This window comes from Hippoglossus hippoglossus, chromosome 1, assembly GCF_009819705.1.
Source record: "Hippoglossus hippoglossus isolate fHipHip1 chromosome 1, fHipHip1.pri, whole genome shotgun sequence".
NCBI classification, from domain to species: Eukaryota; Metazoa; Chordata; class Actinopteri; order Pleuronectiformes; family Pleuronectidae; genus Hippoglossus; species Hippoglossus hippoglossus.
Window position 1 is genome coordinate 10,352,916 of NC_047151.1, and position 143,862 is coordinate 10,496,777.

Genomic DNA, 143,862 nt, shown 5'->3' on the forward strand with positions numbered 1-143,862 from the left:
TTACAATCGGCTGGTGATGGAATGTCTGCAACTATAATAATAATAATGATTTGTAAAGCTCTTTTCTTGATAGTTACAAAGAGCTTGACAAAGTTTAGTCTGATCAGCAACCAGAGGAAAATGATTATTCAATAATGATATAAAATATAAAACAAAGAACCACAAACTATTTGTCTTTAAAAATTGACTAAAAGATTTTTTTTTAGCATAATTATAATCTTTATTGTGTGGTACACTGATTTATTGTATCAGCAGATGTAACAGGCAGCAATCCTCACATGAGAGGATTTGTTGCACAGCGAATGTTTTGCATAAACAAATCGTTCCTGGCAGGTTTGCATTCTCAGTGCAATGATTTGATTTCTGTGAATGACAACAGATGCTGGAGTTGGTGGAACTGCTCCTGTGACACTGGTGCCTCTTTTCTGTGTCACCTTCAAGTCGAACCAAGAAAATAATGAAAGTTGTGATTATGAAATTCTAACCTGAATGGGTTTTCTGTTTTTCAGGGCTGCAGACCTACCTGATCTCAGGGAGGAAGTTGGAGCTCGATGTGCAGTGTGGCTGTTCTCAGGTGGGACTGCCTGGTGGGGATTTTGCCGCGGTCGGCCTGTCCTCCTGTCCTCAGCCCCACACACCAGACCTCATCCCTGGGGGAGCGCAGGCTGCAGAGCTCCTGCTGCCCCACCAGCCACCAGACAGGATCGGGGTAAGTCAGGTTAAGAAGAAAAAAGAAGAAAACTGCTGATGATCGTTGCACCAGTTTCTTTACTCAACTAACCTTCACTTTGTTTGCACTTCTCATGATAGCTGTGCTTTTGAAAACATACTACTTCTTGGAGGAAACTTTTACTCTCCAACATGAAGACAGTCCTTTTTCCAGTACTTCCAAATGTGGCTGATGCACCCAGATATTTTGCTCATATTCATTTCAGATTAATTTAATCTAATGGTAATGATGTCAGAGACGATGCCCTTTGACTGAGACTGACTTAACTGTCAGTCAGTCACATAAGCTGCTTTCAGACATGCACTGAACTCTGGAGAACCTCCGGACGTGTTCCGGCCTTATATGAGAACCTAAATATCCGAATGAGAGGCTCTGGACTTTCTGCAAAGTTTCTCTGGCCAGTCCCCTAATGAAAACTCTGCAGGATGTCCGAAGGAGCCGATGTGAGAACACAGCAAAAAAGAAAAAGAAAACAAATATCTCAGAGTGAAAAGTGGTTCCATACAAATAGAAGACGCAGATGAAAATGCCAAGAGAGCTGGTGATAAGGGCAGACGCTGGTGTTGATGTGCTGTAAAACAAAAACATGTGATCTACGCAACGGAATTAATACGTTACGTCCTCCCTCTGTCTGCGGCACCGCCCCTCACCTGAACACTACAGCGATTTCTGTGTTTTTGCAAACTCTGGAGAAAGTCCGGACCCAATTCTGCGCCCATCAAAACAGCGATACAGTGACTTGTTTTTATTATTCAACCTCTCCCTCCGTTGTCCTTTTCTCTCTCCAGCCTCCCTGTGTGTCCCGTAGCGTGGCCTTGTCTGCGGGAACAGAGCAGGGCGATGATGTGGCTGTGTTGAATGGCTGCCAGGAAGAGCACAAGACAAGTAGTGCCAAGGTATAACATGTATGCTTGAACAGTAACCGCACAAGTGCACCTGTAAAATACTGCTTAAAGTCTTTGTCACTACTCAACAATCACTCCTGCTGCCACCTCCTTGTTGTGTCCTTCGTCTCCATCTCCTCCTCCGTCTTCTGAATCCTGTCTCTCTCTTCCTCTTTTCTTTCTTCACCTCCTCCAGTTCATCCCAGGTCGCACCCCCCGGGCGGCCAACGGCCTCCTGAGTCCCCCACTGGAAGACCCAGTGCGGGCCAGCCAGAGCTCCTTGTGTGACATGCTTCAGGAGAAAGAGAAGAAGACCAGCACCAGCACGGGGACTGGCACCAGTCTAGGCATGGCTGGAGGCGCGGGGGCAGCGGGTCCAGGTATGGACCACTCCGCTCTGATTCAGCTGCGTGCCAAGAGCTTCAGAGAGAAGAGCGACGCCCACTTTGTGGACGTTATCAGGGAGGACAGGTGAGCACAGAGGCTAAAGGTTGAATTTATGACAGATAAGGTCCCTCAAGGGTGATGGATGTTATGTGATGAGGGTGAGGTTGTCAATTATATGAATAATACAGTGGAAACTCTTGTAGTGATCATGGTTGTTCTGGAACCATATTGATCACTATGAGCGGTTGATTACCGTGACCGAATTGCGTAGCTTCTGTATGATCATCTTAGAAGCATCCTACTTGATGACATAACAGAAATATTTAAACATCATTTGTAAAGGAACGATTCTGTCCCAAGCTTTTTGATCCACACAAACGGTTGATCACTATAAATAGTTCCACTGTATTAGAATGTTACTCCGTAGAGAACATACCTCTGCCAAGGCCAAACAGTCCCCTTACATTTTCACACACTCACGTTCACAACAAAAGTTAATGCGTTCCTCCCTGACCCATACCACATCTTTCCATCTGTTTGGGGTTTTTTGCGCCCGTAATCTTGTTTACAAACAAACAAACTCACAAAAAGAGAAAGGGGTGAAAACATAACCTCCTTCCATTTTTCTAAACCACCCATCATATTCAGGATTGTGGGGATGGAGCTTATGCCAGCATGCAACGGCTGATGGTTTGCAAAGTCTCTGACAGGAATAACACACATCATTAAACTGTTACATTCACTCCTGCATCACGTGTTGGGAGTTTGACAGAAAACATTGAAACTCATGATGCTCTTAAAAACAGAATCGAGTTGGATGCAGTCCACTCAATCTTACCATACACTCAAATACTTCTTGTAATCTGACATTCATTACTAAGTCAATACACTGAAAAGTGATTTGTAATTTTTGTTTGATATTGTTTCAGTACAATTTGATTTCCAAAGTAAACTCATATGACGTCTCTGGTTCACAGTCTGATGAAAGATTACTTTTTCAAGCCACCAATCAACAAGATCAGCCTCAATTTCCTAGAAAGAACTCTGGAAAAGGCCTATCGCAGCAGCTACAAGGAAGAGGTATATACACACACACACATACACACACACACACACACACACCACTGCTATGTTAGTGCACCTATAAGTTTGCTTTATACTTTGTTTGTTTTCATCACACTGAAGCTGCTTTCAGACATGCACTGAAATCTGGACATTGTGTGTTCCGGAGGGCCTGTATGTGGGAACATAAATGTCAGAGTCAGTTGTTACGGACATTTTCCAAATTTTCCCAGATATTTGTTAAGTCCATGTGTTGGGGGGGGAAAAAGCAACAATCCACAGACAGACATGGAGCTCAGACAAATCCTAGTTTCTAAACACATCTAGGAGTCTTCGCCAGTATTTTTTGTCCGTGTCTGTCTGCAAATTCGTGAGTGAATGGGTGATTGTTGTAACTTCTTCCTTGTATCCCACCCTGTTTCCCAAATTTTCTGCCACATTAGTGCCACTCACACACCCGGGACCAGTTCCAGTTGCCCTGCTTTGACCTCACAGCCTTGCAGCCCTCTGCTGTTACACAAGTATTACTGCAGGACCCCCCCCACCTCCAAAAAAAAAATTAAACATGAACCAAGAAGTTTGTTGTTCAGTTTGTTATAACAACTATAATTTAAAGTTTATTTGTATAGCAGCTTTCAACAACAATTCAATTCAATGACATAGCATACAAAATAAAAAGGCATTAGGAAAATACATAAATTAAGTACAGCGATAAAAAAATTGAAAGGATAATTTTAAATAGATATAAATAAGATAAATTGGAATAATTAAAATGAAGTCTTGATTTAAATTTAAAAAAAAGAAAAAAAAACATTTGGATCATCCAAGAAAATATACTTTTTTATCTTTGAATGGAACTTGTTGGTAAACCATCGTTAATATTATGGGCATATAAAAATTAGGAAAATAAGGAAGCAACATAATCTAATATTGCATCATCAGAGGCAGGTACATGTGGAATTTGGATGATACAAAACAATGATGTTTGACTTTTTGGTGAGAATTCCTTCATGCTTATAAATCAAACAGTTCATTGTGTCTCTCTGAGCACAACAATCATCTCTAGATGTTAATATTGGTAAAATAAGATTTCTGGGAAATTTGAGCCTCTGTGTGTCGTTTAGTTTCTCACTCCTCCTCCCCTCCAGGTGAAAAACCAGGCTCAGGTGCAGACGTTTGCCAGCTCCACCTTCAGCTCCTTCCTGGACGTTCTCCTCAGCTGTTTTGTCTTCCTGGCCCTGACCCTGGCCTGCTTCCTGCCACCTCTCGTGAGCCCAGTCAGTGTGGGCCCTCCAGCCCGCGCAGCCCTGGCCCTGGCTCCCCTGGCCGGTCTGCTGGAGCTGGCCTCTCTGGTGCTGTCCATACGGTGAGGAGGCCGCGGGCAGATGGACGTTGTGTTTGTTGGTTTGCTTGTATCTGTGTGTGGGAGTCGCATCCTCTGTGTCAGAATCAGACAGACACGTTCGCATAGCGTCTCAAACTTGAAACAAAAAGGCTGGACTCAGTGTTTTCCACAGATTGATTTTTTCCCCAGCAGAATAGAAAAGCCTCTGTCATTTAGGCTGCTGCTGTCAGTGCTGTGCCATCGGGCTCGAAGAATACAAGTGTTTGTTTCATATCGGCTGCTGCAGTGATTGGTTGGAATAAAAGCCTGTATCTCCAAGGCCTCAGTGGTGCAGTGTGTGAAACCACTGATAGACCATCATGCAGCTCTGTGACTCACCACTGAAACCAAAACAAATTATTCTATGTGTTGTTTGGCTGCCACACCACAGTGGCTTAACTTCCCTGTTCAGAAGGGACTGGCTCAAGCCCATGGCTTTTGTGAAAGACCACTATTGGCTCCGACATTGGTATTATGTCATACAGGTACCAGGTATAAGATTTTCCAGTATTCAAGTGCAATAGATGTGCTTTATTTATTTTGTGGTGTGTTTTCATAGCTGTGTATGTGCCTCAGTGGAGAGTATTTAAAAATGAATTAATTTTAATTTATTGCCATGCCTAAATGGGCAATAAATCTTCATCTTCTAGCTGGGAATTGGGCAGCATAGTTGTGTTTAATAATGTGTCTTGATTAAGGACTGATGAGAATCTGCTGCAGTCTTTCCATTATTGAATAGAATAGGACTGGGAGGGGGTGAATGTTTCAGGGGAAAGAGAAAATATGTTTTTCTTTCCTCTGTTTTCTGTACAGTTATTGCACAAGTTTTGTGGATTAAACTTTTCCTCTCCTCTCTCACGCAGTATGGCCTTTTATCTGGAGGAGGTGATGAACTGTACCCGCTCCCTGCTCCTGGTGGTCTCTGGATGGATTCCCCATCATGTGATTGGGGCCGTGTTAGTGTCCCTCCCTGCCATCTCCGTCTTATCCCACCTCACGTCCAGCGTCCACCTGCCCCTCCAGGTAAATGTGCATCAGGTGGTGGCATAAAAACCAGTAAAACACTCTGAGGATGAATCAATAAAATAAAAGTCTGCACTGTAACTGGGCACTCTTACAGGATTTCCATCACCGTTTGAAGGGCCTCATATCACACTGTTTCCAGCTTGGCTGAGCTCAGAGTGAGTCAGGCAAACTGCTTCTAAAAGCTGCTGGACCAGTGATGTCCTCTAAGTCTAAACAGACCGAGACATTTTTGGTATCTAAAACTAAGAGGAACTACTCTTATTTTATAGAGGGGTTCATCCTGTTCATGCTGTCTTTATCCTACAGTGCAGCGTCCTGCTGCATAAGCCGGTGAAAATGTACATGTGGAAGTGTAGAGAACATTCAGCTGCAGCTTCTCATTTTGATTTGCTTCTAAGTAAAATAAATAATTTAGCTGGTGATTTATCATGTCAGCGGACACTTATCAAACTTACTTTGAGTTTGTGTGTCAACCCCATGCTACTGTCAGAGCTTGTCAATGATTGTTTTTGAGAGGATAATTCATCTGTAACAACACTGTACCACCACAAGAGACCAAGGAAGAGCTTCTTCAAAAACCAAAATGTGAGATGTGAGACATCGTCTTTCAAGTGGATCACTGTGAAGGGGGGTATTGTCCCAGCTAAAATTAAATTTATGTCATATCAGTCCTTTATAAACTGACACCCAGTATTTGGATCAAAAAGCTCATAAGAAACAAGCTGTGTGTGATAAACTAGACTACAGCTACAGTCTATAGTGTTATCTCTGTATTTCAGATACACAGAGCATCAGATACGACTCAGTATAAGCAGATACCCAATATACAAAAACAATGATGATTGGTCATCAGTATAGTTTAATTTAGCAGAAATTATCAAAACCTAGTTTACTTTTTCAAGTAAAATAATAATTAAACACATTGATAAATTGTGATTGTGAGACAAAGTAAGTGTCACCCGTGAAAATAAAATTCAAATGTGTCCAAAAAAAGAAACGTAAAAGAAGTGGAGAATAATTTTACAGTATTAAAGTTTATTTTTATAGACATCTATATGAAAACCAGTAATAAACTTAACCTCAACAATTGAACAAAAATGTTTCTCCTGTAAATAGCAGCCTGGTTCTTTCAATCACTTATAAGGAAATAATGGACCTGTAAAATAAAGCATTACCTGAGATTCTTTCTTATTTAAAGATATTTTGGGGCCTTTATTGACAGGAGAGTACAAGTGTGAAATGTGGACAGAGAATGGGGAAGACATGCAGCACAGGGCCGGGTTGGAACTGAACCACTGCAGCTTTCACATGCTGAGTTTCTGCAGCTCAATAAGAATCTTAGGTAACGGGGTGCCCACTCTACAGGGTGAGATAGTTGGATCTCCATTACCTGAATATCTGCATACTGTAAATGAGCTGCACAAACAAACTTCAGCAGAGTAAAACTCCAGATCCTGAAAATATCAAACATTTCCTTGCAGATCCAGTATTTGCCAGCCTTTTATATTTAAACAAAATATTGAATCGTTTGGGGATTTTGCCCAAAAATATCTTTAGACACTGCTCTCTCCTGCTCTGTTCTCGCATGGGCTCCTCCTGACTTTCTGCAGGCTTTACACTAGGGAGCCAGACGGAGAAAGTCTGCAGGATCTCCGGCGTTCAGTGAATGTAGCTTGTATCATTGCTTCCTACTGCTGCTCAACAACCCTGCTGCTCCCAGCACTACAAAGACCATCACCATTAGCACTGCTAGTGATCTAACCACTGCTCCCACTCTCCGTACCACTGTGCTATGCTGTTACTGCTAATCATGTTTGTGGTAATACTTGTGATTTCCAAGCTATAATAGATTGTCTTCAGTGATATCCCTAAGCTAAAGTAAGCAGAGAGGGGTCTGGCATTTTGAAAGCTTGCCGGCAGTGGTCTGAAGCCAGAGATCGTCAGAGACCAGCCGAACCACTAGCTGGCATTAGCACTGATAGGGACTGTCGAAGGAAAACAGCTCGGAGGCTTCAGGAGGCTTCGGCTGTGGACTTTGGCATCAGAGATGTTGACATTTCTTCTTCTCCGAGTCCTGCGTTTGAGCAGATTGAGAGCAGCCATTCTATGCAGCGTTTTTGTTCTGTTTTGAGTCAAGGCCATAACTCTGTGCGAGTCTGACTCTGGCCTTCCAGCTTCTGAGCCAACGGCTGCTCGCAATATGTGTGGTGTTTTGATATCTGGTTTTTCAAGGATTTGTTTATCACCCCATTTCTCTGTCAGGTGACTGTCCCACCCTGCTCTGTCTCAATCTTCCTGTGTCTCAGTCTCTCCGGGGCTCACAGATCAAAGCTTTACTCTCAGGGAGAGTTGTTAATTAGATCTATCGCTTTTCTGGACGTAAATTCGTTGGAAGATGTGGAGACCTGATAACGGTGCTTGAGGGAGAGAGAGAGGTGTGACGGGGAGAGATTCAGTACATGAGTAGGATGAGAGGGAGAAAAATAAACTTCCGCTCGGTTTCCTTCAACAACCTGTGAAGTTACTGCTGCTGTCTCCATGTGTTTTTGCGTGATCATCAGCATGTTTCTCATCAAATCCTCTTCATTGATGTTGAAGGATCTTTTCCCTGCAGTTGATTAATGAAGAGTATTTTTTTGCAATGCAATAAGCTCAGGATTTCACAGTTGGTTTATATTGAACATTATATTTAGATTTTTTATCCCTATTGAAAAGTAGTCTTATTCTGAACTAACCAGTTTTCTATGTTTCTTTTTAAGCCATGATCGGCGTGACCCTCTATTGTTAAAATGTCTCCGGAGATACTTCTGATTGACTGTTGCATTTTGAATCTAAATACTTTATACATTCACAAACAGTAAGGCAACTTTGCATGTTTAGTATTTTTTATATACTATTATGATCAGTGCACAAATAAAATATACAGTCCTCATAAGTAAACTCACCTTTTCGCAAATCTGTAATTCTAATAAAAATACTCGCCAATAAAAAACACAAAACTTGAACTCTATCTGAATAGACAGAAATAAGTTAAATTGCCTGTAAGCTTTTCCAATAAATGTTATTTAGTGACAAAAGGTATTTTACAAATACAATTGTTATGAGCTGAAAAGTATCTAGAAGTCATAGTTTGCACTGGCATGAAAGAAGTTTCATGTACTTGAGGCTGCATGGTAATATAAGCTGTTTTAACTTTGTACCAACATTAGTATAAAACCATATTACTTGTTAATTATTAAGTGCTTTTTACAGCAGATACCACAGTCTGAAACGTAAAGACATTTTTCCATATATTTTTTAAATTAATATAGTCATATTTTGGTAAGTAAACAGTGGTAATCCACACTGAATCAAGCTGTGGGGAACCCTGTTTATTGTCTCCTTTGTTTCTTTCTTAAGCTACTTTAACAGCTAGGTGTGTTTTTCCTCAGGTGACCATGTTCCTGTGCTGTGCCACCATCCTGGCCATCATCCAGTACTGCAACTTCTGTCAGCTCAGTTTCTGGATGCGCTCGGTCCTGGCCACTGCCACGGGGGTCGCTCTACTGCTGCTGCTGTACAGCCCCATACACAGGTACAGGGGAGCAACCACCACTTATTTACACATACACAAAAACAGACTGTATATAAAGATGATGACATGACAGTGCCCCAAAAGTGAAGCCAAAACCTCTCAATCGCCACCTGGTGTCTGACTGCAGTATAGGTCCGAGGTCATCCTGCCTCCTCCATGTTAGTGGATGGGAAATGGATCAAACTAAAAAGTATTGAGTGCATATTAATATCATGTGATTTGCTGTAGTTCTTATCACACTGATGTAGTGTTGACAGCTGAGACTCATGATGGGTTGAGTGCATGTATCACGGGACCTTAATACCCCGGCTCCATCCCCCGATCACTACTGTGCAGTCTCTGGCTCCAAATGCACAAGATGGCAGCGTTGGCAAATGGGATTTTTGGCTTCATTTCTGGATACTGGAAGGAGGTGATCCACACAAATACCAAATGCAAATATGAATTACACACACACAGAGATACGCATCCAGGAGCTCACCAACTTTTGTGTGTGTGTGTGTGTGTGTGTGTGTGGGTGTGTTGTTGCATGCATCTGTATACATCCACACTTGGTATACTATCCACAGTATGTACAGTTTAAATATTTATTTTATTAAAATACTATGAAATGTGTGTGTGAGTGTGAGTGTGATCATCATGCAGTTCTATAAAAGTCCCTTTTTTCTAATGATTAAAAAGTAGTTAAGTTTACTTAACGTGAAAACACAAATTTGCAGCTTTGGGTTTAAAATTTTTTTTTCTATATATTTATAAACCTCTCTCATGAATACGAGTATATTTCAATGGATTGATCTCTAACACTGTAGTTAACTCAGCCAGTAAAGAGGATTTCATTTGAATTAAATTCAGGATCTGTATTATACGTGTGTGTTATTTTTGTGTTTGTGTGTTTATGAGACCAATGCTCTCTCCCTCTCTCTCCCGACACCGCTCTTGTCTTTTTCAGGTCCGGTAATAACAGCTTGCCAGTTCATGGGTGAGTGTCTCCGTGGAAACAGAGAGATTTGATGGATGAGTGACATTTGAGGGGTCAACATGAGCCACGTCTCTTTTATATTTTTCATAACTACTGCTCTCTTTGGCCTTTACTCATTCTCCTGCTTCCCCTCTCTGTATTCCCTCTCCTCTGCTCTCTCCCGTCCTCCGTCTCTCTGTGTGGGCACCAGCAGTAATGGCTGCTAAATGTCAATAGTGGTGAAAACGCCTCACAGCCTGAAATTTGTATTAGAACCACAAGTTTATCTAATTTGTTTTATTGATTGAGCCCAAGGCTTTAATGCCCAGAGTTTATAATGCAGTGAGCAAAGTTTGAGTCAAAACGTTTGTACTGTCCATCCGTCCAGCCCGTCTGTCAGTCTGTCTATGAATATAATCATTTTAGCCCTCATCAACTTCCACTTGCCTTAATTCACTCAGAGGTGGACATGTACTGAGGCTTGAGTCCTCTGCAGTGGCCCTTTGCTGCTTGTCGTCCCCCGTCTCTATCTCCCTTTCACGCTTAGAATCTCTCCTTACATTAAATATCTTTTAAATTACGAAAGAAAGATTTAAAAAACAGTGGCTATACAGACGTACAAATGTCAACCAGTTTTGAGCACTGAGTGTGATTTATTGAGGTGAGTGGAGAAACTTGTATCTCTCCCTGCTCCACCATGAGTTTGAACATTGGTCTAGAAACATGAGGGACTGACTCCAACAATCTGTTCACATTCATTTTGGCTGGACCACAAATTGTCCATCATGATCAGATTTAGCACACATCATCGCACAATAAACTCTGCTATGGAAATATCTGTATCTCCTTTGCTTCCTTCTGCTGTCACCTCCTAGTAACGTTCATCATCATGCTTTATTCCCACATTTCTCTGATCACTTCCCTCCTGGTTTCCTCTCTCAGACTGAACGTCTCCACATCGAGTGATGGTGGCTCAGAATCAGGCCCTGACCCTCCCCCACGACCTCTCGACCTTTTGGTCCCTGAGGCCGTCCTGGCTTTCTTCCTGCTTCTTCTACTGGTCTGGTTCCTCAACCGGGAGTTTGAGGTCAGCTACCGTCTCCATTACCATGGCAACGTCGAGGCTGACAAACATCGCTCCAAGATCCAGATGATGCGAGACCAGGCCGAGTGGCTACTGGGCAACATCATCCCCATCCATGTCGCTGACCAGCTCAAGGTTTTAATAGTTGTTTGACAGACTTTCCTCTTGTTTTATAATCCCGAACCATTTTTGAGACAAAAGTATTGTCTTCTTAGTATTTATTTTCTGGAATGAAGGAGAAAATAGATGAAATCTTAACAACAGAAAACAAAACGATCATTGTTAATACTGGAAATGTAGCCTTTATTTTCTCTCCTAATAATGTTCTTGTCTCTGTTTCCTCAGGTGACCCAGAGCTACTCCAAGAACCACAACAGTGTTGGCGTGATCTTCGCCAGTATTGTGAATTTCAGCGAGTTCTATGAGGAGAGCTACGAGGGTGGGAAAGAGTGCTATCGTGTCCTCAACGAGCTCATTGGAGACTTTGACGAGCTCCTTCGCAAACCTGAATTCAAAAGCGTGGAAAAAATCAAAACAATCGGCGCCACCTACATGGCGGCGTCGGGACTGAACGTCCAGCAGCTGGCTGAGAACGAGGATGACTCTCCGCACGCACACCTGAGGGCCCTCTTCGACTTCGCCCTGGAGATGATGGGCGTCCTGGACGACTTCAACAAGAACATGCTCGGTTTCGGCTTCAAGCTCCGTATTGGATTTAATCACGGGCCACTGACAGCCGGGGTGATAGGCACCACTAAGCTGCTCTATGACATCTGGGGAGACACGGTCAACATTGCCAGCCGCATGGACTCCACGGGTGTCGAGTGTCGGGTGCAGGTGAGCGAGGAGAGCCACGCTATGCTTAGTGCCATGGGGTTAGAGTTTGACTATCGAGGTACTGTGAATGTTAAGGGCAAAGGTCAAATGAGGACCTTTCTATACCCCAAAAGTGGGGAAAGTATATGTCAAGATTGCATGGAGCAGGCCATCGGGGAAGGACCCTCGTCCGTGGCATTACCGGCCAATAAGACTTCAGGATCTGTTCCCCAGGCAGCAGGTTCTCCTCCCTCTTCTCCCTCTTCTTCTCCTCCTCAGCCCCAAAGCGCTGTAAGGCCTTCAGGAGCAGGGCCTGAGCCTGTCCCAGCTCGGTCTGCAGAGATGAGGGAGGAAGGATATACGGACGCTCCACACCTCCACGGGCAGCCCACTGCCACAGACATTCACCCCCCTCCTCGCTCTGAACTAGGCCCAGAACCTAGTGCTGCACAAATGCCCTCCCAGGTGCAGCCTGCTCCTCTCGCACTTCAAGAGGAGGAGGACGAAGAGGAGGAAGCCACTGAGCTGTCAAAACTCAACGAGGAGTTTTATGCTCGTCTCTGATCCCTTCCTCTCCCCTCCCCCCTGTCTCCTGTCCCTGATCTGCATCCCCAGGACTGATTGCAGGTGCGGGGCAGGATGTCCCTCCCATTAGACAAGTGTCTTTAGCATGGTTGAAGAAGAGGGAGTTAATCACGCCAACACCAACAGTGGCCACAGTGGTGATTAACGTGGCCAATAACATCTTTTACAGGAATGTTGCCTGAGTGCTGGGGTGGGTTAGACCTGTGTTGAGCACAGCAGTTTATTATGGAGAAAAGGTTGAAAGGGATTAAGAGGGAAAAGAAGATTTTTTGGAGATGTTGTTGATGTTTTTTCTTTTTTTTGTTATCAAGTGCCTTCAGGACTAGAAAAGTGAACAAACAAATATGAATGCTGAACAAAGTTTTAACAATCTTAGACTACGGAAGATGCTGTGGTTTCTTACTCCATGCTCTTATTTTCAATGCAAGTATTTCTTAATAGAATCATTATTGTCATGGCATATCAAACTTGATCAAAGCCTTGACCTTATACTTAAGGGAAAAAAAGAGATTCTTTATAAGTGCCAGTGCAGCGTGATGGGCTGAGCAGGAAAACTAAGGGAAGAATGAGGGACTCACATGAAGCAGTGTTAATTTATGTGTTGTGCTTTGACATGAGGGCTTAATACATTATTAATTTGTCCTAGACTCAAATGCTACAAAGCAAGCTGCATAGATTTTAGTTTGTGTAGCAGCTAAATGCACATTTTAAGCACAGGTCTTGCACAGTTTTTTCTCTACCACTTGTATTTGGTAGTTATTACCGGGAGAAGACTTTTACGATTTTTTAACAAGAGTTCTTGTCTTTCACAACAAGTACAATCAAAAGCACAAAATCAGAATCAGATAAGGGAATACAGTTTTGGAAGAAAATGTGATTTTTAAAAAGTGAGATCGTAAGAAAAGTAGAAAGGCACTTTAAATATGCTTTAGGGGTTATTCCACATTTGAGTAACAGACTCTCACCCCACGTAGAACAAAGAGGTGGCTGTAAAAATGTATGTTAGTCTAAAAAAGAAAAAACAGATGGCAATTGTGATCAACTTCAGTTGATGCTGGTTAAATTGGATTTTGCAGAAACTTATCAAACCAATCCTGCACTATAATCTATGATGGAGTATCACGTTCATATTGATGAAAAACTAAATAAATGTCAGATTTCGAGAATTTTGTAATATTATAAGAACAAAGTCATAAAATAATGAAAACAAAGTCGTAATATTATATGAGTACAGTTGTAATTCAATGACAAATGAGTCGTAATAGTAGGAGAATAAGGAAACAAAAATTTAGCAGCAAGGAGAACCTGTGCTCGCTGGAGTTTCACTCCTTCAGGATCCACATCTCGATCACTTATCTCACAGTTTCTAGAGAAACTACAAAACTCACGCAGATGTAACCAACGGTATCAAACATTTTCTCCTCCACAAAAGAAGCAACGTCCCCCAAGTCTGAGTGAATCTTTCTTTGGAATAATCTTTATTGGAGCCGAGCCTCACAGGCTAGATTGTACACTACTGTGCTGTATAAAAAAATACTAACTAAAACCTTTTTAAACACTGAAATTCTATATTTTTGTTGTTGCTAAAAAAAATCCAATGAAAAGACCAAAACCAACAAAGTGTAAATGCATCTCTCAACACTTCCTGACTTTTCCATCCTCAGCCCAAATTTCTAGTATTTTTGGGGCGTGATGACAGGAACGACATGCAACAGAGGTGCCTGGACATACATGAACTGGGGGATGCTCTGGTTTATGGTCAGCAGCACCTTAACTCATAGACCACCAGGGCAGTACATTTTGTATTTGTTGGGGGACTATTTTCAGTGGTGGATTTGCTGTGGTAGTTTGTATTTATGGCAGCAGGACAGTGCATGTGGGATTAACTTAAAATAAACAACTGACCCCTTATTTATTCAAGAAGGGAGCATGTCTCCCATCACTAACAATGCACTTCAGAGAAACTAGATGTATCAGCTTTGGATACATTCATTAGATTAGATTTCTTTTCAAGGGATAAAAAGAGAGAATGTGACCAGACTTAAACTTTAAAACCCACAGTGGGGTGAGAGTTTGATACCCAGAGTATGTTGAGGGTGGAGTAGGCACTGGAAGTGAAACTGTGAGGGACAATCACTGGGTAGTTCTCGATAAATGATTGGGTGGTCCACGTTGCTCTTGGTTGCAGTATCAAAGCACAGATCAGCTACGGTCTCGGTCTCTTCTGTAGAACCTCAGACTCAAATTTAGGGATGATCCATTCTTTGCCTTCATTGCTGAATAAAAGACATCAACATCGGTCTGTCCAGTACTTTAGATTTACTCAGTAGCTCAGTATTGTCTGCCTTTGGCTGTGGGATTTGTCGTTGAAGGGGTGGGACGTTTCACTTTGACCCTGTTATGGGCCCCTTCATTGAGGGGAGCCTCTACTGTAACAATATACTTAAATTTTGCCACTTTAATTGAGTGATCTATAGGTGCAGTGCAACCTAAAGTAGCTGATTGTTTTGTGGTGCCTAAAACTATGACTGTATTTTTTGAGTACTTTGGTTTTCATAAAGTTTTTTTTTTATCATGCTGTTGTCATAATGAGAGTAGATTATGATTGTATGTTTGATGAAATTATGCTTGTTGTGCAGGTTTTTCTGCATTTGATTGGACAAATTCCATCTTTTTTTTCTTTTTGCTCTTTTCCAGTTCCTTCATTGTCATTAACTGGCTGCCTGGAATAATATGGTGGTGTTCGAATACCTGGCACGTCTGAAGCTCTCTTTGCTCTTCTACTCACTTCATGCTTTGTCTTTACTCCTGAAAACACTTGTTTCCCCTTGATGTGTGTGTGTGTGTGTGTGTGTGTGTGTGTGTGTGTGTGTGTGTGTGTGTGTGTGTGAGTGTGAGTGTGAGTGAGAGAGAGAGAGAGAGAGAGAGAGAAAGATATTTAAGTTTACTCCAATTCAAAGTCAATCACCAATGAGAGATTACTGTTAAGTGATGCAAAAGGGAAATAATCAATATCATCAGTATGGCCTCTGTTTAATTGGGATTTTGCTGACGCTGCCTTATCCGTAGAGGATGCACAAAGTTGCATTCTTTGAAAGGGAGAAGAGACAAATCCTGAAGTTTGAAATTTGCATAATGATCCTGCAAACACAGACCACCACCATCGATTAGTGACAGGTCAACATTTAGGCTTTTAATAATCTTCCTTTTGAAGCAATGACCACACGCATAGATACAAGGATGGAATTAAAACATTCAAATAACTCTATTTATGTAGCTACCTAAATCTGTAGCATAAAGAGCATCCTTGTTTTCCTCTGCCTCTGTGCACTACAAACATACACAACCAGTGCCTTTTGAATTATGGATATGTCAGCTCTGATTATCTGTATCAAATAATCATGATAACCCCAGTAGCACAAAAATCCAAAGACGTATCTCTATTGGAGCTGTCCCCAGAATAACACAAAAATAGCTTCATCAGATTTGCTCTGCAAAATCTTTTTCATTGCTTTTAGTAGCGTTCCAAAGCACATCTCTCGCTCCGCTATTATAATGCATATTGTCACCATGCTCATGCCTAATTAATCACAACACACATGGTAATGGAAACAAATGAGAATCCCAAGTATTAATTGTGAAGGAAGGTTTCTTACCCCCCCCCCGAACACACACACATACACACGCGCACGTTTTACAGATTACCCTTCTGCCTTAATGTCATGAGATAATCCTCTGGGATTTTCAGGCCACTGCACTGTAGCTGTCCATATATCAGATACAATCCATAGTAGATTTGAGGTGTGGGACTCCACAGGTTGATGGGCACACCACCTCTCCAATACAGCGCACATCTGTACACACGTATGAATAAAATATTACAGCGAACACTGCTGGCTCTGTGATCTGTGGAGGAGGAGAATGTGTTCTTGTTCCCATGGGAATGAATGGACAATTTTCTTGTTTGCTCGACACACTACATTTTAGCTTGATTCTGTACCATACTCATAAACTTTCATTTAATTTCCGTGTCATTTTGCCCTCACTTATATTGAACATTACACGCGGGATTCCTCAAATCACTCATTTTGGGTTGTTTGGACGTTGTCCCTCTCTGACAGTGTGTGTGTGTGTGTGTGTTACCAGGTTTATTTTAGAGGGAAAGAAGTGGACCCAGAAGTCCAGTGCTATGTTTGGGGAAAGAAATGCAATCAATTTAACAGCTGAGTGCGTTGAGGAGAAGTTAATTCATCCTGTATTGTTGAAGAAGTGCGATTCTGCTCTGTGACAGAAATACAAGAGAGAAGCATAATTGAAAATAGTGTTTAATCAGCACTAAAGGCATCACAGCAAAAAATAGCGTCGCTCTTCACTAAAAATACTGTATGTGTTTTTAATTAAACTGGGACAAAATTTAGATGAGTTATTTGATTTTAAGTCTTTGTATTTGCTTTATGTTTCTGAATGATATGTATTATGTATGTTTTGTGCACATTACCCATGTATCATTTATCAACACATGATCGTAATCTGTACACATTTGCACAAAGCACTGTGTTTGTACATATGCAGTTATTTTATGTCACATATGATTTTTTTTATACATGTGTCCGATTTTGCCAGAAAACAATGAAAAGAGACACATATTATCAAACTGATCCAATGTGTCTTATTGAGTAAGTGTGAGTGTAATTATTTTATTAGTCCTTTTTTCCAGTAGGAGGGAAACAAATCTCAAAGCAGAAGGGCTTTGAGTGGATTGTGAAGTATAAAGTGAGGATGGGTTTATGTCAAAGCCCGATAATCGGACTGAATTTCCAGGAAATGTCAGGAGGGGTGGATCGTTTTTTTGACCAGCGAATGACGAAAAATATGGCCTAGATAGTGTGTAGATAGTAGAAGAGTAAAAGAAATCTGAGCATAGACACTTAAAAATAACAGATCAGTAAAATGTGATAAGAAAATATGGAAACCTGACTTTTGTGTATCTTGTTGTAGCTGTACACATCTGCAGGGAGTAGTGACAGCCTAATATACTACTGCATCTGCAGTAGTAATTATCATTACAGTAAATAATACTAATCTCACTACCATTACTACTAATAATACACTTATCATTTTAGGTAGGTTAACTTTTATAATTTTTCTAATTAAAAACAAGCCTCTACTACCATCATTCACTTGCCACAACTGTATTGAATTTAATATAATTTAATGTTATAACTAATTTTTCTATTTACAACATATAGTCCAGTGCAAAATTAATCCACAATTTACATGCATTTGTATGTATTTAAAACTTAGTATTTCATTTGTAATATTTATTTTTGGAATGTGTTATTTATGTATTTTAACTGTAAAGTAATAATTAATTTGTGGAAACGTATCAGGTCAGATCTGCTGCGGTGCTGTAGTGCCCCCAGCGGCTGGCCGCAGCGGTGTTCTCACGTAGGGCGTGATTGCGCGGCCCCTCCCCCTCCACCGTTGATCTGGAAAAGAAAAAAAACTTTTTTGTATCGAAGGAATCAACAGCCGCCATCTTGTCGTGGCTCGGAATTAGGATTTCTGTCCAACACTGGTTTTTACCTAGAAACCGAGCGTCCTGTCTGCGCTATGAGAGCGTCCTTCACCGGAAAACGGAATCTTAACGTCGCCTCGGAGACATTTTGAGAGAAAAAACGGGAACTGGATCGGTGGTCGTCGGGCAGAAAAGCTCCGTATATGTGATTTCCCCGTCAGAGTGCGGCGATTCAGCCCCTGTCGCCGTCCGGGAGCAGCATTGTTTACCAGGACAAGCGGAGACCGGGTCGTGGCTTTCGAGGGGATTTGCAAGAAGACGACATTTTTATGCAGTCGTGCATTTTTGCGGAGCTTCGCGCGATTTTTGCACGAAGAAATTTGACGTCACGCAAAATGGGCACTTTGAACCTCTAGAAATTGCGACTTTCCCCCCGGAGTGCTGAAATCCACCAGATGTTATCGCATCGTCACTGTGAAGTCGGCTCTTTACATGGGGGATATTTTATTCTGCGGTATATAACGATGATAATGTGGGTGTTGGGTGTTGGATTATCATGGGGTGAATGGCGTTGGCGAAGCGGGGCGCTATTGCATCTCTTTTGAAAGGCACTGACTCTCGCGGCGAGGAGTAGCTAACGCTAACAGTTAACTTAGCTGGTAGCGGGCAGTTAGCAAGCTACTTGCCAGTTAGTTAACGTTAGCAGGCTGCCAGCTTGCTAATGTGCTAACTGGGGAGGTTCGTGTCGATAGAACAACTTCCCTGTCACAAGGACAACACAACTATATCAGCTTTGAACCTGCGGCCGGACAAGAGAGCGACTATGGCTGAAAACCTGCTGGACGTCGGACCTCCCAACTCCAAGCGGCCGAAGCTGAATTCACCTGCCCTGTCAGCGTCTGATGGACAAGGTAAAGGCCTCGACACCGTCTGCTCGTGCAAACACACGTTCACATTCACACGCACACGCCACTCCCGGTTGATCTGTACTTCATGAATTCACAGGCCAGCCTCGCCGCACACTGTAAAGTTAGCAGGGCAGCTAAGTGTGCTGAGCTGTAGTAGTTACTGTCGTTTCACTGCGTTTGCTGCAGTGTTGTGGTTTGCTTCTGTGGAGCGTGCGATGGCCAGGACCTACCCTGTGCGTGCCAGTTGATTGAGTTAATTTCCCTCGCTGTAATGCGGGTTTAATAACAGTTATTATATTATTATACTTCCATTAACTAACACGCAATTCAGTTTAACAAAACCAACCAAACGACAGTAGTATAAAACACCACCTCTGAAAAGTTGGATTTCTTGCTCCACACTGCCGTATATTTATTTATTTTAAGGTGTATCTCACCGACAAATGAGAATACGTATGTATTAGCTAGCAGCATAGTACATTTTGCCAACACTGAGTGGGAAGTTGGTGTGTGCGAGACAATCGTCCGGCTCAGATGGAGCTGCATAGCAACACCGTGGCGTGCTTCATGCATAACTGCAGGTAACGACGACACGATGGAGACACGGTGATGTCCTGGACTCTGATCGTCTCCCATTCCCAAACAATGCACAGTTGGGCTTAAACATCACACCACTTCTAAAACCAAATGCCACTGCAGTTCATTGCATACTGTGCATCTGACAACTGCATCTAATATAGATAATCATAGTTCCAGGCTGCCCCTGTTTAAGTGGATTCATTAATTAGACAAGGGGTTACATTTTATTTATGCGTTCAGTGCTTAGGTCTGTCTAGTTTGTTGATCTCACCTTAGTTGCCTGCAAGAGGGGGGCTGGTTGCTAACAGTGTTTGATACTGGTGCTAAGTACCAAGTGTATAAACATTTATTAACTCAAACTCAGGCATTTCCATGGCCCCAGCAGCCCTAGGATATGAAGCCACACACCCAAGTGGATGTCACTCTGCTGCTTTTGATTGTACAGTAAATATTTCAGTGGCTGAAGGTTCTTAAGAGACGTGTGTATTTCTAGAACACATGCATTTCTGATGTTAAGACAAACCCTGTCTTATTTAGTACTGTTGTTGAATATTAACATCTTGAAGTATATGAAGAGTATAACCCCGTATGCAGTCATACTTTATCAAAGGTTCCTGCCTCTCCTGATGTGGTTGGTTTTGGGGAAAAATATGTACTCTAACTTTTTTTTTTAAACTTATCTTCAGACATTTCTTTTTCTGATATGATGATATGTTATTCTGTGACATGTATTTCTTGGCTGCCTTACAGATGATTCTCTGATTTATTTCTGAGTTAAAGAAGTTGTTAGGAATTTATTTTCTCTGCGGCAGCAAAATCTTTATCAGCAGCCAACTCCTGTATGCTAGACTGTGTACTAGACTCTGTTGGGACTCATTTAGCAGACATACTTTAGACAGATGGGTGGGATCTTTTGCTTATTAAATTAAGACATAAGAATCTCGTCATACAACACTGTTACCTCTGCACCAGTTGATGTTTTTGATATTAGAATGAACTTAAGGCAACTTTAACCAATTCATGCTTCTGTGTCGAAGCTACGCCGTAGCCTATGTGGAAGATACTCAACACCAGCATAGAAACCGTACTGCCAAAAGCATTTCGGCGGTGTAATTGCAGCATGACTCACACACACTTATGCAAAACTATGAATGCTCGGCCCCGTGCAGAGGCTACATGCGTACTTACGGTGTAGCTTCGACGCAGAAGCATGAATTTGGCTTTAGTCTCCAGTCCTTGAGTGAGTCCAACTGGAGTCCCCATTACCTTAATCAGAGTCTTGAGCTATCAAGTCTGAATGTGAATTAAGATCAGCAAAGGTTTGGCGTTTCTTTAGGTATTTTAGCTCTAAAAAGTCAGAATCCTTGTGTCAAACGCCCGAGTCTGAATGCAGTCAGTGCTTGAGTTTTGAATCCAAGTCCTAGTCATCAATGCTAAAACACTGATTAAAGCTCAACACTGCAAAAAAAATAGGGCCATCATTATTCATTCACTATTAAGTATGTTTTAGAATCATCAGCTGCTTTCAGACATGCACTGGACAGGGCCTACGTATTTCTCCGGAGGAGGTGTATGTGTGAACGCAAATGTCTGAGTGAGACAGTCCAGAGTTTCTGCAGACTTAAATCCACCTGACCTCCTGGTATAAAGTCCGTAGAAATCCAGGAGAGGTCCATGAGCGAGCAGTGGATTTCCCGCTGGATTCACCGCGGGTTGATGACGCTTAACACGCGACAGACACAAAAAGAAAACAAATATCTCCCGGTGAAATAGTGGTGACACACGTGTAGAAGACACTGATGAAGATGTCAAGAAGGTTTGTGTTGATAATAGCTGACGTCCGGGTGCTGTAAACAAAATCACGTGATCCCCACAGCGGAGGTAATATGTGACTTCCTCTCTCTGTCTCCTGCACTGGCTGCTCCACCTCAAGCCTGAATAATACAGAGGATTTGTTGCTGTTGTGAACGCGTCTGTACAGAAAACCTTCCACTGTGTTGTGCATATGTGAAAAGCAGACTCTGGGTAAACTTAGTAGCCAATTCTCCAGATTTTAACCCACGGCTATATACTATTTTATGTATATGAGTAGATTAAGTAATATATTTGTAGTTAATGGTTTTATTCAGTATCATATATTTCAAATGGCATGCGTTGTTTTTTGAATTAATTTCTGTCTAGTTTGGAAGAAAAATAATTCACTGGACAGCCTTTCAACAACAAGTCACATCAACAATGAATTACAACGCCCGTCACACATTGCAAAGGCACCACATGTCTGCAGTAATCAATCATTAAACTTGCCCCGCCTCATCTATAGCTTTTGCCAGAAGCTGTTGGGACTTAACAGACCCCATGGGACAGCACTGGGCAACACCACCATCAGCCATAAATTACGGCAGATAAAGAGTTGGCATTCACTCTGATGACTGTCATGCCTGGAGCTTTGTGCGCAGCACCCCTTGGCCCTGACCTTTGGCCGTTGCCTTTTGCCGTAGAGCCTGGTTTGAGTTGTGTGTCCCATTTTGGAGTGTAATATAGCACATTGTAGAGTGTTTTGTGGATGGTGTACTTATGTGAGAGTGGTAGAGATACCGTCTGCCTTTAGGGCCTGTTATGTTTTTATGTATTCAGGGTTTGTGTTTTGGGGAGGTTCCTATTAATTGTTGTGGCAGAGGGTAAACACGTGCCATCTGTCACCCCTCAGGGTCCCTCAACTCCCTCTTGCTTCCCCCTGTTCATACGTAGCGCAACTCATTGGAACTTGGGGCAATGTCTGTTGTTAAAATTAATTAATAGTCTGTAAATGGCTGATTGTCTTTAGCCAGTAGAGCTTTCTTTCTCTGGTTAAATCAGGGGTTATGTGGGTAGGATGAGTTTCAGGGTTCTTTATGTTGATCAGGGTTCTTTATGTAGATCAAAACTGCAAGTGTAACAAATCATATCTTCAATTGAATATTTAATGTATGACTTTTAGATCTCAATTCAACTCCATGTGCCATTCAGGGCCATGTCAGTAACACCGTACTTCCACCGCCAACACCCGAATGTTAAATTTCCACTGCGTAAATGGCACTTTTAATGCCTAGCAGGCAGACAGTGAGCTCATGACGCAGCCGCTAATGGAGCCATTTATGCTACGGCATGTGAGCAATCAGAAAAATCAAGAGGGCGCAGACGAGAGGAGATGGTGGGCAGTGTGTCACCATCCACAAACCCTTTCTATGCAAGTTGTTCATCACAGCGTCTCATCTTTTTTTAACTAGTTTAGTTTGTTGCATGGGGTATTTGGTAATTTAAGGTCATCTCTTTCAGTGCCACTTTTGTCTGAGTGTGTGTTTAAGCTTATTTTCTATGAGTTTGTTCTGTCTGTTTCCATTAGCCATCTTTGCTACTAGGGCTGGGGCGACGCGTCCATGTAATCGACGTCATCAATTATGTAAATGCATTGTCTCGCAGAATGTGCGTCGATGTGTCGTATGGAAGGTAGGTGAGCACAGTCAAAGCATGGATTCACCTGAAGAGCAACCTGAAGATCATCTAGCATAGGTCCCCAATAGTCGGACCGCGGTCTGGACTGGACCCAGAAGCCGCTCTACACGGACCATGACGCTGTTATTAGATTGTGATGGAGCGTTTCTATTTTAACCTGGCACTTTTTCTCGCACTTACGGTAGACTTATTTTAACCTGCGCAGCTTTTTCCGTCTTTACGGTAGTAAATCCTGGCAGCGCAGGTAGCGTTCACTTCTCTCACTGAACAAGAAACAAAGAGAAAAGGCGTTAAAGCTGTTTAGATGTATGTTTGTTGAGATTGTTTATATGTGAAATGTAGTTATATATTAAGAAGAAAAGGGGAAACTCGCATGTCAATATGTGTACTACTAATTGGTGATTACTGAGGCATATAGCCTGGTGAGAATGGGTATCATGAAATAAATTCGGTTTTCAAGAAGTTCATATGGATATACAATATTCTCTCTCTGCACCTTGCGCTGACTGGCAGACGCACACAGAGACACCAAATACACAGAGAGATACACACAGACTCAGCTGGCCTGTCTGACCCGCTACAGTTAAAATGTAGATTTGTTTGAAATGACCGCCACACAATCTCCGACTGGGTAAAAACTTTATTTGTAAATGTATGCAATCTATGGAGAACTGGAGAAGATGGAGGGGCGCACTTGGCCTGGTTGGCTGTGCGCAGCATGAATGACAGAGAGGAGCCGTAAATTACTGTTTTATGATCAAAACATGGATAAGACCCTAAATGAATCACTACAACCACATTATTAAAACAGCATTTGTATAGAAATGATTATGTCCCAAGCTTTTTGATCCATATAATTGGATGACTACTATATTCGGTTTCCAAGTACAGGAAATGTGTCGTGAGGCGAATGCGGCACGGAATTTGACAGACGCCGCCGCCTCCCAATTCTCTATGCAGGAAAAACCATGTAAAAAGGTGATGTATCAATGTTGTGTTCACAACTTGTTGCATCTGAGCCCTGAGTGGAAATAACCACTATATATTACAGGTTTAAATCTGAGTTAGTTAGAAAAGTAAGAGGCAACTGTTCCACCAAAGAGAGTTTGCATGGGGGGGTGTCTGTTGAGGTGGGCGTGGCAGCACATACGGTTTGTGGTCATAAATCACACTCAGAATGTGAGGGAACTTGTATCGCCTGCACATATTTTAACAATCCGAAAGTTCAGGATTAATAAATTCAGAGACATCTGTGATATCCCCAATCTATAAAAGTTAGAATAATTATATATTTAAAATTATTAAAAGAGGCTCTCTGTTGAAAGGTAAATATTATACAGTGTTAATCATATCTAGGGTTGCAAAATTCCGGGAATATTCAAAGTTGGAAACTTTCCATGGGAATTAACGGGAATAAACGGGAATTAACGGGAATAAACTGGAAATTGTGTGGGTAATTTATACTAACTGTATTTACCTTGTCATATACAGACATAAATATAAACATTTTGTTTTGTCATAAGCTGATTTGAGCCCTGAGGAAACTTTGGGCACTTGACTATATGCTTCTGCATCTTTGTGGCATTCTTAACATAGGTCTTTGCACAGTATTTGCAAATGTACACAGCCTTTCCTTCTACATTGGCTGGGGTGAAATGTCTCCACACATGAGATAGTGCACGTAGCATTGTTCTGTAGAATAAGATGAGAAAAAAACTTGTAAAAAACACTAATGCAGTAGTTAGCTAAACAATTGGAATCGTCTTTAAAAATATTTTACAATTGATGGATAAATGAATAGAAATAGGCTAGATGAACAGATGAACAATCCTCAATCAGCATGCTAATATATTTTCCCCAGTAATATCATCAAAACTTCCCTGACTAGTCCTTCGGCTAATGCAGTAGTGTGGCCTCAATAGCCCTGCTGTAGTGTGCAGGATACTGGGAATTATCTGTGCATGTGATGGAAGAATGCACAGTGCAGGGTTGAAATTCAACGTGCAGCGTGTGCTGCATTCCATACATCTTTAAAATAGAGTTTTGAATGACGTTTTTATTGCTCAGCGTTTAATTTGCGGTAATTTTTTTTTTTCAAAATTCCCAAAATTCCCGAGCTTAACTTCCCATGGAAAGTTTCCGGAAAGTTTCCGGAAATTTACCGGAAATTTTCCGCCCCTTTGCAACCCTAATCATATCACACGCATATGTGTAATAAACCAGAGTGGTGAGACTTGTGTTTGTATTAGGATGGATCCGTCATGTGTATAATGCTGGAATCAGTTCAGCACAAAGATCCATGATCACACCTCTATAGAATCTATATCAGTTTGTGAGTCAGTCATCATTATGGGACAGGGAATCTTTGTAATCTCTAAACACTTGTTTCCTCCAAATCCTTCCATTCGCGCACTCCTCTAGTGCCAGTGCATCCATCACGCAGCATTACGCACGAGTGTCACCGCAGTATTTATATATTTAGAGCAATCGGACCGATTACTTCACACATCAGTGGATCCTAACCTCCACTCTGGGATATTATTTGGAAAGTGAATAGTTTTTCTTTATTTTCTGTAAGGGATCTCCAGTGCGCTCTGTGCGCCTGATGGCACAGTCACGTTCACTGCAGAGATTTAACACACACTTGTACTTGATGATACATGCACATTGTTATGAACTATTAAAAACTAAATGACTCTGCTCTGCAACTCCGCTGTTAAATGGTATCTGAACGTAATTTACGGTAAGTTGTTTATATATTTTTTAATTGAAGGTTCTTATGGAACTGTTTTGTCGCGTGAGCACAAAACGCTGTTGGTTTTAATGTTAATGATGAAGTGGATCAATAATCTGCTTCAGTTCACCACCTCACATCTGCATTGTCATTTTTCCGTCTCACGTGCACGGGTCACAGTTAGCGTCCAAGTGCGCACATTCTCTTGTCAAGTTTGTTTGTATAAATTCCAAGGTTTGCGTGGGAAGTGGCATACGTATCTTTCAGGCCCTGTTTTGTGTGTACGCAACGGTTATAAATGAGGCCCCTGGTGTTTAGTTTAGTACATAATACGACTTGTATTGAAGGAAACACAGTAGATCTACCAGCAGCTCCGCCACCAGTAGCCGACATGCGGTCAGTGCGAACAACAGACAACCAACACAGCTGGTCTGTGGCGCAAACCGCAGCTAGTCATTCCAGAGTGGGGATCGACAATGAAGACTGTCGCGATTAACCAGTCGATCGCGATCGTAGGGTTGGCGACCACTGCTTTACGCTGTCTTTAGTTCGTTTTTTCTCAGCACTTAATAAAACAGCACATTTCTATATTTTGTAAAGTTTGTATTTAAAAAGCATAAAACCAAAGCATTTATCAGTAAGTGGTGAGTAGATAATGAGTGAATTTTCATTTCTGGGTGAACTATCCCTTCAAATTATACATGCATATGCTGCATCCGGTTTTATTGGGTTAAATGGGCATACCCACTCAATGTGTCCAATCCATGGAGCCTCATAGTATTGTTATAAATGCAAAGAACAGATTACCTAACCCACATTATATTGCTTTCTGTCTTGTCCTACTGTAAGTGAAAGGTTGCCAGCAGCCATGCTGCACCTGTCCCTTCAGGCAGGGAGCTAAGACCAGAGGCAAAATGACAGACAGCCCCAGTCTGGACCTCTGCTGGGTATTTATAACCACTAACTCTCAGGCAGGACCTACAGGGGATATGGCAGTAAGAGATCATGGCAATCAGTCAGTTAAGAAAGGGGGATAATTAAGTAAAAGATCGTCAGAAGGAAGGAATAATCGTAAGCAAATGTAAACAGCACATTTCTATATTTTGTAAAGTTTGTATTTAAAAAGCATAAAACCAAAGCATTTATCAGTAAGTGGTGCGCCTACATTTTGTGCTGGTGTTCCTGAAACCAGTGCTTCTAGTAGTGTTGTACAAATTCAAATACTTTTACTTACTTTTTTGTAGTCAAATAATTCTCAGAAAACAATATTAGTTATGAAAATAATATTTCTATTTTTCTATCTTCTGTGCTGCTACAGTGTAGAAGGAGCAGCACAGTTTCTAATGTTTGGGCTCCTGCATAGAGGTGGACGACTCTGCATCAATACAGTGACAGAATATAATCATGTTTTCTGCTAGCTTCATTGTTTTAGTGGTTTTCCACAGCTGAATAATTATAACCAGCACGGCTCCAGGATCAGGACAGTCGCTCATTAAAGGTCCGGTTGTCCTGTGTCAGAGTCTCTGTCTGAGTCTGCTTCCTCCTCATTCCCCCGCTGACCTGCGCTCACTTTACACTTTAACAATAAACACCATTCCTGATCACAGGTTATTAGATGGACAGTAATGATGTTAACTTTGTTTGTTTGATTCGCTCCAGAGTTTGAGAGACATGTTTAAAATTCTACACAACACGAGACGTAACGTGACTCGCACAGTCAGGACATCAGGGTTAAAGCGACCGGAATGATCTGGAGTCATGATCCGACATCATCGATTAATAACTGTTTTAGAATATAGGACTAGATGGTGAATATCCCATGTGAATATCAGCTCGTGTGTGTGAGGAGGGACAGAGGTGAGCAGACACAGACTCACGCACACAGGCACACACACACTCCTGCAGACAGAAGTTCCTCCGGCAGATTATGACGCAGCACAGTGTTTTAACTTCTTTGTTGCAGAAGAAGCCACGCCCCGTTTATCCATGAACATAAATATGAATTCAGTAGGTTTTTCTAAAGATTAGTTCTAAATGTGATGATTAGAAAACAGCGGAGCAATGTGCCTCAGTGCAGTGGTGCTGATTTAAGATAAGATAAAACTTTATTGATCCACACACAGGGGAAATTCAGTTGTTCCTGCAGCACGCAGGTCAGAATGATGTAGACAAGAGAATAAAAAAATATAAAAAGGCAAGAGAATAAAAAATGTAATACAAAAAATGCTGAGTATGTACATTATAAACACCTTTTCACTTTAGTAGCATAAGCAAAAACATTTGTTCATGAGAAGAACATTGTACATAAACACAAATGTGCAACAAATTTAGTTGCTGGTTATTTCATTTACACACGATATATATCGCTATCGACTGATATGGGTAAAGATATTGTGATATGATTTTTTCCCATTACCCCAGCCCTACCTCTACCTTTATCAAGTAGTCATAATCTTTCTTTCTGTAGTTGGTAGATCATCAACAGTCAAAGTCTAGCTTCGCTTGAAGTCAGAAGGTTCGGGTAAAGTAGCAACTTCAGGCCTAAAAGCAGTAGTTGGGATGTTTTGTTATGTAAATCCTTTATTAGGGCCCGAGCACCTCCGGTGGAAGGCCCTATTGTATTTCGAAGGATTTGTATTTCCCTTTTGGGGCTTTTTCAGGGCCTAGACATGCTCAAATTGTTACCAAAGTTTGCAGAGAATTCAAAACCCCAAAAAGTAATTGTATTCTGGAGTAATTTGAAATGGGCGTGGAAAAATGGCTCAACAGCGCCATCTAAGGAAAAGCCCCTCAGTTAGCTTTCACTGATCTTCACAAAAATCGTAGCCCAGGTGTATCATGACCAGACAAACAAAAAAGGTCCGAGGTGCAATTGGGAAAAAAGCAACAGGAAGCCCGCCATTTTGACTTTAGTGGCCATATTGGCCATTTTCCACATTTTTACTTTGATGTACTTGTCCCAGGGCTTTCATCAGATAAACTTCATATGGAGACGCGTGTCATCACAACAAGATGGAGATGAAAACTACCTCAAAGATCGATTTTTCGTCACACGGTGTGACCGTGGCGTGGCGTCAAAGTTTGATTCTGTATCTCAGACATATTTCGTCCAATCGAGTCCAAACTACACATGTAAGACAAGATTCCCGGCCTGATGAAATCTACACAGAAATTATGAATTGAAATCACAGCGCTCCCTGGTGGCAACAGGAAATGTCTTGTTTTTGGAATGTCTTACACTTGGAAGTATTCCTCCTCATCCACTGACCACAACCATGTCAAACTGTGTCAAATGGGTCTCAAGACATTGATAATGAAGGCATAAGATTACTGTGACTTTTCGTCAAACGCTATAATAGTGGCGTGGCGTCAAAGTTCATCAACTCGCCGTGACACACGAAATTGCTGTAACTTCGGTGTTCGAGGTTCAACCTCCCTCAAACTACATTTGTGTAACAACAGCCCCCCCCTGCAGACATTCAGCTGGTTTTAAGGAATGGGCTTGGCAAAATAACTGACTAGCGCCCCCTAAAGGGCAGCCCCGGCACTACGATTTGCCGACATCTACAAAAATCGATAGGGACATGTCTTTTCATAACAAACAAATAAGTCTCTTGGATAGATATGCTAGACCAAACAAGAAGCCCGCTATTTTGACTTTATTGGCCATTTTCCACATTTTTACTTTGACGAACTTGTCCCAGGGCTTTCATCAGATCAACTTCAACTTCTGGGAATGTCATCTCAACAAGATGGAGATATAAACTACCTTGGTTTATTTGATTTCATCACACGGTGTGACCGTGGCGTGGCATTAAAGTTTGATTACACGCCATCAAAACATGAGGTTCTGTATCTCAGACAGATTTGGTCCAATCGAGTCCAAACTAGACATGTAAGACAATAGTCCCGGCCTGATGACATCTACACAGAAATCATGACTTAAAATCACAGCGCCACCTGCTGGCTACAGGAAGTGACATGTTTTATACTTTGATGAACTGCTCCTGGCTGCTTTACAATATACAGCTCAAATGAGCTGAGACAAGTCATAGGATCACGGTCAGAATTGTGACATTGCCTCAAACCGTGTAAACATTGAGGTGCGGCGAAGGTTCATCCTTCGCCAAAGGAGACGATGTTGTCATAACTCCACTGTGCATTGTCCTATCACCGCCAAACTTCTGTCAAATGATCAGAGTCCAAGCCTGAACAGCTCTATGTGTCAATAATTCCTCAGTGTCATAGCGCCACCTACTGATTAGCCATGAAACAGGAAGTACTTTGTAAATCCACTCTGCATTATCCAACCGGCCCCAAACTACTGACCTATGATCACAATCCTGACCTGACCAGCTCCATATATTAGTGTAGGGTCATAGCGCCACCTACTGATCAGTGTGAAAATGAAGTTGTTGAAACATTGTCCAATTGACACAAAATTGCTCACGCTACAACAGAGCCCCTACTTGAACAGATCTATTAGTCTGCATGTAATAATACTGATGGCGCCCCCTACTGGCAACAGGAAATAAGCTTTGTTTTACCAACTATCATTAAATTTACATAAAATGTTCACAGTGTAATGTGCAATTGATAGCGTGGACCGTAATGAGCAATTAGCAGGCAAGGATCGACATCGCGTGACGGACGCAGGAAGTGAAGCGTTACTCCTTGCCGCAGTGCGCAAAACGCATGCAACGCAGAGACGTGCGCTTGGTCATTGATCGCTCTCTCCACTAACTGCAACAGGCTTCAAAATGCCTGTGCTCGGGCCCGTTAGTGCTACAACGTAGCCCTAGTTTTCATTTGTGATCCTTTGTTTGTTTACTCTCCATACGTTAGATGTCAAAAGTTGTTGATTTCAATTAAACAGTGGAAAGTCTCCTAACACACAGCATCCTGCTGTTTCATTTAATGATCATGTCAGTGTATGTCATTAATGTTAAATGTCCCCCAATATCTTCTGACAAGGTGCGTTCAGGGACTGTCAGAAATGCTAACATCTGCTAGCTTAGCCACTTGGTGGACTTTTAGGCTTGGTGAATTTAAAACGCGGTGTAAATGAGCTTGTTTCGAGTCAAATATGAATGCCTGAGCTTGTGGACACTTGGATGACACCACACGAGAAGTATGGAGGCATGTTATGGTTTTTCTGTTTTATTACGTCTGAAGCTTTGGTCACTAGTTACTTCAATTGCAATGGATTTTGCTGCAACACTGTTTACCCCTGAGACTCCAGAATTGTTTTGTGGGCTCAAACACTTCACCCACCCCTCCATCAGCATAGTGGTGAGTAGATGAGTGAATTTTCATTTCTGGGTGAACTATCCCTTCAAATTATACATGCATATGCTGCATCCGGTTTTATTGGGTTAAATGGGCATACCCACTCAATGTGTCCAATCCATGGAGCCTCATAGTATTGTTATAAATGCAAAGAACAGATTACCTAACCCACATTATATTGCTTTCTGTCTTGTCCTACTGTAAGTGAAAGGCTGCCAGCAGCCATGCTGCACCTGTCCCTTCAGGCAGGGAGCTAAGACCAGAGGCAAAATGACAGACAGCCCCAGTCTGGACCTCTGCTGGGTATTTATAACCACTAACTCTCAGGCAGGACCTACAGGGGATATGGCAGTAAAAAGTAGAGATCATGGCAATCAGTCAGTTAAGAAAGGGGGATAATTAAGTAAAAGATCGTCAGAAGGAAGGAATAATCGGAAGCAAATGTAACCAGTGAAATAGGGGTAAAAGAGCACTGAAAAAAAGAGTAGAGCTGTGCTCTAGCTGTGTCTCCCCTCCCCCTCTTCATGGTTGGGGCTCCCTTGACAGCATGTGGTGCTACCTAACCAAAACATTGCTTTGCATCATTTGTCTCCAGCCAAGAAGCCTGGGGGCAAGGTCCCACAGAGTGTGTATGTGTGTGCGTCCATTCAGAAATGAATGCAGGGCCAGACCACAGCACATGTGGTTGAACTGAATGCTGAGAGCATCCATGTGGCTGCTGACTAGTGAGGAGAGGCTGAGAGGCGTGAGAGAGGGAGATGACGGATGGTTCCTTCAGCCTTAAACAAGCATCTACAACATGGAGCACCTGCTTGCTGGATACCAGGGACAGACAGCGGGTAGCGTGGCAGATCTGGAAGGCTGTGTTTACTCAGGAAAGGCCCAGTGCCCTCATTAAAGACAGGATCCAGACTGAATCTCAATGAAGACATCCAGCAGCAGCAGATGGGACAGTGACTGCCTCCTTCCGTCTGCTCTGTACTACCTTCTACCATCCTATAGTATCAAGACCCATTTTATCATATGTTGATAAGTGAAAGGCTTGATTTGATTTAAAGATGTCTTAGATAAGTCACATTCCTCAGCTCTCACTACCTCCAGCTGTGCAGCTGCAGTGAATTGTTGCCTCTTTGAACCATGTTACTGCCAGCCACTACCATGCATGCTGATCATGGCCTCTGTTCTTTTTCTCGTGTTTTGTTTATTTCAAGGTAAGAATATGTTGTTTGTACAAGATAGCTTTGTCCAAGATTAATAAATTACTTCACTATAGGCTACAAGTTGGTTGGATGACAAGACAATTGTTTTAGCCTACCTAAGTCTTGGGAGGCAACCTAATGAAACATTTTGCGGGGGCAGACTGAAAGCAGCCGTACATTAAAGCAGCGCAAAGCATTGCGTTGTTGGGAGCATGTTTCTTTAGGTGTTGTTTAACACAGTTCACAGTAAGCCCAGTTTAAGTAACTGGTACATACGTTTTTTTTAAGGTATACTACATTCCATGTCACAATAGTTTTATTTTGCTTCAGAACAGCTGTGGGCCTCACAGTAGAATTATTGGCCACTAACAGATCTCGTTAGTTGATATCACCTTGTTTTCAGGCAAAATGTTATGCAGGTTTAACGTTTTTTACTGGATGATCTTGCTAATTTATGTGTTGGTTCTGAAACTGCTTGGCACCACCACTCAAATCAACATGGTTTACATGTGACCCACTAATTCTGGGGGCAAATGTTAATTCATGTCAATGAATGAGGATTAAAAAGTTACCTACACAGCAAACTCCCATTCTAATAGTTATAGTGTTGTCAATCTCTGAGTTCATGAGCTATGGCCTGACAACTAATTAGCCTCTGGAAGCAAAGACCAATGTTTCGTGGCTACCAGTGTTGATCCGGGCCAAGACTTTGTCTTCCGTTCAGCGTAAACTGTTTACAGTCACTAGTTTATTTTATTATACGAGCCGAACGTTTATCCATCCAAAAAACATTTGGGGCTAATCTTCATTATTAGCTATCTTCATATGAATGCAGATTAATTAATAAACCAGTAACTGATTGGTCAATGTATTCTGCCTCTTTTGCTCTCCACATAAACTGCTTACCTGCGGGCAACCAAAGCCTGCTCCAACGAGAAAACGAAAACCAGAAGGCTTCTGGCCCAAAAATCTTGTCCCTCCCCTACAGGTTCTGCATATTCCCTTGTAGAATCTGTTTATAGATTTTATGTTGTTAATCACTTCAATGCATAATAATCCAAAGTAAAGTACTTTACTAATTGAGAGGATTTGCAGTTTGTTTACTATGTCTCACTGTTGATGTTCATGAACTTTGATCATTGTCGGTTATTTTAGTAATCGAGTATTCTAACGATTAATCGAATAACTGGATAAGAAATTCTTTTGCGTTTGTGTGAGCTCAACAAAGATTTGATGATTTTTACTCGATAAATTACTCAAGGAATCGTTTCAGCCCTAATTGCAAGATGGTTAGGGCTGTAACGATACTCCAAATCCACGGTTTTTGGAACATTTGGAACAGTAAATAGAAGAACATGTTGGACTTGACTTCACATTAAACTACGTGAACAAAAAGTACCAAAGAATAGGAATTAGGATGTGTGTGTGCCTGTATGTCTCCCACAGTCTAATTTCCTTCTGACTCTTTAGAGACCAGGCGTCTGCTCCCAAGCGGCGACAACACGCAGACTTTACACCTCACTTTTGTAGCGGTAAAACAGACGATCCTCTCCGACCTCCACAGTCATTGCTCTGAAGCTATTAGTCACTTTTGTGTATTGGTTCAGAATATGCAGGGTTGCAGTCCCAGGGTTGTGATTGGATTGGAGTGTGATTGGACACACATGCACACGCGACACACGCACACATGCGACAGGCTGCACCTGCTGTGGCAGCATGTGGGGTCGGGCAGTGAGAGTCGTGGTTCCGTCTCCACGTGCCGAAACCGTGGGCGTCTGGAACACAGTTTTGGTTCGAGATTCGATACAGCCCTAGTAATGGTAATACAGGAAATACTAGTAGTCTGGTTAGATTAAAAGCTGAATGTGAAATGCATTTCATATAGCGAGAATGTCCACACACCTCTGACATGTTATGAATATAATCAATGATGACGGCCATCACTGTGATTTATGTCATATTGCTTTAATTCACAGTGTGGGGTAATATTACACACAGTCCAGATCAGCTCCGAAAGTAACACTAAAGATCTAGAAAGTTCTTACGTTGTACCATGCTTCTGACACAGAATGCAACACTCAAATTGTCAAACCAAAATAATGTTAAAGGTAAAGAATCCTGGATATTATCACACATCGAATGCAAACGGTGACACTCACCCAACTCATCAGACTTTCTTTTTAAGTGCCACTAATTGATTGTTCAAACAGGTGTTTTTTTTTCTTATCGAGGACAGCCCTAATGAACACACACCTCCCCCCCTTTTCGCTGTCTTAATCACTTCATCTCAAATCATGGCTCCCGAGGCAATCAACATCTTGCTCACACTTCTGGATGGCGTTATACAAATATTCCTCTACCGCCCAGCAGGAACCCTGAGTGCTGCTTGATTCTCTCTGTTGTCACATTGTGTTTGTCAGCCAGTAGCAATTCTTTTATTATCATGTTACGTCTCGTTACTGACTTGTGCTGCAGGGACAAGGCCCCAATGCAACACCAGATAGCGTGTCTGCACGCTAATATTCCATAATTGGGAGTGTTAATGAACAAGTTGCTTGAGAGAGGGCGTCAACTGAGGAATAAGAAAATATTATTTTCTATTTTTGACGAATGTTTTGTTTGTGAATTGTAGGCTAAGTTTCCAGTTGCATTATGGGGAAGATATAAATACTTGGCAGTAAATGCTTTTTTACAGGCTTATTTGATAGACCACAAAGCCAGTGGAGATAAGCAAACCAAATCTTCGTTACTGACTGCGTATGGGCAACATTTTCAATACGATACCTTTTGAAACCACCAACAAACTTCCCTGAAATCAAGTTTCAGTTTCTTATTTTTTCATCTCTTCCTTCTCTCTTAGATCTGGGATCACTATCCTGGGATGATTTGGAGAATGACCTACCAGATGAATTGATCCCTAATGGTGGAGATCTAAACCTGATGGGTGGGATGCCTTCAAATGGTGGAGCAGCACCTGGAGCTGGGCCAGGTGGCACCCCTGCAGGCCTTGGTGGCGGCCCTGTAGTCCCAGATGCAGCTGCCAAGCACAAGCAGCTCTCAGAGCTCCTTCGAGCGGGTAGCACCTCCAGTATCACTGCTGCAGGGCTGAACTCGGCTAGCCCTCAGCCAGGCGGAATGGGGCCTCAGCTGGGTAAACCGCTGGGTAAGAGCCCCCTCGGCCAAGGCTCCCCCAACAACCACCCGTCCCCACAGGCCCAAAAAGCGGGAACACCAACTGGAATAGCAGGACAGAACAACAACAATACTACTGCAACAATGGGCTTCAACCAGGCAATGATCAACAATAGCCAGGGACATGCCGGGCTGCTGTCCCAGGGAGGGCAGCCCCAACCTGGGCAGGTTATGAACGGTAGTCTCGGACCTGGAGCTGGGAGAGGACGGGGAGCAGGAATAGCAGGCCTGCAGTACCAGGGACAGACGATGCAGGGAGCCTCGGCAGGAGCCGGAGGAGCAGCTAGTGCTTTGGCAGAGACACTCAGCCAGGGAGGGCAGCAGATGGGAGCTCATGCCACCCTTAATGCAGCCCAACAAGCAGGCAACATGAACAAGGTGAGTCACAGCTCCATTTCCATCACAGTTCCCGTCAGTATAGTGTTTGTGCATGCACATGTTGGGGCTCAAATGTGTATGAAATATATCTCCTGTGTTTATACATCCATGTCAGGTTGTCCAGCAAAAATGGACCCTGTACGCTTCATTGTTACATTGTCTTAGTGCTTTACAGATATTAAGCTCGGACAGGATTTTCTTGTAAAATGTGTAATGTAATTGGTAACTTAACTGTTGTCATGAATTTATTAAGATGGTAGCCACGCATGAAGCTACGTGGCGCTGCTTTTCGATTACTATCATCTTCACTCTGTCCATGAGTGTGTTTAATAACTTCCATAGTTGAGTCTTGAGAAGAGGACTACGGTTCTTCCCTGATCGATAATGCCTCCCAAGTTTTGTGATCCAGTATTTTTTGTGTAATCTTGTTTACTAACAAACAAACTAATTGACAGGGGTGAAAACATAACCCTGAGGGAGGTATTAATGGCAAATCTGGATGAAATATCAACAATGAATCGATTGACATCGGTTAACGTCATATTAAGACTCGGTCTTTCATTGTTTAAAAGTAACTTATTTCAAAATCTATTTGTCGTTGTGAGATAACTACTTGTGCTGTACATCCTAATTGGCTAATTATTGAGAGAGGATTTTGATTATGACTGATCATTACAGCACTCATCCTTTGTCCCATAACGCGGTACGTTCACTACATCAACAAACCTTTGAGATCATTAACAAGGAACTAGAATGAATCCTTCATCTGCACAGTGTTGTCTCCCTCACTGCTCATTTTCCAAACTCTGATTGGTTGGAAATTAGATGTACACTCCACATTTGGCAGTTCAATCATCACCTTTGGCAAGGAGCTGATATTAACTTGGCTGTCAGCTGCTCAGTCATTGTTAAGATTGGTCTTGAGACCTTATTAGTTTTGACTGTCTATGTGTAACAGACAGAGCACATAGGGTCGCTTTGCTACTCAGACTTTAGCTTGCCACAAATGTGGTTTCACAGGAAATCAGTAGAAAGCCATATTTTACTCGCTATGTGTAAGAGCCAAGATATTAAAGCGGTATCTAACCACAGCACACACAGATGCTTTGGGCTGCTGAGAAGAGACATTTAGTGAGAGTCAATGTGTGTGTTGAGATTCATTCTTAAATAGAGTACACCTGCATTAACCACAAGAAAGATTAGAAGCTCACGTAGAAGTATCTTTGAAGGGACTCTCAGCGTTTTGACGGAAGAGGCCTCAGCTGGTCTGCTGTGATTATCATGTCACCAACAGCTCCAGAGCAGAAAACCACAAGATCCAGTCTTTGTGTGTTGCTTCCGCTATTGTGGTTTAATTGCAGGTTGTAAATCTCTTTTTGGGCATTTGTGTTGGTCAGAGGCTTTTGTCACTCTTTCCTGCCTCATGCTCCTTTGTTATTGTGTATGTGTGAACACTCCCCTTGCTTTCTCTGGCTTATTGGATGGCTGCTTGCCCTGTCAGTCATGCAGAGGAGGACAGGTATTGTAAACCACTTAATCAGTTAGAATGACAGAGGGCGATTGCAGGGAGGAAGGAGGAGGGGAGGAAGCTCAGCTGTGTAGTCAGGCAGGGCAGTAGACCGGTGAGATGATAGGTGGCAACTGTCCTGCCTGCTGATGTGTGGAGTGTGTCAGAGAGTGAGGGGGGGCGGGCTGAAAGGAGAAAGCAAAGCAAAGGGGGCGTGCATTTGTGTGTTCATGTCTGCCTGCTCAGCTGTGTTGAAAGGCTGCCAGTGTCTGGTCGTCTCAGCTGGCTCTTTTTTTTATCTGGTCTGTTGGAGCGGTGTCAACAGCCGCAGGGGATACAGCCGGGCCTGGCATGTCGGGAGTCGGGTCTGGTCTCCCAGCAGCTCTGTGGATGAGAGAGTAGCAAGTTGATCAGTGTGTAAAGTCTGGAAGTAACAGGGCTTTTAATTCCTGGGCACGTCACATGTTGATGTATGCAGTCCTGATCCTAACTTGATGACATTGTTGGAATTAAGAAATATTATAGCTGGGTATCGTTTTTTGATGTATGCCAACGACGCACACCTGAGTCAAAGATCTCTTATCGATTAATCTAACGATTATCTTTTATAACTCGATTAATATAATAATGAATTCATCAAAAATAAAATTTCCTTAAGCAAAGGTCCGAAAAATCATGTCTAACATGCGTTATGGTTCATTTTGAAATAGCCTGGTAGTTGCATCAATGTCTGTACGAAGTCAAAAAAGACTGTCAAATAAAATAAAGAAAGTACAATTCAATAGTATTTCAACAATGCTTATTATTAATTTTCACACTGAACTGGAGGGTACTCTAATAATAAAATAAAGGTACCTTTCTCGTTTCAAGTAAAATAAGGTTTGCATTTAAAAACAAAATGAAGAGCTTTTGAAAAAGGCATCTTAAAATAAAGTGCATAATTTTAGAAAAAGAAAAGATATCGTTTGAGTTTCCGCTTTTCTTCTTTTTTCCTAACTACATTTCACATGAACCATCTCTACAAATATTAAAGGGGACATAGCATGCAAATTCCACTTTGTTAGTGCTTCTACATGTTAATGTGGGTATCTGGCATGTCTACCAACCCAAAAACTCTGGGGGAAAAACACTCACGCGTTTTGTTATGGTTCCTCTAAGTCAGAAACGTCATGCTTGAGTGACTCGATTGAGCTTCCTGGGTTTTGTGTCGTAACAAGGTACTGGAAGTCTCCCTACATGGCCTTGGCCCACCCCCCACCTCATCCCCCCCCCCCCCCCCCCCCACTCGTTACGCCGGGTTTACACCGGAGGCTGCGAGGCAGCGCAGCGCCGTTCCCAAGCACGCAGCCGCCTGGCTGTTCACACGGGACGAGCATTTCTCCGCGCTGGTCAGCCCGCGATTCACTCACATGTGGCATTTGTCTGGATCGTTGGGACTGGGAGGCTGCAGCAGTTGCTCGGGAGCGACCGCTCGCTCTCCCATGCGTGAGCTGGAATTTGTGTCAACGCCACAGAGCCAGCAGTGTGGAAGACTTCCGCAGTGTTCAGCACTACTGTAACACTGTCACAAACACACAGAGCCCCCCCACTCGTTACGCCGGGTTTACACCGGACGCGGAAGCGCCGCTGCGAGGCAGCGCAGCGCCGTTCTCAAGCGCGCAGCCGCCTGGATGTTCACACAGGACGTGCATTTCTCCGCGCTGGTCAGCCCCATAGACTGTATATATAAGGTCAGCCCGCGATTCTGCTTTCTCCGCTTGTTGTTGTACCCGTTGAATGTCGGGGTTCGGGGGTAAATGATGGTCTTCATAGCCCCCCCCACCCCTCTCTTTCTCTCTCTGTCTGTCTGCTTGTGTGCTTGTAGTGGATGGGCAGAGGGGGACATTTAATTATGTGATTGGGAAAATTAAAACTCCAGGACAACAGAAGGGGAATACAAAGTATGGGATGCATATTTGATAATTTATATCATAAAATATGTAATTTATATTGTTTAAAATCATGGGGGGGGGGGGGGAGCTGGCTCATTAGCATTTAAAGGAACAGGCACTCAAAACAGGTCACTCTGTGGAGGGCTGTTTTATACAGGGTAAAAAGGGTGCTGTTTTAAATGATCCTTGTGGTATTTTGACCAAATTATGTTACAGACATTTCATTAAGACCCCAAGGAACCATATCAACTTGTGGTAAAATGGGCATGCTATGTCCCCTTTAACAACTAAACAGCTTTAACACTCCTTTTCTCTTTGTTCCCCACTTTCTCTTGTTTCTCCATCGTAAATGCGAGAAAAGTTGCGCAGGTTAGAATAGAAATGCTCCGTCAACATCTAATAATACGTTTGGGTCAGTATAGAATAGCGTCTGGGTCCGGTCCGCCTATTGGTGACTTATGCTTTAGATCAGGGGTATTCAACTAAAATTTAAAGAGGTCCAGTTAGGGAAAATTTCTTGAAGCCAAGGTCCGGAAGATCACAATGTCTAACTATTTAGTGTGATATATATTTAAGTAGCCTAGTAGTTGTATCAACATCTGCATGTACTAAATACCTGACTGTCAAATCAAATGAATTCAGTACGATTCAAAAACTTTTTGACAATATTTATTGCCACGTAACATAGAACTGAACATGTATGTATGATTGCAGATATGTATAATGTTCTCTCATTAACTAAATAAAAGTAGGGCTGCATTTCAAAATAAGAGAAAAATAAATAAAATGTGAAAATTGTGCATGTTCAAATAAAGGGCTTAACTTAAAATAAAGGGAGCAAAAGTTTGAATTTCCCTTTTTCTGTTTCACATCTTGACTCAAAAGTCTCAACCAATTTTACAGATAATAAATCTCAACACATCTTAACAATTGAACAGTTTTAGAATCACTTTCTTCCCCTCTTATATCCCACTTTTTTCGTCTGTTTCTCTCCCTTTCTCCGTCTCACTCCTGTTTCTCTCTCGTTCTCCGTCTCACTCCTGTTTCTCAACTTTCTCCGGCACAGTCGTCTGTTTCTCTCCCTTTCTCCGTCTCACTCCTGTTTCTCAACTTTCTCCGGCACAGTCGTCTGTTTCTCTCCCTTTCTCCGTCTCACTCCTCTGTTTCTCTCCCTTTCTCCGTCTCAATCCTCTGTTTCTCATCCGCGTTTCCTCATCCGCTAAACCACTACCGTAAAGACTACAAAAGCTGCGCCGGTTACAAATAGAAGCGCCCCGTCAGGTTTTAAATCATAACCTTCTGTTTTGGCTGTAGGTCCGGGTCCGTACGGGACGGCTTCTGGGTCCGGACTCGGACCGCGGTCCACCTGTTAGTGACCTCTGGTTTAGATCAGTGGTTCTCAAATGGGGGTACGTGAAGGCACTCCAAGGGGTACGTGAGATTAAAAAATATATATATTTAAAATTAACATCCATTCAAAAATCCTTTAAAAATTGTTATTTAATAAATATTCAATAAAATATAAGTGTAAGTTCATGAACTGAATTTTATATTCAGTAGGCTATTCAATTTCATTATCCTAAAAACCCAGAGTCTCCCCCATACCAGGATGGTTTGACCCAACCTGGCACACGCCACCTGTCATCACCTGTCATCACTGCCGCCTTGAAAACTCAAACAATGGAGTCGTGGTTGAAGCGTTGCAGCAATGCCGCTGAAAACACGGAGGGACAAGTGCCAAAGAAGGCGAAAACCAGAGCCGGCAAAATTCCGTCAGTATTCAGAAGAATATGTTTTAATGGGATTTACGTCCACGAGTTGCCACCCACCCAAGGCTTTGTGTTTTTTCTGTGGGGAGAGATTAGCCAACAGTAGCATGAAGCCAGCACATCTTCAGCGGCATCTCCAGACAAAACATGAAAGTCATGTTGGTAAGCCACCTGAGTTTTTTAAGAGGAAACTTTCTGAATTCAGGTCATCTCAAGACACGATGCGGAAAGCCTCCACGACATCAGCGAAAGCCCTGGAGGCCTCTTATGCGGTGTCTTTGCTCATAGCTAAAGCCAAGAAACCATTCACTATAGCCGAAGACCTGCTCCTTCCAGCCGCTGTTGTGCTGGCTGAGACCATGCTGGACACAAATGCAGCGGAGAAATTAAAGACTGTGCCTTTGTCAAATGACTCTGTGTGCTGCAGAGTAGATAAAATGGGAACAGACATTGTCGAGCAAGTTGTGGGAAAACTTAGCGACCCTTTTTCACTCCAGCTGGATGAATCCACAGATGTCAGTGGAAATGCACAACTTGTTGCTTTTGTGAGATACATCGATACTGACGACATTTATGAGCACATATTATTCTGCAAAACTTTGGAGGGGAAAACAGGAGAGGACATTTTTTATGTTGTCAGCACCTTCTTCTGTGAAAACGGCATGAGCTGGAAATCCTGCAGCAGCATCTGCACGGACGCAGCAGCATCAATGACGGGCTGCGCGAGAGGACTCATAACGTGCATTAAAAAGAAAACCCCGACGTGAAGTGGACTCACTGTGTCATACACAGGGAAGCATTGGCGTCCAAGAAAATGAGCCCTGTGTTACATGACGTTTTGAACGACCGCATCAAAGTGATCAACTTCATAAAGTCAAGGCCACGTAATGCGTGCCTGTTTCGTGGGACATGGAACATGGGAGCTGAACACACACAACTGCTGCTGCACACAGAAGTGCGCTGGCTCTCTCTCTCGAGGGAGAATACTCAACCGGCTGTTGGAATTACTACCTGAAGTACACACCTTTCTGATTGAGCACAGATCTCCCCATGCCACCTTGTTCCAGGACGCAGACTGGCTTGCAAAGCTGTGCTATCTGGCAGATATATTCAGCAAACTGAACGAACTGAATACGTCTCTGCAGGGCAAGGACACCAGCATTTTAAACCTGTATGACAAGGTGGGTGGCTTCCTGAAGAAAGCAGAGCTGTGGAGAAGGGCCTCTGCACAGGGGGATTTCACCTGGTTTCCTCAGGTGGATGATTTGCTCTCTAGTGAGGATGTGGACAGAGCTCCAGTCAAGTCGGTCATAGTGGGACATTTGACCAACTTGATTCAAGATTTTCATTCCTACTTTCCTGACATGGAGGAGAAATCTGCACAGCTGGATTGGGTGAGAAACCCATTTCTCTTGTCCGAAGCAAACGCAAGCAAGCTACCTGTCAATTATCAGGAAAAACTCCTGGAAGTGTCATCTGACCGTGGCCTCCAGATGAAGTTTGCCACATCCACACTCACACAGTTTTGGGCAGAAAGCTTTGGAGCAGCTACTACCCTTTGCCTCCACATATTTATGTGAGGCCTCCTTCTCTGCAATGACTGTGATCAAAACAAAGCAAAGAAACAGACTGTGCCTGGAGAAGAGCTTGATCACAGCAGTTGCCTCCCTGCCACCAAGATTGACAACGATTCTCAGTGAAGCACAAGCACAAGTTTCTCACTAAAATGTAAATGCAAAAGCACTCACTCAGTTCAATGCAACAATGCAATCTTCAGTGTTGACAATTGTAAATTTAAGATCAGTATTCTTTTCGATCCTTAAAGAAGATATTTTAAGATGATAAATATTTTTATTTTTTATTTTGAGCTAATCTTTTATTTAAAATTAAGTTAATGATTTTTTTTTTTTTGTGAAGAAGTGTTTATCTATAATTAAGTTCATGAATTCAGGTTGAGAACATATCTTTATTATCATCCCAAAAGAGGGCACTTTAAGTTGATAAATATTTTTATGTGCACAAATCTTTATTTATAATTGAGATAATTATTTCTTTTTTAATAAGTCTTTAGTTATTTTTATATCTTTTTATTTCCAAATAGTTCAAGAGAGACCACTACAAATGAGCAATGTTATGCACATTGATGGAGTTTTAAATTTGAAAGTGTCTAGTTACAAAGTTGAATAAATCAGACACTAATGGCACAGCACTGTGTATTACATCTTTTTTTCAACCAAAAATGCTTTGCGCTGGTTAGGGGGTACTCGGCTGAAAAAATATTTCAAAGGGGGTACATCACTGAAAAAAGGTTTTTTTTTCCCCGCTTCAGCTTGCTCTTTGGGTGAATCCATGCTTTAAATGTGCCTTCCTTTGACACATTTGCGCGATTGAGGACGTCGACGCGTAGCCCCAGCCCTATGCAACAACACACAAGCCCCATCTCTTAGCATGGCATCACTGGACTAATTGGCATTGCCTATGTCCCTAGAAACCTTCAGTTCATTTTTGATTGCCAATGCATGTATAATATAGCAGACTAAAATGCCAGTAGACGCAAGCCAACAACCATTCAGCAACTAATTATGAGACGCAGTGTAGCAACAAACACGGTAAATGCAGAAATCTTCCGATACCAGTTTCCCCTACATGCATTTAGCAGCGGCTTTGCGCTGCTGCTGAATAATAACTGCTGCTGCTGAGCTGACTTTTTTTTCTTTCTTTTTTTTTCATAACAACGATCATAGCACCGAGTAGGCCTGTCATGCTAATTACTGTATCGACTAATCATACAATATATAAATATGAACTCGATAATTTAGCTGACCTGGATAAATTGCGCATTGTGTTTACATGCATGTTTATTTACATAACAATTTCACGGACATTTAGCGAGTTGTGCCGCTTCTCTGTGTCTGAGAGCGAGGCAAAGTTCACACACACAGCGGGATGGCCCCGCCCACACTCACTCATACAGAGCGAAACACACAGTGAAGCAGCTGGAGGTGAAGTGAAAACATTTTGGGTTTAAGCTGGATGAGAGCGGAGAGCCTGTTAACGAGGATCTAGGTTTGGGCGACAGCTTTCCCAAGGTGGCATCATGCCGGGGGCATAGGACACTCACAAAGAAAACAAAGGAACATTAACATTTGACAACGCGCACTTTACCGCCGCTGCTACAACTTCATCGTAGGGGAAACACTGGATACTCAATTGTATCTAAGCAGTCCGTTCTGTTTCATAAAACTAAAAGATTCAAAGTTCAGTACCCAACCCAAAATAATATTAACAATAATAATTTTACAATATTGATATTTGCCAGGAGTAACAATAAACTGTGTTAAAACTCTGCCATTTGCTTCTAAAAATCAATTGTTCCAAAAAACCTTAATATAATACAATATAAGAATCATATAGAATCAATTTTTTTCTAGGAAGAGGCTCTTAAGTAGGGAAAGTTCTCAGGGGTCTTGCTGAAGAATTAATTTGGACTACAACCCAACAGGATCTTGAGAATATGACTGCCAAGTTGTGCCTAATTACCCGTCAGTGGCTGACAGCTAATTAAGAAACACTATTTCAAAAATCCGAGTAGGTAATCCCTTACCTACTTACTCCAATGCCAGAGTTCTCTCTTGTGGATCGACTTTAAAACCTTTGCTGCTATCTAGTTGTAGAAGAGAGCCCCTCCCCTCTCTTTGAGAGAGGGGGGAGAAGTTGAAAATGTGTCTGTAGTCGAGTGATGGGGAAGTCCATCCTGCCAATAGCTGGTGTCATGCTGTGCTGTGATGGTGCCAGAGCATCAGTGTGCTGGTTTAGGCCAAAACAGCACAGTCAGCCTGGCTATGTTGGTGCCTGTGCTGGCAGTGGGGGGCTTGTAATGACAAATTGGCTTTGAATTTGAAGCGGAACCTTTATTGGCACATTGGTGCTGCTTTGACAGATGTAGCAGATCAAGAACACACAAGAAAATCATCATCCATTGTAACATCTGGACTTCTCAGAGTTCAGATAGAGTCACAGGTCTTTGTTTATGGAAACAGTTTCATGATAACATCACATCATTTTCACATAAATGTTAACCTCTGGCTAGGTTGAAGTAGCGTGTAAATGACTGGTGGAGAGACTGTGAGTTATAATCGGTTCAAGCATATCAAATCAATATGTTACACTTGTAAATACTTTGAACAATTTAAGTCAAGCCTTTGTAATGTCAGCATTTCAAAATAGCCTTTCCTGCCAATCTGTGAAGCTAATAATAATGCTTTACTATAACATTCACATTTCTGTCAATAAATCTGTTTTCCAGATGGGCCTAGCAAGCAATGGGGGTCCGTTTGGCACTCAGCCCTACAGTCAGGGTGCCACAGGGCCGGGCCAGAAGCTAAACCCTCAGCAGCAGCTCCAGAACAAGGCTGCTCTTGCCAACAGTCTGCCACCCTTCCCCAGCGAACTCAAAGGGGCTGCTGTCACAAGCGTGCCAAACATGGTTAGTGCTTACACATTCAGACATTGCCATACAGTTGCTCACTATATCTATGAACATGTGTTGTACTATTTGAGTGTTATAGTTTTTAAGATTCCAAGTTTATTGTTGACAAATTGATTAATTAGGATAATCTAAGAATTACACACATCTGTGTCTTGATGTTTACATTTTTGTCCCAACACTAACAGCTAATATCTGCTTGTCTGCATGTGATTAGTGTTTCTGTTTTGATTATATTTAATAAAGATACAAGCTTGAAGTTTATTCTTGTTTTATAATTTTCATTTAGTGATTGCAGAACCTTTACAATGTTGTCCATCTTGCTATGATTGACTGATTGTAATAATTGATTGTAATTGCAAGTTCACAGACAATAATTGAATGACTAATCTGCTCTATTAGAAGTCAAACTTGAAAGGTTGGGCAACCTCTAAGAACTTTTATAACTTCATACAATACTAGAGATGCTTCAGAGATGTATAAAATTACTAGCATCAGACTTAAAGTTCCTGATAAAGTTTGGTAATATGGAAAATCATCTAACTGCAAGCAACTGACAAGAATGGCTAGCACCACAAGTAAAAAGACAGTTATTTTAACCCATTGCAACTTTGACATGTCTGCCTTTCTCTTTGTCAACCATGCATCAGCTCCAACAGCAGCCTCCGCAGCAGGCCGCGATGCTCCCCCTGGCTGGCAGCGGAGGTGTGGCAGTGCCTTCGGCAGTACCTACAGCTGACCCAGAGAAGCGCAAGCTTATCCAGCAGCAGCTGGTCTTGCTGCTTCACGCACACAAGTGCCAGCGTCGGGAGCAGGCCAATGGGGAGGTGAGGGCCTGTGCCCTGCCTCACTGCCGCACCATGAAGAACGTCCTCAACCACATGACCCACTGCCAGGCCGGCAAGTCCTGCCAGGGTGAGTTGGCTTATTTTAAATAAATAGGCAGCAAATACAAATTTATGATTTCCAGATGTTAAAAAGTTTAACACAATTATTTGATAAATTTTCATTAAGCTCTTTTTCAAAATACGTAATACTACATAAAACTTACGTATTTTGAAAAAGAGCTTTAAGCAGCACAATGAAAATGCGTCTTTTAACTTAAGTCAGTCATTTTCAGTTAGACCTCAATAATTTTGGAGACCTTCTTTCTATCATCTTTTGAATTAATGAATCAATCGAATTTTGTTTGTATAGCCCATTTTCACAATTTAACAAGATGTGACATCCTCTGTCCTTAACCCTCAACAAGAGTAAGGAAAAACGACCAAAAAAAACATTAACAGTGGAAATAGACATAGAAACCTCAGAGAGAGCCACATGTGAGGGATCCCTCTCCCCGGACGCACAGAAGTGCAATAGAACTGAGAACATCACCTAAATAACAATATTTACAACATTGATGAGAAAAAACTGTTATTAACATAATGGAAAAGTGTGACAATGTTTTCAGTATTTGTACATATAAAAATGTCTGATAGATCTGTAGGGAACATCATTGGCTATAGATTGTCAATTTCTGTCTGCTTTTGATGTGATGAAAAATTCTTCTGCAGCTAAGTTTGACTCATGTGTTTTTGCTTTGCTTGGACTCTAAAGTTATATTTCAAGTCAAACACATTCAGAGCCGAAGGTGCGTGAAGTGTAAAGGCGTCTGTGTTTCTGCTCTCTGCATGCCAGCTCATTTCCTCTTGCCCAGGATCTCTGCTTCTCGCTGTCACTGAAACAACAGTCACGAGAGATTTTGTTTCCTAACACGTAGTTATCATCTGTAAGATTTTACATTTATCTCGTGTCTGTTGGCATTGTTATTTTTTCACCTGAAGAAACCCTGGTGTCTGCGGACTGCTTGGTTTGGCTTCAGACCTATATTTGATGCAATTTTCCTTGCATACATAGTCGCAGAAAGCCATCAATATGATAGTGCTGCTATGTTTGAGTCTTTGCCAGTATTACTGGCATTCTCACAAAGAAAATACAATTTAATTGTTTATTTTGGCATAGCCCTTGAAGCTTGAAGACATAATTGGAAATGGAGCAGTAGTCAAAAGTGCCAGGCAGCTAGCAAGTTTGACTTTAGCCTGCTGTTGATTTCTTGTGAGAAATCCAGCTGCTAGCACATTAGACTGGCCACAAATAAAATGAAGCCCCTCAGTTTGCTCAGTCACGCAGTGGGAAATGTGGTTTGGGTTCCCTTCTACTGGGTTAAGTGGAAATGAGCGCAGTGAGCTCAACATTTCTTTTACTCTCTGTCCATCTTTCTTACTCTTAATGTGGTTTGCTTAGTTCTTTTTTCTTTTCCTTACAGGTCCCAGGTCCACTAGACAAATCCTTTTAATGATGTTACTGCATAACGTCTTGAGTCCTAGATTTGAGTTTAATGCAATGCTATATGCAGTGTGTATTATTGTTTTATATAACTTTACCAGGAAACTCATGATTGATGAATGTAACAAAACATGTATCGTGGTCTTATGAGGTCTATGGTCTATGATAAATACAGAAGAAGAACTGAAATGGAAATAAAATGCCATGTTGGTCATGCTGGAAAACCTTTGCTTCAGTTAACACTAAATTACTGGGTTGAATATAATAACCATTATATTGATTTCAGGTGATATTGTCCCACCACTTGCTTCAAGTGCTATGTGCTGAACAAGTACAGAATATTGTAAGGATAATGGTTTTATAACCTGCTAACTTTCCTCCCTTATCTCCTTCTGCTTTCCCCTGTAGTGGCTCATTGTGCGTCGTCCAGACAGATCATCTCCCACTGGAAAAATTGCACACGACACGATTGTCCCGTCTGCTTGCCGCTGAAGAATGCCAGCGACAAGCGCACCCAGCAGCGTAAGGAGGAGTAGCTGGTTCTGGCCTGCTGCCACATATACATTATCAACTTGTCATCTTTTACCACACTCACTAAAAAAGTTGAATTATCTCAATTGACAGTATTGAATAAGTTAGACGATATCGACACATGGCAACCTCTGGGTTCGTTTAACAAAGGCCTCGGTTTTTCCCTAAGCCATGACAGGATACAATACAGTGCTTTAATAGTCCTTTAGAAAGAATTCGACCTGCATGCTGATTTCCTGAAAGCAGTCAAAGATGTTTGTGTGTCGAATGTGTTTACCTTTAGCCATTCAGACAAGCCTGGCAGTTTATTTCTAGGCTTACGCTCCTCCACGATGACTTAAAGCACTCGATTAGTAAGAGTGTGGTCCTGCTGTGCCTGTAATCTGACACACAGAAGAAACAGAAGTGTGATGGTGGGAAGGAGGGTGGAAACGTAGAGCGTGTGCTCGAGGAGCTCCGCGCAGCCATTTGCTGTCGTGCTGTTTACTGCCACTCCCCACTCGAACAGAGCTGAGTTTGACACCATATACCTCGTACAAGAACTGCTCTACTTTCTGTTTTGTTTTTCACTCACTCCATGTAGCTGTTATTATGCACTGACAGACTGTTTTCTTCTCTGGATTACCTAAATTAGTCACTGGAACATTTACGTTAGTTACTTCAAACTTTTTTCTTTCTTTAATTCTCCATTTTGCTCAGCATCTTTCATCACTTAGAGCATTCCAGGGTTGGTCTGTCCCCGTTTGGCTTGCATGTTAAAGAACATGATGCCGGGGCTTGTGTCTCTCCTGCCAATGCAAACAGAGCGCAGTATTACTTTGTTCTGCCTCCTCTGATTTTTGTCTTTGCACAAAGTAAGTGTCTTTTTAGTCCAACCAATGCCTGAACCCAGAAAAATATGCTAATAGTGTGTCCCCTGAAGGGATTTATTCATTTATTCAGTTCACTGCTTTTCAAAGAGTTTAGCCTTATGTTAATGTTCTTACTGTATAATGCTGCCATGTTATGACTTCATCTTCCCAGAGGTCAATGTGTCAAAATTAGGGCTGTCAAAATTAACGCGTTAACGCTGGATGATTAATTTGTGGAATTAACGCGTTCATTTTTTTTTAACGCATTAACGCATGCGCAGACTGACCCGCTCCATGTACCCATACCCGCCCCCACTCACTCGCTCAGAGCGACGCGCAGTGAGATCAGAGCTCGTTCACGTGAAGCAGCCGGTCAGTGACTTTGTAGAAGAACAGTGAAACACAGAGTTTCTCTGGTCACATCTGCTCAGTGGTCAGCGCTGCTGCGTCATGATCAGAGCAGAAGCTGCAGTTGGTTTGTACCCAGCTGGAGTTTCTGTGTTCTCCTCCACTCTGCTCTCACTTGAACTAATAAACACTAATCACTAGTTATCAGTGCATGAAGTAAATTGAGTAAAGGTTTGGTTGTTTGTTTGATTTAAAAAAGAAAAGAAAACATTTTTATTCAACCATCCAAAAAAAAGAGCAAAGGTTAAGATGCCCAAATAGTTTAGGATAAAGGTTCTTTGAGTTTGATAAAAAAAAAAATATATATTCTAAATAACATCATCCTATGTTTGCTCAGGCAAAGCAAAGAGACAGCCACATTTAATTATGGTGTGGTATGTTTTAGTTTGATTTTATTGTTCAATCTTAATAACAAACATTTGGACTCGTCATCAATAAAAAAAGCAAATGTTAAATGTATATATCCACCTTGTGTCATTTATCTTTCCGTTCCCACAACAATATACATACAAAATGGGGATTTTTCGGGCATTTAGAAATGGTGATTAATCATGATTAAAATGTTTTAATTGTTTGACAGCCCTAGTCAAAATGCATGTGCATTTTTTGTCACCTGTTCTATTGTACATCCCAGGCATGTTTTCACCAAACTAGGTACTTTTCATATTTATTGGGATTGGCACACAGCATCAGCATTTACATATTGTTTATGAACTCAAGCTGGTGCAGCAATAGAATAAACAACATGTTCAGCACTGCAAGCTGATAACAGTATAGTCAGTGTGATTATCTGTGAGTGTTTTGGATTGATGAATCTGTCTGTTTTTCCTCAGCTATGCTGAGCTCTCCCAACACAGGCCTCCAGAACGCCATGTCTTCAGTTGGAGTGGGCCAGGCCAGTGCTCCCACCATTAATACCTCAACCCCAATAGACCCCAGCTCCATGCAGAGAGCCTACGCGGCACTTGGGCTGCCTTACAGCAGCCAGGCCACTGGGCAGGCCCCCGCCCAGCAGGCTGCGAGCCCAGGACAGTCAGCAGGGGCACAGAACGCACAGCAACAGCTTTCGCAGCAGATGAGACCCATCAATGCACTTGGTAAATCCAGACGAGCTGATTTTATTTCTATATTTTCTATGAGCATTATAAGCTGTCTAACATGGTACTGTTACATTTGTCTGTATGTATTGGCTGGCTTTTGCATTTACACCCTGCTGCAAGGACATTAAGTAGGTTTGAATTCTAAGAAATACAAATTGGAAAAGCGCTGAAAGAAAATGGGTTCATAAAATCCTTAATTTTAATACTTGCAGTCATTTCAACATGTGTTTTGTGGTGTACAGTGCACTTCAGTTACAGACGTGGCGGCTATTCAAAGATGTATGTACAGAGCTTGAGTTTGAAATCAGGCAGTGCTATTTGCTCACACAGTTCTGTTTTACAGGTAACCAGATGGCTCTTGGAGGTGCGGCAATGGGTGTGACCACTTCAGAACAGACAAACCTGCACTCAGACTCCCTTCCCAACTCACTCAACACTAACAAGTCAGTCCCTGTCAATAAGCACTAAGTCTTTCATTCGCTGATCTGATTAATTTGTTTATTTTTTTTTTTTTTTTTCATTTGTTGAATTGAGTGCAACATTTTTATATTTAAACCTCAACGTTCTCAATTGTTTGTCACATCTCACCCTCTTTGTTACTCCTTTTCCACATCCAGTCAGCTGCTGTCAGACGGGTCAGCTGTAGGATCAATGGGCAACCTACCCACAGCATCACCTGTCCCTGCCACAGGCACCAGGAAAACCTGGCATGAGCACGTCACTCAGGACCTGCGCAATCACCTCGTACACAAACTGTAAGTACATACCCCTAGTGAAGATAACTAGTTAGTCACCTGAGTTGTTACTTACCCTTATTGGCTTCTGTTTCATGTCCAGAAATAACGGTAGTAGAAATTACCAGAGATATTCACTGCTCCAAATTCTGCTCTTGTGTGGCAGAGTACAAGCCATATTCCCTACCCCTGACCCGGCAGCTTTAAAGGACAGACGAATGGAGAACCTGGTAGCCTACGCCAGAAAGGTGGAGGGAGACATGTACGAGTCAGCTAACAGCCGGGTAGGTCTTTTTAAATTAGTCCTCAACTAAGCAATGACTTGAATTGGTCATATAATCAAGGCCACACACAACACCTTTTTAGCATAGTATATCCACGAAATACTTTACTATCTCCTTCCACTACAGGATGAGTACTATCACTTCCTGGCTGAGAAAATCTATAAAATCCAAAAGGAATTGGAGGAGAAGAGGCGATCAAGGCTACAGAAGCAGATCATCAACCAGGCACCAATGGCCGCTCAGGGGACGCAGCAGCCTGGCCTCGCCCAGCCCAATGCATTGGGCCCAAGGCCACAGAGTCAGTATAGATATCGTAACTGAATTTCAGGTCAAATAATTTTTAAAGTTTACTTGCCATAGTTAGTTTTAATCATAACTCTACCTAAAATTATTTTGCCACCACTGACACTGATATAGTGATATATTTGTGTTATTTTATAAAGCTGAGAATAACTATGTAATTCTTTAATAAAAACTGCTATGGATGTTCTTGGACTTTTTTCATTACAGCTGTTAATGTGGTTATTCATGTATATAACATCTAGCTATCTTTTGGTTCATATATTTTGTTTTTGTTTCATAGACGGACCTGTTCCTCTCCCGAACATGCCAAATCAGATCATGAATCGCATGCAGGTTTCCCAAGGTACGTCTTGCATGGCACATGGTAATTTAAGTCTCGATTTCATATAGATTCAAATAAAACAGCTGGCGGTTGGAGAGAACATAGCACAGAAATAGATGAGCAGGAGACAAGAAATAAGTGTAACATTTGTGTGAAGTGAGAATAAACGAGTAAAGGAGGTTGTAGAAAATAAAGATGTGCCAATAGAAAGGATAATTGAGAGATGTCAAACTAAAGAAGTCTAATTATAGTGTAGCTTATGCTTCAAAACTGCCCTTAACTTAATGAAATGTATAAACGATCACCACTATCGTGGCATTGTCTCCTGCCTGTGTGTGTCCATTATTAACATTGTGGCCCACTCTTCTGTCCAGGACTGAACCAGTTCAACCACATGACTCTGCCCAATGCCCAGATATCCCAGGCACCCATGGGAGCTAGAGCTGCTTCACCTATGAACCATCCACAGCAAATGAACATGAGCTCCGTCCCAGCGGTGAGGAGGGCAGGGGGCAGAGGGGAATACAAATCACAGCACACACACACACACACATGCATGCATATCCACAGACCCATACAAGTAACATGAGCAAACTTTGGCTGTCTACACAAGGTACCTCTGACCTATTGTTCAGTGTTTGGAGAATTTTTAAAGATTTAACTGTGCCAGTTTGTCAAATAACAAAAAAGCAAATGCCCTGCTGTTAAAATGTGGCATAGAGGCACTGACCTTTTTAGTAGAAAATAATGTGCCCTGTTATTCCATGTCTTGATAAGATCAGGACTGCGGTGATCACAAACTGTGAAATGGCCATTTCTCTCATTTCGTTCCTGAATAAAAGGCAGTGTCACCGGAACAGCACCAGAGATACCTATTTAAATATTTACATTTGTGTTTGAGAGACTTTCAGTGAACGTAACAAGAATGCAACATCTTAAAAAAAAAAAATCAAATTATATGTTGATATATCATAAATGAGATAAATCCTCGTAACATTTTAAAGTGGTAATTTCCTTTATCTCTGATACTAATCATTAATGTATTAATTAACTGAGACCGTACAAAGGTTAAAACAAAACTGGTTAATTAGTTTTTTGATTCTAAAATCAATTGAACTATTTGAATAATTAACTAAAACAAATAATTGATCACTCAAGATTTAAACTCCTGTTCGCACACTGCCTGTCAATAGGCAATGGATCAGCACATTTCAAATTATTAAAGTTAATACATTTAAAAACACTTATCATACTTCCTATAGTCTGACTTTGAAGTCTGACTTTTAAGTATAGGGTAATGCACATAATGTAAATGCCTTACAGCCACCATTATGCACAGTCTCACACAGCCTTATTGTTGATAGAATTTAATTAAAATACATCATAACTGAATTATAGTGCTGCTGAAATATCGGTACTGTGATTGATCTTTGCATTATCGTTTGGTCAATGGAAACCCTCTGAAGAATTTCTGTCGCTATGGCCATAGTAACACCTTGTTTTCCTGCCTTGTAGATGGGCCTGTCTCCCTCCAGGATGCCCCAGGCTCAGGGCATGATGGCCGGACATGGTGGCGGCAACATGGTGGGCCAGACGGCCAGCCAGGGACAGTTTCTGGCTCAGACCCAGTTTCCTCCAGGATCTGCTGCAGTGGCTGCGCCAGGCGCCATGAACGTCACCGTGGGCCCTGGCATGGGTCAGCCACAGGCACAGGCTGCTGTCACGCAGGTGAGACCGGGAGAGAGACGAGGAGTGTGGAGCTGTGAACCTAGTTGGATAACTGATGTTTTTGGCTGTATTCGATAATTCTTTTGCTTTTAGAGAGGCTACGAAGTTGTGCTACTTACAAATAGCTTCTGGGAAACTAAAATCAAACTATCTTAACCGATCATACTTCATCCTAATTGCTCTTTAATTGTTTTTGGAACAATCATAATATGCCCTCTAAACCCCAAATTGTGTGTTGTTGTTTGACCTTATGATTGTTTGTTTGTCTGCTTCTCTTGTGTGTACCTGTGTACGTGTTTGCCCGCCTGCCCTTGTGTTTGTGCGTGCGCGTGCGTGTCCTTCTCTCCAGCAGCAGCAGCAGCAGAGTGCTAACCTCCCCATGAATGCACTTGGCCCCTCAGTGGGCCCTCAGCTAGCCTCCTCCCAAACCCCCTTGCACTCCACGCCCTCACCTGCTGCCTCCTCCGCCTCTACGGCTGGGGGGGCTACTAACCTGCCGCACCCCCAGCCCTCCAGCCGCAGCTCCACCCCCACCCTCCCTGGCCCTGCTCCAGCCCAGGGTGCCACCCCGCCCCGTCCCACCCAGCCCCAACCCCAGGCAGAGCTTCCCACAGCAGCACAGACGCAGCCCCCGCCTCAGCCCCCTACTACGCCGGTGAGACTGAGATCCTCCGCATGCCCTCCACTCTGAACTCCCGCCTGCTCCCGGGCAAACTCCCATCCCTCTGACTGCCATGTATCAATCCGACCCATCCACATCCACCTCTATGTCTTACGACTGCATCTTCACTGTTTCAAGCATCCATCACACTGGGAACATTACATCTTTCAATTTAAGGCAGCAATGAAATCAATATGGACGTGTTCATCTGTGTCATAGCTTCAGTCCTGGATGCAAAAACAGCAGTGACACTGTTGCAAATACCTCATATTTGTCTTTCCTCTCTCTGCCTCTGTCCCTCCCTCTTCTGTTTTAGCTTTCTCAACCAGGAGCCAGTCTGGATAACCGGGTGCCCACACCAGCCTCAGCCGCCAGCGCTGACCTGCACTCGAAGCATGTCGGAGCAGACCTGCCTGTCCAGGAGATCAAAGCAGAGACACACCACGACAAAAAGGTGTTTAAGGCCGCTGGCGGCAAATCTGAGAGCAAGATGGAGGTGAGTCAGGGCTGCGTGGTTAAATACAATAAAATCGCCAGTATACTTCAAACCAAGTGCTGGACGGCTGGTTAAACAGCACGTGAAACCCCCCTCTGATGTCGGAATTAGAAATTAGACAAGCACACCCACTTTATACAATGATTGCATACAACGTGTCATAAGGATTAGCCAATAATTTGTATGTATTTGATCCCCAATTCTTACACTTACAATTTGATATTACCCTGTGTGGATTGATTTGAATGAATATAACACATCTGATATTCTAGGTCTCAAGTGTTACTTTGTTATTAATTGTAAACTTAGTCCTGCCTCCACATTATCAGTAACCAATAGGCTTCCTTAAATACTAAACAGTCGAATAAAGTCAAGAGCCTGGCTGATTGAGGAGCAAACCATCTTTTCATCTATGGTCACTGCAGCAGTAGTATAACACAAGACACACGAGCAATTATCCTCAAGTGTAAAACATATTTCCAGATCAGTATAGTCACAAATGTGTGGTAGACAAATTCTGTTATCTGTTATATGTATTCAGTTATCGATGCCCTTTTAGTGTTAAGTTTTAAAACCTGACCTTCGTATAACCAGTCATTTTGCCGGTTTGTCTGTAGACAGAGGAGGACTCGGCTTCAAAGTTGATACAGAAAGAGGAGCCAGAGGGGAAGCAGGAGCCGATGGAGGTGGAGGAGAAAAAGCCGGAAATAAAGACAGAACCCAAAGAAGAGGAAGAGGGTGGAGCCAACGGCACAGCCTCCTCCTCCCCCTCTCAGTCACGGAGGAAAAGTGAGTCTGAAGCCGCGAGCAGAATATAACCTGTGTCTGAGTTTATGATTGATTACGAATGAGCTCCACTCAGTGAACAGAGAGTTTTTTTTGTCATCGTCTGTAATGTTCAAACACCCACGCTGTGCCAACTGTGAGACCAACTGTCATGACTTATTTTTAGTTACCAAATAAGAAGTCGGTCTACACACTTGCTCATTAGCTTTAACTGCTGAAGTAGAAGCTCCACTATACACCAGAATCTACAGCCGCACCATTAACTTCAGCTAGCGTCATTAGATCTTCAGAGGAGCTTCAAGATGTTCTGATAACATGTGTTCCCTTACCGATACTAATCCGATACCAGCGCATTTAAAAAGATATCAATTTATATTACATATCTTAACAGCTGTATTGTACTAACCCTATATGGAAGTGATGATTGCAGTCATTGTTGTGTGGCTCGCTCAGATTAAACCCTTTGAAGAACAAATACATATAGAGAATGTATGACATAGAACTTCTTTTATTATCTAGTTTGGCAATCAGAACTGAAAAAGTGCACAAATAAATACATCTTGGGATACACAGCAAGAACTTCCTTTAAACAGCTGTTGAAGTGCAGCCGCAGTTTCTATAATATCACAAACGACCTTTTAAGTTTTAAACAGTACAGTGACAGTATAGAACAGTGCAACAGCAACTTCAAAACTAAAAAAAACCTTGGCAGAAATAATAATTGGCAACAATAATGCCACCCCTCAAAACTGAAGTCATAATATCATTCAGTATACATTGGGTTTACTTGTGGTAGTATGCAGTGGGAAATTTTGTAAAATTGCTGGCATTTTAGCTAGTACTACCAGAAGTCACTTTTTCTTTGTTGCTCTAAAACCAGTATTGCTAGGAGCAGTGAAGAGGAGGTGCTTTGGGGGAAAACACAGTAACAATTTTAACTAGGTGAAATTAATATGCTTTATAAAGACGCTGCATTTGATCGATGCATACATTTGTGTACTTGAAAATGCCCAAGATGACATTTTTAACAGTATCTGTTTTATTCCCGATGCTGTTATTGGAACTTTGAGAAAGACGGATTGTTGTAGTTTTAGTATAACTTGTTATTACAACATTATTAGTATGGCGTTGACTGCCAAGTCTTTGAGTTTGTCAGAATTTTGCACAACTGATAAGGGGGCAATGCAACTGCTAGTAGAATACTGTTGATATCACACAATCATGATAACTACTTGAAGGACACAGGGATTCAGTTACGATTGGCTTGCAGGTATGAAATAATGTTAAATTAAGCATTAATCAAAACTCTTGGTCAGACACAGAGTGAGTAGTGCTAAATTGACTGCTTGTTATTTTTTTGTGAGTCTGATGTATTTGTGAAGGCTATTTTATATTTTGTTCCAAAATTGTCTTATGAGGGATAAGATAAACATGTTACACTCCGAAAAAAGTGGCAAGATATAATAGAGTAGATTTTTTTTGTTGCTTGCCTTCATATTTGATGCATTTTTTTCTGGAGCAGTCGTCTCTTTCTGTGTAATAATTCCTTGATTTTCCATTTTTCAGTCTTTAAGCCCGAGGAGTTGCGTCAGGCTCTGATGCCAACTTTGGAGTCGCTCTACCGGCAGGACCCTGAGTCGCTGCCCTTCAGACAGCCAGTAGACCCCATGCTTCTCGGTATCCCGGTACGTAGCACATACGCACTTGCCACCTAATGTTCTCACGTTAGTGGATGAACATAATTCAGCTGCCCAATTTTAGCTCTTTTGTGTGTAACACAAAAGTATTTATCTGTCCCTTCTTTCTCTAGGACTACTTTGACATTGTCAAAAACCCGATAGATCTTTCCACAATAAAGCGTAAGCTCGACACGGGACAATACCAAGAACCCTGGCAATATGTCGATGATGTCTGGCTGATGTTCAACAACGCCTGGGTCTACAACCGCAAGACATCCCGTGTTTACAAGTACTGCTCCAAACTGGCAGAGGTGTTTGAGTCAGAGATCGACCCTGTCATGCAGGGCCTGGGCTACTGCTGCGGGAGGAAGGTGAGATGGAGGGATCAGACTAAATGAAGTTACAGAGACTGTAAATGGAGAAGGAAAGACTGGAAAAGAATGTATTCCTATTCAGCCATAAATAGCTGTTAACTTCAGGTGTTCAAGTTAAAAGAATTCAATGACAATTTCTATTTCCACTCTTTTTTTTTTGTTTGGTAAAACATGTAAAAAAGAGTTTGACTTAGTCAGTAGAGCATTTGTTTTATTTTTCACCCTGTGATTCTGAATATTTTGATAGCTGCACATTGCTGAACACCAACTGAGAGATGAGGCTAATTCAAATGCCAAATAAAGACATTTATATTTATTGATTTTTTATTTTTCAAGGATTTATTGCAAACATTTATTTGACATATTTTGACCACCTTTCCTGTTTTTGTTTCTATATCTGCAGTATGAGTTTTCTCCACAAACCCTCTGTTGCTATGGCAAGCAACTCTGCACCATACCTACTGGAGGAACATACTACAGTTACCAGAACAGGTGTGTGTGTGTGTGTGTCTGGACACACGATGTGTTCTTTATTAATATGTTTTTAATAAACAGGGGACCAGTGCTCTCAACATCAATGTGATGTTGTTGATCACAACAACGCTAACTGATTCTCCAGTTTCGGTTCTGCGTACTGAGTCTTGCTTCACTGCACTTTGAATAAACAGGTGAACAGCGGTGATGCAGCTTCAGGGTTCTGTGGACTGAGTCCAGCAGTCGGCCTTTATTTGCTGCGGCTCAATTACTGCAGGTCATTTTTACACCTTCAAAAAGAAAGCTGCAACCATCATTTCCACAGGTCAAATTAATGGCCCATTTCAAACAAGCAGGTTTAGAACAGACACTGCAATAGTCTCTGCGATTATGGTTGGCTGTAAATTCAACTCTGTGAACAACTACTAGAGCAACAATAATGTTGCTCTAGTAGTAATTGTAATCTCACTGAATCATCGTATACACTCAGACATTGCATGAAGATTTTCTCATAAAATGTTTTGATGAGAGATGAATGCAGCATTTGAACTGTATTATCTGTCCCCCTGCAGCCTTATCTGTCCCCCATAGTTCCTCTATAGCTCCAGAGGGACAACTATGGTCTTGATAGACTTTTAATGGCTCTGCCACTCAGTCCTGGCACAGCATGGGGCTTTTGGTCACAACAATACTTATTACCAGCCATGTTCCCCGCATTGCATCCCAATCCCATAAAGGGAAACAGTGAAGACCCTAAATCCAAACGAGCGTCAAACAATGAAAGCATTGGAGCATGTGTGTTTATTGTTTTTCTCTCAGTATTTATCAGGGGACTGAGTGAATCCAGTGTCGCCGCCCCCTCTCTTGTTCGACAGATGAAAATATAACACACACACAAACAGGCCACAAACAGCATTGTCCATCATAGCTTTTTCTTCTCAGCTGAAAGCCAGCAGATAACGGTTTACAACACATTCCCTTGCCCCCCCTGCTGTATGAACAGTGTAACTGCAGCCTTTTTTTTTTCACACTTTGATGAGGCACTTTGAGAGCGGAGCAGCACAGCAGCAGCAGTGAAACAGCCTGACAGACAGCATGAGGCTCCTGCAGCGCAGTCCATTTACACTCTCAATAGGAGCGCTGGGATTCCCCGCTCACTATTATAAAACATAAAAGACAAGTGTTATTTTGTGCACAGTTGTATTAGGCACACACCAACAAGTAGCTGATCACGAGACATTTCGATTCAGTCAAACAAACACAAGGATCTATATGAAACTGTTGTTCAGCAGAGTTGATAGTTTTGTATGTCCTGAATGTGAATGTGTTGTGTCTGACAGGTACCACTTCTGTGAGAAGTGCTTCAATGAGATCCAGGGGGAGAGTGTGACGTTAGGAGATGATCCTACACAGCCACAAACGTAAGTAAACTGTCTCTTCTTACATCCATTTAAAAGATGATAATAAATCACATGAAGTAGACCAGTCATTTTAGAAACATATTCCAAGAGGAGATCTCTGCACTTTTTTAAATTATTTCTATCAAAGATCAGTCTTGTCCATGAAGATGTTTCCTCATGTTTTATAGTGGTTAACCACCAAGGAAACCAAACTTTGCTCTAATTATTTATTTGCTTGTCCTTCACTTATTAAATACTGAAAATTACTCCAGGTGTTAGAAACTTACCATTATTAGCCTGTTGCTTGATATGATATAATTCTTCACTGGGACTTAATATTCACAGTTATAATTGGTTGCAATTAAATTACAGTAAGTGTGCCTGGTTTTTAGATGCTTATCTATACATTAAAAGTCTGCAAGCCCACACGTTGGGTTAGAGCTGGTCGGCCACGGCCACTAACCGAAGGTTGGTGGTTTGATCCCCGGCTCCTCCAATCCACTTGCCAAAGTGTCCTATGGCAAGACTCTTAACTAGGGTTGCAAAATTCCGGGAATATTCAAAGTTGGAAACTTTCCATGGGAATTAATGGGAATATACGGGAATTAACGGGGAATAAACTGGAAATTTTGTGGGTAATTTATACTAACTGTATTTACCTTGTCATATACAGACATAAATATAAACATTTTGTTTTGTCATAAGCTGAATTGAGCCCTGAGGAAACTTTGGGCATTTGACTATATGCTTCTGCATCTTTGTGGCATTCTTAACATAGGTCTTTGCACAGTATTTGCAAATGTACACAGCCTTTCCTTCTACATTGGCTGGGGTGAAATGTCTCCACACATGAGATAGTGAACGTGGCATTGTTCTGTAGAGTAAGATGAGAAAAAAGCTTGTAAAAAACACTAATGCAATGCCAGAGATATAAATAGTTAGCTAAACAATTGGAATCGTCTTTAAAAATATTTTACAATTGATGGATAAATTAATAGAAATAGGCTAGATGAACAATCCTCAATCAGCATGCTAATATATTTTCCCCAGTAATATCATCAAAACTTCCCTGACTAGTCCTTGGGCTAATGCAGTAGTGTGGCATCAATAGCCCTGCTGTAGTGTGCAGGATGCTGGGAATTATCTGTGCATGTGATGGAAGAATGCACTGCACATGGAAGAATGCACTGCACATGTGATAGAGAAATGCACAGTGCAGGGTGGAAATTCAACGTGCAGCGTGTGCTGCATTCCATACATCTTTAAAATAGAGTTTTGAATGACGTTTTTATTGCTCAGTGTTTAATTTGTGGTAAAAAATATTTTTCAAAATTCCCGAGCTTAACTTCCCATGGAAAGTTTCCGGAAATTGTCCGCCCCTTTGCAACCCTACTCTTAACCTTAATTTGCCCCTGACAACTGTGTCAGCAGTGTGTGAAGGAAGAAGCACACGTATAGTAGAGCTGTATGACTGAGTGTGGGAATGCGGCCTGTGCTATGAAGCGCTTTGAGTGGCCGTTAAGACTAAAAAAGGACTCTCCCCCTTTCTCTCCCTCTCATTTCAGGATGATATCAAAAGACCAGTTTGAACGGAAGAAGAATGACGTGCTCGACTCCGAACCGTAAGTACACACAACCCCACACCCTTTAACAAGTGGGATGAACACAGAGGGAAAATACTGTATCTTCTTTGTGTACTGCCTTTCTAGAAGTTAATGATTCGTCTTGAAAAATCATTTTACTTCTGTTTCCATTTTCCACTTTTATATGATCACCTCTTTTAAAGGTTATTTTCTGTCATCCACATCTGTCTTTGTTTCTGTGCCTGTGGTTCACAGTCTGCATATTTTCTTTCTGAACCTTTTTGATCAATCGCATCGGTTTCAGTGAAGCCTCAGGGCAACTCGGCAACGCCACCTGCTGAGTGGAACTTAGAGCTCTGCCTGTCCATCAGAGAACGCAGGCCCCAAGTTCTCTGACACACTGATTGCTTTTCTCATTGTGACTTAATGTTAAATCAAATGCAAAATACTGGACTTACCGAACCTCCAACAAAGGCACACTTGCATTGGCTGGCTTGCAATTGTGTAACGACTGGAGGAACATTGATTTGAATGGAGATGAGTTTCTTGCTGTTTCAGCAGTAAAGATATCAACATTCATACAAATGACCGCATCAGAAACATGATGTGGACAGTTTTCAAAAACTGAACAATATGTGGAACATGTAACATAACATGTGGAAATGTTAAGTATTGTATATGTCTCTGCTGTTTTTCAGGTTTGTTGAATGTAAAGATTGTGGACGTAAAATGCACCAGATTTGCGTCCTACACTACGACGTCATTTGGCCGTCTGGGTGAGATGTTTAACTCAGCTTCTCCTAGGTTTTTCTTTACATATTTAATGTACAAATTGTAACAATACGTCTTAAATTTATCTCTTTCTAGATTCATTTGTGACAACTGTTTAAAGAAGAGTGGAAAAACACGGAAGGACAACAAGTTCTCTGCAAAACGTTAGTGCTGCTCTTTTATATTCATTTAGTTTTTCTGACAAGTCTAAAACCCAGAAATATCCAGCCTAACACATGACAAACACTTTAAGCATCATTCTCACATTTGACAAATGTATTTAAAAATCCCATTGTTTAGATTATTGATTGATCAATTTGTCAATTGATCAATCGACTAGCTTTCCCTGTATGGTTCAGTGCAGTTTTCAAAAGGTCCACATATTATTGAAGTTTTTTTTCTCACAAGCACACAGGGTAATAGAAACTGTCTCTTATCTGAACCTGAGCGACAGTCCCAGCTTTGTTGTAGGCCTTGTGCTTTGATATTTGTAGCCCTTTACAAAATATATGACCTTTTGTATAAGATATAAACAGATCTGAGATCTAAATACCATCACTAGTTTCACAATAATCAGTTCTAGTGCTTTCCTTATTTCATTATCATTATTATATTTCATTTTAAGGCTCCTGCAGAACGTTTAGAATTTATCATTTTGAAATATCTCTTCTGTGTTTGATCCCTGTAGGGCTGCAGTCAACTAGATTGGGAATGTACATAGAGGACCGTGTGAATAAATACTTGAAGAGACAAAACCACCCAGAGGCTGGAGAGGTGTTTGTACGAGTGGTGGCGAGCTCCGACAAAACAGTGGAGGTTAAACCAGGCATGAAAACCAGGTGAGAGCATCACTGACTGCAGATAGATGGGTCATCTGGGGGACAATAAGGATTTCAGGACCAGTGCCCTTGCCAAAAACAGAATTAAAATTGTAATGTATGCTTTTGTTTTTTGAGCATTTATATTACATGATTATTATTTATAAACGAGAGGACAAGATGAGGGCGGCCATAGTGTTGTAGATGACCTGTACCTGTCTCACATTCTTATATTTGAAGATGCATCGGCACAGTTCTTATTTGCCCTGAGCTGATTTGTTTATTGTCCCTGCCATACAAAGCTGAATGCCCTCTATAAAGCTTTTGTACCACTTAGAGTAATGGTGGAGCCTGCTGGTTTGACAAGATGGAGTTTACACCCTCCCTGAGTACCTCAGAGTGGTTTACTGTTTCCTCACACGAGATCAAAGTCTGCGATGTTTGTCCCATCCTCACAGGGCGGAGGCCCTCATCCTGAAACCTGTTATCTTCAGGTGGATTGATTATAGACTGTTTGCTTCTTTTATTGACTGAAGGCTTCTTGACCTGAATCATCCCATTATGTTCTTGAGTGTTTTATAAACCAGCGACACACAAGCAAACGTCTCAGACAGCTTGTGACTCTTGTTTCCTTTTGAGTCACAATAAGACAGAGGACTTGAAATGTTCTTTTAAAGTTCCTCCCCTGGTATTGATTAACCATTAATTAAACACATTTATCTTCTCTAAAAAAACACCATATGAACATGAGAGAGGTTAGAAACTTGATTTTCACTAGAGGGGGTCATCTAAAACCACATGGTTTAAAGGTTACATACCTTTACAAGGTGTGTAGAGTATCTTCACTCCCTGGTCAAATAAAGTAAGTATACAAAATCTGCAGCTTTACTCAGTCCGCACCTTACTGTTCAACAGCCTCTCCTAACTTCATATCACCCCCAGATTACATGTTTTAGTTTCCAATAGTCCAACGCTGATTTTCAGGAAATGTTCTAGGTTGTTGTGTAGATGGCTAGATCTTAATATACACATTTTAATATTGGTTTTAATACATCTGCACCGGTGACATTTCTTTTGCCTGAGACTTTGAGAAAATTTCCTTGGACACAAATAGGGCTCAGTGGTGAACTGATTTGATTTTCATGTGCAATGGTTAAAGGTCAAGGTCACTGTGACCTGACAAACTATGTTTTTGGCCATACCTCAATATCCATACACTTCATACTTTTCATAAAATCGCTATGTAAATTATATGACTCTCGGCAGACATGAATGTAAATGTGACTGCTTGTTGAACTGTGAGGTGGTAATTCTATTTTCTTTATTTCTACAGATTTGTGGACACGGGTGAAATGCCTGAGACCTTTCCCTACAGAACCAAAGCACTTTTCGCCTTTGAGGAGATTGACGGTGTGGACGTTTGCTTCTTTGGCATGCACGTGCAGGAGTACGGCTCCGAGAGCCCATTCCCCAACACTAGGTCTGTACATCGAATTATTACATGCAGTATATGGCAGTAGAGATGGGATCTGACCTGTGATATTTACCGTGGTCCTCTTCTCTTCCTCTGCAGACGGGTCTACATATCATACCTTGACAGTATTCACTTCTTCAGACCTCGGCTTCTACGAACAGCAGTGTACCACGAGATCCTCATCGGCTATCTAGAATATGTCAAGAAACTCGGGTAAGCCTCACCCTTCTATTCTGCTTCACCTCTCAAAAGCTTACAACATGGGGAAGAGTGTTGGGAAAGAAGGTTTTGATTGGATCCTGTACTAGGCCAACAGATCTCCTCCCTTTAACACTGTCTGCAGGTACGCCCAGGGCCACATCTGGGCATGCCCTCCCAGTGAAGGAGATGATTACATCTTCCACTGCCATCCTCCTGATCAGAAGATCCCCAAGCCTAAGAGGCTACAGGAGTGGTACAGGAAGATGCTTGACAAAGCCTTTGCAGAGAGGATTCTTCATGACTACAAGGTAAAGGGGAGAAATTAACATGTGCATTCAAAATATTGGTTTGATTTACTGTTTCCTGTCACATCTCTGCTTAGATTTGAATAATAATGTTAAGAATAATGTTTTTAAATTGTGGATATCTTTTATTATCCACAGGACATCTTCAAACAGGCGACTGAGGACCGACTGATCAGCGCCAATGAGCTGCCCTACTTCGAGGGCGACTTCTGGCCCAACGTGCTGGAGGAGAGCATCAAGGAGCTGGAGCAGGAGGAGGAGGAGAGGAAGAAGGAGGAGAACACAGCTGCTTGTGAAACTCCTGAGGTAAGAACTTTGTATAATGTTTGATAATGCGGTACTACAAGTCCACTGTTTAATCATATTGTCTTTGACAGCTATTTTGTCCTTAAACATTCCTATACAATATGAATATTATTTTTTCCACTACTTTGTAAAACCTGGAATATTGTTATTGTTATAACACATGGCCTCCTGAAGAACCAAAATCACTGTAATTTGAACTAACTTGACCGATGGAAAGACTGTCAATCATCCACACGATGAGAGAATATGCTAATTCAATACGCTGTTTTTCTCCTCAGGGTACGCCAGGTGACAGCAAAAATGCTAAGAAGAAGAACAACAAAAAGACAAATAAAAACAAGAGCAGTGTGAGCCGGGCCAATAAGAAGAAGCCTGGGATGCCGAATGTAGCAAATGATTTGTCCCAGAAGTTGTACGCCTCCATGGAGAAGCACAAAGAGGTCCGGCTTTTATCTGTTTTTCCTTCGTTTACATGTAATAATCAAGTAAATCTTTGAATACGTAAATTTCAGCTGGCACTCTGTGCTGACTTAATCAATTACTACATTGGGCCAAATTAAATTTGATATTACTACAAATAGTTAAACAAATCTGAACTTTTTGTTTGGGTAATATAATTGGGTAAAAGTTGATGTTTGAAATGGTTCATTAATTTAATGGTAAAATATCTGGTTTTATTTAACAGAAAATAATAGATAAAAAAAAAAATTTGATAGAGTAATCAATAAAAAACTTGTTTCACTTTATTTGTGCTTTGCTGACTCAAGTTCGTCTTTATTTCTCTCCGGTGAAGGTGTTCTTTGTCATTCACTTCCACTCTGGTCCCTTGGTCAACACCTTGCCGCCCATCGTTGACCCCGACCCTTCGCTCTCCTGCGACCTGATGGACGGCCGTGATGCCTTCCTGACTCTGGCCAGAGATAAGCACTGGGAGTTCAGCTCCCTCAGGAGGTGCAAGTGGAGCACCATGTGCATGCTGGTTGAATTGCACAACCAGGGACAGGATCGTTTTGTCTACACTTGCAACGAGTGCAAGCACCATGTGGAGACACGTTGGCACTGCACCGTGTGTGAGGTGAGTTGCTGCTATTTTTGTGCCTTACTGTGGTTTTACAAAATCACAACAGGTAAAACAATAAGGTGGAAGTCTGTTCAGTTTTTGATATACAGACAAGGGAAATTGACTTGATCACAGAGATCATATATGAAACTTATGATTAATATATTTTTGAAACTTTTTAACTCCTGTTAACTGTTTCCCTCTCCCTCCCTTTTTTTCAGGACTTTGATCTTTGCATCAGTTGTTATAACATAAAGGGCCACGAGCACCAGATGGTGAAGTGGGGCCTCGGCCTGGACGACGACAGCAACGGCCAGAGTGGAGAGGCCTCCAAGAGCCCGCAGGAGAGCCGACGCCTAAGTATCCAACGCTGCATCCAGTCCCTGGTCCATGCTTGTCAGTGTCGCAATGCCAACTGCTCCCTGCCATCCTGCCAGAAGATGAAGCGAGTGGTTCAACACACCAAGGGCTGCAAGCGCAAAACCAACGGTGGCTGCCCCGTTTGCAAGCAGCTTATTGCTTTATGCTGTTACCATGCAAAGCACTGTCAGGAGAACAAGTGTCCTGTCCCGTTCTGCCTGAACATCAAGCACAAGCTTCGCCAGCAGCAGCTGCAGCACAGGCTCCAGCAGGCCCAGCTGATGAGGAGGAGAATGGCCACCATGCAGGGAAGAACCATGCCGCTGCCATCCCCTCCGGCCTCAGCTGCCCCCAGTACCCCCACTTCCCATGGCCAGCCTAACACTCCCCAGACACCCCAGCAGCCACTCTCCAATCAGCCGCAGACGCCCAACTCATCAGGTGTCATGGCCCCTTCTTTTTCCAATGCACCTCGTAATGGCCAGCCTCAAGCACCAGTATCCCAGGGCAAGCCTGGGCCCCAGGCCTCCCCTCTACACCAGCAGCAGTCTCCTCTCCCCCAGCCGCCCCAGCCACCTCAGCAGATGCAGCAGCAGCCTCCCCTTGCTGCAGTCAAGATGGCGCGGCACATCGAGATGATGGCACAGGCCCAGCAGAACCAGCAGAACTACCGGGTCAACATGAACGGTTTGCCCATGAACCCCCAGCAGCCACAGCAGCGCATGACTGGACCAATTCAGCCACCCATGCAAATGGTGCCTGGGCCCAGGGGGCCGCAGGTGATGCAAACCGGCATGGCCCCAGGACAGTGGCCCGGAGCTGCAGGGCCCATGCAGGCAGCTCAGACTCAACAACCAGGCCTCGTCCCTGGCCAGACGCCACAGCAGGCCATGACCATGCAGAGAGCCATGATGCTACCAGGGCAGCAGCCTCAGCAGGGTCAGAGGATTCTGATAACACAGCAGCCAGGTGCCCGGCCACAAACACCCCAGAGACCTGGTGCTATCGCTCCCAATGCCCTGCAGGACCTCCTACGCACCCTCAAGTCTCCCAGCTCACCGCAACAGCAGCAGCAAGTTCTCAACATCCTCAAATCAAACCCTCAGCTAATGGCTGCTTTCATCAAACAGCGAACAGCCAAGTACCATGCCAACCAGCCACAGCAGCAGCAAGCAGGTCAGCAACAACAGCCCAGCATGCCTGCAATGCAGGCCATGGCCATGCCAGGAGGAGCAGTGCAGAGGCCGGGGATACCCCCACAGCAGCCGCAGCAGCCTCCTGCGCAGGGCATGGCAGCTTTAGGGGCTCAAGGACAGCTGTTGAACAACAACCCCCAGCTCCAGGAGCTCTACCGTCGGCAGCTCTTAAGACAACAACAGCAGCAGCAGCAACAACAACAGCAGCAGCAGCAACAGCAACAGCAGGGGGTGATGCCTCAGGGCCACCCTGGCCAGTTCCCTGCACAAACGCAGGGTACAGCAGCTACATATTCCCAGATCCGCATGCAGCAGCAGCAGCAGCAAATAGCCATGCAGACAGGCCCAGGAGCAGCTGGGGGTCCCATGGGCCAGCTCCCACCCTTGTCTCAGATGGCCCAGCCAGGCATGGGGATGGACCCCAGCCAGAACTTGCTGCATCAGCGAATGCTCCAACAGCAGCAGCAGCAGCAGCTTCCCCAGCAGCAGCAGGCCGTCCTCAAGCAGCAGATGGGCTCCCCCGCCCAGCCCAGCCCGATGAGCCCCCAGACCCACTTGCTGGCTGGCCAGCCCCAGGGTGGAGCCCACCTTCCTGGTCAGCCCACACTAGCCAACACCCTCAGCAACCAGGTCCGTTCCCCTGCGCCCGTCCAGTCCCCCTGTCCGCCTTCGCAACAGCCGCCACATTCCAGTCCATCGCCGCAGATCCAGCCCCAGCCCTCGCCACACTCGGGTTCCCCGCGCCCGGGACTCGGGGGCTCGCTGCAATCCATGGAGCAGGGACACTTGGGGACACCAGAACAGAGTGCCATGCTGCCGCAGCTTAACACACCCAACAGAGCAGGGCTGAACAGTGACTTGGGGATGGTGGGAGATGCTACAGGGGACACTCTGGAGAAGTTTGTGGAGGGATTGTAGCATTTCTGCTGGGAACACAATCTCACTCCCAGGACCCATCCTCCCAATGCTCTTCTTCCTCCTAGCTTCCCTTCGGACTCTTTATGCTGTTCGCTTTGTTCTTTCTATGGTTGAGAATGGTTTTTTTGTACTGAGTAAAAAGTTGTTGTAAAAAGAAAATTTGGTTGAGAAAAATACAAAACAAAAAAAAGTCAACACTTCTGGGGAATTGTTTCCTAAACCCAAGTGGAAGGGTGTTTCCTCCTTAAGATGTTGAGGAATTTGCAAGATGCTTCTAAGATAAAATTTAAATCACAAAGAATATATTTTTTGGTTGAGACCAAATGTGTTCAATACTCAATTTTATTTTTGGTTTGTTTTTGGTATGTTTCATGCCTTTCTCATTCTTCTTTCTTTTTTTAAGGAAAATGTACAATTTCATTATATTATTCATATCTTTTTATTTTGTACCTTTGGAAAAAAACTTAAAGCATATTTGTGTTGAAACTGTAAAATAATTTGTCTGGGAATTGGGCCAGGTTTTTGTTCTCAAACTGTCACTCCTGGCAATGTAATCTAGTGTTGTACCATTACTCCAAGACGATGCGTTCAGGGACAGGGACTGCTCCCTTCCTCTTTGTGTGTATGAAGAGCACTCAGTTGTATTAAAACTAGGAAATGGATTGCGCCAGGTTGTGTATACATGGGCATGTATGCAGGCACACATGAAGACACTGACACAAACCCTCACAGTCACTAAGAGAAACACAGCTTTGACTGGTTTCACCTACAAAGATGACAAAGGACTGCAATCTACATCTCAGTGGCCTGGAATTTGAAAAAAAGAAGTGTCTTGCAGGTGTAGAAAATTGTTGCTTTGACATTAAAAAGAATTTGTCATACATTTTTGTCATACAAATATTGTAAAGTGTAAAGAGTGAGAAAGAGACCAGCCCCCTAAGCTGAGGTGGAATGATCACCGGTTGTTCGTAGGCCACATCTCCAATCATGCCCCTTCCTCTAAATTGTACACTAAGTCGTGTGTTATCTAGGGATGAAGGACACGTTTGAGATTCACCCTGGAAAAATGTTAAATGTTTTGTCAACCCTCATTCCTCTCACATGAAAACTTGAATTAGGGGGATTTACTTTTTCTTCTATTGTAAATCAAGTTATTAAGCAAAATACTATAAATATAAGGAAGAGAGAATGAAATCACTGTATATACTGGTTAAAGACTCATTTCTTACTTATATACCATATTGTTAAATAAACTGTGTGCAGCAGAAGAACTCCAGGACTCTGTTGGCTAAATAATGACGGATCACTCATGTTTGTTTTAACTTGGCAGTGTTTTATCATCCAGTCACCAGCAACAATGTGGAGAAAAAAGTGTCTCAACTATACAACTCTGGTTGAGGCCCTGCGTCTGCACATTTCTGCAGCAAACATTTGATCCTGATGAAACCATTATTCGTGACATCATTTCGTACGTCTGATTGGAAAGGTGTGCAAATTTGCAGGTTTTGCCACGGTGAGGATAGTTTGTTGTGATGCAGCTCTTCTAAGGTGGAGCTTTTTGGAGACTATAAAAAGGTTCATTCTGTAGATTTTTAATCGCTTACTTGCAAGGATGTGTTGAAGGGTTAATACCCCCTCTGTTGTCTCCCCTTTTATTTGATTGAGTTTAATCACTTCCTGTATCAATGACAAAGTCAGCTCTGATCGAGTATAAAGTAAAGACTGCATATAACTTCCAGAAAACGCAGTAAAATTAGAACAAGTACTGATTCCAGTCCTATTGGAAAAATTTTGAATTCAATATTTTGAACCTATCAAAGGAATTCAAGTAAACATTGAAAAAATACTTTTTTCTGGATTCCAAGATAATACGTTTTGACACAAATATCAAAGAAAAGATGGAGGGAGGAAATACGGTTGTGGATGTGTAAATCCTGACAAAATTTTGAAATATACGATTTACGTGATCTGAGTAAAGTAGGTGACAGCTTCCAATCACTTAAGTTGATTACTTACAGCACATTGCACAAATTGGGCCTCGTTTAGAGATAATGCTGTTTGAGCAATAAGACAACACTGGTGATCTGCTCAGGGAAGGAATATCTGACCAGAGATTAAGATCACATCTGCCATAATGCAAGTCATTAAAAAAACTCAGTTAATTCAGTGGTCTTTTATTCTGCAAACTTTACATTAACAATAATCTATATCATGTATAAATACATTATCAATATGGCTGAAATGTGAGACATGTAGCTTTTTAAGAACTAAGTTAGATATCAATGCTGGATTTATTTTAGTTGTTTTATATCCCTGATGAATGCAAAATGAAAATGAGCTCATTACTATAATTAGATATATTAGACAAAAAATGGAGGCGTGCTCAGCTCAGGGTCTCTAATGGGACACTTCAATCAATACATATTCACTATTTGTGAATAGGAGTGATAATAAATATAATTTTACTTTTATCGCTCACTTAAAAGTTTTAATAGTTTGATTTAGAGAAATTCAGATCTTCGTGATTTTCTCCATGAAATTGAGCATCACTTTGTTGCTACTATGGTTACAGTATCCTAGAAGGACCATAATATAAAATGTACCACCACAAGTTGCTTGTTGTAAACAGCATCCTGTTTGTTGGGGTGAATAGAAAATATAAACAGTCATTCACAAATATTTAATTCAACACTTTTTACTAGATGAGCCTGCTCGCTACTCAATCAGGATTTACGGTCATGGAACAAGTTGTGACACATTACTCCGCGGTCTTAGTCACGTGACCTGCCGGACGACTACTCATTGGTTGGCTCCCAGTCACATGACGGGAAGCTCGCAGTGACGCGGCTGAGTGGGAGTCGTTTTGAAATGTAAATACACATCCATGAGCTTTTCGTCTGTTTTATTCTCCAACCGATGAACAAATGAAGTTATATTTGATTTAAAATGTCAGGAGAAGGACTAATGCAGCAGAGCCGAGAACCATGAGGCTGGAAGCTAAAGCGGAAGAGCTCATTCATTAAAACCTGGGTGAGTGTTGTGTATTAGCATGAGCAGCTAGCAGGCTAACTGATATTTTCACCATAAACAAACGACCTCAAACGTTATTTCTCTGGTAGAATGATCTTATCGAAGCTACGTTTGTAGATACAAGTTTGTACCAAACGATAACGTTGCTGTTTTATTAGATGTTGCTAACACGCCCCTGCTTATGTGGTCATGTGTATGTTGTGCTCAAATTATTAACAGGGCATTTTATATTCCTGCAAATCCCTATGTGGATTAAGGGAGACTTTCATTTTGAAGGTTCTGTTGTTATAGTTCATACTTTTCCTATTTATAAACCTGGGTGGAAAGTGTGTGAAAGGTAGTAGTCTGTTTTAAGTCACTAAAATACAGCAGTTAGATTTTTTTTTAACTTTACAAACTGTACAAATCATATTATTTCATGTTTAAATGTTGTGCTTTGTCTAGATTAGATGTGAAGTTACTTTAAGCCAACATAAAGTGAAGGTGCATATATTTTTACATTTGAGTTCTAAGATGTTTATTTGTTGTTTTCTTCTTCTTCTTCAAAAGAGAGCCAATGAATGCTTTGTTTTTCCATTTGCAAGTGTGTGTATTTATGCATTACTATTTTGGATATTGTAATATTTTCCGAATGTAATTTTTCTGTTATATTTTCTTTTCTTTTTCCTAGATGGGGTTGTGCTTCTGTCCCAGGAGGAGTGGCAGTTTCCCACTATACCATCTATCTTTGCAGGCTGGTCGTGACCAGCAGCTCCATTGGCCTTTCAATGGGAGGAAAACTTCACTATCATGGACGACTCTGACCAGGATTTTGTAGATCTTGCATCCAAGCTGCTGAAACGAGTCCGAAAGAAACCAGCTGAACCCAGGCCGCCACGGAGAGCAGAGCATCAGTCAGCCTCCAGTCAGGCAAGCGAGAGTGTCAAGAGGAGGAGAAACAACAAAAAGGATGGTGACTCTCGGCCAAAAGTCCCAGGGACCCAGTCTGTCTGCAGTGGGACTGGCTGTGACTCAGGAGATGCTGGGTCTTTGGCTGTGCCTTCAGGAGCCAGAGCTGAGAGAGTCCTGACAGCGGAAGACAAAGTGCTCCTCAGGATGCAACAGTTCAAGAGAGCCAGTCCTCAGAGGATGGTGCACAGGGACGCGACCCTGCCAACAAGCCACGAGAACGACTGCACTCCGAACCCACCGCCACAAAGACAAGGTGACATGACATGATGCTATTTGAACAGATTTCTAATCACTGTGTCCTTCACCCAGCACGCAGCAGAGACATATGCTGTGCTTCTCCCCCTGCTCCTTTTAAAAAGTTTTTGACTTTTATAAGGAGAATGTGGGATGTAAAGGTGGCCCTGTAGACAGACATATACTATAAGCTATATTGTTGTAATAATATAATGATAATAATTTAAAATAATTTTATTGATTTTCTTCCATGCAATTTTTACAGTTAAGGCTGCAACATGTTTGTATTAACACTAGAGAATGTGTAATGTGAGCAGGGTCGCTTGTCTGGACAAACCGACAAAGAATTCTCACCTGACTCTGCAGGTCTCTTAGTGTGTTTTTGCTCATGGTTCTCTTGTGCTTAGGTTTTTTCGTCTTTTGTATCTGTATGTGTTTTGAATCCGGTCCACCCTCGTCTCTGTGCGCAGATCCTCCACAACCCAGCACTTCTGGTCTCCACCCAGACAGTGACGAGGCGTTGGCCCTGCGGCTGCAGCAGGAGCTGGACAAGGAGGCAGCAGAGGCCGAGGTGGTGAACCTGGAGGACGGAGGCCTCTTCTTCTGTCAGATCTGCCATCGAGACCTGTCACACATGACCCCCGATGGGCGAACGCAACATATCAACAGGTTTGGACATGTATATTTTTTATTGTTGGTGCTCTGTTGGTGATCTGACTCCGAGAGATGACGAGCAATAGACTGTTGGTCACATTGACAGTGAGAATGATCCCTCTTTATAGGTGTTTAGATGACAGTGAAGAGAGCGCCCCACCCCCTCCTCCTCCCCCTGCTCTCCCTGAATGTCCGATCTGTGGTAAGAAGTTCAAGTCCCAGAAGAGTCGCTCGGCCCACCTGAAGCGCTGCTCCTCAGACATGGGCGTACTTCCAGCTGTCTTGCTGCAGGCTCTGCAGAGACAGGCTGAAGAGACCCAGAACGTCCCCACTGTCAACACAGCGTGAGTCAGCCTCATCATGTCAGTCCAGATACAAGACAACACCTTAATAAACCTCTGAGCTGACTGTCAGTAGCAATAAGTGATGCAGCTGCTCCATAAACATTTGTTGGCTTTTGATGGTGACTGTTTTCCTCCCTGCATGGACCAAGTTACTCTCATTGCTGGATTTCAGTCTGATTGAGAATGTTGAACTGAACCATGTCATGTTTCATTGCTCATCTTTTCCTACAATAAAAATAGATGGCTTATCACCAAGTAAGTTTGCACTAACAAAGTTTAATCAAACGTCACAGACGCACACAGACTGGAGGCACTAAAAGGAAAGGCCCTTCCAAGCCTGGCGTCCCAGCGAGGAAGAAGCCCAGGAAGAAGAGCGATCCTCTGGATGAAGACACCATGGTGGCTCTGGCTCTGTCCTCCACCCTGCTGGAACAGGAGAGGGAGGCACAGAGAGGGTTAAAAACAGAGGTCACTGCCGTTCACACCTCCGTGACTCCAGTGCTGAAACCAGACACAGGTACAGTAGTAGAGTTTTTATAATACATCATCAAATATATTAGAGGAACTTTTAGAAATGATTTCTTAGCTTAAGCTATGTTTTTATGAAATTACCTTCTCGGTTGAATTATTTTTATTTCTCACACTTCGGACCTGTGTCTGATTAATTCATCTCAGACCAGATACCCTTGTGTGTCTGGTATTAACATCATCCTTGGAGATAATTTTCCTAGGATGTATAACCTGCCTTTACTTTGCTTTATCCTCTTCTTTTTAGATTGGCCATGTTAAGACAGAAGAAACCAAATTTAGGAACTTAGTTAATTATATGTGAACAATTAAACAGGCTGGATTTTAACACAGGAGTTTTTACACATTTGTCTAATGTGTGTCTGTGAATTTATTGTGTTAATAATGTGGGAGTTGTAAAGCATTTTACTTTGTTTAACTTGTGAAACCGTAGAAGCAGTTTTCTTTTTATCTTTGTCATTGCTGGAAGAAATATTTCAGAACACAATGTATTCTGTGTCCGCATGTGTGTGTTAACTTTGGCGAGGCCTGAAGTTGTGTCTCTACTAATATCTGTTGGACATTTAACATACAAAGACATGACATAAACTGTGGGAAACGATTGGTTTTAGAATACAGTTGTATTATTGTCTGGGTAGTAGCCAAATGCATAGATGAGTACAAATTATACGTAATTAGCCAATTTATTTGCAGACTTATGGACTTGGAGATGTCTGTGAAGATTCTTGGGTATATGAAAGAAACTGAACTTGCTTTCTAGATCTGAAGCTGAAACATCTTCAGTAACTTCAAGCAAATCCAGTTGCCTTTGATTAGAACTAGAAAAAGCCTCTCTTGTGCAGACGGCATGTAAACCTGTCTCCTCCACCTGGTGCAGGTAAAGGGCGTAGAAAGAAGAAAAAAGGAGCCGTCCCTCGTCCTCCTCCGCTCCTGCTCGTTCAGGATGCTCAGGCGGCCCTGGTGAGGCTGCAGGAACGTGTCTCTGCTCTCCTTCTACACAGCCGGGCCCCCTCTCCCCCCACCCCGACCCGCTGCCCCAGCAGCCTGTGTGGCTTGAGCAGGGCGGCCCCCCTCTGGCAGAAAAGCACACTGCTGAGCAGCAGCTTCACCTGTCAGTCAGATTTCTACACTCAGGAGCTCAGAGAGTTCATTACTCCTTGGGAAACCCCAAAGGTGAGAGATCACAGACTTGATTACATATCGTGTTATATTATGTCTGTCAGGTTTCAGTGGGGAACAGAAATAAGACTGGAGTTAACACTGTCTGGTCTGGTTGTGCAGATTCATATATAAAGTGTCTGAAACTAAGGGAATTACTGTTATTGATCAGTAGAATCTGACAGCAGAGCCAACTTTCCAAATTTGGGTTAGTGAATTTATCAAGACGCCTTTTAAACCTGATGTGGCATAAAACCAAGCATGACATATTCATTAAAGACGAGGGAGACAGTTGCACTGATAGCTGCTTCTCATATATTTTATCCTGTTCAGTTTACATCCTCATCCATGATATTGAACTTGACTTCACTTTTTCATCCAAAAATGCACCCAATTATGCAACCAAAACTCACAACACTGACTTCACTTGTGTCCCTGAAAGACAATGTCAATAATTTGACAAAAAAGACACACTTGCATTACAATATACTGTTTTTGAAGGTTTTATTTGTTTATCATTTTCCTTTCTGCACAAACCAACATTTTATCACAGTAAAAAAAACGACATGAATCATTAATGCTACAACGTGCTTCTGTAGGCTTTATTTTAATCCTAAACTAACATATTCACTATAGATAAATTGGTCTCAGACTTTTGGACCCCACTGCACATGTATAGTATACTGTGACTATAGATATATAGTCGAGTTTAACTGACAAAACAGCACGTAGATAAGAATAGAGAAAAATGAAATATGGGCTGATGCATTTATTTTGCGTCAAAGCAATGAAAAGTGATCCACTGTTCTGAAAAAGTGATAAACTGATGAGAAATGTGTGTAATTTATTTTTTCACAATTTCCATTTGTTTTATTTGCTTTTAATTATGTGTAAAATGTGAGCTTTCATGACTCATTGAATATTTGATTTTAAAAAGTTACATAACAGTTGAGTTAGATCTAAACTGATCTCTTCCACCTTTAGACTGCTGCAGCCCCTTTGAACGCTGGAAACAAGTCTGAGTCTTCTCTGCGACCTCTGACTGAAGGAACTCCTGTGGCAGGGGCCAGGACCTCCATCCTGCCTTCTTCCTCCCAGACTGCAGCCTCCTCCTCGGCTCCCTCCACCCCGGGCACGGGGCAGCACCCAGTGGGCAGCCAGGCCCTGAGGGACCTGATGGAGCTGGCTGAAGACGGCATGACCCTCACACAGTGCAGATACATACACTACACTACCTCGGGCAGTGACAAAAGTAACTCATGCACACATTACACAAACTGTATTCTCATGAAATGTGTGTTTACCTTTGGGGGGGGGGGGTGCCTTTATCCTAATAAACACTACAGTCATTCCTGAATACTTGCTTAGCACATGCAAAGAAAACGGATAATTATTTGCTCTTTAACCTGTTATTGTTGTCAGTTTGAGTTGTGTCCTGTTGTTGTTGTAGTTGTAAACCTTTAATCATGCATTAGGCACTTGCCCTATACTCTTCATCTAACAGAGTGAGTCAGTTTTCACATAACCTGTTACTTAAAATTGATGGATTTATTCTGCATGGACTGTACAACTAGTGTGCATGTATATATTTATGCTTTAGGCTCAACACAGTCAATTAAATGTGTTTATTCTGGGTATTAAATCATAACAAAACGGTTAATATTACATTGATGTATGCTCAGCATGGTCTTACAGAAAATGTTTAAACTGCTCAGCTTTTGTTTAAAAAAATAGGTATTTCCTTCAGGAGAAAGGTTGAGAACATTCTCCCTTCTTCATACACAAGTAGCGCTGGGCAATTAACCAAAAATGTATCGAAACCGACATTGATAACCTCTAACCGACTTCATTTTGCTCATGTCAGTTCGGTTAATACTTTCCCCAGTGCAGGCATTCACGAACTGTCAGGTTTCCACTACGTTCTGTGCTGTTTTACTCTGCCTTAATGTCCTCCCTCCTCATTCCCCTGCTGACCTGCACTCACTTTACACCTAAACAATAAACACGTTTACTAATCAGAAGTTATTATGACCTGAACAGTACTTAAGTTTACTTTGTGTTTGATTCACTCTAGAGTTTATGAGACGCGTAGTCAAACACATTGAAAAAAACATAAGAAACTAACAAATTTCAACATTTTGTGCGTAAGCTCTTCAGCTGCCACACAACACGAGACCTAACGTGACGCTCACAGCCAGGACATCAGGGTTAAAGTGACTTGAACAATCCAATTCATGAATCGACAGCATCGATTAATAACTAATTAAGCCGACACACACACACACACACACACACACACACACACACACACACACACTTCTCTCCTGCAGACAGGAGAGAAGTTCTTCCCGTTGATTATGAGGTAACGCAGTGTTTTGACTTCATTGTAAAAGCAACCAGCATTTATGATTTCAGTTGTTTTTTATAAAGATCAGTTCTACTTGTAAGTGATTAGAAAAGAACAGAAGAGCAGAGTCACTTGTTGACTGGTGCTGAGTGATCAGCCTCATTTGTAACCTTTACTTTGATTACCTCGTAATCGAGGTAACAGTTTGAAATAATCGTGATATTGATTTGAAGTCATATCGCCTAGCCCTATACACAACTCTACAAAGAAACATTTCTTACATTTCCTTTTTTAATGATTGGCATATACTGCTACTCTCTGGTATGCTGCATAGTTAAAGTTCAGATCATGATTGTCTCTGTTCCCACAGACGAACAGAGCAGAGCCAGTCTGTCTACAAACCTCCTGGAGGAGTCAGAGGAGCAGGCTGACATATGTGTGAGTGGCTTCCTGCCAGAGGCGGCACACACACACTCAGAAAACACACAGAGACAAGCACAGAGGAAAAGTGACAAGCCACGTGGAGATGAAGAGCGAGGCAGCCACCGATCGGTAAGACCAGTCATAATCACATTAAGCTGAAGTGATTCTCATCTTCAGTTCAGTGCAGATGTATCCACTAATAGATACAGTGTCACCATTTAATCTCCATTAAAAACATTGATTGTGTATCTTTGGTTCCTCTGTAGGTGGCACTATCGAGACTGGAGTCAGACCTGAGCAGCATGGTGAACAACCCTCAGCTCAGTGATGTGCAGATCCAGGTCGACAGTGGAGACGTCTACTTTGCCCATTCCTTCATGGTGTACGCCCGCTGCCCCCTGCTGGCAGAAATGGTAAAAATGATCCAACATGAGTGAAGCTCTGTTACTAGTTTCGAGTTACATAATTAAGTAGAAATCCACTATTCTTCAGTTTTCATAGTTTGCTTTTCAGCAATAAATGCAGTAAAACTGACAGAGGACCTATTAATGACTGACATATGTCACTGTCACAGTACTGGACACAGTTTCTGTACCTCCGATTAAGCTGAGCAAATGTTTTCTGATGCATGTCACAGATGTTTAGCTCAAACAACTTGAGTGGTGATGTGTGGACCTGAAGTAATCAAATCCAATCTTGGAATTTGTATTGAATATAATGTGTGTTTTTTACAACACAATACAATAAAAACAAATTTCCAGTATCCAATATTTGCCCAGAACTTCTATCAATATTTCTTACTCTTTGACTTTCAACTCATCATTTCCTCTGTCTTCCTTCCTCTGGTCCTCTCCCAGCTACATGAAGGTGGTTTCGGGGTGCAGGAGGAGGGTTCGTCTGCAGCCCAGAGGGTGTTGATGAGCGACGTCCCGGGACAGGCTGTGTTCGCTCTGCTGCAGTACCTGTACACGGCCCACTGCTCCATCCCAGCCTCACTGCGACCTCACATACTAGAGCTGGCATCAAGGTAAGTGTAGAGATTAAAGCACAGATATTTAATATTAGATTTTTATAATAACCTTGCACTTTGATCCCTTTTTGTTTTAAGACCATAATCATAATGCCCCCTCACATCAAACAACACTTTGTACGTGACGTTTATTTCAAGTTAAAAAGACAAGAAAAAGCTGCAAATTCATTCTATCATTTATGCGAAGACTCTTCTCTTTTTGTGTTTCATTAAGGTTCGACTTGCAGGAGCTGCAGCAGCTTTGTGAGTCACAGACTCCTGAACAGGAGGCAGACTACACGAACCAGGGCGAGAACGCCAACGACCAAACAGACCAGGCCTTCATGGTGCTCCTCCGCTCTATGTGGAATGAAGAGGATGAGGAAGACGAGGGATTAGATACTGATGGTGGAGATGATGAGGAGAGAAGGTTGGAAGAAGAAGATCATCAAACCGATGATGTCACATCTGGTGAAAGAGAGATCTGTGAGGAACAGGTGAACGAGGAAGAGCTGGAGGAGATCTACGAGTTTGCAGCAACACAGAGAAAGAGGGAGGAGGAGAAAGACTCAGTAGAGGACGATGAAGAGCAGGAAAAGGTAGATGATGGAGAGGAAGAACTGACAGAAGCTAAAAGAGACTTGAGCAAGAAAACTCCAAAGCCGAACTCTCAACTTGAGCCAGACCCCAGCCTGGATATCACCTACAGCCGCCTCTTCTCAGACACTTGGGGAGTCTACGAGGACAAAGACCCCTCTTCCTTGTCACCTTCAACCTCAAGCCCACCAAAGACACACACCGTACATTACCAGAAACACCAGTCCTCTCATAAACCGTCATGTGAACTCTCTGGCAGAACTTTGCGTCAGTCCTCACCAAGCGGATTCGATGCCTTTTCCCAGAGCCCTCCACCCAGTACGTCCAACCTGCCTGTGGCAGGTCTGTCCCCTGGCCAGGTGGGGGACTCAGGAACCGATGCTGTTGAACTGGACGTGCCTAAACAATGTCTGTCTTTGAAGCGAGAAGGCCAAGATCCTCGTAGTATTTGTGTTCCTGTTTCTCCTGATTCACCCCCCAAAAAGAAGGAGCCAGAGCTCATAGTTTTGTCCGACTCAAGCGAGGAGATGGAGGTAGATGTGGCTGTTCTAAGACCCTGCAGTCCTTCGTCACATTCTCCTTGCACTGTCCAGAAGCTGCAGAGTTACACCCAAATCAAACCTCAGTCAATCCCGAAACCTACAGAACCCCTCATGGAGAATAAAGTGTCCCGTAGTTTAGAGTTAAATCCTGGTGATCCATCTGCAGCCTTGGGTCAAGGTCATCCAGGTTCCGGTTGTGATCCGAGTCCAGACTGTTCCCCTGAAGTCTCCTGGCTGATCCCGTCCACACCGGTGCAGCATGAAAGATGCAGTAGGACCAGCTCCAGCAGGTCCAGCTCCACACAGACCAAAAGCAGCATTTGCAGGACACAGCTGTTCCCTAGTGGCGATTCGTCTTCTTCACGCTCTTCTCTCTTCTCTTCCCCTGCTCTACCACTTCACAACACACTTCACAACTCCAGCAGTACTGCCCACGTTGGCCTAACAGAGCGCAGCATTCCCAGGTTGAAACTGGAAGAGACCGCTCCCTGTAGCTCCAGCTTGGATCTCAACTTTTCCCCTCAAAGAACCAGTAGTTATGACGGAAGTAAGAACAGAGAAATGTCTGCAGTTCTCCCGCACAAACTTACACTTGCACTCCTCTCAAGCTCATCTCACCGTCATCCCCTCCAAGCTTCCTCAAAGCAGGAGACACCCCAGCACGTCCAGCAGCAGCCCTACAGCAGCACTCCCCTGCACACAGGGCTCCGACAGTTCCCTGTTCTTCTTGCTGCCTCCCCGCTCAACAGCAGCCTCGACAAGCAGAGGTCAACCAGTCAAGGGGGGGATAGGGCGTCATCTGAGAGCCCAGAGAAGACAGAGCTACGGAGCTTTCATCTCTCCCCATTGTCCTCACCCTCTTCATCTCACAGAGGTCTTCATAGTTCACAGAAACATAAGTCCTCCAGTGAGAGTCGACGTTCTGTTGAGTCCAGCAGTCATCAGAACACAGGGGATAAGCTCAAAAGAGGGGGAAGCAGAAATGAGTGGACAGAAAGCGAGTGCAAAAATAAAGACTCACGTGATGAAGGACAACAGGCGGAGGCAAAAGAAGAAAGTGAGGAGGCAGAGATTGCCCAGTCTAGTTTCCAGCAGAGCTTCATGGACGAGCCTCCCATTGCTTTCAATGACTCGTGGGGCCTTGACGCCTGCGTGGAAGCAAACCCCGGCTGCTTCAGTCTGAGGCTGGAGGACAGCGGGGGATCCAGCCGGCAGGAACGTAGCCTGGAACGAAAAGAAACAACCTCTGTTGACTGTCATCCTCCACCATCTAGTCACTGTATCCAGTCATCGAGCAGCTGCGGCGATTTGGTGAACTCCTCTCCATCTAAAGCCCACAGTGCACAACCAGCCACCAGCGCACAGGCTCATAGAAACGCTTCCTTCACCCCGTCACCACCAGACACGCACAACAGCTTCATGAACCCGCAAATGTGGGACAGCTGGGAGGAGGAACAAGAGGAGGCTCTTCCTCTCTCTTGGAGGTTGAACCCTCCTGCTCAGCTCAGAACGCCAGGTATGGTTAGGTTACTAAAACAGAATAATCATTTCCAAATGAGTGTAAACAGAAGCAGGCACAGCAGCTCAAAGAGCCTTCATAACAATTAGAGCAACTTAAAATGTAATTGTAAAAGAAATTCAGATGTGTAAAATGTTTTAAAGTGTCATTCTCTGCCCATAAAGAAGAGTTGAAAACCACAACCTTCACGCAGGAGCAAAAATCTGTCTTCAAACTTAACAAAAATGATTATGTGAAATCTATTGCGATATTGATCAATATACACTAATACTGAAGTTTTTATCTTGGTAAAGGTTTTGGCCATATTGTCCAGCCCTACTTTTACAACAGAGTTTGATAACGGAAATCTTTCATCTGTCCAAAATAATCATCAGCAGATACTGAGGCTCAGATGTCAGTTCCTTAGTGTCAAACAATTTTTTCACTGATGTTTGACAAACTTATTGATGTTTAAAAGATATTGAAGTTACGTTTCAGTGACAGCAGCCTCAAAAGACCACAGGGAATTCAGCCCCAAGGTCAGCTGTGTGAAATATAAATATAAAGTGTCAGGTGCAAGAGTCACACTTTAGTTCAGACATTATTTGTCTCAATGGCTTTACGGTTTGTCTCTATCCTCATTTCTGAAATGAGTGGGAAACAGGAAAATGACTCAGTTCAGTGGATGAGGAAAGTTTAAGGAAAGCAGGTAGATATCTTTTGTAGATTAAATTATGGTCAAGAAATCAACAGCTGTAGTGCTAATGAAATATCATCTTGTTTCTGTCTCAACAGCATCATTGCACAATAAAAAGCACTGCTCCATGGTGCCCATCACTCCCATGCCCCACTACTCTGACATGGACACACCGGATCTCAAGAACAAACTCAACAGGTCAGTCAGTTCACTCTCATCTCTGCCCTCATGTGAAAGAGTCGCTGAACCTTCTTTACCCTCATGTTTTTCTTTTTTAATCAAATGCTATTAACTGAGGGACTATCCGATTACCTGGTGTCACTGTCAACTTAGTCTGTCTGGCTTTCCTCCTCTTTCTCAGCTTGTTTTCCTCCTCTCCATCTGTTGTCTGACTGTCTCCTCTGTGCAGGTTTGGCGTTCGGCCTTTACCCAAGCGCCAGATGATCCTCAAACTGAAGGAGATCCACCAGTACACCCACCAGCTGGTCAGTTCAGACTCCGAGGACGAGGCACCCTCTGCGGGGCGTGCTGCTAAGAGGAAGCCCCCCCCTAACACCAGTTCAGCGGCTCCTGGCAGCCAGACAGTGAAGTTTAAAGAGCCCATAGCGCCGGCTGCCGTCTCCCCTCTGAAACAGCGAGCGGAGGAGGAGGAGGAGGCGGGAGAGCTGCTCTCTGCCTCACAGGGGTCCAACACCTCTTCAACAGCCGCCAGTGAAGAGTCTGGAAGGTACAGCGTGAATTGCCTCAGGTGTTACGCAGCTCCATGCTTGAGTCAGTGCACAATTGTTTTGTTGCTTTACAGATTTTCAGAGGGTTCAGTTGATATTCTGTTCACTGGCACAGACAAGTGTTCTAGCTCGTGGTTCAAAATGACACCATGAAACAAAAGTTTTGATCACTACTAGAAATCCTGTCACATAACTGCACAGGCTGCGCCCAGGTTGACTGAGGGACGGACTAGGACTATAGCGGTCAATGCTTCTATGAATTGCTTGTAGAAATAAGCTTTTTTTAACATCTACCACAATCAAAACAACGGTACCACGATTCAGTTTCGCTGTCACTGCCCAGAATGAGATGCGCTGCCTCACAGTATGTTGGGGTCTTGGCTGGTGCATAGTCAAAGTGGGTTGAAGACGCGTCTGTCCCGATGGCCTCACGCAGGATACATTAAGTTTGAGTCGCTTTATCCATATGGAGTAGAGCTCGCAAGAAATACATCTGATAATCAAAACATAATTTGTCACCTGTCAAACACATTTGCTCCTTATGTATTTTGGTTTTCCTGTCTCAGATTATTTTAAACTATGATATATCTGTGCATCTTGGACTACTCGTCAGACGAAACTATCAATTTAGGTCCTATTGGGTTCTGGGACGTTGTTCTGGTCGACTTCGTGACATTTTATAGACAGAATGTTTGATTGTGAAACTATTCTGTAGATAATGGTAAGATTATAGAGAAGTACTAGAAGTATAATCAAGTAGGTAACAGTTATTGGAGGTAAAATGGGGCAGATTGACAACATTCAACAATACATTTTCAATTAGTGGTGTAAGATGGTGTATTATCACATCAAATGGGAGTGGTACTTGGTGTAGTTTTGAAATAACTTTCATTGATAGTGTCTTTTTTTAACCACTTTGCTCCCTCTTATCAGGTCCAATCCAGAGCTGTGCCTCACTTCCGATGGCGACTCAGACAGTGATGGCGTCTCTGCCTCCCAAGCTGTGACTCAACTTCAGGACCGCCTCAAGGCCGTGCGTTCCTTCATCCTGTCGGACTCCGGACTGTACAGTCAGATCCTCCAGTACCAGCCTCTGGTCCTCTCCCAGCTCCAACAGCGACTCAAGGCGGCCGGGATCCGCCTGGGCGCCGCCAAGCTGGTGGACTACCTGGACTCTCAGTGCATCACCTTCACCACGGCCAAGCCAGGCCACTCTGCACCCAGCCGCAGACGGGCCAAGAGGACGAAGGCAGCGGGTGTAAGAGGAGCAGGCAGGAAAAAAACTGTTACAATTTCTCTTTAAAACACTATGACGGAGAGTGGCCGGTTTTACTTCAGGGTTTGGAACATTTGTCTGACAAGGACTTTCCGGAAAAGAAGAGGTCGTTAGATTCTGAACATTTTACAAAAGATTGTGGGTTTGCTCCTGATCAACTCGATTCCTCAAAAGTTGATCACAGTTTTACCAGTTTGTTTAAAATGGAGGACAGTTTGGTTTAAGGTTTGACTGACTGAAAATAAAGAATTACAAAAAAGGTAAATGTTCAAATGCTCAGTGGTAAACAAAAGATCTTTTCATTCAAAACTGATTCCTCAGTCAATCTTGATGTTTTCTGGAGTGGTATAATAAATCCTTATTTCACCTCTATTAATACCAAGTTCGGATTTGTGTATATCAGCAAAATACATTAATTCGAAGAAATTCCCACACAGAATGTTTCTTGAAAGCCATTTTACTTGTTTTGTTCTTCAGTAGATTCATATCCAAAGCTCAGCAAAGACACACATACAGCAGAGCACACTTGATAGAGGAGGAGGAAAAAGAATCTCAACTTCTAAACCAACACGTCACTCAAGTAGAGAGAGACGGGTCTTTTGTCGCAGCCCGCTCTGTTCACAGTCAGGTCAGCGTCGTTGCATTCTTGGCGGTTTTGTCTTGTGCACCCAGTTCTCTCTACGCAGCGTCAAATCAAGGTGACGCGCTGCCCTTTCGCGCCGCAGATCCTGGAGACGGACTCCTCCCGCCGTCACTCCTGTGACGCCTTTCGCCGATGGAGCATCAACGCAGTGCTTCCTGTCCCGACTCGAAGCCTCAACCGGTCATGACAGGTTGGCGATGTTGGCGAGGAAGCGCTGAGCCCACCACTCCTCCAGGTCTATGGGCACAAAGTCTGCACAGACAGCGAGAGAGACACACAACAGAGGGGAATTAAAGTACAATCTATTTTGTTCATCAATTATTAATTTTCTTACATGAATGCCACTACAAATTTGTTATTAAAAAAAAGGAGGGATGATCTGTGCAGATGTAAAAACCTGAAACCTGAGGGACTGTACAAGTCTACTGAGTCTACGGTCTACTGATGTGGTTACTAAGACATTTGCAGCTTTTATTTGGAGACGAAAATGTTTTAGAATGTGTTAAAAATCTTTCAGAGGAGGGACATTCAGATCTTTGAGCTAACTGTTAATGCCGAGGATGTTGAGTGTGCATGTTTACCATTTTAGGATAGCATGTTAGCATGCTAATATTTCCTGAACAACATAAAACTAAACTCGCTGGGGAAGTCTTTAACCAAAGAATTGAAAAAAATTGATTGTCTTGATGGCACTGGAGGAAATGATTGCAGATAATCCTGAGGGCAACACGCACTGAATTCCTGACATTTGTCGAGACGTTGCATTCAAACCCTCAATTTTGAACCTCTTGGTGGCTCTAAAGGAAAAGGGAAGCTATCACCTGTATCGGTAGGGTTCGTCCTCAGGGGACCATACATTTCTGTGCAACAATTTATAGCAATCCACCCAGTAGTTGTTGAAATATTTAAATCTGGACAAAATGACCATGTCATTACTGGAGCAGCAAAACAAAAAAACATCACAATCCAATGGACTGTTGATGAAATTCAGCTAAAAGATCATAGTAATTGCATAACTCAGACTTTAACAACTGTTCATAACAACTGGGAGCCTCAGATCCTTAACTAATATAAAAAGGGTGAAGAAGAATCCATCCTAAGTGACTGAAATGACCTTACAGAGCCTTAGACAGTGTGTGAACCAACAAGGGCTGGTTTATCTGGAACAGTCCGGATCTCGTTAACCAAAGAAGAGTTAAAAATTAAAGAAACATGTTTCGACAGTCTCCCTCTGGCTACAGATAAAGCCCTGGTTTGTGATTAATGGTGAGAGATTAGAGCAGCCATTCATGTTTCCTGTTGTGTTTGACTAACCGGTCAGATTACTGGTTCAATGTTCAGCAGGTTACACAGCAGGAGGAGGGTTATCGTTTACTCTAAAAGGTCAGTGAATGGGAACTGGTTGAAAATCCAAATCACCCTGGTGTAAAGTCGCAGAGAGAAGCTGCAGGGACTTACTCTTCATTGCAGCACTGGGGGTCTTCTCAGTGTACTGAACGGGCCCCTGGTTGTCGGTCGACTTCCCGACATCCCCCAGCTCCTGCTCCAGCTCCTGCCAAGCTGCACACAAACAAACACAGTATTGAGTAAACTGAGTTACTTTACATGCAACAAGTCTTTTTTTATTTTTATAATACAACTAAACTAGAATGGGACTAGAATACATACCACCACTAAGGCAACAGTCCTCTTATGGAACCACATTTAAATTCACTAGGTCCCGATTTTTATTTAGATCTGCACCAAAATCCACACACTAATAAATATCAGTCCCATAAACATGTCAAATTTTTTTAATCAAGATCCATGAATTATTCTCTAAGAAATCAACCAAAATATTTAGAATAAAGAAAGTGAAAGATAAATTCCTCTATCCGCCACCTGATCCTGATCTGCACCAAAATGTAATGGATTCTTCCCTAACCCATACCACATCCTTCTGTCCAGGAGTTGTTGTTTTTTTGCATGATATTGTTTACAAACAAACAACAGAACATGGACAGGGGTGAAAACATAACCTTCTTGGAGGAGCTAATAATTGTGTGATCTAATATATGGAATTTCAGAAAGTGAAAAAAAATCCCTTGATCCGTCCTGGGTTCCGGATCCACACCAAAATTGAATGGGCTCTTCCTTGTGTCATGCCCCACCCATCCACAGAATTTCATGGAAATCGGTCTTGTAGTTTTTGCGTAAACCTGCTAACAAACAAACAAATGCAGATGAAAACATTACCTCCTTGGCGGAAATGCACAAATGACATTTTGTTACCTCGGCCAAGAAGGTCATGTTTTCTTCTGTTTGTTTGTTGTTGGATTTACACTAAACTTGGTGGAGGGATGAAACACGGGCCTAGAAAGAACCCATTACATTTTGGCACGGATCGGTCTGTAATTTTCAGTTTTCAGATGAGTTTATGAAATTTGCTGCAGCTTGATTGGAGGTAATGGGACTGTTGGGCCTTAGTGGAGTTGTGCACAACTGTTTGCCTTTTTTGCTCCATTTCTGAACTCATCCTTTACACTCAAACATCCTGGCAGAGCACGCTCCACTTTCAGGAGATTATAACTATAAAGTTGATTTGCAAACACTAATGCAGAGCAGCACACTTAGAACTAAGCTGGACTGTGGTGTGTGTTTATCACCTTCAGCCCCTGAGATGCACATAGTTTGTGCAGCTTGTATAACAAGGAAGTCAAATATACAGAAAAGATTACAGGAGCCGGTTCTGCATGAGGGAGGGTGAACAACTATGTAATCAGGCCTAGAGGCGACATTTGTTGGTGGGTTTTTTTCAGGCTCATCAGGTTTTTTGCCTTGAAACGAGTCAACAGGCTGTGACAGAGGTTTTTCTTTAGGTGTGAGCGCTTGAGAAAAGAAAAAAAGCTCTTTTCCTCAGATGAACTTTAGCGTCACAAACGAACATCACACAACTGGCAGCGCGCCAACAGTAACACAGATAGATAGCTGGTTCAGGCCAAGTCATTCATTTCCACCAGGGCATGAGAGTACTGCCCAGTACTGAGGCATGCTGGGTAAACTTCAAGACAGGGTGAATAGTGCACAGTGAAGGTTTTTCAGCGTTGTTAGGTTTTGCTGACAGTCTCCTCTGAGTGACTGTGTGTGGACAGTTGGTTTTCCCCTCACACCCCATTAGGGCGGCTTCTACTTCGACTTCCAAATAAATATTTTATTTCATATGATAAAGCTACTTAAAGGGAAGGATAAAAGTATAAAACTGTCAGGTTATTCCGCTGCTAACACACTCAATTCATCCATATCAGTAACTCCCACAAGTAAAGAAAGGTAGAGCGATGCAGACAGTCTGTGGTACTGGGAGCACATAGCTCCTGCCTTCAGGTTGGTGAAAGGTAAAAGGATTTTGTGGGTCCTCCTCAGAGACCCTAACGATCCACACCAGCACCACAGGATTCTTTATTTGTTTTTTTTTTCCACGGGATTTTCATGTTTCAAAGGAACTGATTTGTCAGTGGGCGGAGATTTTATTCTGCTTGATCTCTTATCTCCAACTAAACCTGCTCTGGAACAGGTTAGCCATTCAGCACAAGTTACCATGTTGATTTACCCCGATACGAAGTGAACGAGCTTCACAGGACTGAAAACCCTGAAGTAAACCTGATAAACGCAAATCCTGCTTCATAGTACAGGCCTCTGATCATCCTTGAGTCTCAGTTAATGTTTGTGTCATGAGACATCATGTTCAAGAGGCCAAATAAATGACAGCCATCTTTAACCTTTGACCTTTAAAAACCAAAATCTAACCAGGTCATATTTGAGTCCAAACAAACCTTTGGCCAAAATTTGAAGAATCAATCAAGAAGGTTTCCTCACAGAATTCCTGAGCTATTTCATTAGTGGGTGTGGGAAGAACAGACGGAGCAACAGAAAACCTGAAAACACAACGCCTCCAGCGACTCGCATATCCTGAAATACTGCTGAAAATTATGAAGACGACTACGACTGTTAGTTGTTCTCATCATCAATGAATCTGTTGAATAGTGACGTCTTTATAACTTAATAACTTTTTCTTATTTTGTCCGACTAACCCCCCCAAAATTCTGTTAGTTCAGTTTACAGCAGCTGTAACGATTAATCCGATATAAAAAACTGTTGCCGATTCTTTTTCCCTCAATTGACTTCTCACCTCTGATTTAAAACCATTGTCAGCTAAATGTTCTGTTTGAAAATGGTTTCAATTTGTGAAACTGCAGAAAATCAACTCAAACAAATAAAACAACCTCCGACCTTGTAACCTTGAGTCAAACACCTCCAGTCTCTCCTGGCGTCATGATCTACAACCTCCCACCTGATGATCCCGGTGACCCTCACCTTCATACACGAATCTGACGTTCTCCTCGTGTGCTGGAGTGAATCCCTCTGCTGGGCAGCTGGCCTTCTGCGTGGCTGCGCCGTGGTAGCGCTTCCCGTTGAGGCGGTTGAACACGATCTTCGGCGGCGGCGAGCTGGAGAGACGAGAGGGGGGTTAATCACAGAGTGCGTGCTTGAGGGGTTCAGACAAAACAAACACAAAAACCCATGTGGAAAATCCCAATATGTACTGATGCAGGACGCCAGGTTAACTTCAGGTAACTTCATTGTTCCTAGACTGGCAGGTGGATTGTTAAACTCTAGTGATGCTCACAGCCTCGGGTGGAGCCTTGAAGCAGGAATATTCATTTTTGTACCTGTAACTAAACAAATATTAACTCTGTGTCCTTTTTGGCTTCGATTTGTGCTTATGTGTCTAGAAGCTTCTTTGATAATCCAAGAATGCCTTTCAACAACTGCCAGGAAAAACGTCACACAATGTGCTGCAGAGCTAAAACCACAAGACCCTGGTGGAGAGGAGAAAGGGAGAATTTTAGCCTTCATTACGTTATGTTTTAATTTGTTAGTTTAGCACTACCATGAGTGAGGGAAGAACCCCTTACATTTAGGAGGTGCAGATCTGGATCAGGAGGATTGCGAAATAGTTTTACATTTTCATTGATTTCTCAGAATAATTCATGAATCAGACATACAGTATGTAGGGACTGATATAAATGCTCTGTATTTTCATAGCACTTTTCTGGTCTTGATGACCATTTAAAGTGCTTTACAGATCAGTGCATCGAATTGTCCATCACACGTCACTCTCAGTGTCAGCACAGCCATCAAGGGCTCTGGATCTTGCCGAGGACACTGTGTCATACGTAGTGAAGGCATCGAACCACTGACCCTACTGGTTAGTGGACGACCCGCTCTATCTTCTGAGCCCCACCTGCCAGCATCTGGTGCAGATCCACATAAAAATCCACATGTGGCAAATTTAAATGTGGTTTCATGTGGAGACTTAGTGGAGAGGCATGTGCTCTAGTGTCTTTCTAGTTCAAAATGCAAGACATCTTGTCGTTGCAATGCATTGTGGTAAATGAGGCCCGTTGTTGGTGCATTAACAACTTTTAGTCTTTGCTTAAAAATGTCACCTTTTATAATGACATGTTAAATAATTATATAAGATTACACTCAGATGTGTTTCTAATAATTTTGTCCATACCGTCTGCATTAGTGAAGGTTGTAATAGACGGAAGTGACTTTAGCCAAGTGTACAATTAAACAGCTGCTGAATTGATCATAGCACGCACGCACACACGCACGCAGGCACACAGTTTGTAGAGGGTCAGATATTTGTCCGATAATGGAAGCAGCGAGGTCACCTGGGTCACAGCGAGGTGATACACTATCGCTCTGAGGGCGCACGTGAGGAGTAATATTTGGGGCCCACGCTGCTGAAACACACGGACACACAAACAAACACACACATTACACGAACACGGACACACACTACTTACTTGGACGTGAGCCAGGTCGTCGGCCTGAGCTTCAAGTCGCTGAACTTGCTCTCGATCTGCTGTGTTGGACCTGACAGACAAAACCCGGAGGGAAATGATCCACGTGCTCGGTTTGTTATGAAGCTGACGTGACGTTGCATCATGCCGACACACACCCTCACACACACACCCTCACACACACCCTCAAACACTCCCTCACACGCACACACGCTCGCTCGCACGCACACTCACCTGTCCTCCGCTGTGTAGCAAGTTTGCTGGGACCTCTGGTGATTGTGTACATCATGTGTTGTAACCGGCAACAGCTCCAGTGTGTGTGCGTGTGTGTGTGCGTGTGGGGGGGGTGTGGGGGGGGGGGGGTGTATGAACTCCGCAGCTTCCTCTGTCCTCCACCTGACGCAGCCACCACCACCGAACGGACCGACCCGTGTTCCCCGGCCCCGCTGCTCCTCTCTCGGGCCCGACGCCTGCAGCAGAGTCGCTGTGTGGAGCCTGCCGCCCTCCTCCTCCTCACCAGCAGGTGTTGAGCCGTGAGGACGCCCGGGCTGGTGTGTAGGTCACCCAAGGAGAAAGCGGCTGCACATGCCGGGGATCAGCGGTAAGTTCTCCCGGAGAGGAGGAGCGTAACCTGTGGTTCCTGAAGCCCGGGGACAGTGACACTCCGGGCCGGACACTCTGCCGTCGCTGCTCCGCTGCTGCTCCGGGACTCGGTGCGACTCCTCTGCTCCCTGACAAGGACACTGCACACTTTAGATAATTCATCAGGACGGAAACACACCATCCTTCACCAGCGTAAAGCCACTCAGACTCAACAACACACACGTCCGCTGCTGATTTTCAAAATAAATGCCCAGCACGTGTTTGTTACATCACCAGTGGTAATGTAACAAACACATTCACTTTCTTACTGTGGTTAAGTACAGTTTCCATTAACCTGCACATTACTTAATCAATAAATCAATTTTAAATGTGTATCTGTATTCACAAATCACAATTTGTCTCATAGGGCTTAACAATGTGCGACATTTTCATTAACCCTCAACAAGAGCAGTATATCAAGCAGTCTTGTTGTAATCATAGTCCATGATGAGCTGCCATCACAATCCACAATCCACCATCACAATCCACCACCAGGATCCACCATCCTCCACCACCAAGATCCACCACCAGGATCCACCACCAAGATCCACCATCCTCCACCACCAAGATCCACCACCAGGGTCCACCAAGATCCACCATCCACCACCAAGATCCACCACCAGGATCCACCAAGATCCACCATCCACCACCAAGATCCACCACCAAGATCCACCACCAGGATCCACCAAGATCCACCATCCTCCACCACCAAGATCCACCACCAGGATCCACCAAGATCCACCATCCACCACCAAGATCCACCATCACAATCCACAATCAACCATCCCGATCTATGGTCCACGATCACAATCTATGGTGCACCATCACGACCCACTTTAGTAGATTTATTTTTCACTTTTACTCCACTACATATATCAGAATGTATCTATACGTTCTTCTCCGCCTAATTTTTGGGCTTTACAAAGCATTGTGATACATGCTCACATTTTTTTATTCTTAAAAGTAATAGGCCCTGCCTTCTTCAATGAGAGCAAAGCTGCGGCAGCAGCATCATCCTAGAAGAAACAGCTCAAATGGATTTGAAAGAGGCCATAAAATACAACATAGATTAAAATTACATACAAAAGCCAAAAGAGAAAATAATAAATAATAAGAATAAAAATGTATGTAGAGGGAGGAGAATAGGACCCAGGCCCAATTTGGCAAATCAAGGTGAGAGCACCTCAGCAGTTAAGAGGCTGATGGAGCGCAGGTGTGTCAGCATTCAGTCCTGCTCCTGTGATCTCACCTGTGCACGTGTCCTCTTGGTAAGCCAAACACACTTTTTGTGTTTGTGTCTTTTTTTAGTTTCTTTTGCAAAGGGTCATAACAGTCCAGGAGTAGTGGCAGTGGCGAGGTATGAAAATGTTTTTTTTACTATTAAGCTGTGTTAGGTGATAAGACTGAAAATAACGTGCTGTGTTCATTTTACAGGCAAAGTGTTTGTTGCCATTTATTTTTTATTCATTTTATATTGTTTTATTTCCTGTATTTTAGTATGTGGAGAATAGTGTTAATCTGCCTTTTGTACTTTATTTGTGGTAAAACTGCCAAGTATCACTGCCATGGATTTCTAATTTTCAGCATTATTAACCCACATTGGGATGTTACCTACAGTTTCTGATGAAAACATGGAAACATTAAAAAATAACCCAATTCATCTGTCTGATATTCGACCTCTTGAAAATCCAAATACAGTGTACATGAAGTGGAGGGTTGGGATTTTCTTTAATACTTATGAGGAGGATGCGTGTGAGAGGCTTTTACTTTGAAGTCGGGAACTCCTCATTTGCGCGCTCGTTGTTTCCGGTCGGACAACTTTACGCAGGCGGGCACCCCCGTCCTTCAGTGACGTCACAACACACCCCCTCAGACAGTTCTGGAGGAGGGGCTGCAGGATCACCTTTCACCTATAAAAGCAAACGCTCACAGGGATAAACATGTTCACTGAGAAAATGGGGAGAATAAGAATCGATATTTTTCTGCAGACGTTGCAGATATTCTTGCTCTCTAAATATTCTTAAGTAATAACTAATGAAGTCTGACAATTGATCCGTTGCCATGACAGCGTGCATGGTGCCACTCTGAACCCTGGATCACTAGTTGTAAACCGTCCACTTCATGTTGCGTCAGGTCTTATTCTGTTTGGTTCCTCCTGTATCAGCCCTGTGAGACGTCAGCTAACCTGTGACAGTAGCTGAAGATCAGCCGGCACCAGCAGTGGCTCAGACGGGCTTATCCAGGGTGATATCCAACACAACATCCCCCTCATTCAGCTGCACTATCTGGGCCAGTCACCTGAGTCTCTGGGCCCACAAGCTAATCATCAACAGTCCACACACCTCAGCCTGAGTATCTACAGCAGCACAGAGGCCAACCTGAGGTCAAACTATAGCTGAGTAGTACTGAGGGAGATAAGTTTATCAGGGCCCACCTTTCCCCATCTATTGAACTTTTTCTTTTTAGAGTCAGCGTCTGTTTAAAACAGTTTGGGCAGATGTTCAGTTTTTAACAAGGTAGTAAATAGTGTATTTTCCCATCAGTTGATGGCCTGTCCCTTCAAAATACTGTGTTTCATTATGCTTGAGAGTTTAACTAAGTATGAAATGGGTTAAAAATATTCAAACCTGGATATCTCAGTGTCAGAAGTATTTTTCTGTACTTCCTATCTCAGCGAGTTCACCTCCCACTCCCACCATCGGACCGTTCAACTCCGCTAAACCGCCATAAGATTGCACTTTATAATATTTGCACTACCACTAATCAGTATTACTTACATTCTCATTATTTCATTCTACTCGGTAATATTTTGTATTTTTGTGTATAATTTGTATTTTAGGTGTATATTATTTTAGTTTTTATATAAACATTTTTTGCTTGTGTGGTTCTTTCTAAATACAATATTTTTGAGCATGGTTAGAAGGGAGCCTGTGACTCAAGATTTTCATTGCCAACCCATTATTCTTGGACATAAGTTTTCCTCTGATGTCACTTTGCTGTTCCAGGGTGCAAGAAAGCAAACAATGTCACTTGGAAATGAGATATCACACATTTAATTTAATTTAATTCAATCATTCGTCACAATATTCAACCAGAAAATCATGAATTATTTCTCAAGTTCTTTAAGTCTCAATTCTTATAGTGACACTCTAATGTATTTAAACTTGTCAAGTCGGCTCAGATTAAATTCTGCATGGATCAACCACAAAAGCAGCTGATAGTGTACAAACAGAGATGGTGTAGCATTCAGTCTGAAAGCTTTTCTAACAGAGAATAAAACATGAGGTATAATTAAAACCAGTTTGTAAGGCCCTGAAGTCGTCTCACTGGCAGTTTACTGTACATTGTTGGTGTTAGCAGTTACACCTCTGCTTTTTCTGCAATGAAACATGTTCACCATTTTCTGTTTTATTTCCGTCTCCTTGCTGCCCATCACTGCACCGTATCTGAGGTGCTGCTTTCGTATACATTTCAGAAGTCAGTCTGTCACATTCACTCAGACGTCAGAGTCTCATTACTCAACTCTACTGCACTTTTAAAGCCTCACAAATCTCTGTACATTCACTCCTTCATTTCTTGCTACTACTTATTTGATTGCTGTTGTTATCATGTAGAGCAACACAAATTTGAGAAAAGCTGCAAAAGGATGATTTGTTCTTACTAAAGACCCACAGACGAAGACAAATATAAAGGCTAAAAGTGACTAGTATCTGCTCTATAGACAGTTAGGTCCACCACTGAGGAGCAACGACAAAATGACATTATTTCAAAATAATACTAATACTTAGCTGTGTAATCATGAGATTGTATTGCTTCTGAATGCAGCTGTCCCACAGAGGCCTATGGCAAGCCGTTTGAGCATTTATTACATATCCTTGATATCAAATGTCAGTCCCCTCCACTAGTTCAGTCTTTGTCAGCACTAGTTGGACATTTGGTCGCACTAGTTCAGCATCTTACTGTACTAGTTGAACAAAAAATCTTACTAGTCACACTTTTTCAGCAACTAGTGGCACTTTTGTTCAACTAGTTACAACAGAAACCTTACTAGTAACACTGTGCGCCGCACTAGTAGCACCAAAGTCCCTACTAGTAAGCTTTTTGCCGCACTAGTGGCCCTCTGGACCGAACTAGTAATGCTGAAAGTGTTACTAGCTAACTAGTGAGCTGCAAAAGCTCTGACATGTAAGCTAGTCAAACATGGATTCAGCTCACTAGTAAACTAGTGGCCTCCAATTTTCTGCACTAGTTGAACTAGTGGGAGCCAAAATGCACACTAGTAAGCTAGTGCAGGCAAAATACCCACTAGTTTACTAGTAAAAGCCTATTTTGACCTTACTAGCAAACTAGTGAGGCTAAAAGGGTTTACTAGTAAGCTAGTGACAGCGAAAATGCCTACTAGCTTACTAGTGGCAGTAGTTGCATTGCATGCTAATGAGGGGCATACATTGAAGCTTCCTATTGGCTCTCCAGCAAGAGCTCCACCCAGCAAAAATTTAACCCTATAAAGCCTGATGAGGTTTCACTGCTGTGAACCGCCAGCTCCTTGCTTACTATCCATACAGAATAAAGCACGCAAATGTGTGTGTGCGCCAGATTCATAATTTTTCAAACAACAATGAAACAAAGGTGAAAATGTTTTAACATTATAAATAAAGTTTATTAATCAGCTGTCACGCTTCCTAAGCAGGCTTTCTTATCTCTACACATTTTATTGTTCTTATGTGTTTCTACGTTTCATTTCTATCTTTTAAATATCTGATTGTTCTTAGCATACCTGTTCTTGCTTTTTGCTGTCTCTTTCGTTTATTATAAATTTTATTGCTTAGTTTTATTGTGCAGTATTTGCACTTGTTTTAATAAGTCTGTTTTTATTTTTTGTTGTTTCTTCACTTTATTGTAAAACACTTTGAGCTACTAATGAACCCTAATGAATCAACATTTAATCAAATATAACGTTTTAGGCATGGCTGCTAAAATAACTCTTATGCCATAAAAGAATGTTGCTAAAAGGTTTAGATCAACACAATTCAGAGCGGGCACTTTAAGGCTTTGAAACACAGTTTGAACACTGACCAATCAAAATCCTTGTCCCGCCTACTTCATTTGCTTGCAGTCCACTAGTTTACTAGTGGACATTTGCGCCTCACTAGTGACACTAGTAAATTATGTTATCAGTAATTTAGTCATTGCCTTATTCGTTTGTATATGGCAAGCTTTCAATTGAAAAGTAGTAAAGAAAAGCTACTCAGTTCATTTAGCACTGCCACCTACTGGCGATAGTAAATGCTGCAGCAGATCAACATACACTGACCTCCAACATAAGTCAGATTAGTTGTTCATAATATAATAGCATAATACCTTCAGTGGGCCTACAATGGCATATTCATGTATTTGGATCATTTTTGCACCTTCGGATCATTTTTTTTTTTTATCCATTTCAATTATATTCTGCTGGCATTACAGGCTTCTTCCAAGCTGAGATTTGACTTTTCTGTACATCTATTAGAAATCTATTCAAAATTTAAAAAATGCTAAAACATTTTCACCTTTGTTTCATTGTTGTTCGAAAAAAATAATGAATCTGACGCACACACATGTACGTGCATTATTCTGTTTGGATAGTAAGCAAGGAGCTGGCGGTTCACAGCAGTGAAACCTCATCAGGCTTTATAGGGTTACATTTTTGCTGGGTGGAGCTCTTGCTGGAGAGCCAATAGGAAGCTTCAATTTATCCCCCTCATTAGCATGTGTTGCAAGAAGTGCAGCTAGTAAGCTAGTAGGTATTTTCGCTGTCACTAGCTTACTAGTAAACCCTTTCAGCCTCACTAGTTTGCTAGTAAGGTCAAAAAAACACTTCAACTAGTAAACTAGTGCACATTTCAACCCCACTAGCTTACTAGTAAACATTTTGCACCTCACTAGTTTGCTAGTAAGGTCAAAATAGGTGTTTACTAGTAAACTAGTGGGTTTTTTGACCCCACTAGTTTACTAGTACACATTTTGCACCTCACTAGTTTGCTAGTAAGGTCAAAATAGGCTTTTACTAGTAAACTAGTGGGTATTTTGCCTGCACTAGCTTACTAGTGTGCATTTGGGCTCCCACTAGTTCACTAGTGCAGTAAGATGCTGAACTAGTGCGACCAAATGTCTAACTAGTGCTGACAAAGACTGAACTAGTGGAGGGGACTGAAATTTGATATCAAGGATATGGAATAAATGCTCAATCGGCTTGCCATAATGTTTGACTAGCTTAAATGGCAGACCTTTTGCAGCTCACTAGTTAGCTAGTAACACTTTCAGCATTACTAGTTCGGTCCAGAGGGCCACTAGTGCGGCAAAAAGCCAACTAGTAGGGACTTTGGTGCTACTAGTGCGGCGCAGTGTTACTAGTACAGTTTCTGTTGTAACTAGTTGAACAAAAGTGCCACTAGTTGCTGAAAAAGAGTGACTAGTAAGATTTTTTGTTCAACTAGTACAGTAAGATACTGAACTAGTGCGACCAAATGTCCAACTAGTGCTGACAAAGACCGAAGTAGTGGAGGGGACATTTGATATCAAGGATATGGAATAAATGCTCAAACGGCTTGCCATACATGACATTATAGTATAGTGCATATATACTGTAGAGACAGCAAGATGGAAGCAATTATCAAGACAATAAAATCATTGTATTCCTGAGTGGGTGAATACAGTACATTTGATTAAGGTCTATTATAGACACTTACTACAAAAATGCTTGTATTGAAGCTATTACAAACCATGTCAGAGAATTCATCATCACATTAAAATGATTATGTCCAAATAAAACCTGTTACGTGGCATCATGTTACTAAGAATGGCACCCAGTCTGATTAGATTAAATCAAAACAGTGGCTCCTGTGTGTTCTCCTCCACCACGACACATGTCGGTGAGGAGAAGTGAAACATCTCGTCCATGAGGGCTTTTGTCTCAAGTGTGTGTTTGAGCCTTTCTGTCTGGTGTCAGTAATGAGGTTCACAGTCTTCCACCAGGCTGTCTGTGATGTAGTTGACTTGGAGCAGCGTGTGGTAATAGTCCTTCTCAGCTTTTGTGTTGACTGTCCAGGCTACAACCTCCACCCCTCTCTGGGCCCAGTACTGCACGTAGTCCCTGTATACAGTACAGAACACACACACACTCAGTTATACTCTGGTACAAACAACAGGATTTATGTTACACACGTTGTTAGTACTTTCTTGGTGACTTTGTTAATACTTCTAGTTTACATTTCACTGAGCGAATATTTCATGTATAAAATATATTTTAATGTCTGGTAATATTTAATAATACAAATACACAGGACAGGCTTCTCACGGCCCATTAAGGGCTGTGCAGGTAACGTATGTCCTCCTGAACAGTTCCGAACAGGAACATCAGTATGAGACAAATTATCATAATGATGCCTTTTCTCAGCCCAAAAATATTTCCTTAAAGGGATAGTTCACCCAAAAATGAAAATTCACTCCGTATCTACTCACAGATGAAGGCATTTTATGTTTTTTACTTTTGAAGGAACGATCACCAGTTACTGCAATTGTTTTTGGATTTGGCTGCAACGCTGTTTACCCCTGTAACTCAAGTGTTTTGTGAACTCAAACACTTCACCCACCCCTCCATTGGCATAGTGGTGAGTAGATATGGAGTGAATTTAAATTTTTCGGTTAACTATCCCTTTTAAGGTTCTAGTTTGGATGAGGGTATATGATTCTCAGCTGCAGAAACTCACAGTGAGACAAAGTTCTTTTGTATTAGGAAGGCTGAGTTGCCACAGAGCTTCCACAGCACATGATGATGAGCCCAGTCCAGAACTATGTCCATCAGTGTCATCCAGTGGCGTTTCCAAAGCGAGGAGAATCGCGGGGCACCGTCTCCTAACCGACTCAGACTCCACGGTCGATGTGTCAGTGCTGTGACCACCTCTGGGTCACTCTGTCTCATCTGGGGGAAGAACAGAAACAAAGTGCTGGTTATGTTTGCTGAACACAGAGGTTAGCTAGGAACATGTTTTAGATTATTATATTTATTAGTGGTTTCTGAAGGTTTCAACAAGATAAATTGGAGTGAAATTTAAGACCTATGTCAGGTATGACAGAGGAAAGGAACATCAGAGTCCCAGTATTACTTAAGTGACTAGAGTCTCAAACTACAGGCAGGGAAAGTAGGTATCCATCGTCTTTCCCACAGCCAAGTGTACTGGGATCAATTCTGTTGATCAGCTATCAGTTCCATATTGGTGTTGTTTGATTTCAGTCTCAACATCTGTATGACTGAGAAAGAACTACAACACAGTCATTACAATCTATGCATGCTGCCAAAACATTTCTCTGAAGAAATAAAAACATTTTATCAGCTTTTTGTGAAATGAACATTAAAAAAATTAGGACCTTTTTAATGCCTAAAATTCTGATTATTAGATTTTAGATTTTTAAAGACTCCGCAGAACACCCTGTTAATCAGAACCAGTATTGTAACAATGGAACATTGGGAGAGACGAGCCTGTTTTGTTCCACACGATTTTCTCCTTTTCTGTGTCTTTTCTATTCTTACAGTTGCTTGAACCTGCACTACTTGTATTAAGGTTGTAATGATTATATGCGTTCACATTGATGCACTCAGATGGGGACTAAGTAAGGTGTAAGTACAGGTTATGGCTTAGGCCCAGGCAGAGTATAGGTCCAAGATAATAAGAAACACCACGTTGGGTTGTTGCTGCAGATAGGCAACTATACTCCGTTTTAAGGAACATGGTATTTAGGGTTGGAGTCCAGCTGTTTGAGCCATGCTACACTATTTTGTTAATGCAGATATAATGGAAGGGAGTTGAAAACAAAGGATCACATTTAGTTATGTAGGCTACAGTATGTGCAGCCTGCTCAAACTGAAAGTATCAAACTGTTAATTTCTCCTTTACTGGATCCTCAATACAGTCACTGACAACTCGTCTTAAGTTTCACCCTTTTGGACAAGTGTGTTTTTTCAGTCCAACTATTTTCTTTCTTTCTTCACACTTTGCAGGCACCCACTTACCCTGTAGATGACTTTAAGCTCAAAGGAGCAGACGATGCTGCTGTTGTAGAGGACTGGATGTTTCTTATACAACTCTTTAAGGGCTGCGGCTGCCTGAGAGGAGAGCAGGGAAATGTGGTTATTGCAGTTCAGTCGACTGTTGGCAGTGTATACGCATGTGTGTCTGAGGCTTTAAGTCGTTGTGTTTGTGTTCCTGTGCATCCGCTTGGTGGTAACTAGCAGCTGTGTGTGCGTGTGCGTGCCGGCCTGAAACAACCACCACCACACAGCTCTGCATTCCGTACTCGTCTAAAATATGTGCTAAGTAAGGAATCAGATATCATGTGGTCACAAGTGCAATGACGCAAACTTTAATTGGTATGAGCTTTAGAAAAGTAACAAAGTAAATTAATAACTTAAAAATAACTTTCCACCCTGGGTAATAAGGAAAGAAATGTACTTGATTAATTTAAACAACCCTACCCACCCCATGCAGATATTCTATGATCAGTTTGTGCTGGAACGCAGTAAACACTACCTCTGGTCTATTTTAAACACATCAGCATTATGGAATGTTGACTGGATTCAGATCAATTCAATCAACAAAGTATGACAGACATGTGCAGACTGGATATAATCGGGTTGTTGGTTTTGTTGGCTGCACCTCATCTGGATGACCTTTGACATCAAAGTAGATGACAAGTTGCAGTTTGATGCATTCCTCCACGGCCTCTTCCAGGGTTGGGATCGTCTCTCCTGCAAACTTCTCTCTAGTGACGGAGGACACAAAAGTGACACTGCTACGTCAGACTTGCATGCATCCAAATTAACTGGGAAACAACACGTTTGACTTTAACAGGCATTATCTCTCTGCTGTAGTGAAATGAAATGGATGTGATAATGTTCATGAGAAGAACCTGACCGATTTAACAGTTGGCTGATGAAAAACATACTTGGTGATATGAAAACGTTTTTCACAGAATAAACAAACACAAAGATGAGTACCGTATTTATGTTTACATTTTACATAAAAAAATGTTCAAGGTCTATGTCTAATTGTATTTTTGTTTTCTTTGTGTTAAATAAAGTCTATGGTTAAACTGAATAAACACTCATACACAACTCTATTACTTTAGAGAGAGAACAAATCTAAGACATCTCCTGTCATAAACAGTTTTTGAGCGTGGCAGATGTCCTGTTATTTATACACCCGCAGTATTTGTCAGACACTAAGCTAAAAGCTTATGCCAATTAAAAATCTCTCCCTGATTCTTACTCCTATATGTTTCATACGCTCATATTAAGATAGAAAATTGTTGTGTTTTTTGTGTTCTATAATATCTTGTATCGTTGGTGATTAAGAAGATATATGCGGTGTGCATTTGCGTCTTCCTCCGGCTGAAGACTGGTGCTGTTTCAAGAAGCCCCCTGGGTCACTAGTCGCCTGTGCATTACCTACAGCAACTTCCCTGTTTGCTTTCAAATAAACGTCTTATTGTGATTTCGGGGTTAATTACAGCAAAGCTTTTCTCACACACACGTCTTGGAGCTGACCAACATCTATTGTTACTATTAAAAATTAAAACTCTAAAATGACAATTTCAATGGAGGACATGTGTATCTGAACAGTTGTTTCTGGACAAAGTGCATTTCTAAGAGAACCAGTTAATCATTGGAGAGACAGACGCTGATAAGGTAGATTAAAATAGAGAACAACCAACCGTAATCCACACTTTAAATTCCAGCCTACTCAAAAACACACAACTTGTCAAACCTTCTGCCACACCTCGAAGAGTTGCTACTCTAGACACATTTGTCAAAAACCTTCTTCCCTGCCATCCCTTAAGTCAACTAACTCATTTCATTAAGCCTACACTTAGTGGCATTTTTTTGGGATGGATCTCTGGTATTCTATCAGCTTAGAACCTAAAGCATGAAAAAGTCTATTTCCCTGCAGGCTTGTGTTTGCTTTCCTAGATATATTCCCCTTTCTTACCTAAGTCGATGTTTAGCAGCTGCATCCAGTTTACGCAAGTCAGAGAGTCTCATCTGGCTGAGTGGTCCTGACCCGTTAGTGGTCCGGTCCACGGTCTCGTCATGCATGAGTATTGCAACGCCGTCTGCAGAGAACTCCAGGTCCAGCTCCACACCTGCTGCCCCATTTTTCTTGGCCTGGAGCAGAACAGATGGATGTGAGAGTTGGAAGCAACGTATTTCAGGAGGGTTTGTATCTGGGTATAATATTCAACTAACAAAATTGAAGCTCAGTTAGCTCCAATGTCATCCTGCAAAAATGTATGTGAAAAAAATGTTCTGAAAACATACGGATTTCAGCATGGTAGCTTTGTTAATGTGAAAACGGGTTTAGAAAGATACTGTGAGATGAAGAGAGGAAATATGAAAAGATTTGGACACGTGCATGTTCTCTCTGTGTCTGTGGAGGCTTTCTCCAAGTACTCTTCTTCTAAAACTCCCAAATAAAAAAAATTCTGCATTTAGTTCATGTGGTGTATTAGCTCCTCACAGCTTTTACAACTGTCCTGCTGTGTACAAGTGGACTTGGTTCACTGAGTATCAGTGTGGGTGGTGGTTAAATAGGACATGATGTCCTGATGGAGGGCTGGTGTTTTCTATCCATATTTTAACAGTACACATGTAAATTCCTGTCAGATTATAGTACCATGGACAGACGCCCTCTTTAAGAAGGATCAGCAGCATGCACGTGTATCTCTCACCTCCCGGATGGCTGCTATCGTGTTCTCCGGTGCGTCGTGCCCCCCGCCCCGGTGGGCCACCGCTGACACCTCGCCGGAGCCGGGGTGCAGGACCTGCTGGGCTCGGCTGGCCGGTACCTGAGGGAACCTGAACATGGCCATCACCAGGTAGAGGGACGCGGCGAGGACGGTGGTCCACAGCGGGCTCCTGGTCCCCAGCAGGACCAGCACGAACACCACCGAGTACAGGGTGACTTCATCCCCCAGCTGCAGCATCGTTGCCCTCTGGTGTCAGTCTGTCTCCCTGAAACCTCCGCTGACTGGCAGCTGACTGGCCGCTAATGCTAGCTATTATTAGCCACTCGTCCTGCTGATGTCTTCACATGTCCAGCTCAGGCTCCAGCACCATATACTCTTTATATAAACAGTCCAGTAAACAGAGCTGGGAGGAGAAGCTCCTGACACAGGGAGACATTAATGGGTAACAGCGGTAGCTCGTAGAGGCACTTCCGGTGTCAACAGAAACTACCACTGATATGTAAAGGCAGCTGGCTTTGATGTCCCACTGTTTGGAGGCAGCTGGCTTTGATGTCCCACTGTTGGGAGGCAGCTGGCTTTGATGTCCCACTGTTTGGAGGCAGCTGTCACAGTTGCCACAAGTGTGTGGGGGCAGTTGTCATTCTCTGAGAGCAACTAAAGCTGTTTGTGATTCATTCAATGAGTTAATTTATATATTATTGGCACTATCCCGAAACCAATCACTGCACCTTAGCACCGCACGTGCCCATAACTTATTGTTCTTACTGTATATATTGTTGTTTCATGTCCGATTGTTGTTTTTATGTCCAAATGCACCAACCACACCAAGGCAATTTCCTGTATGTGTAAATATACTTGGCAATTAAAAGAATTCTGATTCTGAGATATATATATACTGGCTTATGGAAGTTTATTACATAGTTTGTTAGCTCTCGGGGGGTTTGACTCAAAATGAATCAAGAGAAGCTCCACATCTATCAGATCCATATGCATGATCTTGATGTAAGGATAGGTAAGAACTCAAAGATCTGTTACAGTGTGACTGATACTGTACATGATTAAAGTGTGATAAACCAAAGGCAAACTTAAATTTGTATCCTTGCCTTAAATTTTACATACTGTAAGTTGGTGAATAACTCCATGATAGCAATGATGCACAGAGATGCCACTGCTCATGTTGCAATTTATTGACTACAACTGTACCAAAGTAGATGAAAATACCACAAAGAAAGTTTTTATCAACGGTAGGATTAGACACACTCCATTTATATTTATTCTCTCTAGGCTGAATAACTGTATTCTGTGCTTTTGTGTTAAAAGACGCCAAAGAGAGACTCACACACTTTTACTTTCCAATTGCATATAAACTATTTACAGTTGTATTAACTATCATAAGTGGACTTTGGCCTAAACGGCTGTGGCAACTGACAGCTGCCTCAAATCGCGGCAGTTTCTGTTGCCACCGGAAGTGCCTCTACGTGCTGCCGCTGCCACGATTTGAGCTTGCTGTCTCTCCAGGCAGACACTTCACACTGCGGAGGAAACCGAAGCTCTTCCCGAAGGTTCCGTGTAGTTTCTCCAAAGTCGAAATACTGTCACAAAGTCTACACCTTTGATATATATTTTTAAGAGACATTTAAAAAAAAGTCTCAGGTGAAAGTGACAACTTTCCCACGAGGAGGCACGCGACAAAACAAAACATAAATAAAGAGTGGTAAATAATTTAAGGTACATCCGGGTCAGATAGCGAGTACTTCCGGTTAGCTAACGGTGCGAAGTGTTGCCTTTGGAGTGTCTTTACTTAGAGGACTCGTTTCCATGTGACTACTTCCTGATACAGTTTGTCGCAGGTCATGGTGCGTTTCTTCTTCTCTCTTACACAGAGTTCACTGTTACACGTATATCTGTCATTTGTTAATAGTTTTATTGTTGTTATTATTGCTGTGTACCTCAGCTCATGTATGCATGTTGAGGTCAGTGTCAAAGGAACCCTTTTGATTGTTGTTTCTACAGCTCAGATCAGTGTTGCTGTGCAGGTTGACCCCCCACGTCCAGTCCTGTACCAGAGGATCATGTCTACTAGCAGGTCGGACACCTTGTGGCGTGCAGCTTCCTTCACCTGGTCACACACCCCTCATACCTACAACCACACCTCTGGTCAGGTACTCTGACTTGTCCACAGAGAAGTACACTATGATTTATACGCTGCCGTACATTAAACATCTGAGAGCCGTGTCCAGGCTCAAACTGCTCCAAACTGCAGTCACTGTGGTCCTCGTGCCCCCAGTGTACTTCTTCTACATCCAGGGAGATGTGCCCTTCTTCCTTGTCAGCTACACAACGGGGATAGCGCTGCTGGCTGGTGCCATGCTGTACACCGTCAGTCACTTTTTCAGGAGGGTTGTGGGGATGATGTACCTGGACCCGTCTCAGACCACACTCAAAGTGTCCCACCTCACCTTCTGGGGCAGGCGCCATGATCTCTACCTCCCTGTGTCAGATGTTCTGACCATTGGGGACACGGGGGACTCAGCAAAAGAGACAATATTGAAACTAAAGAGATACAGCAGTCCACAGACATTGTATTTCTCCACTCACTATGGACGTGTGGTCGATCAATTGGGTTTTGAGAAGGTGTTTGGAAATCTGAAATGATGCTTCGATTTGGTTGAAGTATGATAGTGAATATTTGTGAATTAATCAATGGACTTAAATGCAACATTGTGAAAATGAAATGGGCCTGGTAATAAATGTTTTATTAAATTAAAATTGTGCGTGAGGATGAACGTTCAGCTGCACTTTGGTCTTTTGAATAGAACAACATGAGTGTTGGCCATATGTTAGGGATAGTAAGATTATTTTTGCTTAGAAACCACTGACCTAATGTGTGAAGCAAAACTAAAAGTCAAATAAGTCTTTTCTCACAAAAGTGAGACTGCCCTAATGTTTAACAAGCAACACATGGTCTAAATACTGTAGAAAAAAGCCTGTTAAAAAAATTATTTAAAATATGAATTGCTTCCTTGCTTCAGGAGCAGGAGGAAACAGAAAGTGTGCAGTGTGTCCGAGAGCTTTCTGGGTGTAGACGAGTCTCGTGTTGGAAGTGGTGATGATGGAAAAAGCCTTCTCCTGGGTACTGTGGTTTTATGGAGCAGCTGATGGTGGCATAGGAGGACTTGTTGTCCCTATCAATGAGATGGAAATCACTGGTTGATACAGCGGATCTGTAAAGACAGAGGGAGAGAGTTGATGGAGCAAATCACCTCTAGTCTGGTTAAAGCTGGTGTTACATACAGAAAGTATCTAAGTCATATCAAGTGTGTCTTTTCATTAAAATCCAATTATGTCCAAGAATACTGAAACTGGTGCAAATGCTTGAAAATCGTCTGTTCTAAACTTTATGGTAAATTTAAACTAATGTCTGATGGTTGCTGGGATCAATAATGAACCTAATAAAAATAATGAGAGTAATATAATAATGAGGAATCTGAAAATAATGAAAATATGTGTCACTGAAAATGTTACCTTAGACATGATGGTTGCTCTGATGAATAATGATCATAATGAAATAAGTTGATAATAATTTTGCTGCAGAAGGCATGACTGTTCGAAAGAGCAGAGCCTCAATTCAGCTGTTTACACCAGAGCTGCTGACTTCACGTCCCTCTTCAGGTCATCCACTGGTTTCCAGTCATCCTGGAGTTTCATCTCCACATACCAGCACAGCGGCTGCCTCCTCACATTATCACATTAAAGTTTCAAATAGACTGTTGGTGTATCTAATAACCTTCCAGCTGAGTGTACGTGCACGCTGAGTGATTCTTATCTTACTTCCTGCTGAGTGACTGCAGCTTAGGAGAGAAGAACAGCTACTGATGATACTGAATCGTTATTGGCTCGTTGTCATCGTCATGTACTGAAGCTCACTCTGCTCATAGACAGGTTTACTCACAACTGCGGTGCACAAACACCATACACATACGCCGGAGGGGCAGGGTCTGAATGGAATTTAGTTTTCTCAGCAGTTTTTGCAATTGCCCCTGCAATCCTGAATGTTGAGAGATGTATCCGTCAATGGGTTATCGTACGTCCATTTGTATATCAAGCTTCTAATGCTTTCTGAAAGCACAGCAGCAGAGCGTGTGAGTGATTTCAACTGTTTGTGAGGACCTAAAATGGCAGTGTTTAAAAGTGATGTCTTAATGAGACTGAATCTTTGTTTACTGACTGACACTGACTTACACATCAGTGCATCTCTAGACAGCAACACACTCAACACAATGTGTACTGGACTTCCAGAGAAAGAGAACTTATTATTGCTACATGGTAAAATGTCTCAAACCCTGTAATCACTATTGGATCATTAAGTCTCTTTTATTTTCATGTCAAAGTTGGTTCACTGCTATTAGCAGTGTCTAAAGCATAAAACTGTTTGGTCCACAGAGTGAGAGAAAATAGCAATAAATAAATAAAACTGAGAAGTCAAAGTGTCTATGAACAAATGAGTCAAATATTTGCCACAAAACATTATTTGAAAAATGTTGGTTTATTGTGTGCTACTCTGAGGAAATCTTTGAGATACTGGCAGTCTTGCATTAGTCTCTTGTGGGACTCCTTGGTCCCCTCCAGTAACATCTCAAGCAGGTTGCTTGGACTTGGTTGAAGGGGGTTAGAAAGACAGAGGAGAAAGAGAGACAAACATAAGCACGGACTGCCAGTTACCAAAAAAAGGCTGCTGATGACCGAGGTTTTCCTTCATACCTAAGTTCCTCATCATTGTCATCCCCAATAATCCTGGCCCCACGGTTTGTCACACGGTTGGATTTCAGCGCTGATGTCACCTTGGTTTCCATCTCCCTGGTTAAGATGGAGGTTTAGGTTGTTAGTATCAAAGCCAAAGGAAATAAGATACAAAATAAACACTAATGATAAATCACACAAATCACATTATGTCCATATTGGGTAAATAACCTCTTAGAAACCCAGCCGCTCCTATAGGAGTTTAAGTTTAGATAATCTTGTAGTGACATCAGTCCGTACTCTCAATTCAATTCAATAAGCAAATGACACAACATTTACATGTGTAGCCAAAGCACTGATACAATATTAGAGTCAACAAAGAATCATATTAATAATTATAATCAAGCACGCTGGAAGTAGGGCTGCTGATGGGGCTGCAGCACCTCTTACTGGCAAGGGGCCATAACTGCAAGGCAAAAAATGTTGACTTAACAAATAGATAGAAAAACACCTTTCATTTTATTTTTTAGAGTGACATTTTGACAGTAGTGAAGCAGTAGGGCTAATATCTTTTAATTAAATAATTATTATAATGTTTGATTGAGTCTCCAGCGGTGTCGTGAACGGTATATGCAGCTATACGGTGAAGGACAGCGAGAGCATGACCTGCTTCACTCTGCCATGATGGTGACAGAGAGTCTGCCTCTTGTATAATAACCTCAGGTCATCCACTGTGAGCACATTTAATTGTAGAACCTTGTTGATTATGTCAATAACAGGCTGTGGAGTTATTTATATAGTGATATTTGGGAACGGCAATATTTATCCTGTCATATTTGCTACCTGCCCCAAAACAAATAATGTTAATTTAGTTAGTTTTATAAAAATCAGCTGTTCCAAGTGACAGTTTAGAAAATGAACTAATGGCCCATAGAGTTTTTGCAAGATGAGAGAATAGAAGGAATAAGGAAAAAAGAATAGTTGACTCAATATGCATCATCATGTAGTTGTCTCACCCTAAAGTCTGTTAGCCAGTATTGATGTACCAAATGCTGTTGGCCTATTTTTGGGTAAGCTAAAATATGCAAGAGTAGTTTTACATGTCACAAGAACATGCAATGTTTATCCTTTGCTGGAAAGCCTGCTTTGAAAAAAACAACCTGTGGCATAAATTATGAGGATACACACTCCAGGCAACACTACACCTCTAGGGTTAGATATCTATGGAATTGCACCAAGTCAAGTTAGCTGACTGTTGTTGTGTAAAATATTCTTAAACTGGAATGACATTTAGTTGGCTATTTAAATTAATCTAAAAGTCAGCTCTGCATTTAATATGCTGTTATTTTATAGACTTTTTTCTCAGCACCCCCAACTCTCTGACTGGCTTCCAGCATCCCTGATTATAATGTGAACACACAACACTAACAACAACTATAATAACAATCGTAAATAAAATTAAATGGAATTTAGGAAATAAAATATACAGTGTACGTCATACAGGTAATGAAGTTATGACTACATAGAAAATAAATAAGAGTCATCTCTACCTTTGAGTCAAACCTTTGAATTCAGGGACAATATTTTCTAAAAATCTTGCTGAAGAATTTCTCCCTAATGTCAAAAAAGTGTAGCTACAGCTGCTTTGTCAAACAGGCAGCACAAGCCCAGCCTGTCCACCACTATATATTTACCTATTGCAATAAAATATTGTCTTATTATAGCTTTAACAACAGTGGAGTAGCCAAAGAGTTTAAACACATTGTGATAAACTGCACTTCTGTAAAACAAACAAGCAAACAACACACAGCAGTTTAAACACCATGTAGACTTATTCAAATCACGTCCTGTCTATGTAAACACACGGACATACATAATATTATTATAGTGCATTTGGAAAATGAGGATAAATACTGGTTTACCTTGTTGAAACAGCACTTGTCACAGCCTGTCATAGGGCAGGACACCAGGCACCAGGGGGCTCTCAGAGTTACCCCTGCAGAGAAGAGGCCTGCTGATTGGTCAGCTCTACAGCCTGTACACCAATTATGTTTCTCATAGCAGAAAAGAGGCGGGCCTCATCAAAGCAGGTGTAATGGTTTCCAGTATCGTACAGACGCTACGATACATATTCAATTTGAATTATTGAACTTCATACATTTTCTTGCAACTTCCTGATTTTTAAGAGATGTATTTATTCCAGGAGGAAAAATTATAATTTCCTGTATGTAAGTCTTCCAATTTAGATTCTTACTCTAATAATGTAGTATCCTTTTTGCATTAACTTATATTTAGATAATTTTGATTTATTATTTTTTTGCAGACACTCATTTCCAGACTCTATACTGTAGTATGTTATTTAAACCACTAGGTGTCACTAAAGTCCACGTAATATATGTCAAATTTGTATCAACTTCCTATCGAATATCTGATTCAGCAGCCGAGCAGTGTTTTATTAACCCAGGTCACACATTCACATGCAGCAGAACAAGTTGCCGGCTCATTTCATAAACGTCCTCCATCTGTCACTGCAAACCCTCATCACTGTTTGTTACTCTGAGTTATATCACCACATTCTTTGCTTGTCATTGCGTCTTCAGAAAGCAACGCAAAGACATAACCACACATCCCGCCCTGGCACCAGCTGACAATGCATGGGAACTGTATGGTTTACATGTCACTGTCATATTTGGCTTTTTTTTTTTAAATTCCCCCTATGACCTGCTGTTTACATTCACTGTGCTCTGTTGATCTCTACGTCTACTCGGAATGAGACATCCAGCAGATAGGGGCTGTTATTGTGTGGTCGCAGTCACACCCCAGATAAAGAGCACCCTCGCTTCACCTACGGGTTCCCAGAAGAACACTTGAGAACGTTAACAAAGGAACAAAGGTGGTGGAGTGGAGCTTTTTCCTCTGTAAAACCTCCGTGCATTGAAAGGGATTCTGGCAGCTCCGAGGGCTTCTTTCATGTCTTCAAGGGCCCTGGAGAGTCCCCCTTCTACTGGCTGCTGTCCTGCTGCAAAACGTCCAACCGCAGACCCACCTCTGTTTGTTTTTGTCATTGTTAATAACCAGGACGAGCTTCCTATGATCAACAATATTGCATTGACCTTGACTCCATCTCCGCCTGAATGATTCTGCTTTTATATTCAATACAATTTCCTGTGTTTATGAAGGTTTTGGCCGCTTTTCTCTGACTCATTGGTCATTAACAATATATAGGAAGGCGCATGCAGCATTTTAGAACTGGTGTGTAATACCCTGAAGTATGCCTGACCGCTTGTGTCCTCCCAAAGAGGCATTTGTCACAGTGCAACCTGGATACCAACATGTTTGGATCACTCCCTGTAAGTGCTAAACTGAGGCCACTGCTCCCTGGGGTTTGCATGACGCTGTTATGATCAACTGCCCGGCTCTACCAGCTCCTGGTAACACATCTACCATGCGGACAGCTTGTTCCCTTTCATTGTCCAACACATTCCAGATTGTTTTTTGGCACAATATTTTGGATCTTTATTACACAAAAGGGAAACCTTCCTGTCTGTGAAGGATTTCCTCTTGTTTTCAATAATGAAAAGGCCCCGGCCAAAATAATCCACAGCACTATTCATTTAATTTGAGCATTTTTGGCTCGTCATCATCAAAACAAATGGCTAATTTCCTCATTTACCAACATTAACGAACAATACATCTTACTGTTATGTTTCAATTACAATTAAGTCTTATTTCATCTGATTAGTTCCACACAACATCTGTCAAAACATTTTTTCAGTGAGTTGACATTGAACAAATATTGAACATTTTGGGAAAAATATGCTTATGTGATTTCTTGTTAAATGAGCAGATTAGTAGCAATTTAATGATTGTAAGTTATTCATGGTGCTCAAGCCAGGGGCCTGTTAACTTCGTATAAAGACTGGAAAAGAGCTCATTTAAATAAAAAATAAAATCCAACAATATACATGGTTGTAGCTGATTATTTTTATCTAATCCATCCTCAAATACAAAATTTGGAAAATGAGCATTTGTAGTTTTCAGGGAGTGTCTGCTTCCAGCTGCTTTTTACCATGGAATAGTTACAGTGTGTACCTCTATGTAAAACTGTTTAATATTGTTTTAATACTTGGATAAAGCAAACAAGATATGACATGTTAATGATTAGTTTTTAGAGAAGCCTAAAGGAGTATTTTTGAACTTTAAAGAGGTCATGGCTCCCTGTTTCCCACTGCTTCTAATCTTAAGTCAATTATCTCTTTGCTGTAGCGTCTTACTTCTGATCGGTGTGTATTCCCCAAATTTAGCTCCTTAAGTGAAGGTGTATCTTAATTAGACAGAGGAATATGATAAATATGACATTTTCTTCAGTGTCAAATATGTTATGGATAAGGGCTGTTTTGGAAATTGTTTATCGGAAGAATTAAATCCAACTAGACTGTTTTTGATACGTGGCTGTGGCTCGAGAGGTACAGAGGGTCCTCCACTTATTTTAACATTGGTTTTTATTTGTTTTGAGGGCTCAGATTTATCTTATGTGTTTCATACTCTATGATGTAATTTTGAGTATGTGTGCGTTAGTGTTAGTGAGACAAATTCCAATCAGCTCTGTTGATATGGCAATAACGTATAAAGTTCCACAGAAGGTCGGTGGTTCGATCCCCGGCTCCTCCAGTCTGCATTCCAAATCGCCTTGGGCAAGATACTGAACCCTGACAGTTAGACAAAGCACCGCGTCTAAAAGGGTTTTTTAACATGTGCGTGAGTGTGACTTCAACTGTGAAGTGTTGTGAATGATCGATAAGGCTGGAAAAGCTATTTAAATATAGTTACTTTACCATTTACTGAAAAACTGCACTTTTGAGTATATTCACAACATGAACGGATCATTACATTTATTAACAGCTAATCAGCATGTATATCAAATATTCAGATTAAGTTAACCAGAACCAAGAGGAAAGAACACATTAGTACAGTTCTGCGCTGGATTGACTTTAAGGTTCTCCTCCTTACATACCAGGCTCTGAATGGGCTCGGACCCAGTTCTATAGCTTATATGTCCCCTCTAGAACACTGAGATCATCTGCAGCAGGTCTATTAGATGTTCCCAACAATAGCCGAAAGAAGATCGGAGATGCAGCTTTGTAAACTCTGCCGGTATCAGAGAAGCTAGTTTAATGAAATTTTGCTTCGGCCTTTAACTAGATTTTGCACTTGCCCTCCTGCGCTCTTTTAGTTTGTATCACTTTCTTTCTTTTCTGTATTTTTTAATTTAATTTAATTTCTTTTTTATTTCCTATTTTTGTCATTTAACATGTTCTTCTTAAAATCTGTTCTCTTCTTATTTGAATTACATTTAAGTGTTTTTATTTGTATCTTTATTGTATGTAAAGCACTTCGAGTTGTAATTCTTGTATGAAAAGGTGCTACACAAATAAAGTTGATCATTATTATTATGAAGCCAGTGAAGGACATTTCTACACCTGCCGATCGTGATTCTTGTTCATACACTTTCACTCTGTGCAGGACTTGCTGGGACATTATGTGAGATGGATTACTGAAGTGAAGTTTTAATATTTGAGAAGCCAACCAGGACAAAGGCATTAAAGTGACATGTGTATCTAACAAGAGTGCAAGCAGCAGACCTGTTCCCTCACCTCTTGCAGAATACAACACTATCAGATTGCAACATATTGGCAGCTACCAGCCATACTTCTCTGATTTACGGCCACAGAAAGTGAGTGGCCCTGCGTCTCTGCTGGGTGTCAGGGGTGGGAGCCCGGACCCTGGCACCATAAATCCTGATGGCTGTGGTGGCCCTGCAGAGAGTGTGCTTAACCCTGCATCAGGTTTATAATTAGAAACATACCTCGCTGCGTTCTCGGGGCAGGAAACAGCCGGGGGCCTCCGTGTGTGTGTGAGGCTATAGGCGAACAAAAAGAGGAAAGAGTACACATGGGGCAGGCATGCGATTTGATCACAGTCTGGTATTTGAGCGCCGCAGTCACCTCGTTAGAATGTGCAGGTGGATGAGAGGGCAGGATGGAGAGAAGCTATGTCACGAGGTAATGAGACATGGGAAACCAATAGTCATACTGTATGTTTCAATTAGACCTCAGTGAACTACAGACAGAGGTCTGCAGCTTGACTCATAGTCTGGGAACAATGGGATTTGCCTGTTACCATGTATAGGCTATACAGTACAGTTACATATACATATATAATGTATATCAAGGCATTTTTTTAAACACCTACAAAAGTTGAGGTTTCCCATGGAGTTCTAACTTTTGGGTTTGAGATCATCCAATTTAGAATTGTTTACCATATTTATGTAGTACATTCAATTTATTTATAAATCATTCAATTATGTTACAAATTTTAGTAACAGATTTTATCCATGCCTTATGTGGGGTCAAGTTTGATATTGGTTTTCCATAGATTTGTTTACATTGTCATTACAACATGGTATAATGTTGTACAGCATGTATTTAGAGGTTACATCTTTATTTTATTCTTCTGCAAGAAGGTTGCAGAGGGGAAAACGTAACAAATCCAACAAACACACGCCGACATAACTTTCTCTATATGTAATAAATGACAGATTAAATTAGAAATGATCAGGGATCCCTCTGTTTTTTATTTGGGTGTCCAAGGCCTGACATGGCCTGCAGCAGTATGTTCTCTAATCATGACACAACACGTGTGCTTCTGTTACTGAGCTTATAAATTGTTTTGTTATAACCAAGATGATTTTACTCTGCTGAGCTCAGCCATGAAGGGTATTTGCTTTTTTTTCATCCCCGACATTCACTGATCCCCTTATACTTGATCTGTGATCCACTATGTCTCCAAGGAAATCCATAACATATGGAGTTGGGACAAACCCTGAGCCTGATTAGAAACATTATATATTAGTGTTGGGAAATCCTATTTCAGTCAAAATTGGTCGAAAGCCACAAAAGACAGGAAATCCAGCTGATCCTCGCTAACACAAAATACACTTAGCTCTATACATCCATTTTTTTTACATGGCACATCAAATCTTTCTGTTGTATCCCAAACCACACAAATATTAGTTTAAATTAACTTCGCTACTGCTCGTTTCTGCCTTTTTGCAAAGATAGAGGGTTATGGCTGAGAGTTATGGCTAATGAAAAGTAAGGAATTATAATTTTTAATTATCAAATAAATATCTTTGTATGGCCCCACTACTTTGGGACGCCATGTTTTTGGACATGCTTCACGGCATCTTCTCTTTCACCCACTGTTTTCACAAAGTGTCTCGTCCCACCACCCTGGCAGTGCAGACCAGGGCCAGACAAACTGCTCGATAGTGGGATATGTTTGAAAACATGAGGAGTGAGGGATTCACTGGTTCGCCCTGTGTTTTTTCCAGTAATAGTAGAGGGGATGTGTTGTGGGGTTACACAGGGCGAGGCTGAGAGAAGCTCACAATAGACAATTGATAAGCTGCATCACAACATCCATTGTGTTCTCCAGTGCAATGTCTCCCAGTTTGATTCGCAGAGCCCAAATATTCGCTTTTTTGGAATCAGACCCAATTTTTTCAGCTTTTTGTTTTTTTGGAGATATAACAGCACAAACGTCTTTCACCAGGGAACCACCAACAAAAACGTTCTATTTTTGTGTCTGGGCACTAAGGCAGCACAGAGGGGACATTTAAAAATGCATTTCTTTTAAGGAAAAGAAGAAATATGTACAAAGCAAAGATCAGTTCCCTATTTCTATTTAGATATTCCCAGATGACACAAGATTAATATGCTTAATTTATCCTTATAAGGTTAATTAAGTGCTCTACATACATCAAGATAGGGACCTGTATGCAACATATTACATTAGCAACCTCAATGGGAAGGCCAGTTAAGTTCATGGGTTAATATGTGCAGCCTTTGCACCAATTTGACATGCTGAGAGTACTTCCTCCGCTTGGGCCGAATCTTTGTTATAGAATTTCCCTCCCTAAAACAACGCATTGAAGCCAGCACGCAGGACGGCTTCACACACCCGACCTATATAGAAAAAAAGCTTTGGCGGGCCATGCTGCACATTTCAATTCTTTGGGAGCGATGCCTCACCCAGCGGGGAGTTCCTGCTGAAAAGAGAAGTGCGGCTCAGCCTCGGAGACTAATACAGGATGGAGGGAGGAGGACTGCTCCGCTCCCAAGATTATGTGCCCGGCGTCCCCAGTGCCATTCCCAATCCAGTTTTACAATCCTGACTGCCAAGAGGTGAGAACAACCCGGTTTGATATTAGTCAGGTGTCATATGGGCACGGAGGCGACTGACTGGCTGATTAAACGTGTTTACCTTGGCTCCACTCCTCAGACTGTCAGTCTCCTCTTTAGCACTGCGAGGGATTTCCTCAAGGTCAATCTCATCAATACTGAACAATACCTCACAACTGGATGAGGGAGGGAGGTAGCAGGAGGGTGTGAGGTGGGGTGGGGTGCAGTGGAAGGTGCCCTCCGAGTGCAGAGTGATTATTCTGGTCAGCTATTGTAGCGCTGCCCCTCGAGGCTTCAAGTACTTACCTGGAATAAAGCACAATAAGCAAGAGAGGAAGTCCGTTTTTTGGTGTATATCAACTGTTGGCAGGTTTATGGCTTAATCGCACCGTTATCTGCATCACCATTGTGTGTATGCAGTTTACACAATGCAAATACAGTGAGAGTGATTACTGGGTTATTCTAACTGAGTAATGAGTCTGGAGATTCTAGGGGATAGGCAATACAGTTCACTGGGAATGCAAACAATTTGGATTGTACCATACAGAACACTGACTAACACCTTGACCCTGTGATGGAAATTTGACCTGGTGAGACTTCTGAAATAACTTATAATGGTCTAATTTTCCATTACAGCCCCTAAAGTATGCACACAGAACAACATTGGCTTTAGTCGTTGCACTGTTATACTTTTATTTTGTATTTTGTTTTCATTCATAGTTTTTGCACAACATTGCTCTCCTCCTCCCTGTACACAGCGTTCTGCAATTTCCTGTGATTGTTTTCATGTTTTATTTGTAAATCTGGTGGATATGTTAACTACATGATGAAAATGTCATTTAAAGCTGCACTCAATATTTTTCTTCATACAAACTATAGATCATTGAATGTCAAAGGGATCACTGATAAGGTTTTTTCAGACATGAACTCAGGAAAATGTCCAGATAAGTGGGTCCAGTCATTAACCGGCGTTTGCCTTTCACATACGAAGAACGCAGCAGGAGATTGTCTCAGACGCATTCACGATAGCAAGAAAATGTCTGGAACATTCAGGTGAGGGGTGGAGCCTGAGTAGAACGGCAGGACATGATGTATCCGCTGTGGAGGTCACAAGTTTTTGTTTACGGTACATCAACACAAACGTCAGCTCTTAAAAGCTCTAAAATCTCATTTCTTTTCAAGTTCAAGTCTTAGTCGGTGACCTCTACGTGACAACTCTTTTACATCCTGAGATATTTGTATTCTTTTTCTTATTTTTCCACTTTTTCCTGCTGTATTCTCATTTGTGCTCACTTGGACTTGTTTCCTGGACATTTGGGCCTGGCAGGAAAAGTTCCAGAAGATGTCCAGAGCAGTTGACTCGGACATTTATGTTCTCACATAATTTCAGGAAAATTTCTGGAGTTCAGTGCATGTTAGAAAACGCTATCTAACTTTGTATGTATCCACAGCGAGAGTGTTTGATCTTTTTCAGCTTGTTGTTTGGTTTTACAGCCAGTGTCAGACTGGCCATTGGGAATACCGGGACACATCCTGGTGGGCCACCATGTCTGCGGGCTGGTGGACCGTCAAAAAATCCATAAAGTTTTTACCATTACCGGCTCTGTCAGTCGCGTCAGTGGCCCCTCTCTCTGTGTGCCTGTGTTTCGGGAGCATGCTGTGGTGTGTGTGTGTGTGTGTTCACCGACTGAGCTCACTGGTTAATCACAACCAGGTTTTAGAGAAGATCTGTCAACCAGAACAACCCATCTTGACAAGAAGACAGTACTGCTCAACTGGAAAAACAAAAGCAATCTCTCAGACACCCAATGGCACCATCTGCCTTCTGAATACATATCCATAGATTGGCAGATCACGATAAGAAATCACACAGACTCATTTGACGCACACTGGACCCCATTCATTACCACCTCTTACAATCTGATGCAATTGAGATCAATACACATACAGACAAATTCCTCACACATATAATGAGCTCCCCCTTCTATTGACCATAACACCAATGCCCCTGTTCTCACATCCCCTTTTCCCTTAATCCAACTCCCACCACACAGCAGACTCACAGCACTAGAGCCCTGCCAGGCCCTCCAGTACTGTCTCCTTAATATCAATATAAATCTGTCAATACCATAAGATGTTTCTAAATTATTATTGTCAATATTATCATTATTATCATCATGATCACGATCATGATAATAGAATAACCTTGATATTAACACATACAACAAGGTCAAAGCAACCCCTACCTAGATAACCTGTCCTACATTTATTTATTTTCTTCACCACATTAATGTCACTACAATAGTTTATTAGATTAGATTAGACGCACATATAGGACTGAAATTAACAAATAGACCTCAAGCTACATTAGCTCCAGCACTTATTCCACAGCAGAGTAATTCCCTGCATGTGAAGCCCTCATTTGGTTGTGTTGACTTCTGTTTTACCCTGATTACACAGCGGCGAGGTCAAGTATCAGAGCCGGCATAGTTTTACACTCTGCTTACTGTTAGTCATTTGACAGATCCACATATCGGAGAAAAATTGAAATCTCTGCCAGAAAATTATTCCTTTCCCAGAACCCTCTGTTAATGAGACAGTGCAAATGATTTCTGAGAGGACCAAATGGAAAAATCATATGCTTCGTGTGTAAATTAATACTTTTGTGAGACAGCAGTAAAATCACAGACACTCATGAATTCCTATTCCCATTATAATAAGAGAATGGCTGTTGACAAATGAGCTCAGTGCACGTTCATTTCTCAACATCATCTCCCCGAAATAACTGTGGTCTTGGGGAAGAGGTCAAATCAAAGTAATAGAGAGATTATACAGCAGTGATTAATACAGGTCTTTACTGCCTCTTCATAAAGATGTGCGTCAGATGAATTAGGAAAGGTTTGGCTATAGCTCATTTAAAGTAAAGTGTGTTTTCATATGGTCACAGTGTTCAGGTAATTACCCAAACATTCAACAGTCTTTCATCATTTTAAATTCAAAAGTACAGTTTTATGTTTTCATTTACTCTTTTTTACCACTGCACAGAAACTATTTGTGTAGCATTTGGTCTTGGCTTAAAAACAAGATTGTGAAATAGATAGACATAAATGCAGCAATTGCAGGATAATGTACTAACATCATTTTATTACAGAGGTGATAACCTGGTCTTAAACAATCTCTTATGATACAAACAACTAAATAAATATATCACTTCCTCGTTAACACATTTTTCTCGGTTCAGGTCAAGAAAACCCTGAAAGAGTTGGTTTGCAGTGTCTGATCGATTTTCAAGGGATCAGATAAAAATCTTGGTATTTCAATTCAAACTCAAAGCACATTTATTCTGCACAGACTTCACCCTGTTAGAACCATCAGCTCCAGCCAGTTATTCATTATTTCTGCCATGAACCTGCAGGGTATTGCTGGTATTTCCATCTACACCTACACACACATGTACAGAAACATGTACTGTATAAGTGTAGGGCCCACACACACACACACACTCATGCTACTACTGTTTTTTTTGTGTCCCTCATTAGGACGCCTGTGAGTGTTGGAATAACTTTGTGTTTAAATGGTAATACAATGCAGTGAATTCAGTCAGTGTACTCTACATTCTGCAGCACTGGAGTTTAACCTAGCGTTGGTGATTTGGTGACTTTTGCTTTAGCACCACCATGAGGTAAAAGATCTTGACTGAATACTTGCAGCACGCCAACATGATAGAACTTAAGTGATAGATATGATTTTAACCTGGTTAACTTGTGGTGTTTGTCTTGTTTTGAAATGGAGCTTCTGAGGACTTGTTCAAGGCATCAGCTCAAAGACACCATCATTGTGTCCTAAAATATCCTTACATGATTCCCTACGACTCTGTGGCGCTTGGAGCCTCTCCCTGTGGGACCACAGCGTACAATCAGTAAGTGTTGTCACTTTTTTTGTCATATTTGGGCATATCTAGAAAGAGAGAGAGAGAGAGTACTCGGAGAGAGAGAGAGAGAGAGAGTTCCTCCTCCAGATTCTCAGGCCTCTGCAGGTCTGTCTCAGTGGCAGAATGGACAGTTCCTGTGTTTGTGCCTGTTCCTGTCTCCCGCTGTCACCCTGAGGCGCGTCGCCATTGTTTCCTCATTTAGCGCCGGAGGTCAGGACAGCTCCCTCGTTTGCTCATGCTCTCTCTCCCTCTCTCTCTCTCTCTCTCTCCCTCGACCTTGCTGCCATAGGCGAGGGAGGAGAGCTGGGAGAGAGCAGGAGGCGACGCTCCACACAAACAGGGCCCGTCTCACCTAAAACAATTAGAGATACAGTTGGAGAACAGCCTGCGCTGTTGCCACACACACACACACTTGCACATGCACACGTCCACCTTTTGTTGTGCAGCAGGGGGGATTCCAGGTTTTCTTGTAAACACTGCAGGTAAACAGACTCTGTGTCTGGCACACTGAGAATAGAAGTTGCTTTTACTCTACTCTACTCTGTTGAACTCATATGTACTTTGTTTGATTCAGAAACATTCACTTGGGTCTTGTTCTTTGGCCAGAGCTGTATACATCACTTTTTGTCCTTGATTCATCCCCAAATCCCCGTTCTAAATTCTGCACTGCTTTTCAGTTTTTACTCGTCTCTTGATCTTCTCACACTTGATCTACTGTTTTGCCATTGAATGGACGTTATCAACACACATCTGTGCATATGCTTGTAGGGCACTATTAACCTACTGGTAGGTTAAGGAGGTGCAGTTAAGTGGTTGCAGAAAGTCTGTTATCACCATGACAGCTCTATTTGTTTTATATGGTCTCCTCTCCTCTCCTCTAACTACAGCATTTAGCATTTGTCTCAAATCCAGTTTCCAACAACCTCTCTGACATTGAAAGACATTAAACAGCAGATGGCTGCACCCATTCTGAAAATAAACAGTGTAAATACAGTAAAGGTGGGAGGATGCAATATGAGTCAAGGAAGAAACCATTACATTTTGGTGTGGATCTGGATCAGGGGGAGTTTTTTTCACTTTCTTTAAAACTTAACAACATTTTCCCTGATTTCTCAAAGAACGGTTCATGGATCTTGATCAAAATAATCAGCCATGTTTAGGGGACTGAGATTTATAAGTGTGTCTAATTCGGTGCATTCAAATATTCTGGATCTAGTGAATTTAAATTTGGTTTCATAAGGGGACTGTTGGACCTTGGTGAAGGTATCCACTCAGTAGTTATAACCTAGTTATTTATTTTTTTCCAGAACCATTACATTAAATTGTGGACGGGCACTCGGCCATCTCCTCCATCATCATCATCATCATCCTTGAAATGCCAGTTGTTGTCCATCTTTCTCGTCCGAACAGATGTTGCTCAACACAGTTTTCTGGTTTCCTTGTCAAATAAATATGCAAAGAACTGGATCTGGTTACAGTAAAATGGAGCTCTGATATTTCAATAAATACAGGTTGTAGTGAGCTGCTGTGTCCTGGCAGCTCTGCAGGATTCAGAATGACATGTTTATACAGTTTTCTCACCTCACAGAGAGCGTAGATTGGGGTAATTTACACATACAATTACCAAGATATTTGCACTGGCATATGCATGCGATGCTCTCATCATCCTCTCAAAATATATTCAGTGTGGTCTTATGTTGGGTCATGAATGATTGTTTTTAAAGAAATCATGTTAATCGAGGGTTAAGGGTCTATCATTATTGCTAAACTCATCTCTGCTTTGTAACAACCTGACAGCAGTGACACTGAACCTCTGACCGGTGGACTTTCACACAGTGCTATAATTTATTATGTGTTTTAAATTACAATGTACACATTTTTGTATTCAAAATATTATCCAAGTAGTTTATGGTGGCCACGGAGCAGGCAGTGACACTGGCACATTTGAATTTGGTGGTTGGATCAAGAGTACGTCCTGCAGCTGCTGAGAAGCAATACAACTTTTCAACAATTTAAAAGATTTTCCACAGGCTGTAAACAAAACCCATGTTTTGGGTTAAATGAGTTGTGGTGTTTTAAGTAATAGTTGTCTTCATATGAATGCAAAAGCTTACAGCCAATGCATTCCTGTAAATGTGTTTTGCCTCTTGTGCTCTCCACACGGACAGTTTACCTGCAGGCCTCCACAGCCTGCTCAGAAGGGATTGGTCCAACCAGAAACCAGAAAAACGTCCGGCCCCAAAATCTTGTCTCTCACCTACAGATTCAATTCACATGCTGAATCTGTTTATAGAGATTACCCTCACTCTAGACATATGGCCAAAAGTATGTGGACATCGACAGCATTATACAATGTCATTAGAGGCAACATGTTTGTGTCTGACCTCTTCAACCATGCCAATGCTCCTGTGCACATGTAAGTTCCTTCTGCTTTTCTATAGTCTGGTGTGGAAGACCTTTACGGGCCCTGATGTCGAACTCACATGAGCGCGGTTGGAGTGGAAACTGCGCGCTCGGCCTTATCACTCACTGCATCAGTGCTGCAGTAATCCCTCTAATGCTCTCATTGGTAATGGCCATAGTTTGGGAGTGAGTCGTCCAACAATCATATATGAGTGTAACGTTCAGGTGTCCATGTAACCTACATGATCACTACACTGCAGGGTTCAGACCCACCCAGTCCTCCATCCATTCATCTGTATATCTCCTCTAAAGCAAACAAACGGTGACTATAGCTGTCCTTTATCTCCCTCCACATCCCTCCACTTTCTGTCCTGTGGAGTTATTTGCTCAGCTGGCGGCAGGCGGCTGGACTCTAAAGCTACGCAGACATACTCAGGTCCTCTTTGACTCCACGTGTAAAAGTGATCGACATCTGAAAAGCTCTTTTCTGTCCTCCACCAAAGCCTGCGTCATATTTTCTTTTACACCTCCAACACACATTAGGCTCATTTCACCTCACCTAATGTGTATATTCAGCATAGCTAAATAAACAGTTCGGGCTGCGAGGTCAGGTAGCTTCAGGGAAAAATCTGATTAATAACACTTTAATAAATACTGCAGGGCATGTTATCTTCTCAGTTTTTTAATATAGGGCTTTTAGAAATGGGTTAAAGAGCATCTGTGTTGCATCTTTCTCAACTTCAGGTAGCTAAGTCACATAAGGCATCAGATTTGACTATGAAATCCTACATTTTCCAGTTGAGCTCAAGTTCTTAACTAATGGCTGATGCCATCTGGTCCTGATGAGCAAAGGAAACACTCTGCGAGCCTGATGTAAAAAAGAAGTCAGCCATTTCCCTGTTCGCGGGGTTTTGAGTTTGTCCAAACAGAGAAGCAACATGTTAGTGATAGATTCCAGTCACGATAAGGAGATTGGTTTTCCCTACAACATTAGCAATCTCCTGTTGACCTCAAAGCAGACGAGAGCACCAACGTGTCACTTTTCTGAAGCCTCTGTTCTTCAGGGGACATTATTGTCCATATGAATACTCCTCAAACACACAGGATCTGACAATCCTCATTGGATTATCAACTGCAATTGTCGGATTACTTTGAAATGTAGTCAGTTACAGAATAGATCCATTAGATTGCATCAAAAGCGCACAGTGAATATTGATCCATCATTTTGAGATCAAATACCGTTTTCTTTTTGTCTTGAACATCACCTAATGAGCTAAGCCGTCGTTATCATAACTCTGCAACTGTGGCAGATACAAATGAGCTCACGAGCACTCTGGTGATGAAGCAAATCCATCCCACATTTTATTCTGCAACAACAATAGGGAACAGTGGTCAACAGCCATGCTAGCAGCTCTGTCTGGCTGTACTTGATTTACGTGCTTATTTAGTCATAAACCAAGGTATCGCACATGAGTATTTTATTGCCAACTATCCCCCAGCGATCGAGACACTTTCCCCCAAAACCACAATGCCAACCTGCTAATAGTGGTTGAAAGGTACAAAAAACGACCTGCTGGTGGCGTCATTGGGAAACAAAAGTCAGGGATCAACAATTTCAGGGGGTTGAGAAGTTCAAACATAACAACAAACTGAATTTGCCATCCCTTAAGTCAATCCTACACTCCATTAACATCGATTTAAACTCCCCATTCTTCATCCTTCGGTTGGGCCACTCTAATATGTACCACCACAGGCCTGTTCTTGGCTGTGAAGCACCTTGCTGCCTCATGTATCTGACAGTGAACAGGACTTTCTCCTGAGGCCCCACACCCTCCAGCCCACAGCCTCCGGAGACCTCACATCAGTCCGCTCCATCAGGAAAAATCACAAATACAGCAGAATCACCTCACCACTCATAGTACATGAAAACATACTGTATATACATATCAGCAGTGCATACTGTCAGAAGAATGAACCCATTTCCCCTCAACAATCCTCTGTAATTGCGCTCCAGTTTAATTTGTAACAGCTTGACTCTCCTAAGTCCTGAAATCTCTTCTTCAGCGTCCAGATCCGGCCGACAGGGACCTGGACATAGTGTATCTGCTGTTGGTTGGATTTGAGCTTTTGTTTGAATAAAGTGGTTTTTGCATTGACAGCAGGGTGCAGCACTCCTGAGAGACGTGGGAACAAAGGCTGCTGTGTGGGCAGGTTTGTGTGAACCCGGCTGTTTCCAAATCATGGAGAGGACAGTTAAGGTGGTGCTCATCATATTTGAGACTAAGTGCACAATGTAACTACTTTAGATTGTGCATGTTACTCCCTTGTGTTGAAAAGGAGGAGATTATGTGATAATCTTAGGTTTTTAACTTCACAGCACTTGTGTAAAGACATTTTCAGACATGACCTCCGGTTAAAATCGGACTTTACCCGCAGTCTGCCTTTCACACATGCACAATGCAGTGAGAGGTTTTCTGCACAGATGTGTTCACAACAGGCAGAGGCAGGAAGTGACGTATTAACTCTGCTGTGGAGATCACGTGATTTTCTTGACAACACACAGACACTGGTGTCGTCTCTTTTCAACACAAACTCTAGACATCTTCATCAGCCTTCTACGTGAATGACAACGCTTTTTCACACGGAGATATTTGTATTCTTTCCTCTTTTTTTTAAATTTTGCGTCTGTTGCGTATTAGAAGCGTTATCAACCCTAGATATTATATCCTACGTGAAAATTTGTTTTTTGTCTACATTTGCTTACAAACCAACAAATCATCCCACGGTTAAATAAATAATTAAAATAAAGTATTATGATAATTGCTATACAATAACAGACTATAAATCCCTTTCAGGGATGTCTGGCTTAGTTCCTGACCTCACCACTGGGAGCCTTTCTGCATGAGAAAACCCATCTAATTATGTCACAGCCTAAGTTTGTTTAGCAATTATCCCATAACTTTGACTCTCCTATTTGATGCTGCATAAACATGTAATGGAAACAAGAAACCAACTGAATATATTGAAATGTTTATCCTGTGATACGTAGTGGTGATAAACTCATTTATCTTGTCTTGTTAACATGTTTATGGGTTTGAATTGGCTTCCTCAAACATTTATTTGAAAGGCCCATGTCAGGAGTGCAGACTTACTTTGGCACAGCCACAGCACCATGCAGGCTCCCGTGGGTACAAATGTAGTTTTTTGTGGACTTTACACAAACTGCAGCATGTCTTGAACACAGCGTCTCTGCAGTTTGTTCTGTTTCGTGGGCTTTGTTAACTTGTAGACTCAGCATTTGCCCGACCAGATGGCGGAATTTGGTTCTTTGAATTGAATAATAAAATAGATAGCTAATCAAGACTAATGACTTTTTAACACATGAGTTTTCTCCTTCAGAGGAGAGCACTCCCTCCTCAGTCAACAGATAAAAATGCGGCGTGAACGGTCATGGCCTGTTGACAGAGCTGTCGAGAGAGACACTATCAGGGCCTGGGCAGACACCCAACATATGGCTAAATGCCCTGTCATGCTGGTGGTGATATGCTTAACACACACACACACACATGCAAACATGAAGACCCTTCATTTCTGGTGAGCACACCGGGACGTGTTAATCACTGTGTAATTGGCCTGGGAAGCAGCTAAGGAGAAAAACCTCTCAAAGGTCTGTGGCTGGAAAATACTGCTGATGTGGCCATTAAAACTGAACAATACCGGGGCGACCTGATCGCCGAATGGTCAGGGCTCAATCCACATGGGCATATATGACTTAAATGTGTTTTTTGAATAATTTAAAGACAGTATAATAACAATATCTTGTGATAATTATCAAATGTCACGCACAATTTTACCTGCGAAACATCCGTGTTTGATTATTGTCCGCACAGACTGTCTATACAGATGGACAACGCGTCTCCATTTCCTCCCACTATCCAGAAATGAAGCCAATATATCCCGAATACGAACGCTGCCATATTCAGTATGTGGAACCAAAGTATGTGCAGTAGCAAAAAATGTGCTTGTGTGCCTAAGTACAACGTAGATAAACCCAGGGTTCACATTTGGTTAACATACTGTTGTTTTTCGACTCTACATTTGTTTTAGTTTTCATCATGTCATGTAGTTTGATTAATGATTATGCCAATGAACTCAAAGAATCTCCCTCTATAATAACAAAAATCCCCATAAATGTGAATAATTTCCCGGTCTTGTGAATCCTCCGTCTCCCAGATCACCATCTTCACCTTCTGCCAATACAAACTAGCTCTGGATTAAAGAATGATGCCTTGCAGATGCCATATTCAGGCATGGCAGCACAAAATGACGGATTTGTCTGCAACGTTTGAACAACTTATCTTGAATGTTTCCATGAAAGTGACAGATTTATGAGATCAATACTCCATTAAGTATTCACCACACACACACACACATCTCTGTCTCTGCACATGCACCAGACTCACACGTGACCGCGATGCATCTCTGGACTTCAAAAATTGCATATTTCTCCAACAAAGAATGCACTGTTGTAGTGACTGTACCCATGACACTAAAATCTCATTCAGATTGACATCTCCGTCCACTGTTCCCAGCCTAATCTGGCCCTCCCTCGAATTCATCAACGTGCTTTATGCGTGGTAGCAGCAGGCTACGTCTAACGCTGTCTGCCGTCTAGCCCCAGTGACGGCTTGTGCTCAGAGTTATGGATCTACCAGCTGTTTACAAGTGGCTATCAAGGCGTCCGTTGAGGACTGAGCGAGCACTGGGGGAAGCACCAGCGGTCTTTATTTTTGGTTTAGTGGCCTCCTGTGGCCGAATGAAACCCCCTTCAGACCAACCTGACCCCTCCCCTCATGTCCATTCAATATCTGAGAGATTGTCTGATAATTTCTCTGTTTATGTCCTGTGTTCTCTAAAAGGTACTTTGTTGTAAAACCTGTATTGTTGAGAGCACTTTATAAATACATTTGAGGTGAATCAGTTTATGTTCACACACACACACCTACACACACACACACACCTACACACACACACGTGCAGCGGATACTGATCTCATGATACAACAACATCCACAGAATCACTTTCTGTAAAAGCACGTTTTGTTTCTGCAATGCTTCATATCGTTTATTTATTTAGAAAGGTTTTTAATTTAGGTCTGAAGATCGTGTCGGTTGCTTACGAGACCTCTGAAATATATAGATATATATAAATATTTACTACACTAACTAAACTGATCGTTTATGACTTTCATAAAATCTCCATCAGTAGGTGGCAGAGTGAAAAATGACTTGGTGGAACTGGAGATTATGATTAAAAAAGAAAACACACGTTCCTCTCTGCACATTCTGACATTGATCCGTTTTTGTGCCACAGATTCAGTGTTTTTGTGCCATTGTGCCATTTTCACTAATGACCATGTGTGATTGTAGTTTAATAGATGGGATTAAAAAACAGATCAAATGCACCAGTTTTGACTGGAATTTGCTCATTTGTCTACAAACAAAAATTATGAGAATATTCATAATGAAAGAAGTCCTTCTGAACGTAGCGGCTTCACGTTGCACATTTGCACACTAAGTTGATGGAAGTTGAGTGTGATTGTATGATAGTGTGTAAGTAAGGCATCGGGGTAGACAGTTGAGTAAACAAAATATTGCGAGAACATTCTTTTTTTATTGACAGTCCAATCAATTTGATTTTAACCACGTGGTTATTATTGTCACTGTGACAATGAAGGTCCCCCAATCCTGTATTTCCTTAACAGAACAGCATGTTCATTTTTTAAACTACAATATTGTTCTGTTGCTCGTGGCATTGGATCAGAAAACATTTACACCCTCTTTAATTTAGCTGTTTTTCTTCTTTCTTCTTATAAAAACCATGTGAAATTAAAGATGCTGCAGAATTTCCTCTTTGCATGATGCCTAAAGTTCCTCTCGTCAGATCGTTATCACAGATTTTATTAAGGACTAATTTAAAAGTCCTAATTTGATCCAGGACTGTAACACATAGTTTGACAACAAGTGCAATGATGAAAACTGAGACTAAGAAAATATGTAAATGACACAGATGGGTTTAATTTTTTTTTTTATACATATAACATAAGCACATCACATTGACATTGGTAACTTTTGCCAACAATAACCCTGCTGGGCCGCTGTCCTCCTGTTGCTCTAAATCCATACACTCCTCATCCAAACCTCTCACCAGCTCGTTCCCACTGCACCCTGATGTTTAGCAGGGGAATAGTGTGTAGATTTGAAGTCTCAGCAGGATACTGGGAGATCAGCCTGCGTTTGTCCGTGTTCACATCTATTCTAAGTCTGCTCACGGCTCCCTCAGGGACGGTTTTGCAGGGGAAAGCTAAACTATGCCACCCAAGGTGGTTCCACGACCTCTGACCTATGTGTCATCGCTCTATGGCTGTCAAAATCTTGTGGCCTGTCTCTCCACAGGAGGGAGTCACGGCTCGGTTCAAATCCAATGTGGCGTTTTATTGCGCTTTCCCACCCGTGGTGAACACTTTGACTTATTTGTCTACGATTGCTGCAAATTGATAAACTCAGCACCTGAACCTTACACCATGCATTGGTGTGTGTATGCACATGTTTGCATACATATACTGTGAGAGTGTGTCCAAGTATTTTTCCGTTTTTTAATGTGTCCTCGTGGTCAGCGAACATTTCTCATGAGAAGTGTTGTGGGTCAATGTATTTTACAAAATAAAACTGTCAAACCATCAGTCCTGAGAAAACGTCCTGAAAGTCTCTGATATTTACTTCACTTCTCATGACTGATGGAGGGGAAAAGCTCCCTTCTTATTTATAGCTAACATTTCTTGGATGCCATGTAAGGAGGTGCCTCTGCATTGTTGCTGTATAGACAACAGTGTTGCCAGTGAACATTTAGATGGAGTTTGAACCCTGTGTGGCTCTGCCCTGTAGCCTCACAGACCATTGTACATTGACCATGTACTGTATTTATCTCACTAAAATCTCTAAACTTGAGCGAGTTTGACTTCACAGTGTCACGTTATTGGTTTCCGTATTACCTCCACCTCGCTGGTGGAGGTAATACTGATTTCCCAGGGAATAATTCATGGATCTTGATGAAAATAAAAATCTGTATGTAGCGTATTTAAATGTGCTTTCATCAGGGGGATGTAGGCACTTGGAGGTATGTGCTCTGCTGAGTGAGTGAATTTAGTGTGCTCTTGTTATTTGTTTATTAGTGAGTCTGATTCATCTTTGGCTAGCATGTGAAATTCTGCTTCCTTCTCACATATGAACATGTGACATTTCAGAAAATGGAGTCCACTATTGTTAGTATGGGTTGTTTAACCCCATCAACAGGAATAGCACAGGACTGGCAGGGGCTGAAGTGCAGTTGGGAGGTTGAAACTTGGCCACATAAATTGCATGTTTTCTCATGATGCAGAACTGGGATGAACTCTCTGGGCCCCATGTCACACTGGACACAGCGTTTTTGCTTTAGTCTCTGACCAATGCAGTTATACATTCTTCTGTCCAGTGACTGATCAACTAAACCTGGTCTGAAGCCATTGGTGGAGTATTTCTCTGTCATTTTATATCTGTCAACATGCAGCAGGTACTGAGAGACAGCTTATCATTGCAGCCAATCACACTGGACTGTAGTGGATGCAGCATTTTCACTCCACATTTTGAGGTTACCTTGTGCCCCTATGTACAAAGTTGGACTTTTTAGCTTCTGTAAATGATGAAGACTGGAATGGTCATTCAACCCAAATTTTTTTTTACTGACGACTGACGATAAATACAACAAAACAAGAGCCATCAATAAGTCGCTCTAAAAATTACTAATTCAGATAAATAATCTGTGAACCCGTCACATCATTCATTTCAGCACACACCTGGAACCTGCCACATATTGGCTGCTGACCAGATGTGTTATAATAGATGTGTGTTAAGAGCATTGTTGATGAGGGAATGGAAACGTGTCAGAGTGTTTTCCATCCACATGTCTCGGGCCAGTCTGCGGATTTGAACTGGCGACCCCCCATTTACGAGCCTGGATCTGTAGACGTAGATGCTGCTGTTGCCCTGCTTGGACGAACCCAGAATAAAGCTGTAATACATGAGGAATCCCTATATATGTGAGACATTAACATCGCATTGACATTTACATCATATGCTTTAATTTTACATTGGAATAAGTGATGAAGATATGTCTGAGATCTCTGCAAAAACTGTGAGCCGTGAGAAAATCTCTCTATTGCTGAATTTTACGCCTTTTAATGGCTTAGATTTGACATGATTAAATAACTGTTCAGCTGCTGTTTCTCTCCACTGGAGCATTACTTTGTGTGTTGGTCACTTCTCTGGAGTTTGTGTCGACACCGTGTTTTCAACATCACACCTACAAAATGAGGCCCTGTGAGACCGAAACTTATGAAACACATATGAGGATTTCACGATGTCCTTTATCCCCCAAGTAAAGCAAGTTTACAATCTGGACTCCGCACTCGGTATGAGAGAAAAACGTAACCTCTCGAGGGTCAGCCAGGAAAGTCCAGTTTGATATACTGTGATGTCTCACTGCAATAACCACTGGAAGGAAAATATTGGGAGCTTGTTTGCGTTCTGCTTTGGGCCAAGGCCTAAAAAAAAAATCCAAACTGGTCATTACCTTGCTCAGATTGCTGGTTTTACAGGGACGGACACATTTGGTAACATTATCACTCATGTGCCTCGGCATCAAACCAAATCTAACTTGAAACCAAACAACTACAAGCTTTACCTAATGTTTCAAAATAAAATAAAAAATTTAATAAATAGAACCTGAGGATATTTTTAGAGGTGAATTTAAATTGGCAGACTAAAGCTTTTATTACTTCTCTTCAAAATATTAAATGAAATATAGAAAACATATGTTTCCATCGCAGATTTATTTTTGCCAGATTTAGTATGAAAATGGTGGAATATTTTAGTGGGTGACCTCTTTGTTTGAAGAGAATGTCAAACATATATTTCTCTATCTTGCTGAATAAAAAATATGTGCATATATACGCTGTGTGTTTTCAGACATGAACTCCAGAAATTGTCTGGAAAATTGGATCAGACATGAGCCACGTAGACATTTCCCGACATTTTACATGGAGGCTAGCAGGAAAAGTGTCCAAAGCAACTGCCTGGGGCATTTGCATTGTCACATACAGGGCTCCCTCCAGAAGATTTCAGGACAAGCAGCTTATGTGTGATGGAGAGTTTCCTATAGCACAAAGAAGAAGCTTCAAACCATCTCCCGTCATCAGAAAGTGTTTCAAATGTGTCAGAAACTCAGCAGAAGACACAGCAGCAGCTGGTGAATACAATAATATAAAGAGAATAATGGTAAACAGCGACGGGACGAGAGAGCAGCAGCTGTAATGTGTGTTTGTTTCAGAACTCAGAGCACGTTATGGTGTGCTTCAGAGAAATGCCGGCGGATTTGCCTGAACTCTGCTCTCTGTGGTTCATCAGACTTCAGAGAAATGTGACTTTCAAAGGTCTTGTGTGTGGAATTTCACAATAAAAAACCGCTGTTTTTGGAAGGAAAATCTTTTTTTCAATCTTCAGTCGTTGGCTCGGGCAGATTTTTTATCTTCTTCTTGATTTAAGGCACATCTAATTATTCTCAGTTGTTTTTTTCTCATCAGATAATAAAATATGAATGGGATCTAAATTCTGGGTGGCGTCTGGTTCAGTTCATGCTGACGTGTTTGTCATATTTTATATAAGTAAATATTCATAATCTTTCCTTTTAAGTCGGTTAAATTAAGTTTTTCACCCAAAATTATGTAGATTTTTTTTTTCTTCTAAATTACCTATTTTGTTTATATAGCTTGTTAACTTTAAGTTGAACTAACTTTATTCTCCTGTATGTTACCATGATTAAAGTTATTTTTCAGTGTAGTAGAGTAGAAGAACATTGAAAAGTAACACAAAAGTGTTTGGGCCATGGAGATCATGTGGCGATCAGAATCCAGGTCCCAGGTTCACCAGCTCATCAGCAGTAATGGGATGCTCCTGGGATCTCTCTCAGCTGGTGGCCGTCAGCTGAGGCTGGGAGGGTTTATAAGGAGGTTGGATTTCCTTGTTCAGTTTCTTGTTTGCTGTCAGAGGGTCGACACCTTCAGTTGCTTCTCTGAGTTTGTGTTGTTCGAGGTGTGTTCTTGGTTTTGCTTACTCTGAGAGTTTTTCATGTGGCCGTTTTTATTTACACCCCCTTTTTTTCTCTGTGACTCCCACTATCTTTTTGGTTTAGGTCCAATTCTTCTGTTATTCTATCTTTTTGATAGTGTTTAGTGTTTTGTTAGATTCCCCAACAGCGGCCTCTGTGTATCAGGTTTAGTTTTTCTTGGGGGGGTTTGTAAGAGAAGTAAATTACAAGCACCTCAAATTTGTGCCATTTTAGTTCGGTTACATTCCGCTCCTGGTATACTGGCCTGCTTGTAAAGTGTTATTTGTTGGCGTGTGATAGAAATCAGAATCTGTTCATCATTTTTCACTGTGGCTAAACAGGCTGAGGAGATTTTGCTCCCAAATGGGTCAGAAACAAATGTACATGATAGAAACATGAGTTTTTCTTTTTTAATTCATGTGCAACTCTATCAAACTGCCAAAATATTGTATGTAGATCTCAGACTGTATCAGAGTGGCTCAGTGGTAACTGCCTGCAGGCCATGTCTGCTGTATAAAAGGAAATAGCTGGGAAGTCAACTCTCCACTTTGTTAATGATGCTTGTCTGTTGAATGCCAGTGGAGGAGCCTGAAAACCAGGCAACAAAGACACAGTCTGCTTGGTCCTGCATCACACTGGAATGACTCATTAAATGGGGATCATTGCGAGTCCTTTGTACGTGACGTCTCCCAAAACGAGCCGTGAATGATGACATTCCTTTTTTTCTCCCTCAGACCTGATTTTCAGAAAATGCTAATAAACAGATGTATCACATCCCTTTCTCTGCTATGGAACAACTGGGATGCTTATGTTTATTTTTGCCACCCCCCCTTTCTCTGCCTTTTTCTTTTCTTCAAACAAAAGGGATGTCCCTGGATGGAAAAAGTGATCAACCTTTTTTCCCACTCGCATTCCCTGTGACCCTCCTCTCCGCTCCAGACTTTGGGAAACATCGACCACTCTGTTGTGATGGATCTGAGGACATTCCGAAACCCCCCGGAGCTGTTTGCACTAATGCCTATGGATTTGATGGAGAAGAAGTGTGTTGTGGGATATGTGGTTTCTGTGGCGGCCAGAACTGTGAACTCTTTTCATTCTCATTTCTCCCCCTCTACAATGGCACTGCCTTTGACTCTGTCAGATGAGAAGAGTGAGCGCTGTAGGCTGCTCTAACCTCGTCTGTCTTTTTGACTCTTTGTTTGCTGATGCTGATTGTTGATAGTGTTGAGGCCGAGGGTGAGTCGTCTGTGGGGGGTAACCAGGGTCTGCATGTATGCGGAGGGGTCACCACACAGTCACCTCCACCAGGGCCCAACAGTCCCCTCAGGAAACCACATTTGCATTCACTAGATCTGGACTTTTATTTGGATGTATAATTTGGATTAATATTGAGATCCCTGGAAATCAGTAAAAATGTCAGAAAACTAAAATCTCTCAATATTAAAGAAAGCATTAAAAACAATTGTGGATCTCCCCCTTTGTGTGTGCCAGAATGTTATGGGTTCTTTATTGGCCTATGTTCCATCACTCCACCAAGTTTCGCTGAAATGTGTTTGTAGTGTTTTTGCGTAATCCAGCTGGAAATCAAACAATTGGACACAGGGGTGGAAACATAACCTCCTTGGTGGAGGTAATGAAACACATGTAAGCCTGCACTAACTTATATGAACATACAGTGACAAATTTAGGTTTGACGACATGTGCAGTGTCCACTATGGATGTAAAAATAACCTCCAGTTAAAATTCCTTCTCAATTAACATTGTGATATAGAGCTTTTTCAACATTTCAATTGATTTCTCAGATAATTCATGGGTCTTGATTTTTAAAAAACAAACAAAAAAAAAGTATGCAATTTGGTGCAGATCCAGATGAGAATCTGGATCCAGTGAATTTAAATGTGGTTTCATAGTAGTTGTGTGTATGTGTTAGTTTGTATGTGCTGTTGATCTCAGCATCAGGTCGATGTTCTTGAAACCTGAGCAGGAAACATCACATTAGTATCTACCTTTTCCCCCATTGCTTTCTTTTTATACAGCGACTTTCTTCAGGAAACCAAGGAATTTCACTACACACACACACACACACACACACACGTTCCTGTGTGGTTTTACAGCCAACATGTTTCCTATTAACGTCCTGGCTGGGTATTAAGTTGTTCAAAGATGTACAGTCGAGAGCCTCAAATCACGCCGGATTACCCAGAACCTCCAGGACCAAATCAGCCGAGCAATTTGTTGTCCGAACTGGTTATGTTGTCTGTCTCAGGTGATTCGAGTTGAAGGCTGCTGTGTGCCGAGCAGACACATGTTCTTTTCATGTGGTTACTGTTTGATTCACAGCAAGAGACGATTCAATTATGGAAAATATATAACTCTTTAAATTGTAGGTGTTTTACTGAACAGCCCTCACAGCAAATGAAAAAGTAGAAAAGCTCTTTTGATCAGCAATAACAGAAGCAAACAGTAGAGTTTAGGGCTTAACACCACCACCACCACCACTAATCACAAATCTACTTTTCCTTGGATTTTTCTTCCCTTTATAAAAAATGACATAAACAAATGACTTGAGGAGTGGTGAGAATTTATTTGTGAAGCAATGGAAAAGCTTTTATGTTTATTTACATGATCCTTTAGTCATTGGTTTATTTTGCACCGCATGGCAAGCAGTGCTCCGTAGAATGTGGAAATGATCTTTTCTTTTTAGGAGGTTAGTGGGCTGGAGTTATATATTATTGAAAGTATTCATGAAACAAATAAAATATTAACGAACACAGGGAACTTAATCAAAAACCACGTATGCAGCCTCACAGCATGTTGCCACCCACTCTCTGAATAGAGAATGACATCTAACCTTCTCATCTGCACCAACCTGGAATATCACACCCGATCATTTTCTTGTGGGTTAAACAGATAAGACATCAAATCCTGTCACATTTAGAAAGAGACATACAAGGCAAATCATTTCAAAGTAAAACAGGAATTAAGAAACTCCAAACAAGTCCAAACTCTCCATATATTTTATATAGAGTTTGGACTCTGGTGTTCTTGAGACTCCCACCAACACCTCTGCATGCCTTGAATCAATCAACTCTCAAACCTCCCGCTGTATTTAAAGAGCCGTTCAAGCACCACTTCTCTGCTAGAACGTTATTAAACCTTGTGGTAGTTACGCTTCAGCCAATATTGAAACCTTGTCTTGTCTGCAACCTACCTGCTTGCCAGAAATGAACCTGTATCTGTGTTCAGGAGCAGCTACTGCATCCGTTTGCCGGCCACACTGAGCCAGTTCACCAGTGAGCCCCTCGGCCTCATTCAGTCCTTTTGGAACTGAAGCTCTGGAGCTCAGACTTTGAGTCTAACTTAGTTTGCCAGGGATTTTAGTTATTTCTGGTTTGGCCCTGAACATTTGCTTTGTCAACTACTTTTTGAGTTAAAAATGGCTCGCCGGGCCCCTAGTGGCTCCATACATGCACCAATTTGCCAAAACCACACATTCAAGCCTGGACAACTGGATGGGGGTTTTTGCAGTTTGGAGAGAGAGGGGAATCAGAACTTTCCTAGATTTGTATATTGATGGCCAATTTGCTTCATTTAGTCAACTAAGAACTAAGTTTAATCTTCCAAACTCACATCTTTTTAGATATCTTCAAGCCAGGCACTACGTTCAGGAAGAGTGTCAAGACTTTAAGTCCCCCACCACCACTCACCCTCTCCTTGAAGTTTTCTTGCTCCCTCCTGACTCCAAGCATCTAGTATCAAAATTTGTAGAATGTCTGGCTGATCAGGTTTCTTCTGACCTCATTAGGGAGGCCTGGGCTAGGGACCTGAATTCAGATATATCAGCTGAGCTCTGGGAAGTGGCAATGACTCGGATTAATTCTTCTATAAATTCACGTTACAGATTAATCCAGTACAAGGTGTTGCATAGACTGCACTACTCAAAAACAAAGCTAAACCGCATTGTCCCATCGGTCTCTTCTCAATGTGATAAATGTGGCGCTGCTGAGGGTTCACTGGCGCACCTTTTTTGGTTTTGCCCTACTCTGTATAATTTTTGGAATACAATTTTTCAGTGGCTCTCAAAAGCCTATTCTGGAGACATTCAGCCAAACTACGATCTGGCCATCCTTGGATGCTCTGCAGAGACTCTTAAGCTTCCTTATGATACACAAACTGCTCTACACCTAGGGATGGTGGTCGCTAAGAAACTTATTCTTCTGACTTGGAAGTCTACTTCTCCACCCTGCTTTACACACTGGCTCAAGGAGATGTTGTCTGTTATTCAAATGGAAAATCTGCGTCTCCACAAAGGCAACACACAGAAAAGGTTTGAGAGAACATGGGGACCTGCTCTGGCACAGTGCAACATATCTTTAACTCCACAGCAACTCTGACCTACCGGGCTACATCAGTTGATGTAGTATATTACTCTGTTCACTTGTTCATGTTACTTGGCCCTATCTCTGAGATGAGGCTATTGTGAGAACATTCCCGAAAGACCATTTATGTAATTGAGTAATCTGTCTGGCAGCTTGTTTTTTATTTTTGTTTGTTTGTTTTTGGTATTTGTTTTTACACTGTTTTGTTTTTATTTTTGAATTTGTATTATGTCCTGTCAACACTTTGTTATGTTTCTGAAAATTGTAAATAAAGTATAAAAAAAAAAAATATTACACATTGAGTGCAACATCTCTGACAGGATGTCACTTTACTGCAGAGCTTTCATACATAACCTACTTTATCTTAACAGTGTGTAGTGCTCCCACACTGCAAAGAGGACCTGATGATCCTAACTTGTTTTCACCGTCCCTGATCACCTACTCGATCCACTCTTAACATCCCAACACACACACATATTATCACAGAGGAGCTGAAGCTCGTGAACAGAACATGACCAAAATAAAACTACACAGATTAAACAAGCCACATGTGTTATTGATGCAAACTGACCAATTAACACTGAAGGTGAAACCAAAATGTCAACACATAAGTGCTGGTAATATTGGGAAATGGTGAAAAGGGAAAGAAGCAACATTTTCACAGGATCATTTTTTTATAATATTTGGTCACTTTAAACATTATCTCCTCAGAGATAAATAAAGTGTAAAGGTCCGGTGTATAAGATTTAGGTGAAATGGATCTATCGGCAGAAATTGAATATAAAATAATCCTAGTGATGTTTTCACTAGTGTGTTTTCTTCAGAGCAACATACGCTTTATGTAAAGATTGCTTCTATTTTGCTGCATTGTGCCACTTTAAACCTCCGCAGCCCCACGACCACAGTTTAAACTTCACTCACATCTGAAAAATGTCCCCGTTATTGCTCTGTGTTCTGAAATGTCGCAGTTAAAAAGAGTAAAAGTCCATCACTTTGAAAATCACCCCTTTAATGTTCAACTATGGACCTGACCGACAGTTTGCATGTTAGCATAATGTTGTGCTGACTGAATGAATTAACCATCATACTGTTTAATACAATATGTGTCATGTTTTTTTCGACATGACTGTGCTGCTTCATCTGTTGATACTGTATGTCTCTTCATCAGTGTGTGTTTTTATTATTCTCTGCTGAACAGTGCGGCTCTCATTCAGACTCTAATTAGCCCACTGGACTCATTTTATTAGTCACCACTGGCTTGTAATGTTTTATCTGTTTTTATTAAAAGGATTTTCGCACGCTGAGCCGACACCTCTTTGGGTTTGGTTAGATTCTTTTTTTTCCTCAGCAGCTGAATTGGATCACGGCAATGTGTCAGTAAAAAATACATATTAATACACATTCTGTACATATGTCGCACACCACCACCACGGCCGAGTCTCAGCTGAGTAAGCACAGTATAGAAATCCCATAATTATTTCTGACTGTGTCCAAAAAGGCCCAAACACGCAACTCTGTCCCTCTAAACCACTTGGTCCACGTCCAAACCGTATCTCGTGTTCCTCGTATGGATCTGTGCAGAGGTCAGAGGACAGAGCTGCACCATGAAATGAATCCGCTCTACATGCTTCCACTTTATTAGAGCTGACAGCTTTACAGAGGCACCCGAGCTCCCTGGTTGAGTAATGAACCAGCACAAATAAATATTTTTGGAATCTCAGGTGTTCAAATATCAGACAGGTTTGTTAATGGGCGTTACATGGGTCTTTCCTCTTTACACCTTTACTGGAAAAAAGATTTGCTATATCACTTTCACTAAGGTGGAAACGTGTCAAGTGATAGTCCCACAGATTTATTCCGTGTCTCGTAGTGTTCGTATACAATGTCAGGCTGTTTGCGTGAGATTTAAACTCGGCGATGCAGATCTATATTCTGCTGAACCTGCAGCAGGAAGTCTGGTCGGCAGAGGTTGCCTGGTCTAGTCTGGGTTATTCTACCTCTCTGAGGTGTGGCACTGCCAGTTTCTATTACCATCATCATGAGTAAGTAACTCCTCATGACAGTTTGCACTGCTTCACTTTACATAGGAGCATCTTTAACATTTGGTTTTCACGTCTCCACATGTATGGACTTATATGGGGTCAATGGGATTTTAAGCCTTTAAAGTGATGTTTATTCTAGAGAAAGGTTTGTATTTGTGTAATGAAATGAGACTGTGTGAATAAAGTCTGTGAACACGTGATATCAGATGTGGTTACATTGTGTGAAAAAAACTGTACAGATACAGAGCAGAAAACTACATCCGTGCTCAAAAGTTCCCACACTGTGTGTGACCCTGAAGTTACAAATACAAGTCTGTTCATCTGACTCTGATTGGACGATAGTTATCCAATCACAAAGCTGAGGGTGGGTGGTTCTCTTACTGGAAATGTGTAGTGGACGACTGTGTCACACAGGTGGGTTTACATCTGTACATGCATACACTGGATGTTAAATTGCTTTTATAACACTATCAATTAGATGATAATTACCACGGTGGCAATATTTTTTTCTTCCAGTACAGAAAACTAATGCCGTTTCAAATATCACTCAATGTAGCTTTAAATTGATAAAATACACGACTCAATGCTATTACAGAAAAGTTTTGGGATACAAAATACAAAATGTTTTTCTGAAGTAAAGACAAACAGATTTATATTTCATATGACTTTATTGAAAAAGGGCTCGAGTATCAAAGCTAAAACACTGCCTCTTGGTTTACAATCACTAAAAATACACAGGGTAATGTCTCAGTACATCTCAGGTATATGAAGAATATGTGTCAGAAGCTGCCTCAAAAGAGGGAGAAGTTTTTTCACATTGTCTCGGGCTCCGAAGCAGAACACATGCTCCCACTCTGGTCATTTATCCACACCCTCATGTCAATAAAATGTGAATGTGTTTTGTCGTGTAAGACTGCTGTGAACATTTGGTCCAAAATTTACACTCATACATACATTTTCTATATAACTTCAATTTGCTGGTAAATGTGCGTGTTAGTAAAGATTTCTGTATATTTGGCTGATACAGTAGTTTAATGGTAGTGAATGCTGAGTACAGTGGATGTTTGATGAGGGTGGCTCTGACAATGCAAGGGTTAAATGGGACCACACAACTATAGAAAAACACTTGACTTAACTGTTTAGTACAGCTAATTACTTGTCGTGTCTAATTCACATAAATTATTAATGAAATGTTTACTACTTTTAATGATGTAACTTCTTTGTTATTGAGATAATGATCACATTATATATTAGAAAAGTGGAGCTTTACAGAAATGACCATCCAATCTTTTTGCTAGATGTAACTGTGGCAATGCACGTCAACAAACGAGTGAAATAATATAAAATCAATGTCCATTAACTTCAATCGCATGAATGAGAAATAAGTTACACTTGTATGACCATTGCACCATCAGCTGAAAAAGAGTTGAAATTGGCCACGAAAAACAAAGAGAAACAAAGACCATTACGACAAGCATCAGGACTTCGATCACAATTTTTATGGGAGGAAAATTGGGCCCTAATTTTGCGTAGTGGCAGCAGTTGAGTGAGATTGAAAGAAGGCCTGTGGGATGCTGGGAGTGTCCAGATTGGAAGCACATGTCGGTCGGTCGCTCGGCTCCCAACTCAAAGGTTTTGTTCTGTTTTGGCTCGGTGGCTCTATTGACACATCATACATCAACCTCAGTAAGGCAGCAACAACTCTAATCAAGTGTTGGAGGGGCACGACCGAGCTGAATGGTTCCTCCTGTAACTCAATGGCAGCTGCCTTTTGTTTTCTATCACTGCGTGTTGGACGGAGCAGATTTTATTCGGTTGAAAATAAAACCAGAAAGACAATATATATCTTGTTTGATCTTTGTATTATAAAAAAAACCGTTATAAGATGGCATTTTTATCCTTTGGAGCTTGAATGAATTGCACTCTGTGTTTAACATATTGCAAACAGACCATTACACATCAGTGAAGTATTGCATGAAACCTTGAAAATGAAGTTTAATGCCGTTTTTTTTTTTTGCATTTTATGGAATCGCCTTCATTTAGTAGTAACTGCCTACTTTACATTGCATTAAAAAACATTTCATTTAGTAAAATTATACACAATATAAAAATAAAAGCATTACATATAAAAGACACATCTGATAATAAAGTGGCTCAAATATATATAAGAAGGGATGATAAAAAAAAACAGCTTTCACTACTTTGCCACCGTGAGAATTCCCTTTGTGACATTTATCATTCGGCTTTACTTTCTATACGATAATTTAGCTTTTCATTCCTACCCAGGACAGGTGTTGGTACGAAAATACTGGCGTTAAATGTTGTCAGGACATTTACCCCTGCCCTTTTTGATAAGGTGTAAAAAAAAAAGTCTTCAGATCAGGCTACATCCACATTACTATGTTTTCAATTGGAAACACATCAACTCTGCTATGGACAAACCTGGCGTCCACACCACTCCAGAGTTTTAGAGCTGCTACACTCGAGAAGTTTGGAAACGCTGCCGGCCTCAATTTAGTTTGAAAACTCCAGGGCTGCGTTTCAGTTTAGACGAACAGAAACCGAGATGTTTGGAAACAATGACGTAGTTACTCACAAGCGCTTGCTGATTGGATCTTTTCAGTCACGATGTAGCCTCGGCTGATTCGCCAGCTTTAGCCTTGGTGTGAGTGTTGCCGACCATGTTGTCTTTGCTAACTGCTGTTGTGGAGTTAAATTCTGTATTTTACAACGATACACGTGCAGAAGTTATCGAGCAATCTGCGACAATTCCCGTGTCCAGTGGGACTTGAGCAGGATGCGCTTGTCCAGTGTTCATTAGTGGTCACGTGATATGCTTTTGCAGGAGTGTTAGTATGGACCGGGACTCGTACTGATACGGAGCCAAAACCCTCTTGCGGACAAAGATCGCTGCAACTAAAATCTAGTAATGTGGATGTAGCTCTTCTACCTGTTTCTAGAAAAAAATGAAATAGAAAGTTATACTTTCACCTGTTTCTTCATGATGCATATTTAAATGAATAAATATTTGGCTTTTGTTTACTAATATGTTCATTTAATTAGAAAAAAGCTGCATTGATAAGTGTCGTCTTAATCGGTACAATATGGCCTTCGTTATGCATCAGCTCTCCCTTTCCCTTTTCACTTCTGACTCCATCAACAGCGCTTTAACTTTCCTTTGACAGGTTTCCTATAAGACATTGAAGTCACAGCATCCCGCCTTAAATCTTGCATAAGATAAAACAGTGAACTACAGTTACAGTATATCAAAGGCTCTGACCCTCTACACTGGATATATATAGCACCATAAGATCAGTGCTTGTTTCATAAACAGTTTGCATGAGCTTCATCTCTGTTTCGTTCATGCAGCAAGCTCAAAGACAACGCAACACCATGTGGTAGCACGACCAGCCCTGATTGGTCAGCCACTTGGGGGAGGAAAACCCCACGGGCCAGCGTCTCAGTCTGCCGCATGACCCCTTGGTCTTGGAGTAATGCCACGTTCACTAGTCAAAAGTTGAGGTAATTGTATTGTTGTAAATAAAACCTATTGCTTTCACTTGGCGGATTTCCTAAATGAAACACTTCTCCTGTTTGCCAAACCAGATTTGGACCATGAAGGTAACATTACCCACAAAACCTTGCGTGTGCGACAGAAAGCTCGGTTTGTTCCTTTATAGGCGTGTGAAGTTACAAAATACAATACACACACAGTCAGAGTTAGTTCATGTGAAGCACATTCTCTCACACACACACACTCATGCCAATAGCCCAGCGTTCACACACACACACACACTCATACTGTATATCTGACATTAACATGCATCCCGTCATTCCGAGGTGTAACTGCATTCGGTGCTGACACAGAGCGTCCGAGGTGACTGCGTGGGCGTCCGGAGGGATCGGTGGTGGTGCTGCATGGGGACGGCACGGTTTGGCGGTGAAGTGCTGGTTCTGCGAGTGGTCCAGGGAGGTGGACGGGTACATACAGCGTGTTTACATGCATCCGTAGCAGTGACAGGGAGGTATATACTGCAGGTTCGGCACAGGCCTGGCGACGTACACGTCTT

At 42.0% G+C, this 143,862-nt stretch overlaps 7 protein-coding genes and 1 long non-coding RNA gene across 23 annotated transcripts in view; 4 read left to right on the forward strand and 4 right to left on the reverse strand.

Moving 5' to 3' along the window:
• Window positions 1-14,097, forward strand: part of adcy9 (adenylate cyclase 9) — a 36,369-nt gene extending 22,272 nt beyond the window's left edge. Inside the window, exons 2-12 of one of the 3 annotated variants that reach the window (XM_034585366.1) lie at window positions 510-593; window positions 627-709; window positions 1,519-1,626; window positions 1,811-2,085; window positions 2,979-3,081; window positions 4,212-4,429; window positions 5,311-5,470; window positions 8,905-9,047; window positions 9,997-10,026; window positions 10,948-11,224; window positions 11,435-14,097. In XM_034585366.1, the coding sequence (XP_034441257.1) occupies window positions 510-593; window positions 627-709; window positions 1,519-1,626; window positions 1,811-2,085; window positions 2,979-3,081; window positions 4,212-4,429; window positions 5,311-5,470; window positions 8,905-9,047; window positions 9,997-10,026; window positions 10,948-11,224; window positions 11,435-12,469 (2,516 nt within the window). In that variant the 3' untranslated portion in view covers window positions 12,470-14,097. Of the gene's footprint in view, window positions 1-509; window positions 719-1,518; window positions 1,627-1,810; window positions 2,086-2,978; window positions 3,082-4,211; window positions 4,430-5,310; window positions 5,471-8,904; window positions 9,048-9,996; window positions 10,027-10,947; window positions 11,225-11,434 lie in introns of all 3 variants that reach the window. The other 2 variants (XM_034585351.1, XM_034585358.1) reach the window with 2 other exon arrangements.
• A 3,902-nt stretch (window positions 14,098-17,999) lies between these two features.
• On the forward strand, window positions 18,000-70,194 carry crebbpa (CREB binding protein a). Of its 6 annotated transcripts, XM_034585276.1 has the most exons (32): window positions 18,000-18,919; window positions 35,070-35,779; window positions 45,293-45,472; window positions 46,144-46,387; window positions 48,209-48,322; window positions 50,424-50,687; window positions 51,034-51,133; window positions 51,308-51,445; window positions 51,591-51,708; window positions 51,835-52,006; window positions 52,292-52,354; window positions 52,708-52,829; window positions 53,849-54,061; window positions 54,414-54,716; window positions 55,039-55,218; window positions 55,836-56,007; window positions 57,571-57,689; window positions 57,815-58,054; window positions 58,461-58,549; window positions 59,872-59,952; window positions 61,497-61,553; window positions 62,213-62,290; window positions 62,382-62,449; window positions 62,974-63,124; window positions 64,437-64,583; window positions 64,677-64,790; window positions 64,921-65,086; window positions 65,222-65,389; window positions 65,668-65,829; window positions 66,183-66,464; window positions 66,671-68,233; window positions 68,462-70,194. In XM_034585276.1, the coding sequence occupies exons 1-32, from the start codon at window positions 18,832-18,834 to the stop codon at window positions 68,921-68,923; spliced, it is 7,128 nt and encodes a 2,375-aa protein (XP_034441167.1). In that variant the 5' UTR covers window positions 18,000-18,831; the 3' UTR covers window positions 68,924-70,194. The 6 variants fall into 6 exon arrangements, with proteins under 6 accessions (XP_034441167.1, XP_034441138.1, XP_034441144.1 ...); XM_034585247.1 differs by having other exon boundaries at window positions 18,001-18,919; window positions 66,671-70,194; XM_034585253.1 differs by having other exon boundaries at window positions 18,001-18,919; window positions 54,417-54,716; window positions 66,671-70,194.
• On the reverse strand, window positions 40,669-42,510 carry LOC117761532. Its single transcript, XR_004613842.1, has 2 exons — window positions 41,744-42,510; window positions 40,669-41,248 (listed from the first exon to the last, which is right to left on the reverse strand). It is a non-coding gene; the product is annotated as an uncharacterized LOC117761532 (long non-coding RNA).
• Window positions 65,187-85,197, forward strand: slx4 (SLX4 structure-specific endonuclease subunit homolog (S. cerevisiae)). Of its 5 annotated transcripts, none has more exons than XM_034585318.1 (15): window positions 65,187-65,197; window positions 71,877-71,953; window positions 72,624-73,157; window positions 73,609-73,807; window positions 73,921-74,136; window positions 74,430-74,653; window positions 75,542-75,837; window positions 76,807-77,074; window positions 78,540-78,721; window positions 78,859-79,005; window positions 79,450-79,619; window positions 79,837-82,256; window positions 83,034-83,133; window positions 83,345-83,662; window positions 84,597-85,197. In XM_034585318.1, exons 3-15 carry the CDS (start codon window positions 72,743-72,745, stop codon window positions 84,964-84,966), a joined length of 5,325 nt encoding a protein of 1,774 aa, XP_034441209.1. In that variant the 5' UTR covers window positions 65,187-65,197; window positions 71,877-71,953; window positions 72,624-72,742; the 3' UTR covers window positions 84,967-85,197. The 5 variants fall into 5 exon arrangements, with proteins under 5 accessions (XP_034441209.1, XP_034441189.1, XP_034441198.1 ...); XM_034585307.1 differs by lacking the exon at window positions 65,187-65,197 and adding an exon at window positions 71,734-71,793; XM_034585337.1 differs by lacking the exon at window positions 65,187-65,197 and adding an exon at window positions 71,736-71,793 and having other exon boundaries at window positions 72,687-73,157.
• Window positions 85,198-85,378: 181 nt separating this feature from the next.
• On the reverse strand, window positions 85,379-92,267 carry mcrip2 (MAPK regulated corepressor interacting protein 2). Of its 4 annotated transcripts, none has more exons than XM_034585477.1 (6): window positions 92,257-92,267; window positions 91,666-92,129; window positions 91,435-91,504; window positions 89,933-90,066; window positions 87,041-87,142; window positions 85,379-85,834 (listed from the first exon to the last, which is right to left on the reverse strand). In XM_034585477.1, the coding sequence occupies exons 2-6, from the start codon at window positions 91,718-91,720 to the stop codon at window positions 85,764-85,766; spliced, it is 432 nt and encodes a 143-aa protein (XP_034441368.1). In that variant the 5' UTR covers window positions 91,721-92,129; window positions 92,257-92,267; the 3' UTR covers window positions 85,379-85,763. The 4 variants fall into 4 exon arrangements, with proteins under 4 accessions (XP_034441368.1, XP_034441376.1, XP_034441385.1 ...); XM_034585485.1 differs by lacking the exon at window positions 92,257-92,267 and having other exon boundaries at window positions 91,666-91,757; window positions 91,806-92,231; XM_034585494.1 differs by lacking the exon at window positions 92,257-92,267 and having other exon boundaries at window positions 91,666-91,753; window positions 91,799-92,231.
• A 6,458-nt stretch (window positions 92,268-98,725) lies between these two features.
• gde1 (glycerophosphodiester phosphodiesterase 1) lies at window positions 98,726-104,327 on the reverse strand. Its single transcript, XM_034585438.1, has 6 exons — window positions 103,837-104,327; window positions 103,098-103,273; window positions 101,766-101,871; window positions 101,123-101,215; window positions 99,822-100,033; window positions 98,726-99,205 (listed from the first exon to the last, which is right to left on the reverse strand). The coding sequence occupies exons 1-6, from the start codon at window positions 104,089-104,091 to the stop codon at window positions 99,058-99,060; spliced, it is 990 nt and encodes a 329-aa protein (XP_034441329.1). The 5' UTR covers window positions 104,092-104,327; the 3' UTR covers window positions 98,726-99,057.
• Window positions 104,328-105,589: 1,262 nt separating this feature from the next.
• tmem186 (transmembrane protein 186) lies at window positions 105,590-107,331 on the forward strand. The gene is made up of 2 exons (XM_034585471.1): window positions 105,590-105,710; window positions 105,868-107,331. Exons 1-2 carry the CDS (start codon window positions 105,708-105,710, stop codon window positions 106,507-106,509), a joined length of 645 nt encoding a protein of 214 aa, XP_034441362.1. The 5' UTR covers window positions 105,590-105,707; the 3' UTR covers window positions 106,510-107,331.
• A 20,828-nt stretch (window positions 107,332-128,159) lies between these two features.
• Window positions 128,160-143,862, reverse strand: part of cxcl12b (chemokine (C-X-C motif) ligand 12b (stromal cell-derived factor 1)) — a 26,144-nt gene continuing 10,441 nt past the window's right edge. Inside the window, exons 4-5 of one of the 2 annotated variants that reach the window (XR_004614628.1) lie at window positions 143,541-143,862; window positions 128,160-128,173 (exon numbers count right to left, since the gene is read on the reverse strand). The exon at window positions 143,541-143,862 is cut by the window's right edge and continues 46 nt beyond it. The gene's annotated coding sequence lies outside the window, so the exon portion shown is untranslated. Of the gene's footprint in view, window positions 128,174-141,659 lie in introns of those variants that run through there. The other variant, XM_034592346.1, reaches the window with a different exon arrangement.

Coding starts and splice junctions, on each gene's coding strand:
- crebbpa (XM_034585247.1), top strand. CDS start 18,832: ATGGCTGAAAACCTGCTGGACGTCGGACCTCCCAACTCCAAGCGGCCG. Junction 52,007..52,291: donor ATTGGGCCCAAGGCCACAGA/GTCAGTATAGAT, acceptor TTTGTTTCATAG/ACGGACCTGTTCCTCTCCCG. Junction 58,055..58,460: donor GCTACTGCTGCGGGAGGAAG/GTGAGATGGAGG, acceptor CTATATCTGCAG/TATGAGTTTTCTCCACAAAC.
- gde1 (XM_034585438.1), bottom strand. CDS start 104,091: ATGCTGCAGCTGGGGGATGAAGTCACCCTGTACTCGGTGGTGTTCGTG. Junction 101,872..103,097: donor GCTGCTAAACATCGACTTAG/GTAAGAAAGGGG, acceptor CTCCGTCACTAG/AGAGAAGTTTGCAGGAGAGA. Junction 99,206..99,821: donor CAAAAGAACTTTGTCTCACT/GTGAGTTTCTGC, acceptor TACTGTATACAG/GGACTACGTGCAGTACTGGG.
- mcrip2 (XM_034585477.1), bottom strand. CDS start 91,720: ATGATGTACACAATCACCAGAGGTCCCAGCAAACTTGCTACACAGCGG. Junction 91,505..91,665: donor TGCTACACAGCGGAGGACAG/GTGAGTGTGCGT, acceptor TTTGTCTGTCAG/GTCCAACACAGCAGATCGAG. Junction 87,143..89,932: donor CGTCAGATTCGTGTATGAAG/GTGAGGGTCACC, acceptor GTTTGTGTGCAG/CTTGGCAGGAGCTGGAGCAG.
- slx4 (XM_034585318.1), top strand. CDS start 72,743: ATGGACGACTCTGACCAGGATTTTGTAGATCTTGCATCCAAGCTGCTG. Junction 74,137..74,429: donor GTCCCCACTGTCAACACAGC/GTGAGTCAGCCT, acceptor CAAACGTCACAG/ACGCACACAGACTGGAGGCA. Junction 75,838..76,806: donor CTCCTTGGGAAACCCCAAAG/GTGAGAGATCAC, acceptor TTCCACCTTTAG/ACTGCTGCAGCCCCTTTGAA.